Source organism: Podarcis muralis, chromosome 13 (assembly GCF_964188315.1).
Source record: "Podarcis muralis chromosome 13, rPodMur119.hap1.1, whole genome shotgun sequence".
Classification (NCBI taxonomy): Eukaryota; Metazoa; Chordata; class Lepidosauria; order Squamata; family Lacertidae; genus Podarcis; species Podarcis muralis.
In genome coordinates, this window is record NC_135667.1 from 48,323,640 (window position 1) to 48,445,535 (window position 121,896).

At 46.0% G+C, this 121,896-nt stretch overlaps 3 protein-coding genes across 7 annotated transcripts; 1 reads left to right on the plus strand and 2 right to left on the minus strand.

The window, feature by feature from the left end:
• Positions 1–21,417: 21,417 nt before the first annotated feature.
• Positions 21,418–42,300, minus strand: THNSL2 (threonine synthase like 2). 4 transcript variants are annotated; one of them, XM_077917564.1, is made up of 9 exons: positions 42,152–42,300; positions 36,810–37,049; positions 32,582–32,776; positions 31,076–31,228; positions 28,446–28,676; positions 27,092–27,240; positions 24,929–25,054; positions 23,458–23,609; positions 21,418–21,749 (listed from the first exon to the last, which is right to left on the minus strand). In XM_077917564.1, exons 2-9 carry the CDS (start codon positions 37,030–37,032, stop codon positions 21,539–21,541), a joined length of 1,440 nt encoding a protein of 479 aa, XP_077773690.1. In that variant the 5' UTR covers positions 37,033–37,049; positions 42,152–42,300; the 3' UTR covers positions 21,418–21,538. The 4 variants fall into 4 exon arrangements, with proteins under 4 accessions (XP_077773690.1, XP_077773692.1, XP_077773689.1 ...); XM_077917566.1 differs by having other exon boundaries at positions 42,123–42,258; XM_077917563.1 differs by having other exon boundaries at positions 42,030–42,255.
• A 19,251-nt stretch (positions 42,301–61,551) lies between these two features.
• On the plus strand, positions 61,552–69,027 carry FABP1 (fatty acid binding protein 1). Its single transcript, XM_028703992.2, has 4 exons — positions 61,552–61,710; positions 62,927–63,099; positions 65,821–65,913; positions 68,912–69,027. The coding sequence occupies exons 1-4, from the start codon at positions 61,644–61,646 to the stop codon at positions 68,960–68,962; spliced, it is 384 nt and encodes a 127-aa protein (XP_028559825.1). The 5' UTR covers positions 61,552–61,643; the 3' UTR covers positions 68,963–69,027.
• A 1,548-nt stretch (positions 69,028–70,575) lies between these two features.
• Positions 70,576–119,106, minus strand: SMYD1 (SET and MYND domain containing 1). Of its 2 annotated transcripts, XM_028703142.2 has the most exons (10): positions 118,918–119,105; positions 96,416–96,592; positions 89,565–89,778; positions 86,605–86,735; positions 83,726–83,764; positions 79,750–79,942; positions 77,910–78,002; positions 76,294–76,457; positions 72,851–73,019; positions 70,576–70,996 (listed from the first exon to the last, which is right to left on the minus strand). In XM_028703142.2, exons 1-10 carry the CDS (start codon positions 119,037–119,039, stop codon positions 70,838–70,840), a joined length of 1,461 nt encoding a protein of 486 aa, XP_028558975.2. In that variant the 5' UTR covers positions 119,040–119,105; the 3' UTR covers positions 70,576–70,837. The 2 variants fall into 2 exon arrangements, with proteins under 2 accessions (XP_028558975.2, XP_028558976.2); XM_028703143.2 differs by lacking the exon at positions 83,726–83,764 and having other exon boundaries at positions 118,918–119,106.
• Between the last annotated feature and the right edge of the window lie 2,790 nt (positions 119,107–121,896).

Here is a 121,896-nt window from a genome sequence, read left to right on the forward strand (position 1 = left end):
ATAATTATTTCACTATTAATATACTTCTTCTTAATTGTATTTCATTATTAATATACTTCTTAATTGTATTTCATTTTTAATATACTTCTTAATTGTATTTGAGTTCAGAAATTACTTTGATAAAATACATATTTTGTTACGTGCAAATGGCTTTAGATACCTATTAGGTCCATAAATTACCATATATAGCATATAAAGGTAAAGGTAAAGGGACCCCTGACCATTAGGTCCAGTCGTGACTGACTCAGGGGTTGTGGCGCTCATCTCGCTTTACTGGCCGAGGGTGCCGGCGTACAGCTTCCAGGTCGTGTGGCCAGCATGACTAAGCTGCTTCTGGCGAACCAGAGCAGCACACGGAAACGCCGTTTACCTTCCCACCAGAGCGGTACCTATTTATCTACTTGCACTTTGATGTGCTTTCGAACTGCTAGGTTGGCAGGAGCAGGGACCGAGCAAGCATATATTCAACAACAAAAAACAGCTACAATTTGTTGTTGACAAAGGACAGCTGGACATATAAAGGGCCCCATTGCCTTCAGGAGCTTAGGGCCTCAACAAACCCAAATCCGGCCCTGCATGTCATGTAGTTGCAGTTTTACAGGAATGACTGGAAAACTTCATTATTAAGAGGGAAGGACGATGATTACTGTATTTAATGAGAGTTCTAAGCAGTTTAGGGTTCCCAAGCTAAGGAAATCAGTCCTGAGTGCTCCCTGGAAGGACAGATCCTGAAGCTGAGGCTCCAAGACTATGGCCACCTCATGAGAAGAGAAGACTCCCTGGGAAAGACTCTGATGCTGGGAAAGATGGAGGGCACAAGGAGAAGGGGATGACAGAGGATGAGATGGTTGGACAGTGTTCTCGAAGCTACCAGCATGAGTTTGACCAAACTGCGGGAGGCAGTGGAAGACAGGAGTGCTCTGGTCCAGGGGGTCACGAAGAGTCGGACACGACTAAACGACGCTGCCAGTGGACCAGAGCTATTAAAGAGGGATTTTATTTTATCCCAGGAAAAAGGGACTGATCCTATCCACATTTCTGTTTGCCCATGTTGTCTTTTGTTCGTCCCGTGATTCCTGAGCATGGGTCTGAGAGGTTTTCCTTTTGCCCTTCCGCTTTCCCCAGGAAAACCCACTGCTTACCACTGAATATGAACAAACGTGAGGCTTCAGGAAACACGTTTGACGTTTGCTCTCATTCAACGGGTTTTCCCAGGGAAAGTGGTGGTGGGGAAACAAAAATAGGAAAAAAAGAAAAACCTGTGTATAGAAATCAGAAGTGTGGATGAGGGCAAAGTCAGATTTCCATTGTTTAGATTTGTCCCCACAAAATTGCATCCTGGGGAGACTCAAAAGCAAAAATTTGGATCTGGATAAGTGAATTGCCAGAGGGACATGGGTGGCACTGTCGGTTAAACCACAGAGCCTAGGACTTGCCGATCAGAAGGTCGGTGGTTTGAATCCCCGCGGCGGGGTGAGCTCCCGTTGCTCGGTCCCTGCTCCTGCCCACCTAGCAGTTCGAAAGCACGTCAAAGTGCAAGTAGATAAATAGGTACCGCTCCGGCGGGAAGGTAAACGGCGTTTCCGTGCACTGCTCTGGTTTGCCAGAAGCGTCTTAGTCATGCTGGCCACATGACCCGGAAGCTGTACGCCAGCTCCCTCAGCCAGTAAAGCGAGATGAGCGCCGCAACCCCAGAGTCGGCCACGACTGGACCTTATGGTCAGGGGTCCCTTTACCTTCACCTTAAGTGAATTGCCAGAAATCAGTGTTCAGGGACAACAGGACTCACACAGCATGGAACATTCCTTGTTCGCAAGTAGATTTTCCGAAGCCAAAAGCAATGTACCGTACTTATCCCATCTTTCTAGAAACAAATTTAAGGCAGCTTGCATAAATTAAGAACAGGGGAATAATTGTAAATCCAGCAAGAATAAATAGAACACCATAACTAATAGCTTAAAACTATTGAAAAGACCTGCGTAAGAACCGAAAAGATCATTCCCAATCTGATGTGCCCACAGCTGTTGCCGCCCTGCCCCGCCCTGTTTTTTCAAAAGTGCTAATTAGCCAGCTGCAAGTCAATTACTTGCTCAGTTATTAGCAGGTATCTCGTTTCTAAAACCACCAAGGAATATTGCAGCTGGATTATGCAACAGCCTCTGTTTTGGGGAATCTGCAGCCATCGGGTACACAGCTTACAATAGCATGCAGTTCCCCCCCCCCCCCCCGGGCCGGCCCACTCATGAGGTAAGGTGACGTGACCACTTCAGGTGGCAGGATCCACACGGGCAGCAGATCTGACCTCCAAGGAATGCATCATCTCCATTGCCAGCGCCGCGGTAACCGTGACAACTGCGGCAAACTCCTTGGGGGCCAGATCTGCCATCTTCTTGGCAGTCGCCACCACCTCTGAGTCTACAGTCCTCGCTGCGGGATCACATTCACCCGGTGCTATACCAGCTGCACTGGCTCCTAGTGGAGTACAGGATCAGGTTTAAGGTGCTGGTTTTAACCTTCGAAGCCCTATACAGCCTAGGACCTTCGTACCTACGGGGCCACCTCTTCTGGTATGTCCCACAAAGGAACTTACGATCTTCAAACAAAAACATCTTGGAGGTCCCAGGCCACAGAGAGGTTAGGCTGGCCTCAACCAGAGCCAGTGCTTTTTCAGCTGTGGCTCCGATATGGTGGAACGCTCTGTCACAAGAGACTAGGGCCCTGCGGGACTTGACATCTTTCTGCAGGGCCTGCAAGACAGAGCTGTTCCACCAGGCCTTTGGCCAAGGCACAGCCTGACCCCCTCCTTTGGCAATCCTCACAGAACTCTAGCCCAATGGTTGCAATCAATTTAATTTGAATTAATTTTATACTGAAATGATTTTAGAATGTTGTATTATTTTATTGTTGTTAGCCGCCCTGAGCCCGGCTTCGGCTGGGGAGGGCGGGATATAAATAAATTTTTATTATTATTATTATTATTATTATTATTATTATTATTATTACAGTGGCCTCTCAGTGAATAGGAAGCACTGCTGAGCTCCTCCCACCAGTGGTGTAGCATGGATTGCCAGTGCCCAGGGCAAGTCACAAAAGAGTGGTGGCATCACCGTTGAGAAGAGGGCTAGCACACCACTGTGGGTCCACCTCCTAGATGCCTGCTCTCCCGGGAGGTGCTGGACGTGGACTCCAACTGCCCAACTGGAGCCCCTCCAGAGGGCAGCCCCTCACCCTGCACCTGCCAGTTTCGCCGCACCTTTGGGACCACTGTGGCCCAGTGGTGTAGCGTGGGTTGCGCTCTTAATAAATCTGCACCTGAGGTAACCCCCCACCCCCGTGGCACCCGTAAACCACTTCATCCTGCGTCTAGGGAAGAAATGGCAGGGGTTGCCCTCTGGGTGTCTCCTGGGCTCTGCGCCCACCTGACTTGCTTCAGAGTGCCCACCCCCACCCCGTGACAACTGATCCCCCCTTCACATGTTGGGTAAGGTTGATTTGATACTCCCCACCTTCTTCCCAACGTAGGTCTTCGCTCACCCCTTTTTCCTTGGGAGATGCCATTTTGTGATTTGCCTCAGGTGCCAAAATGTCTTGGGCCACCCCGATAAGGCGTCATCCTCTCTTTCACATCTTGTGAATTAGATGAATGTTATACGTGCAGGATAAGGGACACGGGTGGCGCTGTGGGTTAAACCACAGAGCCTAGGACTTGCCGATCAGAAGGTCGGCAGTTCGAATCCCCACGACGGGGTGAGCTCCCGTTGCTGGGTCCCTGCTCCTGCCAACCTAGCAGTTCAAAAGCACGTCAAAGTGCAAGTAGATAAATAGGTACCACTCCGGCGGGAAGGTAAACGGCGTTTCCATGTGCTGCTCTGGTTCGCCAGAAGCAGCTTCGTCATGCTGGCCATATGACCCGGAAGCTGTATGCTGGCTCCCTCGGCCAATAAAGCGAGATGAGCACCGCAACCCCAGAGTCGGTCACGACTGGACCTAATGGTCAGGGGTCCCTTTACCTTTACCTTTAGGGAGTAAAAGAGAGCCGTAAGAAGGGTCCCAGCAGATTATCTAGTCCAGGAACTGAAGGCCTGTGCCACCCCCTGCCAGATGTTGAGGGACTACAACTCCCATCAGCCCCAGCAAGGATAGCCAATGGCTAAGGATAATGGGAGATGTAGTTACCAGCACCGAGGAGATCAGAGGTTCCCTATTTCTGTTGTTCCATGAAGTGGAAATTAGAAGTATCAGTGAAAATAACATTTCACTTTATTTATCTATTCCAGGCATGGGCAAACTGGGCCCTCCAGATGTTTTGGAACTACAGTTCCCATCATCCCTGACCACTGGTCCTGTTAGCTAGGGATGATGGGAGTTGTAGTCGCAAAAACAGCTGGAGGGCCGAGTTTGCCTATGCCTGATCTATTCTGTTCTCTATAAACCACTCAAAGATTATTGTTGTTAAGCAGTATATAAATCTAAATAAAAATATGTATGCATTTATTAAACGACACATAATATTTCATTTTAGAAATATTATTTCTAAATCTCAAAGAAGTGCAGTCTACCAAAAAAACAAACAAACCAATATCAAAACAAAAATACAACCTAAAACTAAGGGGGGGGGGAATAAAACAAAAGAAATAAAACCATTGAAAATACTTGTGTAATATATGTCTGGGGGGACAATTTAACTTCCTTTTCAGTTGAGTTAGTAATGAGCTATCAACATTATATCAAGATGCTGCACACCGGTGTTTCTAACTTATTGATTCCAGTCTTTCCCAAACTTGGGTCTCAAACTGTTGTTGGACTACAACTCCCATCATCCCTAGCTAGCAGGACCAGTGGTCAGGGATGATGGGAACTGTAGTCCAAAAACAGCTGGAGACCCAAGTTAGGGAAACACTGTTTTAAACTTTTAAATGTGAATTTCATGTTTATATTTGCTAATTTTTGCTCTTGCTTTAACCAATACGTGGAGAGCCTTTCAACTGAGAAACGGCCTTGGGAACTGATATATAATGTAAATTCTGAAACTCCATTTATTATTGTAAGTCAAAACTGAAGATTGGTTTTAAAGAAACGTATGTGGCCCATTGATTTATTGATGTTATTATTTCTCGCCATAATGATGTTTCGTAACCCAGACGCCTTCATTATTCCTTTCGGACCGTCAAAGGCTTTTTTAAACATAAATCTTAACACCTGCGTATTATCTCTACATTAGGTATTTTTGGGAGAGGGGCCTCACTTGGGTGTTAGTAAGAGTATATATATAGCATCCAATGTCTTCAAAGAGTTCTGGGAACAATTAATTAAGAGCTGGCAATTAAAGGGCATTAAAATGTGCCCTTACAAGCATGGGAACGCAAGGATTCATTTGAAGTTTTACAAGATGTACCCGGGCAGGGATATGTCTTTATCTAGTATGAAATCTGTTTTTCCCCCTTTCACATCTTTTAGAAGTGGTTACCTGCTACCTGGTCAGCACCAATCCTGCTGCCTTCCTGACATGTATTCGGATGCTGTGTGTCCAGAGCACAGGAAATAAAGTTGGAAGCTCACAGCCAGGAGCAGAGGCGAAAGCTGAAGGTTTAATGAAGCTGGGCTGGTGTGTCTGGGGCAGCTCAGCCAAGCAGCAAATGCAAACACATTATCACCTGGAAACTTGCTCCAATTTCACACCAATTAACTAGGAATGAGAGGGGAGGGTCACCCCTGCTGCCCACTGTGGAGTGGCCCAATAGTGTAGGAATGACTCACGGACAGATCTCCTCCTAAGACTGACAGGTGACTTTTGGATAGGTCGCAAGAGAGGTTGTTGTTACAGTGGTACCTCAGGTTAAGTACTTAATTCGTTCCGGAGGTCCGTTCTTAGCCTGAAACTGTTCTTAACCTGAAGCACCACTTTAGCTAATGGGGCCTGCCGCTGCTGCCGCGCCACCGGAGCCCGATTTCTGTTCTCATCCTGAAGCGAAGTTCTTCACTTGAACCACTATTTCTGGGTTAGCGGAGTCTGTAACCTGAAGCGTATGTAACCTGAAGCGTATGTAACCTGAGGTACCACTGGTACTTTGCTTAAGCAACCGAGCGTAAGTACCTGAAGCCAGTGTTGGATCCACATTTTGGGGGGCCCTGAAGCTTGAACTGTTACATACCCTCCAACATTTCTCTGACAAAATTAGGGAAATAAGGGAAATAATGTCCTATTCCATAATAATAATATTATTATTATTTATACACCACCCTAGCCACTCTGGAGAACTTCCAACATACAGTCGTACCTTGGGCACCCGAGCGGCTAGCTACAGCACTGCTTGGTGATGGTTGTTTTGCAGTGTATGAAATGTTGCATGAATTTTGTTCGTTTTGTTTGCGTGTACCTCCCATCTATATTAGGGACGCGGGTGGCGCTGTGGGTTAAACCACAGAGCCTAGGACTTGCCGATCAGAAGGTTGGCGGTTTGAATCCCCGGGACGGGGTGAGCTCCCGTTGCTCGGTCCCTGCTCCTGCCAACCTAGCAGTTCAAAAGCACATCAAAGTGCAAGTAGATAAATAGGTACCACTCCGGCGGGAAGGTAAACGGCGTTTCCGGGCGCTGCTCTGGTTCGCCAGAAGCGGCTTAGTCCTGCTGGCCACATGACCCGGAAGCTGTACGCCGGCTCCCTTGGCCAATAAAGCGAGATGAGCTCTGCAACCCCAGAGTCGGTCACGACTGGACCTAACGGTCAGGGGTCCCTTTACCTTTACATTTACCCATCTATATTCCAAGGTGGCATAAATGGGCCCCTCCCCTCTCTAACAACAACCCTTTGAGATAGGTTAGGCCGAGAGGCAGGGACAGAGTGCACATATCTGATGCAGTCACAGATGAGGTGATCGATCTGGCGAGCAGTGGAGTGAGCAATCTGTTTCCTGACCCTTTCGTGGATCAGGAAAAGCACAAATGCACAGCTGCCATTATCAAAACGCAGCAGGGCAGGGGCTTGTTTTGGGGGGCCGTGCAAAAATGCTTGTGGGCGTTGGATATGTCCTGCACCTGCAGATTAGCCTCCCCTGCATTAGAAGAATTATTATTACAGTGGTACCTCGCAAGACGAATGCCTCGCAAGACGGAAAACTCGCAAGACGAAAGGGTTTTTTGTTTTTTGAGCTGCTTCGCAAGACGATTTTCCTTATGGGCTTGCTTCGCAAGACGGAAACGTCTTGCAAGTTTGTTTCCTTTTTCTTAACACCGTTAATACAGTTGCGACTTGACTTCGAGGAGCAACTCATAGCACGCGGTGTGGTAGCCTTTTTTGAGGTTTTTGAAGACTTTGGTGATTTTTGAAGCTTTTCCAAAACTTTTCCAACACCGTGCATCGCAAGACGAAAAAAATCGCAAGACGACAAAACTTGTGGAACGAATTAATTTCGTCTTGCGAGGCACCACTGTATTATTTTCAAAAATTTTATTGATTTTCAACATTTATCTCCAAAAATAACATAACAAAACACACAACATAGAAAAACATACAACACTACAACAAACTAGATACACACAAAAAAGATTATCTCTTCAAATACCCAACTCTCATCACACTGATAACTGACTTCCCTGAGTCCCCTCTAACTGAATTTCATTATGTCACCTATATAACAGTTCTCCAAATTCATATTTCTAAAAATATTAACTCCTTTCATTTACTAACCTCTGCATTAGAAGAATTATTGTGTCAGTTGCAGATTAAGGCACTCCTGTGTTTGTTTTATTATTTCAGAATCCCAAGAGATAGGTGGAAGGGAAAAGTTAGCTGCTTTAGCTGAAATATATACCATAGCTTATGTAAGAGCTGTTGGCCAGAAGATCTGTCTGATAAGCAGTCTAAGGCTGCAAGTCTAAGGCCATTTACCTGGGAGTAAGCCTCATGGAGGGACGCGGGTGGCGCTGTGGGTAAAAGCCTCAGCGCCTAGGGCTTGCCGATCGAAAGGTCGGCGGTTCGAATCCCCGTGGCGGGGTGCGCTCCCGTTGCTCGGTCCCAGCGCCTGGCAACCTAGCAGTTCGAAAGCACCCCCGGGTGCAAGTAGATAAATAGGGACCGCTTACTGGTGGGAAGGTAAACGGCGTTCCGTGTGCTGCGCTGGCTCGCCAGATGCAGCTTTGTCACGCTGGCCACGTGACCCGGAAGTGTCTCCGGACAGCGCTGGCCCCTGGCCTCTTAAGTGAGATGGGCGCACAACCCCAGAGTCTGGCAAGACTGGCCCGTACGGGCAGGGGTACCTTTACCTTAAGCCTCATGGAACCCGAAGGGCCTTACCTCTGAGTAGGGATGAACCCCCCCCCCCAATTCAGTTTCTCATTTCCCCTCCCCCAGTCTTAAATTCACATTGCATACACATTTTTGCAAGCAGTCCCCTCCCATGCAATGCATTTTTATATGTTACCTTCGCTTATGTGTGCTTCTTTTTCCTTTTTGCACGCTTTCCCCAAATGTCAACATTTTGTTTTCTATTTTTTGGGATGCATCCTTTGGCTTGAGAACTGCATCCCCAAACCCAGGGATGTGTTTATTCCGAACAATGGCTGCGTTTCTGTTTGCAAATTTTGTGGGAAATGGGTAGACTCTCATTACAATCTGAGCCAAATTCCTCCTCCGTCCCTGCTCCTGAGTAGGCCTGTTGAGAAGTGCGCTGCGAGTGTCTGTGTGGCACAGTTTATCACCGAAATATTGGGAAATTTTGGAACAAGAGGGAGATAAATTGAAATTGCAGAGTTTTGAAAAACTAAAAAACAAAGTGCGAGATTGGCTTCATTATTATCAAATAATGGAGGCATACAATTTGGACAAGAAAATTGGATTCCAGGTGGAAAAATCAAAATTGGAAACAGAACTGTTAGATCCCAAAACTAAGATTTTGTCAGGGATGTATAACTTGCTGTTGAAATGGAATACTCAGGATGAAACGGTGAAATCTGCTATGATTAAATGGGCACAAGATGTTGGACATAACATTATGATGGCTGACTGGGAACAGTTATGGACCACAGGTATGAAGTTTACGGCATGTAATGCCTTAAGAGAGAATATTATGAAAATGATATACAGGTGGTACATGACACCAGTCAAGCTTGCAAAAATCTATCATTTGCCCGATAATAAATGTTGGAAATGTAAAGAAACTGAAGGTACATTCTTTCACCTTTGGTGGACGTGCCCAAGGATTAAGGCTTTCTGGGAGATGATATATAATGACATGAAAAAGGTATTTAAATATACCTTCCTGAAGAAACCAGAGGCCTTTCTCCTGGGCATTGTCGGCCAATTGGTGTTAAAGAAGGATAGAACTTTCTTTATGTATGCTACAACAGCAGCAAGAATACTTATTGCAAAGTATTGGAAGACACAAGATTTACCCACACTGGAAGAATGGCAGATGAAAGTGATGGACTATATGGAACTGGCGGAAATGACCGGCAGAATCCGAGACCAGGGAGAAGAGTCGGTGGAAGAAGATTGGAAGAAATTTAAAGACTATTTACAGAAATACTGCAAAATTAACGAATGTTAGAATGATGTTGGATTGAAGTTAAGTGGTTTTCAGCAGTAATGTTACAAAGATGTGCAAAAATGGATTGTTAACAGGTGATAATCTAAAGTTATAATATATTAAGATTAAAGAAAGGATTTGCTGAACCAACTAATTGAACTGGATACAAAAAAGGGAGGTGTGAGGAGGTCTGGGGAACAAGCAAATGAAATATAGGATACGGAAAGATTGAATTGTTTTTAACTGTTTTTACTTTGTATTTTTTCTTTTTCTTTTTGTAACTTCTTGAAAACCTTAATAAAAAATCTTTTTTTAAAAAAAGTTTATCACCCAGCATTTATAGCCTTACCTGGCCACTTCTTGCATAGGAGGGGATTAAAGGTGAAAGGCCAGCTTGGGGGGGGGGGCAGAATAAAAAGGAAGGACTGGATTATTCTAGTCTAGTGAATCGAATTAAAGCGGGACTTCCACAAAGTGTTCAGCGCTGGGAGCGAAGGAGGCCATAATTAAAGCCACTGGCCCTCGGAGTAGCCAGAGAAGCTATGTGGAAGGAAATTGTACCATGACCTTGCCGAAATAATGACCAAAAGAACTCAAGCACAGCTGACAGCGGCAGGAACCTTCTGACCAAGGGAAGATTGTCACAGAGGGACATGTCACCTCAGCTAACACAATGCCTTTCAGAGGGTCAAAGAAACCGCTTGGGATTTGCTGATGCGGGCCAAGGACTTGAGACAAAAGCTACTGCTTACTTCTGTGGAAGATGGTTCCACACTAAAACATTATCCTCTCCCCACTCCCCCGGTCTCCAGGACAGAGGATTTTTCTTCATTCAGTTTCCAGGGGGCCCCAGAGTAGTGGGACCCACATTTTGAAGTTGCCTTCCTTGCAAGATCACACACGGCTCACAAAACGGGCAGGAGAGAGAGCCTTGTCATCTTAGCAGTGGCGTAGCGTGGGTTGTCAGCACCCGGGGCAAGGCAAGTAATTTGCGCCCCCTAACCCGTGGATTTGCGCCCCCTAACCTGTGGATTTGCGCCCCCTAGCCCATGGATTTGCCCTAACCCCAGGTGTTGCGCCTGGTGCGGCCGGCCCACCCTGCACCCCCCACGCTACGCCACTGGATCTTAGAGAACTTACTGAATACGTTGACACTGAGCGCACATTGATTTAGCATAGGGCGCATCGTCTGATGGTGTTTCAGTGGCAGCAGGGCAGCTTAAAGGTCCGAGGGTTGCAGGAAAACAAAACGGTTTGCATTCGGGAAAACTGCTGCTGGACTTGTTGTTTAGTCGTTTAGTCGTGTCCGACTCTTCGTGACTCCCTGGACCAGAGCACGCCAGGCACTCCTGTCTTCCACTGCCTCCCGCAGTTTGGTCAAACTCATGTTTGTAGCTTCGAGAACACTGTCCAACCATCTCGTCCTCTGTCCTCCCCTTCTCCTTGTGCCCTCCATCTTTGCCAACATCAGGGTCTTTTCCAGGGAGTCTTCTCTTCTCATGAGGTGGCCAAAGTCTTGGAGCCTCAGCTTCAGGATGTGTCCTTCCAGTGAGCACTCAGGGCTGATTTCCTTCAGAATGGATAGGTTTGATCCCTGCTGCTCCCAACCTAGCAGTTCGAAAGCACATCAAAGTGCAAGTAGTTAAATAAGTACCACTCCGGCGGGAAGGTAAATGGCGTTTCCGTGCACTGCTCTGGTTCGCCAGAAGTGGCTTAGTCACGCTGGCCACATGACCTGGAAGCTGTACGCCGGCTCCCTCGGCCAATAAAGCGAGATGAGCACTGCAACCCCAGAGTCGTTCACGACTGGACCTAACGGTCAGGGGTCCCTTTACCTTTATTCCCCTCCTAGAGCGGTTTAACAATCAATCTGTCTTCAAAGGGAACTGAGCATTCATCCTCCGAAGGGATAAGAAACCCACAAGATAGTCTGACTGCATCCTCGTTCTTTACATTGGTTTCCTGGAAGTTCTTTTGCAACTAGCCAGACAAAACACTACCGAGGTGTTGCTGTAATCTAAACCACTGAACCTCTTGGGCTTGCAGATCGGAAGGTCAGTGGTTCGAATCCCCATGATGGGGTGAGCTCCCGTTGCTCCGTCCCAGCTCCTGTCCACCTAGCAGTTTGAAAGCATGTCAAAGTGCAAGTAGATAAATAGGTACCACTCCGGCGGGAAGGTAAATAGCGTTTCTGTGCGCTGCTCTGGTTTGCCAGAAGTGGCTTAGTCATGACCCGGAAGCTGTACCTCGGCTCCCTCGGCCAATAAAGCGAGATGAGCGCCGCAACCCCAGAGTCGGCCACGTCTGGACCTAATGGTCAGGGGTCCCTTTACCTTTTACCTACCACTTTGCTACTGGACCCAATGGTCAAGAAGACAGTTTCTGCATATGCAGTAGAGGGAAATGAGAGGCAGACGGGACTCAGCCACCTGGGAAGGTAGCCCCTCTAGGAGAAGCATAGGCAAATTCGGCCCTCCAAATGTTTTGGGACTACAACTCCCATCATCCCTGACCATGGGTCCTGTTAGCCAGGGGTGATGGGAATTGTAGTCCCAAAACATCTGGAGGGCCGAGATCTGTCGCTGTGGGCAGGCCTGAACCCCTGGTAAGCAACCAAAACGAGAGCTTTGGATCGAATCCTGCATTAGTCCCTTGGGAGGGAAACTCCCAGTGAAAGAATGGGAATTTTCCCCGCCTAAGGACAACACTTTCAGCTTTTAGTAATCCTTGCCTGTATCCCACTGTATATTAAGACAAATTGCCAATATGCCTGCTGCCTCTGCGAGTTATAGATCTGTAGAAAAAGCATGCTTTATGCAGACACGCACGCTTAGGCAGAAATGTAAGAAATATAGATACAGATCTGTAATCCCCTTTCACATCAAAAGCATTCTGTAATCAGAGGATGAATTGCAGGCTCTAGCAGCATTCGGCAGGTTAGAAGCCAGTGCCATGAAGTGAATAACTTGGGATTTTATAGGATAGAGAAGAATAAAGGGGTTCGCTTGGGCTGAAGTCCCCTTTTGTATGTGCTCTGTGGCCTTTTTTCACAGTTCCTCTGGTAGGTGGGGCAGAGGACAGGAATTCCCCTCTCCCTCCCTTTTTTGGAAGGCCCTGATCCCGCGGAATGTGGGAAGGCACCTCTCTTGAAACAGATCCAAACGCTTCAACTGTTTGGTCGCCACCATCTGCTTCTTTTGTGCTACTTAATCCTCGCTGTGTTTCCTGGGCTTTTCCTCAAAGGAACAACAAACAATTCTCTCCCCCCCCCCCCAAAAAAAAAAATGAAGTAAAGTAACCAGTTGCTTATTACGATTTTCCATGCTTCGTATGAAGGGCAGCTGACATGGTGCCCTCCAGCTGTGTTGGACTACAACTCCCATCATCACTCCCAGCCAGCATGACTAATGGTCAGGGATTATGAGAGTTGTTCCATAATAGGGGTATACCCAGGGGTTCGCCAGGTTGGCCCCTGTCAATGGCACGGTCAAGGGGAGGGGAACACAAAAATTGTGCCACTCCTGGCACCTCGGCGAAGGAATTATATAGAGCCCCCTCCTCAGTTGGCCGGCAGCCCTGGCAGTTATTTTTGCAGTGGGGTTCAGCCCCTGCTTGGCCTTCCATCTGTTCGATTCAGGTATAGGGACGCGGGTGGCGCTGTGGGTTAAACCACAGAGCCTAGGACTTGCCGATCAGAAGGTCGGCGGTTCGAATCCCCGCAACAGGGTGAGCTCCCGTTGCTCAGTCCCTGCTCCTGCCAACCTAGCAGTTCGAAAGCACGCCAAGTGCAAGTAGATAAACAGGTACCGCTCCAGCGGGAAGGTAAACGGCGTTTCCGTGCGCTGCTCTGGTTCGCCAGAAGCGGCTTAGTCATGCTGGCCACATGACCCGGAAGCTGTACGCCGGCTCCCTCGGCCAGTAAAGCGAGATGAGCCCCGCAACCCCAGAGTCGGCCATGAATGGACCTAATGGTCAGGGGTCCCTTTACCTTTACCTTTAAGCAATAAAACTCTACAACAGGCAGCCCGAAACCCGGCCCTCCAGATGTTTTGGGACTACAGTTCCCATTATCCCTGACCTCTGGTCCTGTTAGCTAGGGATGATGGGAGTTGTAGTCCCAAAACATCTGGAGAGCCGAATTTGGGGATGACTGCTCTACACCACCCGAGACCAGTGTAGGAAACCAGTGTAGGAAACAAAGGCCAGCTCTGGCCTGGTGGTCTCAGCAAGTCTTTTGAGGAGGTCTTGCGCCCATGAAGCAGTTGTGAGGACTGGTGGTCCCCACATTCCCTCCTCTCATCCTCACTGATGGGGTCCAGAGGAAAGAAGAGCAAGACGTTTGGCACTAGCTTGACTGCAGGAGTTGCTGGAAGGAGGCTGGAAGAAGGTGCCATCCAGCCATCTTAAGGATTTGTGTAGAGTTTCCTCCTTAGCCTTTTCTTCTCCCAAAGGTGTCCTGCAAGGCAAAGGGTCTGGATTGTTCCTCTTCTCTTTATGTACACGAGCCCTTTGTGGGGTGGGGTGTCCCCCCAACACTTTGTCAAATCCCTCCCAAGCCTGCCTGCTACTGCCTTCCTCAGACAGGTAGGGCCGGGTGTCTGTACTTAATTACAGCCTGAAAGAGCTCCATTTAAAAGACAACAGCAGGGTGCTTCATTATCATTAACACATTTAGGAATGCCTTGCAGCAAATTGCAAGAACAAAGCCTGGCCATTTGATTTATTCTCTCTTCACCCCCCACTCCCAATTTGGGATGAATAATTTTTTTTTTTTAAAAGTCAACTAAGTAATCTTTTGTACTTGATTTAGCAAAGTGTATTCTAACTGTACTGGATCACTCCACCGTTGACTCACTGTAACATCTTCCCCATGTAAACCACTAACTAAGAATTTCTCAGAACTTATTTCCTTTCACTTAGTACCCACTTGTCTCAGTACTTTTACCTTGAACTGCCTACCCTGTGGGCTCCATATATGCGAGCTCTTTGTTCTGTTGGCTTAGAAGCACAAATTTAAATAGCTGGCTTATTAAATGTAACAAGATGGCCTCCATCTCTTTGCCCGAAAAGAGCACCGTACTCTACAAAATGCATTTTGTTGTTGTTGTTGTTGTTTAGTCGTTCAGTTGTGTCCGACTCTTGGTGACCCCATGGACCAGAGCATGCCAGGCACTTCTGTCTTCCACTGCCTCCCGCAGTTTGGTCAAACTCATGCTGCTAGCTTCGAGAACACTGTCCAACCATCGCGTCCTCTGTCGTCCCCTTCTTGTGCCCTCCATCTTTCCCAGCATCAGGGTCTTTTCCAGGGAGTCTTCTCTTCTCATGAGGTGGCCAAAGTCTTGGAGCCTCAGCTTCAGGAGCTGTCCTTCTCGTGAGCACTCAGGGCTGATTTCCTCCAGAATGGAGAGGTTTGATCTTCTTGCAGTCCATGGGACTCTCAAGAGTCTCCTCCAGCACCATAATTCAAAAGCATCAATTCTTCGGCAATCAGCCTTCTTTATGGTCCAGCTCTCACTGTGTACAGTTACATTCTGGTAAAAGAATTCAGTGGGGTTTACAGCCTTCCCTCCCCCCCCCCAAAGGTACCTAGAATTGGGATGCCAAACACAAGCAGTATTTGTCATTCATCCTGGGCCATAGATTTAAAGCATATGTCATTCCCCAAAGAATCCTAGAAACTGTAGTTCACCCCTCACAGAGCTGCAATTCCTACTACAACCCTTAACAAAGTACAGTTCCCAGTAACGCTATGTGCTTTAAATATATACTGCATCTGCAGCCATTGTCAGCTGGGTTTACAGATACCATCACCACAACATCACATTTGTTAAGAAATGCTTTCAGATATTTATTTCATTTATTGATTAAAATAATTGACATTCAAAGAACGCTACGCTGGTTTGCAGCCACCCAGAGCACAAATAAAACCATACGCTGAAAGGGTAAAATAAATAAATGATACAGAAGTAAATAAGACATGATAGCTGAGTTGGGGGAGTAAAAGGTAAAGGGACCCCTGACCGTTAGGTCCAGTCGCGGACGACTCTGGAGTTGCGGCGCTTATTTCACTTTATTGGCCAAGGGAGCCGGCATACAGCTTCCGGGTCATGTGGCCAGCATGACTAAGCCACTTCTGGTGAACCAGAGCAGCACACGGAAACGCCGTTTACCTTCCCACCGGAGTGGTACCTATTTATCTACTTGCACTTTGACGTGCTTTCGAACTGCTAGGTTGGCAGGAGCAGGGACCGAGCAATGGGAGCTCACCCCGTCACGGGGATTCGAACCGCCGAACTTCTGATCGGCAAGTCCTAGGCCCCAGGTGGTAGGACTCAGGCTCATTACCTCGAAAGAGAAGCTCAAGAGTTCTGGGTTTTCCACTTCAGAGGGGGAAATGTGACAAAGCAGGTATGATTAGAATATGTACAATCATGCCTGATGAAGAGAATGTGGATTCAGAGAAGTTTTCATAATATTCTCTTCATAATGCTAGTACAGTGGTACCTCGGGTTAAGAACTTAATTCGTTCCAGAGGTCCGTTCTTAACCTGAAGCACCACTTTAGCTAATGGGGCCTCACGCTGCCTCCATTCGATTTATGTTCTCATCCTGAAGCAAAGTTCTTAATCCGAGGTACTATTTCTGGGTTAGCAGAGTCTGTAACCTGAAGTGTATGTAACTTGAGGTACCACTGTACTCTGGCTATAGATTTTTGGACAGCCTTGCAGGGGAGAGAGAGGGAGAGAGGGGGAGAGAGAGAGAGAGAGAGAATACTTCCTCATTGACAATCCCTTCATCCAGTAAACAAATAAAGAATACAAGAAATAAACATTGGCTTGCGAATAATTGGAAAGGTGACAAAGTTTCCCCTGCCAAGTTTCTCTGCACCTCTTTCAAAAGTTCGGTCTTTGTCCTTTGTGACAATTCACACTTCCTCTTTTCTTTTCTTTTTTCTCCCCAAATAAGAGTCAAAGAAGGAAAGATAAACATTACACAACCAAAATTCAAAAGCAAAGCCAACTCCAATTCAACTATTGAGTCATTGCCTTGGACAAAATCAGATGAAAGGCCATGAATGGGACTCATCGCACTTATAGAACCTTAGGGACAGCTGTCATCGAAAAACACAAATGTAATAGCTCAGTTCAAACACACTGGCCGATCAGTTGGTGAATGTATCAGGAAGTGTCAGCCTGAATGTTGAAGGAGCCATCATTGATCAATCACTACAGGACTTTTCTATCATCTCAAGCTATAAGGGAGCGAGATGGATGGGCCTGCGAGGTCTCTGCTCTGCTGAAAGACCAGCAACATTCTGGCTTCTCCTCTCCTTGAAATCTTCCCACCAGGCCATTAGAAGAATTCCATAACTAAGAAATAGTGTCCAATTTTGCATTTTTTTCCCTTCCTCTCTCCCAATCCCTCTTCCCTTCGTGTCGGGTCTTTGAGATGGTAAACTGGAGGACAGGAACTTGACTTCTTATCAACACCTGCAAGCTGCTCTGGGAGCTTTCGTTTAAGGCATTTATATATTTATTTATTTATTTATTCATTTAAATTGTTAAATAAATTATTCACATTTCTAAGTAGTGTGCCTAAAAACAATCCAGCTGTTGGCTGAAGAGCATTAAAAAAAGAAAGCTTTATGTAATTACATAATAGGGAACTATCAGGTGGCACTGTGGGTTAAACCACAGAGCCTAGGGCTTGCTGATCAGAAGGTCGGCGGTTCGAATCCCAGCAACGGGGAGAGCTCCCGTTGCTCGGTCCCAGTTCCTGCCAACCTAGCAGTTCGAAAGCACGTCAACGTGCAAGTAGATAAATAGGTACCGCTCCGGCAGAAAGGTAAACGGCGTTTCCGTGCGCTGCTCTGGTTCGCCAGAAGTGGCTTAGTCATGCTGGCCCCATGACCCGGAAGCTGTACGCCGGCTCCCTCGGCCAATAAAGCGTGATGAGCGCCACAACCCCAGAGTCGGCCACGACTGGACCTAATGATCAGGGGTCCCTTTACCTTTAAAGAATTAATGCTAAATGCAATACTTTCTTAGTGGAACCAATTTGCACATACTATGCAGTGTCTGATATGTGCCATTCTCCTTAAACAAAGAGACCCTTCATATTTCAAAAGGGATGGCAATAATCTATGGGGCGTTCATAAACCCGCAAGACTGCAACAGTCTTGGCGGGCACCTCTCATGCTGTGCAATTTGGCCGGCCACTGAGGGTGACCCAAGTTCCATTTATTGTTGCTGCGTAAAGCTTTCCTACAGCCACAACTCCTTTGCCGTTGGTGTTCTGACACCAGTAGAGGCCTGAATGGGGCATGCTGGGAGTGGACCAGAGGAGATCTGGGATCTGCAGGATTCCTCCAGTACACACCCAAACTATGCCTGCTCTGGAGCACCCATATTTAATCTCCACCACAATCACATTGGCAGGGTCAATGGGAGGAAGATGGGAAACACTCATCCAATATGGCGGGGTGGAAGAACAAGATGCCTCACCACTCCATCTCTGCCAGGCAATGTCCCCAACCTCTATAGCAGGGATGATCGATCGCGATCTACTGGCAGATCCCTGGGAGGTTTGGGTAGATCACGGTTGATCTGCTGGGTCCCTTTCCTTAGCGTTGGTAAAATAGAATCCGGCCCTGCCCTGTTGCTCTGATCTGCATTGTTGCAGAATCTGCAGAATGGAAGATGGGAGTGAGGCTGTTCCCCCAGCGATCTATCCGTTGGTGAGCAGCTGCTCCCCTTTCTCCCATGATGTTAGGCTTGAATCCTCAGAAATCAGGGCTTTCCTCCTCCCTAAAAAAAGCTCAAAAACTTTAACCTGAACCCCCCAAAAGGGAGTAGAACACTGCCAGTTTTTAATTCTTTGAGTAGATCGCAGTCTCTAAGGAGTTGGCCACCCCTGCTCTATATTTCCCCTCCCCAATTTTTTTTATTGATTTTCAACATTTATCACAAAAATGACACAACAGAACACACAACAAAGAAAAACACATTACACTACAATATACTAAACACACACACACACACACACACACACACACAATTGTTTCTTCAAATACCTAGTTCTCATCACATTGATAACTAACTTCCTCGAATCCCCTCTAACTGAATTTCATTATGTCACCTGTATAACAGTTCTCCAAATTCATATTTCTAATAATATTAACTCCTTTCGTTTGCTAACCTCCACCCCTGCTCTATAGCATTGCTCTCCTCTGCCCAAAGCTCACCCCCTCCACAAGGAAAGCATATTTATTCTTTTTGCGTTATTTTATCTTTCTGCAGGAGCACAAGCACACACTTGTCTGTTTCACTTGATGTGGCTGGCAGACTGGTGACTAGGAGTGCCCGCCAGGACCATATAACACCAGTCCTAAAGGATCTGCACTGGCTCCCAGTATGTTTCTGAGCACAATTCAAAGTGTTGGTGTTGATCTTTAAAGCCCTAAATGGCCTCTGCCATGTAGACCTGAAGGAGCGTCTCCAACCCCATCGTCCAGCTCAGACACTGAGGTCCAGCTCCGAGGGCCTTCTGGCAGTTTCCTCACTGCGAGAAGTGAGGTTCCAGGGAACCAGGCAGAGGGCCTTCTCAGTAGTGGCACCCACCCTATGGAATGCCCTCCCATCAGATGCCAAGGAAATAAAACAGCTATCTGACTTTTAGAAGACATTGTTGGAAGCCACCCAGAGTGGCTGGGGTAACCCAGTCAGATGGGTGGCTAATAATAATAATAATAATAATAATAATAATAATAATAATGTCAGTTCACCATATTTCAGCATCCATTTGTGATTGCTGTATTATATTTTTATGTCCTTGTGAAAATTGCCAGCATCCAATGTGCCTTTCTCCTGAAGACACATTTTTGTATGCAATTTTGCTAATATACATATTTCGCAAACAATTTTCACCAACCCAATGCATTACAGTGGTACCTCGGGATGCAAACGGGATCCGTTCCGGAGCCCCGTTCGCATCCTGAACAGAACGTAAGACGCAACAACGTGTCTGCGCGTCTGTGCAGGTCGCGTTTCACGGCTTCCGCACATGCCTGTGACATCATTTTGACCGCCTGCGCGTGCGCGAGTGGCAAAACCCAGAAGTAACGCGCTCCGTTACCTCTGGGTTGCCGCGGAGCGCAACCCGAAAATACTTATCCTGAAGCATATTTATCCCAAGGTATGACTGTATTTTGGTACGTTGCTTTCTCTAATATGTGTATTTTCATGCACCCTTCCAGCCAATACATTCATTTTTGTGTTTTATTTTACTGCAACAGTGCCACAAAATCTAAATAAGTGCAAACATCAAAGGAGAGCAGCATTTTAGTCCATATATCGTTTTGTGAACTGTGTATTAGGTTGGCTAGTATTAAAATGTGAACGGAACCAAATTCCTTGCCAACCACGCAAGAAGGAGAAGGTATTGCAGAGACATGACTCCGTGTTTTTACTTATAATTCAGACCCAAGGAAGTGAGTGTTCTTGAATCATTTCAGTTAGGAGCAAAAGAGCCTTTAAACAAATCAAAGCTTAGGTGGCTCTGCCCCCTTGTGGCAGCATGCCACCCTTACATTTATGCTTTGTTGTTGTTAGTCGTTTAGTCATGTCCAACTCTTCGTGACCCCCTGGACCAGAGCACGCCAGGCACTCCTGTCTTCCACTGCCTCCCGCAGTTTGGTCAGACTCATGTTTGTAGCTTCGAGAACACTGTCCAACCATCTCGTCCTCTGCCGTCCCCTTCTCCTTGTGCCCTCCATCTTTCCCAACATCAGGGTCTTTTCCAGGGAGTCTTCTTTTCTCATGAGGTGGCCAAAGTATTGGAGCCTCAGCTTCAGGATCTGTCCTTCCAGGGAGCACTCAGGGCTGATTTCCTTAAGAATGGATAGGTTTGATCTTCTTGCAGTCCATGGGACTCTCAAGAGTCTCCTCCACCATAATTCAAAAGCATCAATTCTTCGGCAATCAGCCTTCTTTATGGTCCAGCTCTCACTTCCATAGCAGAAACAATAGTTACAAGCTACTGGTCTCCGCAACCACAGCAGGCACTGTGATTCCCCAGCAATTTGATTTCACCCCCAGAAGTGCACTCCATTGTATCTTGAGGCAGACAAATGCCAACAACAATTGCTCATCACTTTTAGCAGGTAATAGGCCCAGTATACCGAAAGAAGCGTCTTCACCCCCATTGTTCAGCCTGGACACTGAGGTCTAGCACCAAGGGCCTTCTGGCGGAACCCTCACTACAAGAAGTGAAGCTACAGGGAACCAGGCAGAGGGCCTTCTCGGTGGTGGCGCCCACCCTGTGGAACTCCCTCCCGTCAGATGTCAAGGAAATAAACAACTATTTGACTTTTAGAAGACATCTGAAGGCAGCCCTGTTTAGGGAAGTTTTTAATGTTTGGTGTTTTTAATATTCTGTTCAGAGCCACCCAGAGTGACTGAGGAAACCCAGCCAGATGGGTGGGTTATAAATAATGAATTATTATGATGATGAATTGAAATGGAAACTGGAAATGCTATGAAATGTAGAATGTTTTGGTGTTTTTAATATTCTCTTGGGAGCTGCCCAGAGTGGCTGGGGAAACCCAGCCAGATGGGTGGAGTATAAATTTATTATTACAGTGGTACCTTTGGTTGCAAAGAGCTCTGTTCGCAACCTGAGCAGAACGCAACCTGAGTCTGCGCGTGTTGCGAATCGCCGGTTCTGCGCATGACGTCATTCTGAGTGTCTGCGCATGCGGCGAAACCCAGAAGTAACCCTTTCCGGTTCTTCCGGGTCGCCGCGGGACACAACCTGAAAACACTCAACCTGAAGCAAACACAACACGAGGTATGACTGTACTATTGTTGTTGTTGATGATGATGATGATTCTGCAAGAACTGTGACACAACTATCCTTTATTCATTAGCAAAAGCAGCACCAGCTTTCTTATCATGTGCCTTGCACAGAAGTAGGAGGCTTCGATGGAGCCATCAACTAGGGGACTCGTTGCAAATGTTCAGCTCGGCGTAGGATTTCTCTGTTTCGCAACTGCTTCTATTTGCTGCCGCAGTAGCTTTGCCCAGTCATCGCCTCTCTTCAGGACGCAAGATCTGGTCTCCATGTCTTTCAGCTTCCTTATCTCAGACGAGATGTCGAGGGTGAGATCGGCTTTAAGAACGGCATTTTCAAACTTCACAGGGGAGGCAGGAGCCAAGCAACACCTGGAACTGGAGCGGAGGAAAAGAGGAAATGAGCACATCTCAAACCTCTAAACGTCTCTGAAATCTGAACAGGACTGAATGGGCTCCGTCTCAAAGAATGCTCTTGCCACAGTAAATTTGTTGATCTTCAAATCCTTGTGGGTCCCTTCACATATTGTGCCCTAAACAGCTTTGGCCCTGTATACCTGAAGGAGCGTCTCCACCACCACTGTTCAGCCCAGACACTGAGGTTCAGCTCCGAGGGATGGGAAACTACAGGGAACCAGGCAGAAGGCCTTCTCGGTAGTGGCGCCCACCCTGTGGAACGCCCTCCCATCAGATGTCAAGGAGATAAATAACTACAAGCTAAATTTATAGTATTATCTCCCATGCTGCAGGTGGGGGAGTGGATGATAATAATAATAATAATAATAATAATAATAATAATAATAATAATAATAATAATAATAATATTATTTATACCCCACCCATCTGGCTGGGTTTCCCCAGCCACTCTGGGCGGCTTCCAACCGAATATTAAAAACAATACAGCATCAGACATAAAAAACTTCCCTAAACAGGGCCGCCTTCTGTTGTCTTTTAAAAGTAAAATAGTTGTTTGTTGCCTTGACATCTGCTGGGAGGGCGTTCCACAGGGCAGGCGCCACTACCGAAAAGGCCCTCTGCCTGGTTCCCTGTAACTTGGCTTCTCGCAGTGAGGGAACCGCCAGAAGGCCCTCGGAGCTGGACCTCAGTGTCCGGGCTGAATGATGGGGGTGGAGACGCTCCTCCAGGTATACAGGACTGAGGCTGTTTAGGGCTTTAAAGGTCAGCACCAACACTTTGGCTCAGAGAGAGTAGGTTGCCTGAGTTTGCAGCAAAGGCAAGATCTGAACCAGGAGCTTCCCAGTTCACAGCTCAGTTTCTTAGCGACTATGCTACCCCAGCTCATAATGTGCGTGAGGGAGCGTGTACAGCCTTTGCGAACAATTTTGTCCCCACTTGTTCACATTTTGCATTCTTCAGGTGAACTTCAAGATGGTGCTGTGCTTGGTGCCTTGTCCCAGACAGCATGTAGGATGAACATGATTTTTATCAACATCATTTTATGTTCCAAGGATGGCTATTATACTGGTAGGAAACAAAAAGCACAGGTTGTTGTTGTCATTAACACTATGATTTTATTAATCTTATTATAGCTGCAATATAATTTATTTATGCAATTAATAAATAAGAAATATTTCTTTAAAATTGTCATATTCATTTGCATGCTTTAGTATATTATAATAGTACTAACAATATAATATATATAATACTATAATAAGAAAGGGACGCAGGTGGCGCTGTGGGTAAAAGCCTCAGCGCCTAGGGCTTGCCGATCGAAAGGTCGGCGGTTCGAATCCCCGCGGCGGGGTGCGCTCCCGTTGTTCGGTCCCAGCGCCTGCCAACCTAGCAGTTCAAAAGCACTCCCGGGTGCAAGTAGATAAATAGGGACCGCTTACTAGCGGGAAGGTAAACGGCATTTCCGTGTGCTGCGCTGGCTCGCCAGATGCAGCTTTGTCGCGCTGGCCACGTGACCCGGAAGTGTCTCTGGACAGCGCTGGCCCCCGGCCTCTTGAGTGAGATGGGCGCACAACCACAGAGTCTGTCAAGACTGGCCCGTACGGGCAGGAGTACCTTTACCTTTACCTATAATAAGAAAGCTACGAAAGCGTGCACACAAATTCAGGCTTACGTGTTTGGATGGCAACTGGAATGCTTATAATGGTAGCAAACAGCAGTGGCGGAATGGGGACACAGGAGATAGCGGTTGTCCTCCCAGCAGCGTCTCATGGCTTGGACAATTTCTTCATCAGAGACTGAGCAAGACTTCAGACCTTCAGAAAGCTGCAACGAGACAGAGGACATAGAAAGCTGCAAGCTGACTTAGAGGGTACAGCTGCAAATACAGTGGTACCTCGAGTTACATACGCTTAAGGTTACATACGCTTCAAGTTACAGACTCCGCTAACCCAGAAATAGTACCTCAGGTTAAGAACTTTGCTCCAGGATGAGAACAGAAATCGCGCAGCGGCAGCAGGAGGCCCCATTAGCTAAAGTGGTGCCTCAGGTTAAGAGCAGTTTCGGGTTAAGAACGGACCTCCAGAACGAATTAAGTTTTTAACCCGAGGTACCACTGTATAACGCTTTAAGTACGTTTTTTCCACAGTGTTTTTTAATATATGTGTAGTTCCACCAGAGGGATGCGGGTGGCGCTGTGGGTTAAACCACAGAGCCTAGGACTTGCCGATCAGAAGGTCGGCGGTTCGAATCCCCATGACGGGGTGAGCTCCCGTTGCTCGGTCCCTGCTCCTGCCAACCTAGCAGTTTGAAAGCACATCAAAGTGCAAGGAGCTAAATAGGTACCACTCCGGCGGAAAGGTAAACGGCGTTTCCGTGCGCTGCTCTGGTTCGCCAGAAGCGGCTTAGTCATGCTGGCCACATGACCCGGAAGCTGTACGCCGGCTCCCTCGGCCAATAAAGCAAGATGAGCGCCGCAACCCCAGAGTCGGCCACGACTGGACCTAATGGTCAGGGGTCCCTTTACCTTTACCTAGATTCCACCAGAGAAACTGTAGACATCACCTGCCCAGTGAACATCGCAACTGGTTGATCGGCACATTTGCATACTGCCATCCCTAAGTACCAGGAGACGCGGGTGGCGCTGTGGGTAAAACCTCAGTGCCTAGGATTTGCTGATCGTATGGTTGACGGTTTGAATCCCCGCGGTGGGGTGAGCTCCTGTCGTTCGGTCCCAGCTCCTGCCCACCTAGCAGTTCGAAAGCACTCTTAAGTGCAAGTAGATAAATAGGTACCGCTTTATAGCGGGAAGGTAAACGGCGTTTCCGTGTGCTGTGCTGGTGCTGGCTCGCCAGCTGCAGCTTCGTCACACTGGCCACGTGACCCAGAAGTGTCTTTGGACGGCACCGGCTCACGGCCTCTAGAGCGAGATGAGCACGCAACCCTAGAGTCGGACATGACTGGCCCGTACGGGCAGGGGTACCTTTACCTTTACCTATCCCTAAGTACCGCAATGATCTCTCCACCAATACCTCTCCTCTCCCAGGAAGCGATGCTTCTGACGTGAGGTCCGTTGCACAGCAGCTGCTCCTGAAAGAGAGCCTTCAAACTAAAAGCTGAAGAATCATAGGCAAATCACAGCTAACCTTCTTTTGCAACTGGGATGGGAGCTGGACTTTTTTAGCGGAGTAAAATTCTTCCATCACACTTCGGACCAAGTTGCTGTCTGAGCCGGAGAACAGCCAAAAGACCCTTTCCATGTTGTAAGGTTCCTAGCAAAGGAAAAGATAGCACAAGCCGTTTTCTAGAAGGAGGTTTATGGTCAGAAACAAGCAAGTATTTAGATATGGGGAAAGATCTGTAGGAGCCGAAGGAAATGGATTACAGGAAAAAGGCACCCATCAACAAATCTCATTACAGTAGTACCTCAGGTTACAGACGCTTCAGGTTACAGACTCTGCTAACCCAGAAATAGTACCTCGGGTTAAGAACTTTGCTTCAGGATGAGAACAGATATCATGTGGCGGCAGCGTGAGGCCCCATTAGCTAACGTGGTACCTCAGCTTAAGAACAGTTTCAGGTTAAGAACGGACCTCCAGAATGAATTAAGTACTTAACCCGAGGTACCACTGTACACAGTCACATTCCAGAAAGCCCATAGGGCTATGGTGTTGCTCTAAATCGGGGAGAGAGATCAGATTTTTCAGGACTACAGCTCCCATAATCCCTGACCTCTGGATATGGCTGATGGGAGTTGGAGTCCAACAGCACCCGGAGAGCAACGGTTTCTCCATCCCTTCTCTATATAGTTCAAGGGAATGGTCTTAGGATCTCGAGGCAGCTGAGTCACTCTGCAAGGAGTTCCTTCACCAACCAGGGCTTCATCCAGGAAGAACATCCCAACAGACTTCCCCAAACTGACTCTCTGTGGTTCCCTCTCTACCTTTTCCCTTGAGAAAGGGAGGAAATTGGCTGTCAAACTGGCAGGCAAACACAGGCACCAGTTCTTGCCCAGAAGTTCCTGCAAAAAGCCAGCTGGAATGGAAACCATATGTAGCTGGTTCCTAAGCAGAGCCATAGCCCATTCCTCCCTCTGCGTCAGCCTGATAGCTGATGATGATTGACAACTGGGGGAGAGAGGAGGCTGATGGGAGCCGATGTCCCAGCAAGGCTGGTGGAATGGTCCATCAATGGAGTGAGCATGTCTGGGGGATGCTCAGGGAGCTATGATGATGATGATGATGATAATAATATATTATATTATATTATATTATATTATATTATATTATATTATATTATATTATATTATATTATATTATATTATATTATATTATATTATATTATTATATTATATTATATTATATTATATTATATTATAATATTAATAACTCTGGGCGGCTTCCAACAAAATATTAAAATACAGTAATGCATAAAACATTAAAAGCTTCCCTAAACAGGGCTGCCTTCAGGTGTCTTCTAAAAGTCTTGGTAGTTGTTGTTCTCTTTGACATCTGGTGGGAGGGCATTCCACAGGGCGGGTGCCACTACCGAGAAGGCCCTCTGCCTGGTTCCCTGTAACTTGCCTTCTTGCAGTGAGGGAAACGCCAGAAGGCCTTCGGCGCTGGACCTCAGTGTCCAGGTAGGACAATGGGGGTGGAGACGCTGCTTCTGGTATAGTGTGCCGAGGCCGTTTAGGGCTTTAACAGTCAGCACCAACACTTTGAATTGTGCTCGGAAACGTACTGGGAGCCAATTGTAGGTCTTTCAAGACCGGTGTTATGTGGTCTCGGCAGCCGCTCCCAGTCACCAGTCTAGCTGCCGCATTCTGGATTAGTTGTAGTTTCTGGGTCACCTTCAAAGGTAGCCCCACGTAGAGCGCATTGCAGTAGTCCAAGCGGGAGATAACTAGAGTGTGCACCACTCTGGCGAGACAGTCCATGGGCAGATAGGGTCTCAGCCTGCGTACCAGGTGGAGCTGGTAGACAGCTGCCCTGGACACAGAATTGACCTGCACCTCCACGGACAGCTGTGAGTCCAAAATGACTCCCAGGCTGCGCACCTGGTCCTTCAGGGGCACAGATACCCCATTCAGGACCAGGGAGTCCTCCACACCTGCCTGCCTCCTGTCCCCGCAAAACAGTACTTCTGTCTTGTCAGGATTCAACCTCAATCTGTTAGCCACCATCCATCCTCCAACCACCTCCAGACACTCACACAGGACCATCACTGGTTTTGATTTGAAAGAGAGGTAGAGCTGGTCCTCACATTTCTACCATACTAAACAGCACGTTCCTCTCCAGGTAAATTACCTGAATATCCATTGCTGAAGCCAGTGTTGACTTCACAGACCTGGACAGTGAGAAATCACCCTGTTGGATAGCTCTGTGTACCACATCATTGTCATTTACCACGGCCACAAGATCAATGGGGAGCCCCATCTTCTGTGCAAGACACCCAGCTGGACCAAAGAAAGAAACCATCAGTAATTTGTACCACAGATCTCCTTACATAAAGCAGCTGCACAATATGGTACCGAAATCATTTCAACTATTCTATTTGATCTGATTGTCAATACTGGACTGAATACAGCTGTGATTGGTGATATTGGAAGTTGGTGGCATTTTACTGTTAATTTAATTGCTATGTTTTATGGTTATATGTTTTGCATGGTTCCTTGTCTGTCCCCCATGAGTGATGAAAGCAGGCCAAATTATGCAAAACAGCAAAATATGTAGAAATATGTAAAGCCTGCACTCCACTCTGCTTATGTAATTTATGCAGGTTGCAGAATTTCTACCATACTAAACAGCACGTTCCTCTCCTCTGGTTACATAAACTGGCTGTATTCCAGGTGCCCAATCCCAGGGTCTATTATTATTATTATTATTATTATTATTATTATTATTATTAATAATACCCTGCCCTCCCCAGCCAAGGCCAGGCTCAGAGCGGCTAACAAGCAATAATAAAAACAAGTTGAATGAATACAACTTAAAAACAAGATTAAAATACAACATTAAAATATTGAAACATTAAAATATTAAAATGCAGCCTCATCACAGGAGGAGAAAGGAAAAAGAAAAAAGAAAGAGGGGGAGGGAATCAAATTGGCTCTAAGCTAAAGGCCAGGCAGAACAGCTCTGTCTTACAGGCCCTGCGGAAAGAAATCAGATCCTGCAGGGCCCTGGTCTCATGAGGCAGAGCATTCCACCAGACCGGAGCCAGAGTTGAAAAGGCCCTGGCTCTGGTTGAGGCTAATCTAACTTCCTTAGGGCCCGGGACCACTAGGGTGTTGCTATTTATGGACCTTAAGGTCCTCCGTGGGGCATAAGGTACTCCGTGGGGCATACCAGGAGAGGCGGTCCCATAGGTACGAGGGTCCTAGGCCGTGAAGGGCAATGGCAATTAAACATAGGAGCTCAGTCAATGCCTGCAGCTCAGCGAGCCACGATGAACTAGGAGAAATATTCAGCAAACCTCAGAAATATAGCCAGATTGTTTAGGAGTACTAGGTTTGCACTGAAGCAGCAAAATAAAAAGTTGTCTTTGACGTGCTGCTCGTTTTACAGCTCCTCCCATCTCCAGCGATGAAACTTTCAGACAGGTCCAGCACAATTCATTACGACTCAAGGAAGCATGTTGGTGTTGTTGGATTTTGCTAACCTGTGAGATTTCCTCCTCCCCCAGTTGGAACAACCACCTCCACAACTGGCAGCGGAGCAGCATCCATAGATGGAGCACACCGGAAGTAGGCGTAGAAAAAATGAGCAATCTGCACCAGAATTCTGGACCAGTTGATCGAATTCAGACTCATCAGGTTGTGTCTTCTTGAAAAATCCTCATCCGCAAACAGTTCTTTGATGGGCTCATCAATTTCATCACTGTTGCCTTCAGCTGGAGGGAGAAGCAGAGATGGAAGAGGCAAGCATGAAAAGTGCTACATCAGTTGTGTCGCAGAAGTGTGCCTCGCTCCACTGCGCCATTGCCAGCCCAGAGGAGAAGGGGATTGTGAAGGAAGCAGGGCACCAAAGATTGTAAAAGGACCTGCTAGCTGATGGGGAGGGGTAGAGGATGAAATCTGTAAACTAAAATTTAAACCTCCCGTCCCATGTGCGTATGTGAGAGAAATACAGCCATACTTCATGATACGTCCGCTTCATGTTACATTCTTTCAGGTTACGTCCCGCGGCGACCCGGAAGTACCGGAAAGGGTTACTTCTAGGTTTCGATGCTCGCGCATGCGCAGAAATGCAAAATGACGTCACGCGCATGCGCAGAAGCGGCAAATCGCAACCCGCGCATGCGCAGACACAGCGCTGCAGGTTGCGCTCTTTTCATGTTGCGAATGGGCCTGCAGAACAGATCCCATTCACAAGCAGAGGTACCATCGTACGAGAGTAATCAAGCTATGAAGCACTTTTAGCAGAGTAAAAACACTTTGTCCTTTTTACTGGGCTCTGAGCAGAGGCCAGGCATGTATGTCTGCTCACATTGCTGGCTTGAAAAGAAGAAACAGATAGAGGCTAGGAGGAAGGAGAAAAGATTAAGATCCTTTGCCCTATTTCCCAGCACAGGGTGTAGGGAATACAATCGTACCTTGGTTGTCAAATGCCCTGGAACTCAGATGTTTTGGCTCCCAAACGATGCAAACCTGAAAGTGAGTGTTCCGGTTTGCAAACATTCTTTTGGAACCCGAATGTCCAATGGGGCTCCCAAGGCTTCTGATTGGCTGCAGGAGCTTCCTGCAGCCAATCAGAAGCCATGATTTGGTTTTGGAAGTCGAACGGACTTCTGGAATGGATTCTGTTCAATTTCCATCATCTGTATAACATCACACAGATCTGTCTTCTCTAGGAATACAAGAACACTGTGAGTCTTAACCCCTTCATATACTTATTTAGCAAACATACGGTAATTGTGATTTTGACTGCAGATTTCCCAACACTGGCAGTGGTCCATTGAGTTCAGTACTGTCTACACCGAGAGCAGCCAACATGGTGCCATCCAGATGCTGCAGGCTTTGTTGAATGGCTTTAGATGACTAGGAGAGGATATTTTACTTGTTAATTATCCTTCCTCTTTCCACTTGTGTGAGAATGCAAATACCTATTTCAGCAGAGAGAGAAATCACTATCCTTGTGCAGTTTATCTCCAGAAGCTATTTGGTACAAGGTTGCATAACCAGTGATATTTTTTAGGGAAAGAGGTGCCGGAACTCACTACGAACACCTCCCTTGTTCTCTTAGAATGGCAATGGCGCCTACCTGAGAGGTGCTGGAACTGAGTTCTGGTGTTTTCCGGCTGAAAAGAAAACTCTGTGCATAGCCTTCTAGAATAATTATGATATCCAAGGATGCTTAGGCAGACTGGGATTTTGTCTCCCTTTTTACGTTTCCCTCTTAACAATGATATCACCCTCAGACTGTTTAAGTAAACAAGAAAAATACAAAGTCTTGCCAGGATTCAACAAATACAGTGATTTAAAATCAGGCAGGTAATAATTCTTAAAAGTTACAAAAGTCCATAGTCCAAAATGGAGTGAGCTCCCTGTTGGAGAACTCACAGACATCCTACCCCATTGCAGGTAAAGAGAAGAGTGTGCAGTGACTGAAAGTAGAAAACATTAAGTTTCGGTTGTTCACCTTCCGACCACACAAGTTTAGAGGATGTGATAGTTTGGGATTATCTAGCAATCGTGCATTTGTAACTTGGCTGCATATCCTCATACAGACTTTAATACTTATCACCAGTGCTTTTTTTCTATAAAAAAAAAGTTTAGGGGTACTCTCATTTTCCTACTCATATTGAAACAGGTAAAGGGAAAGGTACCCCTGACCGTTAGGTCCAGTCGCGGACGACTCTGGTTTTGCGCGCTCATCTTGCGCTATAGGCGGAGGGAGCCGGCGTTTGTCCGCAGACAGTTTTTCCGGGTCATGTGGCCAGCTTTCCCGCCGGAGTGGTACCTATTTATCTACTTGCACTTTGAGGTGCTTTTGAACTGCTAGGTTGGCAGGAGCAGGGACCAAGCAACGGGAGCTCACCCCGTCACGGGGGTTCAAACCACCGACCTTCTGATCGGCAAGCCCTAAGCTCCGTGGTTTAGACCACAGCGCCACCCACGCCCCCCATATTGAAATACTGCCCCTCAATGAGGCCAAACTTAGATTCACAAAATGTTTAGAGGCATGCGTACCCCCAGAAAAAAGCACTGCACACCACTACTGCCCACTAGGCAACAAATCCACAATGACTGAAACCAGAAGCATTCTCAAGTTAAAAATGAAGTCGCTCACTGATAAACACGTGGACGTTGTCTTCAATCACTGTTGTCATCTGCCGCTCTTGCACCTGACTGCAGAGGCCGCGTGGCAGCAGAACAAATATGTCCACATTCTTTTCACCCCGGACACTTTCGATGGCTGAACTCCCAGTATCCCCTGAAGTCCCTGTTTAAAGAAATAACCAAGACTGTTAAAGACTTGCTGGGATTCTGCAAGGTCAGAGGGAAAGAAGGCGCACTCCAGGCCTTGACTCCCAGGAAACCCCATCAATAACACTGGATCCACCTTTAGGTACCCACTCCCATGGTATGACAATTTCCCACCTACCCATTTCGACTCTCTGGCACCCTATCTGCATAACCTAGCAATTCTAAAATATAGATGCGCTTTTACTCTCGCAAGATTGAATGTATTGCCCTCGGCTGTACTTGAGGGACGATTCCAACAGATTCCGCACGAAAAACGCTTATGTCCCTTTGGATATGGCAGTACTGAATTGAAGGCTTGCACTCTTTATAAAGAGTTGAGGAATGAGATTATCACCCCTCTTTTATTGTCCATTCTGCGTCGCCCAGCCACAGTGTCCTTCCTCTTGGCAGATCAAGATGAGCAGGTGACAGCAAAGGCTGCAAGGTTTTTAGCTGGGGCAATCAGAATAAGATCCACTATTTGACTATTGATTTAAAACCCTAAAATGTATTTTCTATAATTGACTTTTTTATTTCTATTCTTTGCATATTGTATTGTTGTTTTATTACTATGGTCGACGCCTGACGCAAATAAAAATTTATTCATTCATTCATTCCCACTGTCCTGAGCATAAGAAGATTCCATCCAGTCCGGCGTCCTGTTCTCACAATGGCTTATGGAAAGGCTGCCAGCAGGACCTTAGAGCAACAGCAATCTCTCCACTATTGATTCCAACCAACTGGGATCCAAAATACAGATTGCTTCTGACAGTGGAGCTTTGTGGTGAGTAGCCAAGGTCTGCCTTATCGGGTGGCGATATTTCTATTTTACTTAATATATGTGGAGTTTTGTGTCAGCGTTGCTTGTGCAGGTTCTCTGCTTGTGTTCCTTTGGTGGTGAGAGAGGTTGGGGTTGGCCTAGGGTGTGGCTGTTCATTTGTGGTTGGCTGTGGTGGTCTTTGTTTTCATGTGTGAGTGGGGTGGGTGGGTGTTTTGGATCAGGTTAGCCATATTGATTTGTATGCTGTTGGTGGGTTTTTGTCATTGTCTTGTTGGGCTGTGTATGTGATAAAGGGGGCCTTGGTGAAGATTTGACGTTTTCCCCGCCCCCAAAAAACAGTTTTTGATCTGGGCTTCCACTGAAATGAGGCTGCGTTTTAAGTTGTATTTTAATCCTGTTTTTAAGTTGTATTTTAATCTATTGTTTTTATACCTGATTTTAGCCTCCCTGAGTCCGGTCTTGGCCGGGGAGGGCGGGGTATTAATAAAATAAATAAATAAAATTATTAAAAACGAACAGAAATCCATTAGTCCTAGCTGCAAAACATACCCACTAGAATTGTGACATGCTTCTTCTTCTTCTTCAGGAAATATTGTAGGAACTGCCCCGCGCAGGACAACGATAAGTCCTTGAAAGCGTACGTTACGCCGTGCCACAACTCGAGAACGTTCAAGCCCTTCTCCAGTCTCGTCAGGTGAACAATATCTCTGTGCCTGAACCTGCTGAATGCTCTGTCAATCAGGTCTAGCGGAAGACGACAAGTCAAAAGACATCGTTAGCTTGGAACCGTGAAAGAAAATATGGCGAAACGATACCAACGATAACTGAATGTCAGACACTCGTGATAGAATATTTCCAACTAGCAAAATTGACGGGAAAATTCAGAGGAGAAAATGGAAAATATTTAAGGAATATATAAGATTACATTGTACAAATAATACCATCTTAGCAGAACTGGAATGATGATAACTGTAAACAAAAATGAATGAAACGAATACTTTAGTGAAATACATGAAAAAGGATATAATGTAAAGCTGTGTGATAAAATTATGATTATATAAACAGTATAATGAGAACGATTGGAAGTTTTATGCATAATTTGATGGTTATGATTCGGTATAAATTTTTGGTTCTTTTTCTTTTCTTTTTTATCTTTTTATCTTCTTTTTTCTTGTTCTTATGTCTTGATGTGTGGGGGGGGGGTTTGTATTCTATTCTTTTATACTTACCTTCGTTGTAAATGATCATTTGAGTCTGTATTTTAAACCAATAAAGATTTACCATGGGGGGGGGGTTTAAAAATGGCACGGCAATATATTGGCCCTTCAGACATATTAACATGACGGTCAAGTCAAGTTTTACCTCAGTAATGCTGCACTCCAGAATAAGGGCAACAATATTTAATTAGGGGAAATGCAAGGCCAGGAGTCCACAAATTTGGGCTAATCTTTGTGGTCAGACAAAAGAGGTGTGGCGAGGAGAACTCTGGTTCATCCCCTCTAGAGGAGCTGGGGGCACTGTCATACTGTGGTTCTGCTCCTTCCTCCTGGGCCGTGTCCAGAAAGTGGTGTTGGAGGATGAGTGTTCAGACCCCTAGGCTCTCACTTGTGGGGTGCCTCAGGGTTCCGTCCTCTCCCCCATGCTTTTTAATATCTATATGAAGCCGCTGGGAGAGATCATCAGGGGGTTTGGGCTGGGTGTTCATCAGTATGCAGATGACACCCAGCTCTACCTCTAAATCAGAACCAGTGAAGGCAGGGAAGGTCCTGTGTGAGTGTCTGGAGGCGGTTGGAGGACGGATGGCGGCTAATGGATTGAGGTTGAACCCTGACAAGACAGAAGTACTGTTTTGGGGGGACAGGAGGCAGGCGGGTGTGGGGGACTCCCTGGTCCTGAATGAGGTAACTGTGCCCCTGAAGGACCAGGTGCGCAGCCTGGGAGTCATTTTGGACTCACAGCTGTCCATGGAGGCGCAGGTCAATTCTGTGTCCAGGGCAACTGTCTACCAGCTCCACCTGCTCACAGGCTGAGACACTACCTGCCCACGGACTGTCTCACCAGAGTGGTGCATGCTCTAGTTATCTCCCGCTTGGACTACTGCAATGCGTTCTACGTGGGGCTACCTTTGAAGGTCACCCGGTAACTGCAATTAATCCAGAATGCGGCAGCTAGACTGGTGACCGGGAGTGGCCGCCGGGACCACATAACACCGGTCCTGAGAGATCTGCATTGGCTCCCAGTATGTTTCCGAGCACAATTCCAAGTGTTGGTGCTGACCTTTAAAGCCCTAAACGGCCTCGGTTCTGTATACCTGAAGGAGCGTCTCCACCCCCATCGTTCAGCCCGGACACTGAGGTCCGGCGCCGAGGGCCTTCTGGTGGTTCCCTCATTGCGAGAAGTGAGGTTACAAGGAACCAGGCAGAGGGCCTTCTTGGTGGTGGCACCCGCCCTGTGGAACACCCTCCCTTCAGATGTGAAGGAAATAAGCAGCTATCTTAACTTTAAAATACAGATGGGTAGCCGTGTTGGTCTGCCATAGTCAAAACAAAAAAAATTCCTTCCAGTAGCACCTTAAAGACCAACTAAGTTAGTTCTTGGTATGAGCTTTCGTGTGCATGCACACTTCTTCAGATACACTGAAACAGAAGTTGCCAGATCCTTCTATATAGTGAGAAGGTGGGGAGGGGTATTACTCAGAGGAGGGTGGGGATGGGTGATTGGCAGATAGCTGTGATGAGCCTGTTGACGACTCTTAACGACTGCAGTAGGTCTTACAGGAAAAAGCAAGGGGTGAGAAGGTGAAAAATGGCTTTGTCATGTATAGTGAGATAAGAATCCAATGTCTTTATTCAGGCCAGGTGTCTCCATGGTTTTAAGTTTGGTAATGATTTGCAATTCAGCAGCTTCTCTTTCCAGTCTATTTCTGAAATTCCTTTGTAGTAAAACAGCTACTTTGAGATCTTGTATAGAATGTCCATTCTATATGGACATTCTATACAAGATCTCAAAGTAGCTGTTTTACTACAAAGGAATTTCAGAAATAGACTGGAAAGAGAAGCTGCTGAATTGCAAATCATTACCAAACTTAAAACCATGGAGACACCTGGCCTGAATAAAGACATTGGATTCTTATCTCACTATACATGACAAAGCCATTTTTCACCTTCTCACCCCTTGCTTTTTCCTGTAAGACCTACTGCAGTCGTTAAGAGTCGTCAACAGGCTCATCACAGCTATCTGCCAATCACCCATCCCCACCCTCCTCTGAGTAATACCCCTCCCCACCTTCTCACTATATAGAAGGATCTGGCAACTTCTGTTTCAGTGTATCTGAAGAAGTGTGCATGCACACGAAAGCTCATACCAAGAACTAACTTAGTTGGTCTTTAAGGTGCTACTGGAAGGAATTTTTTTTGTTTTAACTTTAAAAGACACCTGAAGGCAACCCCGTTTAGGGAAGCTTTTAATATTTAATGCTGTATTGTTTCTAACACTTGATTGGGAGCCGCCCAATATGGTCTGAAGCTCAACCGGGGTCTTGCATCCTAATCCCCAATACTATTTGGCTGGTCAGAGATATTCTTTCCTGCTGGTGCCAATAGAACAGGCCTAGGCAAACTTGGCCTTCCAGATGTTTTGGGACTACAACTCCCATCATCCCTAGCTAACAGGACCAGTGGTCAGGGATGATGGGAGTTGTAGTCCCAAAACATCTGGAGGGCCGAGTTTGCCTAGGCCTGCTTTTGTTGGGAACGCAGCACAGAAGGAAAGGGTTAACCCCACCCCCTGGCTGCTGCTTCTTGCAGTTTTGATCTTGATCCCCAACCATTACTGCTACAGTCAAACCTCGGTTGTCGAACTTAATCCATTCCGGAAGCCCGTCCGGCTTCTGAAATGTTCAACAACCGAGGCGTGGCTTCCAATTGGCTGCAGGAGCTTCCTGCACTCAAACGGAAGCCGCATCGGATGTTCGGCTTCCGAAAAACGTTCGAAAACTGGAACCCTTACTTCCGGGTTTTTGTCGTTCGGGAGCCAGAACGTACGGTAACGGAGGCATTGGGGAGTCAAGGTTTGACTGTATTTCCAGTTTAAACGAACTTTAGCACCCTCTCGCTGAAATTTCAAACTGCCCTGAAGACAGGGACCCAGGATTTTGTTGCACAATGCACACTGATAAAGTTGAATAAAACACGAGTATATGGAACTTGCTGAACTGATCGGGAGAGAAGAGACAGTGGAAGAAGACTGGAAGAAGTTTAAGGAATATTTGAAAAAATAGGTTAATATTTAAATCTTAGAATAGCTTTGGAAGTGGATATAGGCTGTAGGGTTAGAAGCTAGGGTATTTTAAAATAGTATTATTTGTAAGTGATAAAATGTGAAGTTATTTTAAGTGTGATGGTTAGAAATTATGATATATGTAAACATCTAAAGATGAAGTAAAATGAAAATCAGATAGGTGGGACTTGGGGAAGCCCACTTAACAATGTTTAGAAAAATAAGGATATGACAAGAATTTGTTTGTATTGTTTTTCTTTTCTGTTTGTGTTTTTTTATTTGTGTTATAAAATGAATAAAAAATTTTGGGGGGAAAAAGATAAAGTTGAATAAAACACAATAAGAATAATCAATACTACCAGCACATCTACCGCTACTGTCGAGTCACCCGAAATCAATTACATTATATGAAAGGGAGCAAATAACATTATCCCATGAAATAAACCTAACACAGTTTTTAAGGCTGCCAAATTTTGATAGGTGATCTGGATTCATTTACCATTCAGTTCCGCTTCCGGAATAAGCTCAGGTGAAATGAAGAGAGAGCACAATTGCTTCACCAGTTCTGGGTAAGAGAAGCTGCTCCATTTTCGAAGTGTGGCAGAGTCTAAAGCCGGGATTTTTTGAGGCATGAAAAGGCCACCATCGCTTGCATAGCCCGATAAAAGAGCACCTTCAAAATCGACACTCCCGGCTCCTCCTCGGGTGCTGACATACCTCATGTTTCCGTTCTTGGTCCCTGCGACACACAAAGCAATTACAGCAAATTATCTTCAGACCTGAGGATCTTCAGGCTATTGAGACATCTCATAACTTTTGCCTTCCTGTGACCAGTATCTCTAGCAACCAGAAAGAAACCAGATTTGGCAATCTTGAATCAAAAGTAAATCAATCAATCAATCAATCAAAAACCTTTATTGGCATCACAGTATAAAACATTTCAATTAACTGGAATAATGAAAAAGACAAGGGTGAAGCTATCAAGGGTTAGAAGGTCACACTATGGTTGTGTGCATTTGGATATCCAGGCATAGGCAAACTCGGCCCTCCAGATGTTTTGGGACTACAACTCCCATCATCCCTAGCTAACAGGACCAGGGTCAGGGATGATGGGAATTGTAGTCCCAAAACATCTGGAGGGCTGAGTTTGCCTGTGCCTGTGCTACACCCTGTCTATTTCCTGAAAGGATAGTTTGTTGGGAACCCTATCGGGTAAGATTGTGGCTAAAAAGGAAGCTACTAAAGCAGTAATATCTTTGTCCCAATCGGCCAGGAGAAACCTTCTTTGGCTTCTTCTCGGAGTTGTGGGCCAGAGGTCCAACATTTTGCTCAGCATCAGTTAGCGAGGTCTGCTGTGTAAAGGGCAATCTAAGATAGTGTGGTCCATTGAATAAGGTACTTCTCGACTGCAGGCACAGAAACGGGCTTGAATGGAACACTCAGGATGAAACGGTGAAATCTGCTATGATTAAGTGGGCACAAGACGTTGGACATAATATTATGTTTGCTGACTGGGAACAGTTATGGACCACAGGTATGAAGTTTACGGCATGTAATGCCTTAAGAGAGAATATTATGAAAATGATATACAGGTGGTACATGACTCCAGTCAAGCTTGCAAAAATCTATCATTTGCCCGATAATAAATGTTGGAAATGTAAGGAAACTGAAGGTACATTCTTTCACCTTTGGTGGACGTGCCCAAGGATTAAGACTTTCTCGGAGATGATATATAACAAAATGGAAAAGGTATTTAAATATACTTTCCTGAAAAAACCAGAGGCCTTTCTCCTGGGCATTCTCGGCCAATTGGTGCCAAAGAAGGATAGAACTTTTTTTATGTATGCTACGACAGCAGCAAGAATACTTATTGCAAAGTATTGGAAGACACAAGATCTACCCACTCTGGAAGAATGGCAGATGAAGGTGATGAACTACATGGAACTGGCAGAAATGACCGGCAGAATCCGAGACCAGGGAGAAAAGATTACTTACAGAAATATTGTAAAATTAATGAATGTTAAAATGATGTTGGATGAAACTTATGTGGTTTTTAGCTATAACGCTATAAGGAGTATGAAGGGGAAAAAACGGGGTATTAACAGTCAAAAGTTAATGTTGCACATTATTCAAGATTAAAGATTAGGATAAACAAAGAGGGGAAGGATTTGCTGAACTAACAAATTGAACTGGAATACAAAAAGGGAGGTGTGAGGAGGTCCGGGAAATAAGCAAATGAAAGAAAGTGATGGAAAGATGGAATTGTTTTTTATCTATTTTTATTTTGTATTTTTCTTTTTTCTTTTCTCATTTTGTAAAACTCTAATAAATATCTGTTAAAAAAAAGAAAGAAAGAAAGAAAGAAAGAAACGGGCTTGAAATGGAATGTGTGAGAATCTGCCAGGGCCGGATTTAGGTTTGTTGAGGCCCTAAGCTCCTGAAGGTAATGGGGCCCTTACATGTCCAGCTGTCCTTTGTCAACAACAAATGGTCGCTGCTTTTTGTGTTGAACACCGTATTTTTTGCTCCATAAGATGCAACCGACCATAAGACGCACCTAGATTTTAGAGGAGGAAAACAAGAAAAAAAAATTCTGAACGAAACAGTGGATGTTTCGTTGGTTCATGCTGTGGCCACAGACATGATATGTGATTTGACGGTGAGTTTGGGGTAGCCCAATGCAAAAATCCTGAGGATCCATGTGGATCCGTGCTTTGTAACCATGTTTTTTGCGCCATTGCAGCCCCACGAAACAGTGGATGCGTGATTTTTTTGGTGCAGGCTGTAGCCATGGACATGCTATGTGATCTGATGGAGAATTTGGGGTGACCCAATGCAAAAATCCTGCGGATCCATGGGCTTTTACCTCGCCCCTACCAGGCAGCCTCCTTTATCGCTAGCGTCCCTTATCTCCCCCCTGATCGCGTGCCAATCAGCTGCTCAGCGGCTTTGTTTCAACACCCCCTTCCCTCTTTCTAAAAAAAAAAAGCACGATCTGCTTTTTGCCCCTGGGCAATTCTGCTCCAGGTACCACGCTTTCGCTCCATAAGATGCACAGACATTTCCCCTTACTTTTTAGAAGGAAAAAAGTGTGTCTTATGGAGCGAAAAATACGCTATATGCTATTTGCTCATTTATGGACCTAATAGGTATCTAAAGCCATTTGGACAGAACACAATATCTATTTTATTAAAGCAATTGTTGAACAGAAATACAATTAAGAAGTGGAAATGAGCAAACCAGTGATATTTTAGGGAGCAGGCTAGCAGAAGGAGCCTACACAACACAAAACACTGTTGCTGCATGTAGGTTTTATTTTATTTGTTTTTTATCTTATATTTTGGAAATGTACATCCAGTGTTTTATTTTCCTTTAATTTTTTTTGGGGGGGGGGCTCCCAAGAGAGTGGGGCCCTAAGCTATAGCTTGTTTAGCTTATACAGTGGTACCTTGGGTTACATACGCTTCAGGTTACATACACTTCAGGTTACAGAATCTGCTAACCCATAAATAGTGCTTCAGGTTAAGAACTTTGCTTCGGGATATGAACAGAAATCGTGCTCTGGCGGCGCGGCGGCAGCAGGAGGCCCCATTAGCTAAAGTGGTGCTTCAGGTTAAGAACAGTTTCAGGTTAAGTACAGACCTCCGGAACGAATTAAGTACTTAACCCGAGGTACCACTGTACATAAATCTGGCACTGGAACCTGCCTTTGGTCACTGCGGAGGGCAAAGCATTTAATCTCGCAAGCATAAACGTTCTTCGATGGGAAGGAAGTAGGAGATCCTTTAGATATTTGGCACAGGCTGAACCAAAATTATTCATGGGGTGCCTCAGCAAAAGTCTCCATTTATAGCAAACTGGAGGTGGTGGAAGGAAATGTTTCAAATTTGAAGAAAGAGGGTCCACAGCATTTACTGAAAATTGCCAGCTACAGTAATCCAACACTCATGCCTTGCATTTTGTTGGCTCACTTCTTTTGCCTGTAATGTTTTGCCAGAACCTTGATTTTTGCTGGTTTCCAGCAAAGCGCCAACAGCGTCCAATTAGCCCAGCTTGAGTTGCAGACTGCAGCTGATCTCAAGAATGAGGTTCAAAGTTCAGCAGCACTGAACAACCGGCCTCATCGGTCCGGCATGATGAGTTACCGGATAAAAGAATGCACTTTGGCCTTGCCTGAAATCAGTGTTGTTGTTTTTCGGGGCTGCATGTCGTTCTTTGCAGAAACTGGCAGAAAATGTACAACTGCCAACGAAGCAGAAGACATTTGCCAAGAGTCTTAGGGGATGGACATGGTTAAAGAGATATCTGTGCTGCATTGGCTACATTTATGTGCTGTCTTTTTGCCAACCCTGGTCTCTCGGCTCCTAGTCCAGCTCTCCAGCCACTACACCACACTGGTTGTGTGTGTGTTTATAAATGGATTACAGGCAGGACACAACTGGGAAATGAGCATCCTCGGGTACCAGACCTTTTGTACTGCTGCATTATGGGTAGGAGGGAGAGTCACTGCAAAGACACAGGCCTGGGAAGGGAGAAGCCAAAGGGCTTCAGCCGAGTCCATGGAGTGGAGTGGGATTCACTTGTGTCAATTCTCCCTCAGATGTTACCTATTGTGGTTCGTTTTGAGCAGGGGTAGGCAAACTAAGGTCCGGGGGCCAGATCCAGCCCAATTGCCTTCTAAATCCAGCCTGCAGACAGTCCGGGAATGAGTGTGTTTTTACATTAGGAGAATGTGTCCTTTTATTTAAAATGCCATTTCTGGGTTATTTGTGGGGCATAGGAATTCATTCATATATTTTTTTCCAAAATATAGTCCGGCCCCCCACAAGGTCTGAGGGACAGTGGACCGGCCCCCTGCTGAAAAAGTTTGCTGACCCCTGGTTTTGAGGCTCCAATCAAAGGCTTTGCAATTGGAAAAAGGGGGGGGGGAGTCAAATATCAACTTTATTTTCCATCTTACTGCAGGTTTCATTTCATTTCCCAAAATAAAATTTCATTTTACAGTTTATTATTGTTTATATTCTGAATTGTATCTACAGCATATGACGCATGGGTGTTGCCAGGATTTTTGATAGGGGAGCGCAGGCCTTTTGTTGGGGGAGAACAGAATCTCAGTAATAATAATAATAATAATAATAATAATAATAATAATAATAATAATAATAATTTATACCCCGCCCATCTGGCTGGGTCTCCCCAGCCACTCTGGGCGGCTTCCAACAAAACACTAAAATACAATGGCTATGTACAGTGATACCTCGGGTTAAGTACTTAATTCGTTCTGGAGGTCCGTTCTGAACCTGAAACTGTTCTTAACCTGAAGCACCACTTTAGCTAATGGGGCCTCCCGCTGCTGCTGCTGCCGCACCGCCGGAGCACGATTTCTGTTCTCATCCTGAAGCAAAGTTCTTAACCCGAAGTACTATTTCTGGGTTAGCGGAGTCTGTAACCTGAAGCGTCTGTAACCCGAGGTACCACTGTATTTGTATTGATTCCCCCCCCCCTTCTCCCACCATTGGCTACACCCGATATGGGCGCACCCAAATCTCTTAAGGCCTCCAAAGGTCTCAGTCCGGCCCTGAACGCTCTGCACCTGCTCAGGAGCACTCTCGCCCTGTGATCATAACGGGATGGAGAACAGGATGCCAGAGCCGAGTCCCCACGGGGAGCCACAAGTTGAATTCCCAAGACACGCGTGTTGCGCTGCTACAAAACCCACCCGGTTCCCGAGGCGGGCGCGCAACGGGACACTCGGCACCAAGCGCGCAAAAGCGCGCAGAACTTTGAGACTCCCTCTCGCGTGGGAACGCACCTTGGGGTCAAGGCAACTCCGTTTCCTACCGGCTCCACGGAGCCCTCGCTGGCGCAGATCCTTCCCCTTCCTCCGGGGAGGCGAGGCTCTTTGCAGAAGCAACCGACGGGCCGGAGATCCGGAGATCTGCTGGGCAGATCACAAAAACCCCTAGAGGTAAAGGAGCGCAGACACTTTCCCACGCACGGACACTTCCGGTTCTCGATTAAAATCCTCCCTACGATGAAGCTCATCTGGATCATAGCTGTCAAGCTACAGATTTGAAAATAAGGGACCAGCAGCCTCGAAAATAAGGGACCAGCAGCCAAAATAAGGGGTTTTGGCTTAGCTTATACAGAAATCCGGCACTGATGGAGCCATGCTGCTTTGGCTGCGACTGACTGTGTTTTGCAGGGGATTGGACTAGATGATCCTAAGGGTCTACAACTCCCACCAAAGAAGAATGGCAGACAAAACTAAGGAACGACGTCGAGATGGCAAAGCTTACAGGCAGAATTAGAAACCAGGAAGAGGACCTCTTTAATAAAGAATGGGGAAAGTTTATCATTTATATGAAAAGCTACTATAAAGAGTTACATACATTGGTAGGATTGACAGAAAACTTGGAGTAAAAAATTTGAACTATGGATGGACAGATGATTTATAAAAATAGAGTTATGAAAGGGATGCAGAGGGGGAAATCATTGCATTAAGATGCTGCACTGGTTGGAGGGGATGCTAAGCGGCACGTCGGGGCTGCCGTGGTCCTGGTGCAAGGAGTTCCATCGGCCCTTCCCCGCCCGAGAGAGAGGGAGGGAAGAAGGGAGACTCTCACCCACGCCACCCACAAGCCCGGCATGAGGCGGTTGCGGTGCCGCCGCAGCCGCTGAAGCACTGCCCTTCTGCATCCCTCCCCATCCCCTCCTCTTCCTCCCTCAGGCCACCTCCTCAGCCGCCGCTGCCGCCTCCGGCTTCCCGTGGCAGTGCAGCAGACGTCTCGCGAGAGAGGCACTGCCTGCCCGCCCACTGCCACCCTCACGACGCCCCCTGAGGGGGGAAAGGGAGAGACGGAGACGCAGCAGCTCATGCACGCTCTCTCGCGCGCGGCGGAGGACCCTGAGCCGCTGCTTCCCTCCTGAGCCGGGCGAGCATGAAACCTGGGAAATTTAAGGGGCATCATCAATAAGGGACAGCAGCGGGAAACGGCACTGGGATAAGGGACTGTCCCGCCAAATAAGGGACGCTTGACAGCTATGATCTGGATAGAAGGAACAAAATTTTAAAAATTCCTTCCAGTAGCACCTTTATTGTTGTTTAGTCGTGTCCGACTTTCAATCTATATCTTATCCGATTTAACTTCCCTCCACCCCTCTTCTGACTTCTCTACATTGCTCTTACTTAAGTGTGACTACTTTATATACATTCTATAAATGTCTATAATTCTTTAATAAATTGTTGTATTATACTTTAGACATTTGTTGTTGTTTAGTCGTTTAGTCATGTCCGACTCTTCGTGACCCCATGGACCAGAGCACGCCAGGCACTCCTGTCTTCCACTGCCTCCCGTAGTTTGGTCAAACTCATGTTTGTAGCTTCAAGAACACTGTCCAACCATCTCGTCCTCTGTCGTCCCCTTCTCCTTGTGCCTTCCATCTTTCCCAACATCAGGGTCTTTTCCAGGGAGTCTGGCCAAAGTATTGGAGCCTCAGCTTCACGATCTGTCCTTCCAGTGAGCACTCAGGGCTGATTTCCTTAAGAATGGAGAGGTTTGATCTTCTTGCAGTCCATGGGACTCTCAAGAGTCTCCTCCAGCACCATAATTCAAAAGCATCTATTCTTCGGCGATCAGCCTTCTTTCTGGTCCAGCTCTCACTTCCATACATCACTACTGGGAAAACCATAGCTTTAACTATACGGGCCTTTGTTGGAAAGGTGATGTCTCTGCTTTTTAAGATGCTGTCGAGGTTTGTCATTGTTTTTCTCCCAAGAAGCAGGCGTCTTTTAATTTCGTGGCTGCTGTCACCATCTGCAGTGATCATGGAGCCCAAGAAAGTAAAATCTTTCACTTCCTCCATTTCTTCCTCTTCTATTTGCCAGGAGGTGATGGGACCAGTGGCCATGATCTTCATTTTTTTTATATGTTGAGCTTCAGACCATATTTTGCGCTCTCCTCTTTCACCCTCAAGGTTGTGTCATCTGCATATCTGAGGTTGTTGATATTTCTTCCAGCAATCTTAATTCTGGCTTGGGATTCATCCAGCCCAGCCTTTCACACCTTAGAGTAGCACCTTAGAGACCAGCTAAGTTTGTTATTGGCATGAGCTTTCGTGTGCATGCACACTTCTTCAGATACAGATTCTTCAGGATAGAAGGAGAGGGTCTTAACATTAAGCATTCCAAATGAAAATAAAAGCGTGAAGATACAGTGGTACCTCGCAAGACGAATGCCTCGCAAGACAAAAAACTCGCTAGACGAAAGGGTTTTTTGTTTTTTGAGCTGCTTCGCAAGACGATTTTCCCTATGGGCTTGCTTCGCAAGACGGAAACGTCTTGCAAGTTTGTTTCCTTTTTCTTAACACCGTTAATACAGTTGCGACTTGACTTCGAGGAGCAACTCATAGGACGCGGTGTGGTAGCCTTTTTTGAGGTTTTTAAAGACTTTGGTGATTTTTGAAGCTTTTCCAAAACTTTCCCGACACCGTGCTTCGCAAGACGAAAAAGATCGCAAGACGACAAAACTCGCGGAACGAATTAATTTCGTCTTGCGAGGCACCACTGTACACAGAATGAAAGGGTTTAAGGTCAGTGAGAAAGAGGAGGATTGGTTTGAGAAGATATTGAATTATTTGGGTAGGATTGAACAATTTGGGGCAATTAAAATGTTAAAAGTTAAATAAACCTAGTGGATGGAGGAGTGTTAACGTATATAAAATTGTACATATGGTTGATTTGAATATGTTACTATTGATTATGTATAACCAATGTATCAGCCGCCGGGGGGGGGGGTTTCACTGTTTGTGTTTTGGTTGTTGGTAAAATATATAAAAAAAATAAAAGCGTTACAGTGGTACCTCGGGATGCAAATGGGATCTGTTTCGGAGCCCCATTCGCATCCTGAACACAACGTAAGATGTGACGGCGCATCTGCGCATGCGCGGTCGCGTTTTGCCGCTTCCGCGCATGCGCATGATGTCATTTTGAGCATCTGCGCATGCGCGAGCTGCAAAACCCGGAAGTAATGGAGCACGTTGCGGACCGCAACTCGAACGAGCTCAACCCAAAGCATATTCAACCCGAGGTATGACTGTATAAGCCGCCTTGAGTAAGGTTTTAACTATGGGAAGGTGGTCTACAATCAAAATGATGTATGTATGTATATTTTTATTGTTGATTTGCCACCTCCAAATTTCATATCCCTCTGAATGAAAACCAGATCTCTACCAATTCCTGCAAAAAAGAGGCCTGCAGGCAGGTAGAGTGGGTAGACTTAAGATTTGCCAGATCTACTTTGTTTCTTAATTAGAACTCCAATCACATCTACCTCCTTTGTAATGTTTCATCTTGAAATCTTTAAGGTAATGTTTTCGTTTCTTGTAAATTACGTATGTTGATTCAGATGTACACTTCATATCTGACCCTCTTTAGTCATGTTTGATTCGGAATTGTTTCATTTGAGCATGAGACCCTAAATCTCAGAGTGGTGAGTTCGAGACGCACCTTAGGTAAAAAGTTTCCCGCATTGCAGGGGGTTGGACTAGATCACCTTTGTGGTCCCTTCCAACTCTACAAATCTAACATTCTATGATTTGATGTGTTGTAAACTGCTTTTGAGATTTATTTTTTTAAAAAAAATATTCGGTTTTTCAGATTAAAATTTTACAGTCCTATATCAAACATAGATAAAACAAGATTCCAAGGAATCTCCTGGATTTCCATCCTCCCCTTTCTGGGTCCTATTATTAATCATTTCCTGAATCTTTTATGAAGATCCAAATCTTTTACATCTCCCTTATACCCAAAATTCACCATTAAATTACAGGTGATATTCCAATCCTACTAACAATTTTAATTGTTTACAATGGTCTTTAAGATAAGTTATGAATTTTCCCCATTCTTTATTAAAACTTTGGTCTTCCTGATTTCTGACTCTTCCAGTCATTTTAGCCATTTTGGAATAGTCCATCAACTTCATTTGCCATTCTTCTCTGGTAGGGACTTTATCTTCTTTCCATTTCTGGACCAATAACATCCATACAGCTGTGGTCGCATACATAAAAAGTCTTTTCTGCTCCCTTGGGATTTTGGCACCTAGAATTCCTAAAAGGAAGGCTTCAGGGGTTTTTTACCAAAGGTTATTTTAAATATTTTTCTTTTCATTCTTATTCTTCTTCTTCTTCTTATTATTATTATTATTATTATTATTATTTGATTTTACATTGCTACAATCAAAGTTGCCCCATTCTTTGACATTTTAACATTATTATCTGTATACATATATCCCAATATCATTCTTCATTTTTACCCCCTTAATCCCCTTTTTTTCAACTCACTATATATCATTTCCCAAACTCCTTTTATTACCTTACATTCCCACCACATATGATAAAAGGTGCCTTCTTTTTCCTTACATTCCCAGCATACATTTGAGCCTGTTTTGTACATTTTTTGCTGATTTGCTAGGAGTTAAATACCATCAACACATCATTCTCATATAATTTTCTTTCAGCGTATAACATGCCGTGAACTGCTTTTGAGATTATTTTTTTCTTTAAAATATAAAACGATATAGAAAGTGTTAAGTTGTGGGTGAACATATCAGACGACACAGCAATTCTTCAGCTCTTGTTTATTCACAGAACAGAACAGAACAGAACTGAAGGGTTCAGCCAGCCTGCTTATATAGAGCTCCGCTACAACGCAACAGTAACCACTTTCTGTAACTATCCAATCACTGAACGTCACTTGCAATCCCTTATTTGCATATGTGGACCTGAGAGAAAACTATCTACAGTATCCCCCTGCTGGCCCAGGGTAAGAACTTCAGTAGATAACAGAAAGGAAGTGAATAAGAAGAAGAATCTGTTCAGGAGAAAGGGTGTGGCTCAGCGACAGAGCACATAAAGGTAAAGGGACCCCTGACCATTAGGTCCAGTCGTGACTGACTCTGGGGTTGCGGTGCTCATCTCGCTTTATTGGCCGAGGGAGCCGGCGTACAGCTTCTGGGTCATGTGGCCAGCATGACTAAGCCGCTTCTGGCGAACCAGAGCAGCACACAGAAACGCCGTTTAGCTTCCCACCGGAGCAGTACCTATTTATCTACTTGCACTTTGACGTGCTTTTGAACTGCTAGGTTGGCAGGAGCAGGGACCGAGCAACGGGAGCTCACCCCGTCACGGGGATTCGAACCGCCGACCTTCTGATCGGCAAGTCCTAGGCTCTGTGGTTTAACCCACAGCACCACCTGCGTCCCGACTGACAGAGCACATACTTTGAAGAATAATCCAGGTTCAATCGCCTTCATTTCCAGGGAGAGCTCAGAGAGATTGTCTGCCTCCCTTCTTAGCTCTCTGCTGCCCATCAATAGAGGCAATGCAGAGCTAAATAAACTCATAACCTGACTTGGTATAAGGCAGATTTCTGTGTTCCTGCATGAGGTTCCTTAACATAAGGTAATGCTTGAATGTTGTTAACGGAGAAATCCGAGGGCTCTCTTGGAGAAAAACCAAGACACCAACCAGGATAACTTGGAGCAAAACAGCAGCCTGTAGGCTTGGCCTTTATTGAATACTGTCGCGACAGGACTCCCACCCGCAACAAGATGAAGCAAAATGGAAGCCGAGGACAAAAGAAGACCCCAACTTTTATTAGTTACTAATCCCCCAACCTACACCCCTGAGACTACATCACAACTACATCACAAAAAGGAGGGGTTGAGGGAGGAGTTGTGGTGGTAATCTGAGTGTCCTGTCACCTGGCTGGTTCCCCCTTTCCCCCTCCCCATAAGTACTTTCCAGGTGACAGAGGGGAGTATGCAGTTTCCTGCCCCCAGAGGGAAGATCTGATCATTGTCCTTTGTTCCACTCCGTGCTGAGTCCACTCCCATATGCAAGTTCTTTGTGATCTTGATGGTCTTCTGTCTGGGATCATCAGGGTTGGCATAGCAACTGGGCAGGGCCTCCTGTGGATGTGCTGGTATGGTCAAGGGATTATGGCTGCCCTGTATCAAACCTTCCCCATTTTGTAGTCCTTCCTTCATGGAGTAAAATAAAAGTGGAACTGTGCAGATCTGATGTATGGTTGATTTTCTATGAATTTATAACAGAAGCGTAGCATATGTAGTGTGAGTGAGTGAGTGAGTGAGTGAGTGAGTGTGTTTGTGAAGTTTGTACAAACTGAATGATTGGAGGGGGGGGGGTGTTTCCTGCGACAATGTGAATAAAGACTTCTAGGCACCTCCCGGTGTCATCATAATCCATTTTGCGAGCTAATAAAGTTAAGGTGCCCTGTAGGACGGAAGCCGTTGGACAAGTTGAGAAAGGATACAGCCGAGACCTTTGTACCGCTGCCTTAACTGGCAGCTTTTCACAAGAGGCTGTAAACCGAGACACCTCAGCAGCACTGTTTGTTCTGAGACCAAAGGACAAGAGCCAAGACGAGGCCAATTTGCAGAGCCAAAGGTCAGTCCCGAAATGGCTCCGCAGCGCTGCTCGTTCAAGTCGGTTTGGGGGCCCAGGAAGTTGCAGGGACAACTGTACTGGGTGCCAGGGGGTGCAGGTTGGTGGCCATTGGCTGGAGAGAGCCATGGGGAGCCGTGGGATTTTCCCAGCACATGCTTCATTGACAAATATACAAGTACAGAGTAAAGTCATTATTGACATTTGCTAAGGATTGGAAATTTGTTGTGGGCTTTTTGCGTGAAAATGATCTTGTAATACAGTGGTACCTCGGGTTAAGAACTTAATTCGTTCTGGAAGTCCATTCTTAACCTGAAACTGTTCTTTTTTTTTTTTAAATATTTTATTAAATTTTCTTTCAAACAGTCAGAAATATACAGAATGAAGAAAAAAGAAAAGAACAAAGAGAAAAAGAAATATATAAAAAACAAACTTTCCAAAATATTTTTACCATTCCAACTGGACTTCCCCACATCTTCCGAACCCTGCGTTCTTTGCAATAAAAACATCAGCAATTTGTTACCTTGTTTCATATCTTACTGTATCTTTCAAATATTATGTTTCTAAGTTCGAAATACTGTATCTCAGTTGTTTGTACCTTAAAATAAACATAATATAGTTATTTCATGTTTCCACCTCGTCTTTCTTATAACTTAATTTTCAATTCACCAAATCGAGTTGCTGAAGCTAAAGTTTCCAAATCATGCACGTTCTTAACATTCATACAACTTATAGTGTTTTTGCAAATAGTCCTTAAATTTTTTCCAGTCCTCTTCCATTGTTTCCTCTCCCAAATCTCGGATTCTGCCAGTCATTTCAGCCAGTTCCATGTAGTCCATCAATTGCGTCTGCCACTCCTCCAGTGTGGGTAAATCTTGTGTCTTCCAATACTTTGCGATAAGAATTCTTGCTGCTGTAGTAGCATGCATAAACAAAGTTCTATCCTTCTTTAACACTTTCTGGTCTACGATGCCCAGAAGGAAGGCCTCTGGTTTCTTGGGAAAGGTATACCTAAATACCTTTTTTAACTCATTGTAAATCACTTCCCAGAAGGCCTTCACTTTTGGGCAAGTCCACCAGAGGTGAAAGAATGTCCCTTCAGCCTCCTTACATTTCCAACATTTATTGTCAGACAGGTGATATATCTTAGCAAACTTGACTGGGGTCATGTACCACCGGTATATCATTTTCATAATGTTTTCCTTCAAGGCATTACATGCCGTGAATTTCATTCCGGTGTTCCATAACCTTTCCCAGTCCTCAAACATAATGTTATGCCCAATGTCCTGTGCCCATTTTATCATGGCAGATTTAACTGTCTCATCCTGTGTGTTCCATTTAAGCAGCAAGTTATACATTCTCGAAAGTGTCTTAGTTTTTGGTTCTAACAATTCCGTCTCTAGCTTCGATTTTTCCACCTGGAACCCAACTTTTTTATCCATTTTGAAAACCTCTTGAATTTGAGCATAATGTAGCCAGTCTCGCACCTTATTCTTTAATTTCTCCAAGCTCTGCAACCTCCAATTATCTCCAATTTTTTCAATTATTTCCCAATATTTCGGCCAATAGGCCTCCATGTTGGGTCTTTTTCGAGCCTTGGCCTCCACCGGTGATAACCACCTCGGGGTCTTACCCTCTAACAAGTCTTTGTATTTTGTCCAGACCATAAATATTGCTCTTCTGACAATATGGTTTTTAAACAGTTTATGAATTTTGACCTTGTCGTACCACAAATATGCATGCCAACCAAAAGCATTGTCGAACCCTTCCAGATCTAGGACATCAGTGTTCTCCAGCAGAAACCAATCCTTCAACCAGCAGAAAGCTGCAGATTCATAATACAACCTCAAGTCCGGCAGGGCAAACCCCCCTCTTTCTTTCGAATCAGTTAGTATTTTAAATTTTATTCGGGGCTTTTTGCCCTGCCAAACAAACTTAGAGATATCCTTCTGCCACTTTCCAAAACATTCCACTCTGTCCACAATCTGTAGGGTTTGAAACAGAAATAACATTTTCGGCAGTACATTTTTATAGCTGCAATTCGACCCAACAAGGAAAGTTTCAATCTTGACCAAATTTCCAAATCTTTTTTGATTTCCGACCAACATTTTTCATAATTGTCTTTAAATAAGTTCAAATTTTTAGCAGACAAATAAACCCCCAGGTATTTCACTTTTTTGACCACACTTAATTCTGTCTCTTTCTGAAACACATCTGTTTCTGATGATGTCAGATTTTTTGCCAGAACCTTGGTTTTTTGCTTGTTCAGCTTAAATCCCGCCACCCGAACCTGAAACTGTTCTTAACCCGAGGTACCACTTTAGCTAATGGGGCCTCCTGCCGCCACCACACAATTTCTGTTCTTATCCTGAAGCAAAGTTCTTAACCCGAAGTAATAGTTCTGGGTTAGCGGAGTCTGTAACCTGAAGCATATGTAACCTGAAAAGTATGTAACCCGAGGTACCACTGTATCTGGATTTGAAGACTGAAAAGATAGAATGGTTCTATCTTAAGGAATGAATATCATATGTAGCTGCATGACAGAGAACCAAAAGACCTTTTATTTTTTTTCTTCCCTTCCTTCCTTCCTTCCTTCTTTTCCTTTTTTCTTGTGTTCTCCTTCTTTAGGTTTCTCCTTTCCTTGTATTTTCTTCCTTCTGACTTTTTTCTCTTATAGACTAAGTAGCTGTTTCATCTAAGTATATTATAAAAAGATAATTTGTAATGGGTATGTATTTTTGTACACAGTGGTACCTCGGGTTACAGACGCTTCAGGTTACAGACTTCAGGTTCTGGCTTCTGGGATTCAGAATCCCCCCCCCTTGTTTTCCTTCTCCAAAAACTAGGTTCGTCTTATGGTCTGGTGCGTCTTATAGAGCGAAAAATACGGTACTTTATTAATGCAGCGGTACATATACAGTCTGCAGTCACACAGGGACTGTCTGTGATCAGTTGCAAGACCTATCATAAACTGCCATTGACTGCAGTAATCTAATCTAATCTGCACAACCTGGCGCCGCCGAATTTCTTTATAGTTATTACTACATGGTTTAGCAGTCCATTGATTAAAGAAAACCATTATCCTGAATTATCATCATAACTTCGTAACATTGTAGCTGCAATGAAAATGATGGCCAAGTTACAACTCTGCACACTGGTCAAGGGCAGAAAATGACACCTGGAGGAGTTTTGCAGGCGCCATCCTTTACAACCAGTCTCGTCCACAGAGCAGCATGAGAGAGCTGAATCAACAGAGAGAGGAGAAGGCAGCAGGGCCCACACTCCTGGTTCACATCAGGCTTGTTCACACGTTATACTGAACACAGGTGCAAACTGCCTCTGCACATGTAGAAGGGTTTGTGTGGAAGGCTGCACATCTGCGGTTTTGTGAAGCTCAATCATTTGTGCACACAATAGGGACACAGATCATAATGGAACGTGTGAACACACACACACATACACACACACAAACAAACACACATACACTGTGGAACGTCAGCTTTTTTCCAGGCCACTGTGGTTAAGACAGTTATTTAGCCCACTCACAGGACTGAAATAAAACTCATAATGTTTATTGTAAACATTTGGTTAGACCACAAGATGTAATGCTGTAATAACAAAGGTCCGTTAAAGTTAAAGCTATGGTTTTCCCAGTAGTGATGTATGGAAGTGAGAGCTGGACCATAAAGAAGGCCAATCGCCGAAGAATGGATGCTTTTGAATTCTGGTGCTGGAGGAGACTCTTGAGAGTCCCATGGACTGCAAGAAGATCAAACCGATCCATTCTGAAGGAAATCAGCCCTGAGTGCTCACTGGAAGGACAGATCCTGAAGCTGAGGCTCCAATACTTTGGCCACCTCATGAGAAGCAAAGACTCCCTGGAAAAGACCCTGATGCTGGGAAAGATGGAGGGCATAAGGAGAAGTGGAGGATGAGATGGTTGGACAGTGTTTTCGAAGCTACCAGCATGAGTTTGACAAAACTGTGGGAGGCAGTGGAAGACAGGAGTGCCTGGTGTGCTCTGGTCCATGGGGTCATGAAGAGTCGGACACGACTAAACGACTAAACAACAAATGTCTAAAGTATAATACAAAAATTTATTAAGGAATTATAGACATTTATAGAATGTATATATAGTAATCACGCTTAAGTAAGAGCAATGTAGAGAAGCCAGAAGAGGGGTGAAGTTAATTCGGATAAGATATAGATAGAAAGGAGAATAACATTGTTAAGCTGCATTGTGTTTAAGACATTTGGGGGGAAAATAATAAAAATTATTGAAAGAAAAAAAAGACAGTTATTTAGCCCAGCTCCAAGAACCGAGGAGAAAGCAAACATCTACTTTGCTTCTAAGCCTTATTGGGGAGAGGGCATTTGCTTGCTTATGTCAGGACACATAACTACATATTGCACTCTGAAGATGTGGACCGCAATGATCCTGAAATGCTGAGACCAGGCTCCCAATCCCTGCCATTAGAAGGTGCCCCAGGGGGATTTTGGTTGAGTCAACCATCTCCTTGGTCCTACCAGCCTGGACTGCAGCGCAACAATGGAAACCGTAGAAGTGAGTCAGCAAAAAGACAGAGCAGGAATAACGTACCAAACTGGTTTTGCGGTGGTTTTCCTTTACTTCAAGCAACCCATCAGGAACAGCTTGGGGAAATAGGGCAGACCTTTTGATCTCCAACACTCACTACAATGATTTATTTAAGAAAATGGTGAGTCTAAGTAATAATAAAATTTAAGGTCTTATACGGATAATAAATGTTCATAAATGTACCAACCAAGCACGTACATAGATCAGCACAGGAAGACCAATTATTTAAGAAAATGGTGAGTCTAAGTAATAATAAAATTTAAGGTCTTATACGGATAATAAATGTTCATAAATGTACCAACCAAGCACGTACATAGATCAGCACAGGAAGACCAACCTGAAACCATTTTGACTCCCAAACTGACCAAATGTTTTCTCTGCAAGGGGGGTCAGGGAACCTTCCCATTGCCTCAGGAATTGGGAAATCACCATCTCAAAGGGTGACAGATTACCAGAAAAGGCAATCAGATAAGGCATTGTCAGATAACCTGTGAAATATACTCGGAGTCGAGAGTGGATTTCATGCTCTTTATTCAGCTTATAGTGGTGAGGAGGAATGGAAGTTCCTCCAGAATGTGGCAGACGAAGGTGATCGAGTATATGGAATTGGCAGAAATGACTGGCAGAATCCGAGACCAGGGAGAAGAGTTGGTGGAAGAGGACTGGAATAAATTTAAAGACTATTTGCAGAAATACTGTAAAATTAATGAATGCTAAAATGATGTTGGATTGAAAATAAGTGGTAATGGCATTAAGATTAACAAGAATATGCAAATATGGGTTGATAATGAATGAAAATATATAGTTATAATAGGTTAAGATATAGAGTAAAGATGGTTGAAAGAGGGTAAGGATTTGCTGAAATGTCTTTGTGAATGGGAATACAAAAAGGGGAGGTGAGAGGAGGTCAAGGAAACAAGTAAATGAGTCCAAAGATATTGAAAAATGGATTTTCTCTCTCTCTCTCTCTCTCTCTCTCTCTCTCTCTCTCTCTCTCACATGACCCGGAAGCTGTACGCCGGCTCCCTCAGACAATAAAGCGAGATGAGCGCCGCAACCTCAGAGTCAGTCACGACTGGACCTAATGGTCAGGGGTCCCTTTACCTTTACCTTTACCTTGGTTTAAGAACAGCTTAGTTTATGAACAACTTGGATTAAGAACTCTGCAAACCCAGAAGTAGGTGTTTTGGTTTGTGAACTTTGCCTTGGAAGCAGAACGTGTGGTCCATTTGTAAATTGAGTCCCCCGCTGCTATGGGAAAGCACGCCTTGGTTTAAGAACGGCTTTGGTTTAAGAACAGACTTCTGGAAAGGGATTAAGTTCATAAACCAAGGCACCACTGTAATGCAGAGTTGGGCCTGGTGTCTGAAACCAGCTCCCCGTAGAGCGCGTCCTTGGGGATCCTGCCATCTTCTGTTCTGTGGACATGACCACATTCTGTGGACGTCTACAGTGTAGACATCGCTGAGACAGGACTGCGAAGTTGCTGAGAATGTGGACTTGGAAGAGCAGCGAGTCCTGTTAGTGCAACGGGACTTTCCTCTTCTCCTCCCCCTGTGTGCCCTCTTGTGCCCTCCCCAAATTTGCTCCAAAGGGTCATGAGAATCTCTGGAAGAGCATGGAGTGGAGGGACTGGTGATATTGTTCCACTTGGCAAGCAGAAATCTTTGGGTTGATGGACCGCTTACCTTTGCATGGCATTGAATTCCACCCATGTATTTATGTCAAATCATTCATATCCTGTTCCTCCTCTCTAAAAAGATCAGAATGGCATGCAATAAAAGGAGCAAACAGCAGTTAAATGAAACAGACTACCTATATATACACAGTATATTTACATATATGGCTGCTGGCAGAAGGGCTCAGCAACTTGATTAAAAGGGAAGGAAAAAAACTAACTGCCTTCCTCGATATGAACAAAGGAGATCCATAAAAATCATGGGGCAGGTGTCCCTGCAGCAGTGTAAAGGTAAAGGGACCCCTGACCATTAGGTCCAGTCGAGAACAACTCTGGGGTTGCGGCGCTCATCTCGCTTTATTGGCCGAGAGAGCTGGCGTACAGCTTCCAGGTCATGTGGCCAGCATGACTAAGTCGCTTCTGCTGAACCAGAGCAGCGCACAGAAACGCCGTTTGCCTTCCTGCCGGAGCGGTACCTATTTATCTACTTGCACTGGCATGCTTTCGAACTGCTAGGTTGGCAGGAGCAGGGACCGAGCAACAGGAGCTCACCCCGTCGTGGGGATTCGAACCACCAACCTTCTGATCGGCATGTCCTAGGTTCTGTGGTTTAGACCACAGCGCCACCCGCATCTCTCTGCAGCAATGTACATTGCATCAATTGCATGAGTGCCATTAACATGTTCAGTTATAAACAGCAGCCACAGGGCCCCATCCAGGACGGTCCTGATCCCCCGGTGACTCACCTCCCTGTCTCGCCCAAAGGTGAGCACTCCTCCTGCAAGTACTCAGGTCTCTCATTTTCTCAGACGTTAGTCTCTGCAGATCAGGAGATGTTGGTGGGTTACTAGACCCAGCGGCTGCCTCAGCCTCTCCTGACCCAACTGGTAGTGGAGCAGCTGTAAATGATGGCCCAGCTGAAGGCAACGAGGTAATTCCCGCATCTGGAGCCAGGGCAGGCTCAGGCCCCTGATTCGGCTCAGCTGGTGCTTGTTGCAGACTGGGGCTCTTCAGAATCAGGCCCCAGACTAGGTTCAGATGCCACCTGAGGCAAAGGATCTGGTGCGGACTGAGACTCCTCTGGTTCCGAGTCCGAGCCTGAGTCCCAGGCCATCACATTGGGGCAGGGCCTTCAGCCCTGGCCCCGCCTGGGCACACGGACATGACCACTCTTCCCAAATCCCTTTAAATGGGATACCCCAGCGTTTGGAGGGGAGGGGCAGGCGGAAACTACTACCTCCCCTCCGTCCAAGACAAAGGATTGCCCCAATGCCCAACCCAATGCCTCAATGCCCAACCCAATGCCCCAGTGCCCTACCCAATGCCCCAATGCCCAACCCAATGCCCCAGTGCCCAACCCAATGCCCAACCCAATGCCCCAATGCCCAACCCAATGCCCCAGTGCCCAACCCAATGTCCCAATGCCCAACCCAATGCCCCAGTGCCCAACCCAATGTCCCAATGCCCAACCCAATGCCCAACCCAATGCCCCAATGCCCAGCCCAGTTGCAGCAATTGCTACGAGGTAGGCAAAACCAGCGGGTTGGAGCGAATTTGCCCGGTGGACAAATTCCTACCTGGCCCCATAAAACGGCGACCACTGTGGCCACAGCAAAGTCCTTGACTATCACCTTGAACCAAGGTTGGGTGGGTGGGTGGAAAAGCAGGTAGGGCCGCAGGCGAGGGATGTTTAAATGGCCAGGGAGTGGACCCAAGAGAAGCCTTCCCTGCTCCGTCAGCTCCACTCCCTGGCACAGCCCGCGTCCAAGCTTGCATCCCCATTTGCCAACCCAGGATGCAGGCCAGGATCTGGCTCCTGATAGGCGGCGGGGGCTTAGACCCCTGCCACCTATCAAGAAGGGGCACTTAGGCTGCGATTACCTGGCCGGGGCCCCAGCGGAGTCTCTGCTGTCCTGCAATGCCACCACACCGAAAGGGTGAGCGGGCTTGCTCCCTGGCTAACTCCCAGGAAGAGGTAGAGCTTTGTATCTTCCATGCACAGGACTTTTCCATGAAGTTTGTCCCCAAGTTTATTTCACCTTCTCTTTGCTGAGAAGCCACCTTGGAGCATTAGGAATTACCGTATTTTTCGCTCTATAAGACGCTCTATAAGACGCACCAGACCACAAGTTTTTGGAGGAGGAAAACAAGAAAAGAAAAATTCTGAATCCCAGAAGCCAGAACAGCAAGAGGGATCGCTGCGCAGCGAAAGCAGCAATCCCTCTTGCTGTTCTGGCTTCTGGGATAGCTGCGCAGCCTGCATTCGCTCCATAAGACGCACACACATTTCCCCTTACTTTTTAGGAGGGGAAAAGTGAGTCTTATAGAGCAAAAAATACGGTAGTTACTTTATCCCATGCAGCACTGGTGAGTTTCCAGAAACAGGTCTTCAAGGTTTTGAGTGGCAGCTGGAATAACTTCTCATCAGATTTAAAACAAAAACAACAAACCCCCCAACCCCAACCCCCGAAGGTGTGATTTAAAAGTTTGAACATTTAGCCAATGCAAATAGATTGAGAGGGGATGAACTGTATATTCAGCCAGTGATTCCATCTATTAAGAAGCTTTATACTGTTGGATTTGTGGAATAGAACAATGAGGGTTATTTGTAAAGCCTCCAGGGGGATCACGTTAGAGTGACATTTGCAGTAAATGACAAGAGGCAAATAGCTTCTTTGATGCCTGGGGAAATTACCAGTTTCTGGCTGGAATTCCCCCCCAAGCCTAAACTAGTCTCCAAATGGATTCAGCTAAGTCTTCTTAAATGCCTAAGAAGTTTAGTAATGCTTCCACTTATTTAAGCTTTTGTAAGATGCAAAATAAAAATTTTAAAAACAGGCCTATGGGGGGAAACCAGAGGGTAGATTTGGCAGGAGACAATTGAGTGAGTGGGCGTGTGGGAAAATCCCCGCATTTCCTAATGGTATAACAGGTCTATTCTCTTTCTCTCTGCCTTTAATTTTCAGTGCTGGGAGGGTGGACTATTTATTATATGTCTCCAGGCAAAACTCTGAAGGCACAAAGTACTTTCTGTCTACTTCAGGCTGTTTACATTTAGATGGGAAATAGATGGTCCACCAAATGACAGGGCTCATGGGTCACAGAGCAACAGGAGCTCACTCCGTTGTGGGGATTCGAACCGCCAACCTTCTGATTGGCAAGCCCAAGAGGCTCAGTGGTTCAGATCACAGCGCCACCCACGTCCCTTGACAAATCCCCACGATGTGGTGAGCTTTCATTGCTCTGTCCCAGCTCCTGCCAACCTAGCAGTTTGAAAGCACCTCAAAGTGCAAGTAGATAAATAGATACCACTCTGGCGGGAAAGTAAACGGCATTTCTGTGCGCTGCTCTGGTTCGCCAGAAGTGGCTTTGTCATGCTGGCCACATGACCTGGAAGCTGTATGCCAGCTCCCTCGGCCAATAAAGCGAGATGAGCACCGCAACCCCAGAGTCACCCACGACTGGACCTAATGGTCAGGGGTCCCTTTACCTTTACAGCAGGAAGGTAAATGGCATTTCCGTGCGCTCTGGTTTCCGTCACGGTGTTCCGTTGCGCCAGAAGCGGTTTAATCATGCCAGCCACTTGACCCAGAAAGCTGTCTGTGGACAAATGCCGGCTCCCTCGGCCTGAAAGCGAGATGAGCGCCGCAACCCCATAATCGCCTTTGACTGGACTTAACTGTCCAGGGGTTCTTTCCCTTTACTGTACAGTAAGGAAGTGGCTTAAGATGAAATATGGCTGGAAGGGACGGAACTCAATTGCATTGTATCAGAGGTGATCTGGCCATTCCTGCACTGCTTTTCTGAAAAACGCCTCACCTCTTCTTCCCCATACATAACCTGTTCTACTTGTCTATCTTTACCTTTTAATGAGTTGCAGCAAGCAGAGCTTCAGGGAATATTAAGAAGGAGAAAGAGGAAATGGTTCTAGGAGGGTAGAAACTAGAAGCCGGGTTTCCTTAGGCCCGTGGCAGTGACTAGAGAAAATTATTTTTAAAGTATGTGACTGTTTGTTCTGGTGATACACGTTGCTCTGTTGCAACCACATTGTGCAACAGATTGAAGAAGACGGACAATTTTGCTTCTTTGCCTCAGAGGATTCTTAGAGCAGATGTACACCACATACGTCCAGTGATTTGACGATTATTTATTCTCAACAAATCTAGGAATTTGCAATTCTGTAAGTGGGGAGCGGGGCTTATGGACCTGCAACAGATAATTCCTAGCACCCCTACCAAATCACAAATTCCAGGATTCCAAGAGTATGAAATGCAATGAAACAAATAGTATTAAATAAAATGAAAGCCATGCAGCAAAACTACTATAAAAATGGCAGACATACTCACAGCAGGGCAAATGATTGTTTGACTTTACCTTCATACCAATATAGCTCAGTTTAAGGCAACAGACCAATTAAAAGTCTGCTCTAGAGAAAAATTCCAACATCAGTGTTAATACTGATGAATTAATTCGAAATTTATTGTGTATTATGTGTTTTCATTTTGCATTTTCATGTTGCGAACCATCCTGTGTTGGATGAAGGGCAATATATAATAATAATAATAATAGTAGTAGTAGTAATGACCCAGTGGAAAAACACTATGGGTATGTGGTGGATATGTAGGAAAATACAGGTATTCTGGGAGAGTATCCATGCAGAACTGCAAAAAATGTTAAAGATCTCTTTCAATAAAAAACCAGAGGCCTACCTCCTGGGAATAACAGATTTGGATATTCCACAAAAGAGGAAGGGTATCTTTTTATATGCAACGGTGGCAGCAAGAGTTTTGATCGCAGCAAAATGGAAGAGTAATGAAATCCCCTCTATACAGGATTGGATCCTAAAGCTGACAGAATATGTCGAATTAGATGGTTTATCAGAAAAAATAAAGAATAAATCAAAACAGGAATTTGTTTCAAAATGGGAGATTTTCAAAGAATATCTGAGAAATAAATATAGTAGTTAAATTCTGTTGCAGCATTCGAGGAACTTCAGTAATAGTTGCAAGGTAGATATAAGAAATTAGATTTATTAAGAATAAGTTTAATTATGATAAAAGTGCGCATTGGCAATAAGTAATATGAATTTTAAATATGGAATAGACGGGAGGTTAGGTCTTTAGTGTTAAGAGCAATAGATGTTTTATTATTTGCTAAGAAAATTATGTGTCTATGGTTATAGTGGTGCCTCGCAAGATGAAATTAATTCGTTTCGCGAGTTTTTTCGTCTAGCGAATTTTTCGTCTTGCGAAGCACAGTTTCCCATAGGAATGCATTGAAAATCAATTAATGCGTTCCTATGGTCAAAAAAAGTCCAAACAAAGCCAAATTTGGTACAACATGAGTTTATTAAGTGCTCTTTAAAGTCACACATACTGTAAAGAGCATTTCAAAATTCAAACCCAGATTTTCTTAAAAAAAACAGCAGAGTGGCCCAATGGTCACAGAAAATCAGAAAAATGCAGGAAAAAAACCACACAAGCTTCCAGATTCTTGCAAACCTCTCCCCAACTGTTCCCCCAGTCACCCAGCACACAGAAATTCAAATCCAGATTTTTTTTAAAAAAAACAGCAGAGTGGCCCAATGGTCACAGAAAATCATAAAAATGCAGGAAAAAAACACACAAGCTTCCAGATTCTTGCAAACCCCTCCCCAACACCAAGTCCTTGAATTCCAAACACCCCAACCCAAAATCCAAAAACTCCCAAAAAAGTTTTAAAAGTTTAACTTACCAAATGGCTGCAAAAGAAGTTTTGGAAAAGCTTCAAAAATCACCAAAGTCTTCAAAAACCTCAAAAAAGGCTACCACACCGCTTGCTATGAGTTGCTCCTCGAAGTCAAGTCGCAACTGTACAGTATTAACGGTTTTAAGAAAAAGGAAACAAACTTGCAAGACGTTTTCGTCTTGCGAAGCAAGCCCATAGGGAAATTCGTCTTGCGAAGCAGCTCGAAAAACGGAAAACCCTTTCGTCTAGCGAGTTTTTCGTCTTGCGAGGCATTCGTCTTGCGGGGCACCACTGTATTCTTGTGTGTAATTTGGTATTTGTGTTTTTTTTCTTTTTTCTTGTATCAATAAAAAACTTTATTAAAAAGAAAAAAGGGGGGAAAGGAAAAACACTACAGGTGATAGCCAATTAAGCTGTACTCAGGGTGGACCCACAGCAATCAATGGAAAGTTCATTGACCAGTGAGTTTGAGTTTACTCGTAATGCTTATTGCAGCAATTCCTTAAACTTTCGCAAGCATTTCCAACATTTGTAGTCCTACTACAGAATGCAGATTGATTGATCTTCAGCGTCACTTGCATATTTTTGCCCTAACTTTTTACAGATGTTTCTTATTATATGTATTCCACCTGCAGAAAACAAGAGGCTTTCTGACGCGGCAAGTGCGACTTCTCAATTACACTTAGCTCAGGTGATTTAGTGATATTGCCTATCACTTTGGTACAAAGTTGATGCTTCAGCAAAAGGGGGAAGGAGTGAAATCACTTAACCTCTGACCAAGTTTCAAGGCAAGGGAGGGTTATAAAAGGAAGAGCCGGCCTCCGAAGGAGCTGCCTTCTCTTCTCTCCAAAGAACGCATCGCCATTATGAGCTTCAACGGGAAGTTTGAACTCCAAACCCATGAGAATTTTGAGCCCTTCATGAAAGCCATTGGTAAGCTGGTCAAATGAGGTGGTTAACTTGTTTGTGCTCCATGCCTCGCCCTTGTCTTCGTTTTTGTCTTTTAAAAAGGGATTTGAAATCCAACAGTAAGCAGTAAAGAATGAAAAAAAATAATAATTTATGGTGCTTTTGTTTCAAATGTAATTGGATTTTTATGATCACATGTTGCCCTTTTTATATTCCTTACTTTCCTGCTGGTATTAAAATGAACACATATGTCTTTCAGTCGCATACAGAGCATAGTGACAATAACCTGCCTTAAAATTTGTGGCAATCTTCATGCCACAAAAGCAGAATTAACCTGACGTACTATCCAATTCTAAGCCGTGAAGAGGTTGTGTCTGATAGTGTGTAGTAGCTAAGCGTATTTTCAAAAAGGAGGGTTGTAGCAGGTCTCACCTCAGTCAGATTTCTAATGTGAATATAAAATCTACATTCTCCCAGAGTGCTCACTTGCATTACAAAAATGTATCTCCATAGCTTTTTCTTTCATTTGAACAACCACCTGAAAGACTCACAAACAATGTAATCCTATCTGTGTGACTTAGAAGTGAGTGGTATTGTGATTCAAAGTACCTAAGTGGGCATAGGATTGCAACCTTCATGTGGAAATGTTCTGAGAGTTTGAGAGCTGTGAAGTCCCCACCCCCATTTCTATTATTATTATTATTATTATTATTTATTAATTTATATACTGTCCTTTATCAAAAGATCTCAGGGCCATAGGGTTATTTAATGATCTACAGTGGTACCTCGGGTTAAGTACTTAATTCGTTCCGGAGGTCCGTTCTTAACCTGAAACTGTTCTTAACCTGAAGCACTGTGTGTGTGTGTGTGTGTGTGTGTGTGTGTGTGTGTGTGTTTTGATGCATCCACACTCTCCACCCCACCCATAAACTTTCTGTGTTTCACACAACACAGAAAATCAAAGTGTAGCCCTTTTTGCAGTACAGTGGTTCCTCGGGTTAAGAACTTAATTCATTCTGGTGGTCTGTTCTTAACCTGAACCTGTTCTTAACCTGAAGCACCACTTTAGCTAATGGGGCCTCCCACTGCCGCTGCACAATTTCTGTTCTCATCCTGAAGCAAAGTTCTTAACCTGAAGCACTATTTCCGGGTTAGCGGAGTCTGTAACCTGAAGCGTCTGTAACCTGAGGTACCACTGTATTACGTCATTTGATATGACTGTTGATTTCCTTCTGCCCAGGCCTTTCCGATGAGCTGATTGAAAAGGGTAAGGACATCAAGAGCATCTCTGACATTGTTCAGAATGGCAAGAAGTTCAAGGTCACCGTGACAACCGGAAGCAAGGTGTTGACTAACGAGTTTACAATCGGAGAGGAGGCTGAGCTGCAGACGCCAACAGGAGAGAGGGTCAAGGTAGAGTCTTTTCCATTTATATATGGCAGGGAACCTATGGCCCTCCAGATCTTGCTGAATGATAGGTCCCATTGGCCAGGCTTGCAGTGGCTGATGGGAGTTGTAGTTCATCAGTGTCTGGGCGATCAAAGGTCCCCCACACCTGATACAGGGCTTCCTTCTTTGAACAGGAAGCTAGTTTCTCATGAGAACAATCAAATCCCACCTACAAATGTACGCAAACTCTATCTCCCCCATATACTATGGCTACCAGATTTTTTCAGTGAATCTGGGGACCCTTTTTTTTTTTTTTAAGCTGAGGAGCAACAGGGAGTCAGTACAGTGGTACCTCGGGTTAAGTACTTAATTCGTTCCGGAGGTCCGTTCTTAACCTGAAACTGTTCTTAACCTGAAGCACCACTTTAGCTAATGGGGCCTCCTGCTGTTGCCGCACCGCCGGAGCACGATTTCTGTTCTCATCCTGAAGCAAAGTTCTTAACCCGAGGTACTATTTCTGGGTTAGCAGAGTCTGTAACCTGAAGCGTCTGTAACCTGAAGCGTATGTAACCCGAGGTACCACTGTAGTGGTGATAGTGATGCAAAAGACCCTGGGCCCAAGCACACATGCATATTGTATAAAGGTGCAAAGCCCTTCTTTCGCACCCTGTGAAACATAAATGCGCAGAGTTTTTAAAAAACTGGGCAATGGCTGGTCGGCCACCACTCCTGAGCCTCCCCCAATCAGTCAAAACAAAGGGGGAAGGGGGCAGGAAATCGCACAAGACACATAATATACACAAGACACATCATATGGGGACTTCCGGTGAGGAAAAATGGTGGGCCCCAGGGCAGCGAGCATCTCCTGAAACCAGCCATAGCCAACTGCGCTACCAGGCTGGCTCTGGGCTGCTGAGGCTGCCACTGCCATGTTTCCCAGGGACAGATTTGCAAATCTGGGGACATTCCAGGGATGGAATTTGTCCGGGGACAGATTTGCAAATCCGGGGACTGTCCCCAGGAACTGGGGATGTCTGGTAACCATATCATATACAGCAGCCTCAAAAGAAATATTATGAAGCAGGCAAAAGCATTTTTTTTCCAGGGAATGTATGTGGGAAGCCCACATTCTTTGATCACGTACATGCATATTTCTCACTTAATGAAAACAGAGAGGTGTAACATATTTCACAGAGCCATACTGACACATTGCCATAGATCAGTATTTCCCAGACTTGGGTCTCCAGCTGTTTCCCCCCCCCCCCAAAAAAAAAATTTTTTTATTAAATTTTTCACAATTATAACAAATACAACATAACAAAAAAGAAAAACAGAAACAGAAAAACATATCAAAGAGAAAACAATACAATACTAAAAAAAACAACCACAACAATAAAAAAGTAATCTTAATCCCATATCCCTTGAAAACCCAATTTTGTTTACATTGTTAATTGACTTCCTCAAATCCTCCCTTCTGAATTTCCTTGTATCTGCATGTAGCAGCTTTTCAATATCATTCTTAAACAAAAATATTTCCAACTATTATCTATCTTATTCACTTTTCTTACTGTTCTAGATCCCATTTATTTAATTAAATCCAAATTTCATCCTAGGCCTATTTGGTACTTTCAAGTGACTTCTAATTACAGTGGTGCCCCGCAAGACGAACGCCTCGCAAGACGGAAAACCCGCTAGACAAAAGGGTTTTCCGTTTTGGAGGTGCTTCGCAAAACGAATTTCCCTATGGGCTTGCTTCGCAAGACGACAGCCCATAGGGAAATCTCCGGGACAGCGGGGAAGAGTCCTGGACCTCTTCTGAAGGTGGGCGGGGGGCAAAAGTCTTTGCTCCCCCCTGCCTGCCTGTCCCGGAGGGCTTTTGAAGGCAGGCGGAGGGGGAGCAAAGACTTTCGCCCCCCGCCCGCCTTCAGAAGAGGTCCAGGACCTCTTCTGAAGGCGGGCGGGGGGGCGAAAGTCTTTGCTCCCCCCTGCCTGCCTGTCCCGGAGGGCTTTTGAAGGCAGGCGGAGGGGGAGCAAAGACTTTCGCCCCCCGCCCGCCTTCAGAAGAGGTCCAGGACCTCTTCTGAAGGCTGGCGGGGGGCAAAAGTCTTTGTCCCCCCTGCCTGCCTTCCCAGGGGCTTTTAAATCGCCCCGGACAGTGGAGAAGTCCTCCGCTGTCCCGGGGCGATCTTAAAATGCCGCCCGCCAGCATTTTAAGATCGCCCCGGACAGCAGAGAATCCCTCCGCTGTCCCGAGGTTTTTTAAAATGCTGGGGGTGGGAAGAAAAGCCGTTGCCCCCCCCCCCCCAGCCTTCAGAAGAGGTCGGGGGACAGACTGTCCCTGGACCTGGTCTGAAGGCGGTTTCCATAGGAACGCATTGATTGATTTTCAATGCATTCCTATGGGAAACCGTGCTTCGCAAGACGAAAAACTCGCAAGAAGAAAAAACTTGCGGAACAAATTAATTTCGTCTTGCGAGGCACCACTGTATTTATATTTCCAGCTGTTTTTGGACTGCAACTCCCATCATCCCTGGCTGGTCAGGGATAATGGGAATCGTAATCCAAAAACAGCTGGAGACCCAAGTTTGGGGAAAACTGCCATAGATCGTAATAAAAAGGCAATCTCACTGGGCACCTCTTAAATGTGTGGAGGAAAACTTGGGCTGATGAACATGTTGACAAGGTACATGAAAATGTCAGTGCTTGAACTGGAACCCAATCGCGCCTGCTTTTCTTCTCCCACAGGCCGTTGTTGAAATGGAAGGAGACAACAAGATGGTTGTGAACCTGAAGGGCATCAAGTCTGTCACTGAAATAAACGGGGACACCATCACTAATGTAAGTCCACCTAGAATGGGGATGTCAAACTTGAGGCCTCCATTGCAGCCTGGACCACCACCACAATATTTTACCCTAACTGCCTCATTTTCAGAGGGCCTTGGAAATTAAGGCCTCTAGAACAGGAGGAGACAATTTAGGGTCCTCCAAATGTTGTTGTTGAACAACTCCCATCAGTCCCAACTGTCATGGACTGGGAGAGGAACCAGCTGGAGAAACCACCAAGAGAAGGAGACTCAGAGCCCAGGGAGTGGTGATGGGACAATGATGAGTAGTCGGAGGGAGAAGACTGGAAGAGGAGGTGGCAGAAGCTGAAAAGGTTACAGGGCTTAAAGAGGTGGGAGAGTCAGTGGCTGTGCTGGGCCCAGGGGTTAACCCAAGCAATGCGGTCCAGGTCCGATCCCGAATCCCAGGATTCTGCGAGGAGTCAGTCCAACAGGGCCAAGGCAGGAAACCAGGCTAGGTTGGGCACAGTGTCTCAGGCAGGTTCTAGCAAACAGCAAAGTTGCTCCCGCAACCTGGGGCAGGGTCTGACAGCCTTTACTCTTTGTCGGGGTAACGGCCGGTCCTGATCCCCCGGTGACTCACCTCCCTGTCTCACCTGAAGGCGAGCACTCCTCCTGCGAGTACTCAGGTCTCTCCTTCTCTCGGACCTTAGTCTCTGTACCTCGGGAGATGTTGGTGGGTTACTAGACCCAGAGGCCACCTCAGCCTCCCCTGACCCAACTGGTAGTGGAGAGGCTGTAAGTGCTGGCCCAGCAGAAGGCAATGAGGTAATCCTCACATCTGGAGCCAGGGCAGGCTCAGGCCCCGGACTCGGCCCAGCTGGAGAACCTGTGCAGACTGGGGCTCTTCAGAATCAGGCCCCAGACTAGGTTCAGATGCTGCCTGAGGCAAAGGATCCGGTGCGGACTGAGACTTCTCTGGTTCCGAGTCCGAGTCCCAGGCCATCACAGTGGCACAGATAAGTCCAGAACCAGAGGCAGAAACCAAAGAAGGCAAGGAGAGAGGAAGGAGGCCAAGATTCAGAGATAAGTCAGGCGAGTGAAGAGTCCCGGGTGTCTCTCCCTCCTGCTGTGACAAGCTCCCCTCCCTCTTCTCTCCCAGAACCAGAAGAGGCATGAAAAGGGCGGAGAAGTGGTTGGCTGAACGCAGATGCAGTCTCTGATAGCTTGGGGAAAACCCTGGAAAGGAGGGGACTTAAGACGGCTGTGGGGAAATGGGGACTTTCAGTCTCAACAACTGCTTCATGGGGGCAAGACCTGCCAGAGAAGATTTACTGTGCTCTTTGGGCCTGACCCTCAGCTAAGTTTGCAGTGCAGAAATTGTGTTTTTGCTAATAACTCCAACTCTGAATGTTGTGATTACTGAAGGCTCACTCTTTGACGCCAGCCAACATAGCTAATGGTCAAGGCTAGTGGGAGTTGTAGTTCCACAATATCTGGGGTCCACCACATAGGCTACCCTGCACCACAGTATCAAAGGATTTAGCATGTTCCTCATATCCATACTTTTTCAGTTTCAATGCATTGGGTGGTTTGGTTTCAAATTCAGGTAGAATGTAAATATTTTAATGTATGGCAGGGGGCCACAGCCTTTGGGTCATCTGCTAAGTGGAGAATTATAATAATTTATTATTTATACCCCGCCCATCTGGCTGGGTTTCCCTAGCCACTCTGGGCAGCTTCCAAAAGAATATTAAAATACAATAGTCTATTAAACATTAAAAGCTTCCCTAAACAGGGCTGCCTTCAGATGTCTTCTAAAAGTCTGGTAGTTGTTTTTCTCTTTGACATCTAGTGGGAGGGCATTCCACAGGGCGGGTGCCACTACCAAGAAGGCCCTCTGCCTGGTTCCCTGTAACTTGGCTTCTTGCAGTGAGGGAACTGCCAGAAGGCCCTCAGCGCTGGACCTCAGTGTCTGGGCAGAACAATGGGGGTGGAGACGCTCCTTCAGGTAGACTGGACCAAGATCATTTAGGGCTTTAAAGGTCATTCTGTTTCAAGTTTTACACTCCTGGTGCAGATGTTTAAGAGAACATGAACAAATCAAGTATTAGTCATTCTTGGGAAGGCTAACTTGAAGTTTGAGGTCATCCTGAAAAAGATTTCTCATGGTATTAATGTATATACTTTGAGTAGGAGGCAAAATCCCCTTATTGGTTTTTTATGCCTATATTGATTACATTTTTATTTATTAGGGGATTTTTAAAAAAGGCACTGTCAATGATTCTAGAGTGGTTTACAAAATTTGGGTCAGATAACAGGGTGTCAGGCATTGGTTGCAGACAATATATCAGTGATTGTTACCTTATTATAATTATTGGTGATACCGAATAGAAATGGGAGTAATATTTTGGGGGACCCATATATACCAAATGTGCAGTAGGCTCAAGACTCTGGGTTCAAGGTTTGCTTGCATCATGTATGCTGGGCACAGGATCAGTAGCTAGCTATTGGGGAACCAGGGTGCAAGGAAATTCAATTCAGTTTGCATGTCTAGGCAAAACGACCTACCGTATTTTTTGCTCAATAAGACGCAACAGACCACAAGACGTGCCTAGTTTTTGGAGGAGGAAGCAAGAAAAAAAAATCTGAATCTCAGAAGCCAGAACAGCAAGAGGGATCGCTGTGCAGTGAAAGCAGCGATCCCTTTTGCTGTTCTGGCTTCTGGGATAGCTGTGCAGCCTGCATTCGCTCCATAAGACGCACACACATTTCCCCTTACTTTTTAGGAGGGGAAAAGTGAGTCTTATAGAGCAAAAAATACGGTAATTCAAGCCTTCCATAAACAATCCATGTACAGACATTCTTTGAAATTCACGCTCCTCTGAATTTAGCAATGCAGATTTGCTGCCAGGTAATAACTGCAAACATGGATATGCTGCCCTGATCTCTTTTGGGAGAAAGTATCAACGAAAAAAATTATTTTTTTAAAAAAGAAATTAAATATAAAGTGTGGATGATTAAAACTCTTGGTTTTTCCCTTTCCTTTCTAGACACTGAGCATGGGTGACATTCAATACAAGAGGATCAGCAAAAGAATCTAGATAACTCAGGCATTTCTGTACTTTTACTGTGTAAAAGTAGTACAATAAAGTGAAATGTATGCAAATGCCTCTTCGTTGCCGTCATTATTGGTCTACGGAAGACAGCTATCAAAGACCCAGAGCAGGTTGGGTCTCTCTCCCAACTTAACAGGATTTATTATAGGGTTGCCATACGTCTGGAATTTTCTGGACGTATAGGAATACTGCAGCCGCAAGCAGTGTCCGCTCGGAAATCGGCTAATGTCCGGAAAACTCCAGGCATATGGCAGCCCATGGCAGCAGTGTCGTTTTTGCCGATTTCCCTCAGAAGTAGCTCAAAAACGCCCAATTTTCTTGGCCAAACCTTTTTTTAGAAAAAGCTCAGCAACCTTTCTGTCTGGATTTTTCACATTTTGAAATATGGCAACCCTAATCTCCTAATATTTTACATAGCTGTCAACTTTTCCCTTTTCTTGCGAGGACTCCTATTCGGAATAAGGGAAATTTCCCTTTAAAAAAGGGAAACGTTGACAGCTATGATATTTTATGATTCATGCTTGATGGCTTGTGAGTGGAAGGAATCAGTAGAGGCCTTTGGGTTTCACCCATAAGGCCTTTGAACACCCATAAGGCCATCGGAAAAGCTGGATAGCTTTGCTAGGACAGACATTCAGCCAGAAAAAGGAAGGCACTAAGTGGAAATAAATGATGCTTTAACTAAGAATCCCCAGATTTGTTATCTTCCGAAAACCTAACCCAGGGGTCGGCGACATGCGGCCCATGGGCCAGAAGCAGCCCGCAGAGGCCGTTTAACCGGCCTACGAGCCGCCCCAGAACCGAGCTGCCCGTTTGGCGAGTCCCGGCGTGCTGCGTTAAACCTGCATTAAACTGTGGGGGGAGCCACTCTCTTCTGTGGCTCAGGAAATCGCTTCTGCGCATGCACAGATGCTGAAAATCACTTCTGTGCTGGCGCAATTTTCGGCGTCTGGGCATGTGCAGAAGCGATTTCCGGCGCCCACAGAGGATCTCCACCCGAGTGAACGGGCCAAGCCAAGGTAAACCTTGTCAACCCCTGACCTAAGCTAAACTGGTAGGCCTGGTGCAAATGAAGGGTGGTACTTGGGACACAATGGGATGCGGGTGGTGCTGTGGGTTAAACCACAGAGCCTAGGACTTTGCCGATCAGAAGGTTGGCGGTTCGAATCCCCGCGACGGGGTGAGCTCTCATTGCTCAGTCCCTGCTCCTGCCAACCTAGCAGTTCAAAAGCACCTCAAAGTGCAAGTAGATAAATAGATACCGCTCTGGCGGGAAGGTAAATGCGTTTCCGTGCGCTGCTCCAGTTCGCCAGAAGCGGCTTGGTCATGCTGGCCACATGACCCAGAAGCTGTACGCCGGCTCCTTCGGCCAATAAAGCGAGATGAGCACCACAACCCCAGAGTCGGCCACGACTGGACCTAATGGTCAGAGGTCCCTTTACCTTTACTTGGGACACACTTAAGGCAACATCTTAACACTCAAATGCTTTTTAAGGAATAAGAGTATAAATGTAACCTCCGTCTGAGATGGATGTACAAACTGTGGCAAAGTGATGTTCTTTCGTAAGTAAACCAAACACAAGTGACTGAAACAAGTGTTGAAGTATCATAATAACTTTATTGATCATTGAAATGAGTGAATGTAGGCTTTGACTCCTCCTGTGAAATGTTTCTAACTCAACATGCTGGGCATGTAGAAAAGGCATGTCTCTCTGGCGCTGTCCTCAGGAGAGCCGGACATTCAGAACCAAACCCCCACTTTCCTTGGCACTTCCTTCCTGTTCAGAACCAAAATGGCTGATTTTGCACCAGCTGTCGGGATTCAACGAGACACCTCCAGGCCAGCCAACAATCCCATTCTTATTTCTTCTGGAAGATGCCAGGTGAAATCTCGTTGGCGGCGGGCTCAGGCATGACCTGGATTGTTTGGTTCTGAAGCGCTGCCTCTCGCATCTTGTAGTACATAAACTCATTCTCTTGGAACATGCGCAGCTCCATCTCTGACTGAACGCGCATGGCCTGAAAGGAGGGAGACAATGAGACACAAAGCTAATTTCTTGAGAGTCAGGGTCCTGCTCCGCTTGCGATGCGTGAGGGAGCCCTCAACCCTGAAACCCAGTTTCCATCGCAAACTGCTAACATTTGGCCTTGTCATACTACATGCTGTGCATCCTCTGCACAAAAACAAGTTTTTAAAAAATCAAGTCAGCATTTCATTATGATAATCTTCCATAATTTACATTGCTTCTGGTAGTCATACAGCAAGCGGTTGCTCTTAGGGGTTATGCAAACTAATAAAGGCCAATGTAACTCTCATTTACATTGTGGCTTCTGATGTTCCATAAAGTCCACACATTTTAAAGTGTCATTGTCATGACAGCTAGAAACATGCTCTTCTATTCAAGTTGAGATCCCACTGGTCAGGCTACAAACACAGCGCTTAGTGGGCAGTGCTAGAAACTCAGATATATCAATGGGATTGGCAGAAATGACTGGCAGAATCCGTGACCAGGAAGAAGAGTCGGCGGAAGAAGATTGGAAGAAATTTAAGGACTATTTACAGAAATACTGTAAAATTAATGAACATTAGAATGATGTGGGATAGAAATTAAGTGGTTTCCAGCTGTAATGTTTTGAGTGATATGGAAAAAAAGGTGCAGAAATAGGCTAAAAAATATTGATAAGGATTTGCTGAACTAACAATCTGAACTGGAATACAAAAAAGGGAGGTATGAGGAGGTCGGGGAAATATGTTAATGAAAAATAAGTATTGTGAACTTTATGTGTTTTTAAACTTTTTGGGTATCTTTTTATTTTTTGTCATTTTTTTTCTTTTTTCTTTTTTGCTTTTTGACTTTTTTGTTTACTGTATTAACTTTTAAAACTATAATAAATATATATATTTTTTTAAAAATAGAAACTCAGATATACAAGCTAGCTGCCAAATGGCTGCTTAAATCAGGGTTACAGTTGCCGAAACAGAATGCCTAGTTGCCATTTTGGGGAGCCAGACGACTCAAAAGTTGTATTTTTCAATATGAGTTTTTTGGTTCCTGCAATTCATTCTGTGCAGATAAAATATAGAGGATATAATTCTACAGGAGGTGTTGCCAGTGTGTTAAAACAGTCAAGACCTGTTAGGTTTCCAAGGGGGCAAATACCTCCCTGCTCGGCTGTGAAGCCTTGCTTTTGCTGCAAAATAAACTTTATCTGTCCGGAGCACCACTCTCGCGTGGCTGACTCATTCACTGGCAGAATCCGTGAGTGGGCGGGGCTTAAACTTTCCCCAGCAAACCTGGTTGGAGCCCAGTGGCGTAGCATGGGGGTGCAGGGGGGGCTGGCCGCACTGGGCGCAACATCTGGGGGGGCGCGCTCGCCGCCTCCGGAGTCGCCGAAGAGCCTCGGGCGCAGGCTGTAGCAGAGCCCCATGTCTCGCGGAAACGACGATCTGGCAGCGGCTCTCAGCGCTCACCGCGGTCCCCGCGCGTCAGGGCCGCGGAGGGTGCGCCAGGCAGCCCCTCCTCACAGCCCCGCCGCCGCTGCTGCTGCTGCAGCTGCTGGGCCATGTTGCATTTTCCTCGCCTCTCTGCCCTCCTCCTCCTCCGGGCAAGCGGCATCGTTTGGGCGGCAGCGCCAGCGGCAACTCGCCTCAGATCACCTGACACGGACCCGCCGCCGTGGCTACCTTACCGTAAATACCCCAGCCCAGGCAGCAGCAAGAAGAAGCTGGCAGCGGCGGCAGGTTAGGGGTTAGGGGGTGCAAATTACTTGCCTTGCCCCGGGTTAGGGGGCGCAAATTACTTGCCTTGCCCCGGGTGCTGACAACCCATGCTACGCCGCTGCTGGAGCCTCACAATACCACGAGTCACTTACCTCCAAATCTTTGGTAATTGGATGGGTGGAGCCATGGGTCACCAGAAGAATAGCGTAGGCTTTGCAAATCATCCCATGGCCTGCTTCAATGAGGCCAGCATGCCACTGCGTCACTCCAGCTCTCATGAGCGCCATCCCTAGCTGTGCGTTGTTTGGGTGGTAGAGTTTCCTAGGGGAAATACACAAGGAAGCCACTTGACATTTGCAAATCAGTGTTGGGGCATAGATGTTGCTTGGGTTTCCAGCTTGTTGGAGATGTGGCGATTTGCTTAGTAGAGGGCTCAGTCCGAAGAAGGAGGTTTGACTCCATTCCTTCTTCCACCAATGACTACAGCCTCCATAATGAATGGAAAGTTATTCTGGGTCTCTGGGACTACACAACCATTGCTGCTGTGCCTTTGGACCATGTCTTGGAAGAAGTGATGTTGAATGGTTGGAGGCGCAAGCTGAACGGACGGATAGGTTTCAAAAAGTGAACATACAAACTTAAGGTGGGGTAAACGGTTATGGGAGGGTGAAAGCCTGGCGCCCCTTGAGATCCTGTCAATGTAATTTCACGGACCTTTGGGATGCATAATAATAATAATAATAATAATAATAATAATAATAATAATAATAAAAAATTATTATTTATACCCCACCCATCTGGCTGGGTTTCCCCAGCCACTCTGGGCGGCTTCCAACAAAACACTAAAATACAATAACCTATTAAACAAAAGCTTCCCTAAACAGGGCTGCGTTCAGATGTCTTCTAAAAGTCTGGTAGTTATTTGTCTCTTTGACATCTGGTGGGAAGGGCGTTCCACAGGGCGGGTGCCACCACCGAGAAGGCCCTCTGCCTGGTTCCCTGTAACTTGGCTTCTCACAGCGAGGGAACCACCAGAAGGCCTTTGGCACTGGACCTCCGTGTCCAGGCTGAACGATGGAGGTGGAGACGCTCCTTCAGGTATACTGGACCGAGGCTGTTTAGGGCTTTAAAGGTCAGCACCAACACTTTGAATTGTGCTTGGAAACGTACAGGACAAGACAAGCAGCTAGTTGCCAGGGATTTCGCACATGACCACATAAAGGTTGGATTGGATGGTGATCATCAATGATTGGATGATGCCGACAGCAATAGACTTTATTCTCTATGGCTCCCAGTAAGTGCTAAGGGACTAGTAAACAGTTACAATCTAGGATGCCGTAGGAGGGGGGTGGGAGCCTGCCTATTGCCCCAGACTCTGAAATCACCAGGGGCATTGGGGAGATTTAGCCCCCATCAGGGGCAGAGGAAGAGGGGGGCGGTCCGCCCCAGCTGTCACCACTGAGGGGGGTGACAAAATGCCAGGCAGCACTCACTGCGGGGCCTGTAGCGCGCCTGAGCCACATGTCTCTCCTGAGAGTGATGCGGTGGCTTCATCTGCCCACAGGCTCCCCCTCAGCTGTAGGGCGGCTGAGTGGGAGGAGGCAGGCAGACTCCTCAGAGGCCCCACGGAACGTCCTGCCCCGGCTGGCCCCACCCCTGGGGACAGGGCACATGCCCCAGGTGCCCAATCCAGTGGCGTAGCATGGGGGGTGCAGGGGGGGCCGGCCGCACCGGGCGCAACATCTGGGGTTAGGGCAAATCCACAGGTTAGGGGGCGCAAATCCACGGGTTAGGGGGCGCAAATCCACGGGTTAGGGGGCGCAAATCCACGGGTTAGGGGGCGCAAATTACTTGCCTTGCCCCGGGTGCTGACAACCCATGCTACGCCACTGGCCCAATCAACTTGCTCCGTCGCTGGCCCCCATAGCACTGGTGCCTCCCCTGTCCCTTCCACTGAACTGACTCCATTTCTTCACTTGCGGACAGCTTTGCTGCCAGCCCTCGGTCCAAACTGCACCAACAGGGGACCCCGGGTAAAACAGGAATAGATTGCTATGAATTGTGCACCTACTCAGTTCATGCCCAAAAGAGAGACTTTTGACAAAAACACACATACTTGACCTGGTGATGGACATTTTGGTAGCATCATAAAAACAAGCATTACTGTACAGTCATATTTCGGGTTACAGACGCTTCAATTTGTGCTGAAACCCGGAAGTACAGGAATGGGTTACTTCTGGGTTTTGGCAGTTGCGCATGCACAGAAGCGCTAAATCGTGCTTTGCGCATACACAGAAGCGCCGAATTGCAACACATGCATGCACAGATGCGCCGCTGCAGGTTGCAAATGCTGCGGGTTGCGAACGTGCATCCCGCATGGATCACGTACACTGTACTGGCTACATGGAATATATTAACTGCATTGTTTATATATGCAAATAAGTTCCGGAAGAGCAGAGAAAGGATGGAACTGCCTGGTGAACCTAAGCAGGTTATGACATTGTACAGCTTTCACTGGATGCTTTAAAGCTCTCCTATTGTTACAGACTATTAGGACACGGGTGGCGCTGTGGGTAAAAGCCTCAGCGCCTAGGGCTTGCCGATCGAAAGGTCGGTGGTTCGAATCCCTGCGGCGGGGTGCGCTCCCGTTGTTCGGTCCCAGCGCCTGCCAACCTAGCAGTTCGAAAGCACTCCCGGGTGCAAGTAGATAAATAGGGACCGCTTACTAGCGGGAAGGTAAATGGCGTTCCGTGTGCGGCTCTGGCTAGCCAGAGCAGCGATGTCACGCTGGCCACGTGACCCGGAAGTGTCTCCGGACAGCGCTGGCCCCCAGCCTCTTGAGTGAGATGGACGCACAACCCTAGAGTCTGTCAAGACTGGCCCGTACGAGCAGGGGTACCTTTTACCTTTATTGTTACAGACTAGACAGCATCTTAAAAAGCAGAGACATCACCTTGCCAACAAAGGTCCGTATAGTAAAAGCTATGGTTTTCCCAGTAGTGATGTATGGAAGTGAGAGCTGGACCATAAAGAAGGCTGATCGCCAAAGAATTGATGCTTTTGAATTGTGGTGCTGGAGGAGACTCTTGAGAGTCCCATGGACTGCAAGAAGATCAAACCTATCCATTCTGGGGGAAATCAGCCCTGAGTGCTCACTGGAAGGACAGATCCTGAAGCGGAGGCTCCAATACTTTGGCCACCTCATGAGAAGAGAAGACTCCCTGGAAAAGACCCTGATGCTGGGAAAGATGGAGGGCACAAGGAGAAGGGGACGACAGAGGACGAGATGGTTGGACAGCGTTCTCAAAGCTAGTAACATGAGTCTGACCAAACTGTAGGAGGCAGTGGAAGACAGGAGTGCCTGACGTGCTCTGGTCCAGGGGGTCACAAAGAGTCGGACACGACTAAATGACTAAACGACTAAACTACAAGAACAACATTGTTACAGAAAGGTGAGTTGGCTTGCAGCCAGCATCATGTTTCATTTTGGAAAACTGTTTCAAAATCATTTTTATCTGTTGCATTTTTATTGCTGCTGGTAGCTTTTAGCAGCCTAGAGATATTCCAAATAAATGAATAAAATGGCTATACATACATGTAACCATCCACCATTCGTTTTGAATAACCAGCTGCCTCGTCGAAGAGCTGGAGGTAAGAGAGAACTTCCGACATGATACTGAGGATTCTGAGTAGGTAAAGGTTTGTGTCTCCCAGCACTGGGTCCTGTTTGTCCAGACACTCTCGACACAGCTTTACAACCTAGGACAAACCACACACAGAAAGGAGCATCATAGAAAGAGGTTCACTTGTGGCAGAACAAATCTGCCTCTGCAGTGCATAGGGAGTTGAGACATATACGACCGGTTTCGGTAACCGCTTAACACACATATCCAAAATGGTATTTTGTTTCCCAAGAGGATAGCTATTCCTTTCCTGTACAGTTGTCATTGTCAGCTAGCACACTATCATGTTTGGGGAATGGGGTGTTTGGTGTGTTAGGGGTAGGGTAGTGCCGCTGGTGGGGGACACACTGTGCTCCTTCTGGGGTAATTTGGTCCCCCATCCTGCTCTCAACCCTCACACTAAAAGTCCCAGGTACTCATTAAACAAATTCCTGGAGTATGTGGTACCCACAAGAGGACACCACTTAACCACCTGAGTTGGATGATAATCATCATCATCATCATCATCATCATCATCATCATCAAGACCAGGCTCAGGGTGGCTAACATCAGGTATAAAAACCATGGATTAAAATACGACTTAAAAACAGGATTAAAATACAACTTAAAATGCAGCCTCCTTTCAGTGGAAGCCCAGCTCAAAAACTGTTTGGGGGGAGAAATCGTCAAATCTCCATCAAGGCCAACTATCCAGACTGGTCCTACGTGGGCCAGAAAAAAGCCAGGGAAGTCCCCAAATAGAGGTTCCATCACAGAAGGTAAAGGAAAGGGGATCAGGCTGATTCGAAGCCAAAGGCCAGGCAGAACAACTCTTTCTTACAGGCCCTGCGGAAAGAAATCAGATCCCGCAGGGCCCTGGTCTCATGAGACAGAGCGCTCCACCAGGCCGGGGCCAAAGTTGAAAAGGCCCTGGCCCTGGATGAGGCTAATCTGACTTCCTTAGGGCCCGGGACCACTAGGGTGTTGCTATTTATGGACCTTAAGGTCCTCTGCGGGGCATACCGGGAGAGACGGTCCCATAAGTACGAGGGTCCTAGGGGGAGGCATCATAGAATCATAGAATCATAGAGTTGGAAGAGACCACAAGGGCCATCGAGTCCAACCCCCTGCCAAGCAGGAAACACCATCAGAGCACTCCTGACATATGGTTGTCAAGCCTCTGCTTAAAGACCTCCAAAGAAGGAGACTCCACCACACTCCTTGGCAGCAAATTCCACTGTCGAACAGCTCTGACTGTCAGGAAGTTCTTCCTAATGTTTAGGCTGTTTAGGGCTTTATACACAAATGGCAAAACCTTAAACTTTGCCTGGCAGCTAAATATTTCTGTTAAGTTAAGGGAAGGAACTATTTTCATGTATTCTATCATTGTTCTTCCCAATCACTCAGAGCCTTGTTTTGAGCAGGCAAATGGGGAACATGAAAATAATTTTCTCCCACCATGTCCCTAGCTATCAAATAATGTAGACGTGAGATGTAATTGTCTGGGTTTCCTCAACATAAGCAGAGGACCAACCCGTCTGCGACTCACTTGGTGGTATATCCCTTCAGTACGAGCCTCATCAATCTTTTCCAGGGTTTCCTTGGAGAACTGGATGACGTCCTTCACCACTTCCTTAGATGGCTGCAAGAGTCAAGGGGAAACGATTCGAATGTGCTTCTTTAGCACTTCCTGTCAGACTCTTCCAAAAGCGCCCAGCTGGCAACCCAATTATCCTTTCATTAGCAAAACTCCAGGATCAATTACATTCCTGATTATGTACACCAGCCAGAGCTCAGAAGCTCATTTTATAATAACATAATAATAATTTATTATTTATACCCCAGCCACTCTGGGCGGCTTCCAACAAAATATAAAAATACCGTAATAAATCGAACATTAAAAGCTTCCCTAAACAGGGCTGGCTTCAGATGTCTTCTAAAAGTCTGGTACAGTGGTGCCCCACAAGACGAATGCCTCGCAAGATGAAAAACCCGCTAGACGAAAGGGTTTTCCGTTTCTGAGTTGCTTCGCAAGACGATTTTCCCTATGGGCTTGCTTCGCAAGACGAAACGTCTTGCTAGTCTTGCGATTTTTTTCACGCTCCCCCCCCTTTTCTAAGCCGCTAATAGCCTTTTAGCAGCTAAGCCGCTAAGCCTTTAATAGCCACTAAGCCGCTAAACTGCTAATAGCGCTAATCCGCTTAGCCACTAATAGGGTTGCTTCGCAAGATGAAAAACCCGCTAGACGAAGAGAATCGCAGAACGGATTCTTTTCGTCTTGCGAGGCACCACTGTAGTTGTTGACATCTGAAGGGAGGGTGTTCCACAGGGCGGGTGCCACTACCGAGAAGGCCCTCTGCTTGGTTCCCTCTAGCCTCGCTTCTCGCAGTGAGGGAACCGCCAGAAGGCCCTCGGCGCTGGACCTCAGTGTCCGGGTAGAACGATGGGGGTGGAGACGCTCCTTCAGATATACTGGGCCGAGGCCGTTTAGGGCTTTAAAGGTCAGCACCAACACTTCGAATTGTGCTCAGAAACATACTGGGAGCCAATGTAGGTCTTTCAAGACCGGTGTTATTGAAGGACCACACATATCTGCTATTTGGGTCCCTGAAGCACAGATTCACACAAAGCGGCAAAATGTCCTTGCAGGTTATTAACAGGATTTTTATTTGAAGTGCATATGCAAAACAAAGGCACAGGCCGATCAGTACGCAACCTGTACACAGTAGTCAGGGTGCACCCCCTTTATATAGATTTGCAAAATAGAATACCACCTGATCTCTTGTAGGTCACCTGATTTCTTGTAAACCACCTGATTTCTGGGAAATCGAAACTTGTAATAAGGTCCTATATTACCATATAAGGTATTGGTCTTTTCTCCCTCCTTCCTGCAACCTCCCTCATCCTGGTGTGACAATAAATCCTTGTTCTTTATCTCTATCTGCCCAGGCTAGACATTCCAAGGAGGGGCCCATTTGCAATGTAACATTTAAGCATGTCCTTCAATAATAGAACAATTATAATGTAATATGCTCCTTCATTGTGTGGTCTTGGCAGCCGCTCCCAGTCACCAGTCTGGCTGCCGTGTTCTGGACTAGTTGTAGTTTCCGGGTCACCTTCAAAGGTAGCCCCACATAGAGCACATTGCAGTAGTCCAAGTACAGTGGTACCTCAGGTTAAGTACTTAATTTGTTCTTAACCTGAAGCACCACTTTAGCTAATGGGGCCTCCTGCTGCCGCCACACCACCGGAGCACAATTTCTGTTCTCATCCTGAAGCAAAGTTCTTAACTTGAAGCACTATTTCTGGGTTAGCGGAGTCTGTAACCTGAAGCGTCTGTAACCTTAGGTACCACTGTAGAAGGAACTAGTTCAAGTTCAGCCACATACCTTTTCATTCCCCTCTTTCACAGCCATCATCAGGTCGTCTTTGATTCCTTTTTGGCAATGCTCACAGGTACAGTCAAAATAATACTGCTTCTTCAGCTGCTGCTTTCTGTCTTCACTAACATTGAGGAAATCTACATAGGAAACAGTCAGCTCTTCCCCGACGGAGATCTTACCCAGAGCACGGAGCTCGATCCTGGTGTCAACAAGCAAAGAGACAGCGCCAGATAAACACCAGAGACTTGTCTGTATAGCTTTCCAGCAATAAAGCTATCAGGAGTGACCCACCACCACCCACAATGCCTAGGATGAAAGGATTATACTTCCCAAAGCTGTGCCTCCTTTCCACATAACCAAAACCCTGTACCAAGGTAACACAAATCCTGCATGAAGGAAAGCTGTATTTGGCTACTTGCATAAAAGGTAAAGGTACCCCTGACTGTTAGGTCCAGTCGCAAACGACTCTGGGGTTGCGCGCTCATCTCGCTTTACTGGCCGAGGGAGCTGGCGTACAGCTTCCGGGTCATGTGGCCAGCATGACTAAGCCGCTTCGGGTGAACCAGAGCAGCGCACGGAAACACCGTTTACCTTCCTGCTGGAGTGGTACCTATTTATCTACTTGCACTTTGACGTGCTTTCGAACTGCTAGGTTGGCAGGAGCTGGGACTGAGCAACGGGAGCTCACCCCGTCGCGGGGATTCGAACCGCCGACCTTCTGATCGGCAAGTCCTAGGCTCTGTGGTTTAACCCACAGCGCCACCCGCGTCATTTCAATAGGGCTGCTTAAATAGGCTTTGGGACTCCCCAGATTGCAGAATGGTATCAAATATTTTCAGCCGCATGTTCTTAGCATGTTGCATGTAAAGATCTTTCAGTTTCCCCCACCTTTCCCCTTAATTTCCAGAGGGGTAGCCGTGTTAGTCTGTTGCCGCAAATAAAGAGACTTTGGCAAGTTAAAGACTGACACATTTATTATGGCAATTTTTTTATTGTGGGACAGAGACCAAAAAGGTTTATGCCGTGGTAAAAGTGCTAGACTTTCAGGTACCACAAGAGTTGTTTAAATTTTTAAAAATCCATTTATTTTAGGCATATATAACCTGCTCAGGAAGGCCTGCACAAACTTCCCTGACCAGGTCCACAGCTGTTTAGTTTCAACAGTGCTACCCCATAACAGTTCATTAGGACCCTAGATTTGTCGGGGAGATGAAGAATACATATCTACGAGTGCTTGCTCATTTGCTGCAGGACCAGGGAACCTGTGGACTTCCAGATGTTGAATGCCAACTCCCATCAATCTTAGACAGCCTAGCTAATGGTCAAGGATGATGGCGTTCCCCAGCCCTGATTTGCAGGGACCAATAGCAGACATCTGCCACAGTGCACTCAAATTCAATCACATCTTTTCAATTGAAAGCACCACTCTCTTTTTAAAAAAGGATGTTCCTTTACATGCCACATTAACCATGTTCACAATTAGATACACACAGGTTTAAAAAGACAACAATGTGTTAGTTGTGGAGACTTAAGTTTCAAGCATGCAACATCTCCCAACAAAGGCCTTTTTTATTTTTACAATCAGCTATTCTATCTAGAGACATGCAAGCAACCGTTTCCCTTGTAAACCACTGGAGTTTTGACAGCCTACTTTGCACCCATGACCCAAGGTGAGCCAACCAACTCGGGCAGCTGTGGGGCACTGCTTGGAGGCATGACCTGCCACCTCCTTGGTGGCGCCCCCCGCGGGCAAATAAGAGGCACTGCTGGTCTCCTCCCATCCCTAGGCATAACTGAGAGCAGGATCCTCCCCACCGCCCACCACCAACAGCCTTGGATCCCCACTTCAACCATCTGGTAAGATTGATTTGATTCCCCTGCTTGTCCCCAATGCAGAACTTCACCCATCCCTTCTTCCCTGCAAGGGGGGTGGGGATGCCATTTTGTGGTTCCAAAATGTCTTGGACCGGCCCCAACCACCAGGAATGCTTGGAATAACCCTTACAGTTTTTGCAGCCCCCAAATCTCTCCCCTCATTGCAAAGGGAAGAGGTAACCAGTGGCAGGAGATTGACGTCCTTGCTTCCACACTCCAAAGCACATGGACAAGCCTGCCCAGAGGACCTCGCCCTTCTAAGCATGTATTTTTAAGGTGCTTGTAATTGATTGAGCACACCATTTCTTGCCAGTCATTCCCTCCCTCTTCACCAATGTAAAGGTAAAGGGACCCCTGACTGTTAAGTCCAGTCACAAATGACTCTGGGGTTGCGGCGCTCATCTCGCTTTATTGGCCGAGGGAGCCGGCGTTCAGCTTCCGGGTCATGTGGCCAGCATGACTAAGCCGCTTCTGGCAAACCAGAGCAGTGCATGGAAACGCCGTTTACCTTCCTGCCGGAGTGGTACCTATTTATCTACTTGCACTTTGACGTGCTTTCGAACTGCTAGGTTGGCAGGAGCTGGGACCGAGCAACGGGAGTTCACCCCGTCGTGGGGATTCGAACCGCCGACCTTCTGATTGGCAAGCCCTTCTTCACTGAGGTACTTAGGTTTATTAATTTTTGTTATCATTACAAAGGGAGCCAGCGGCAAGGGTGAGCACACCAGAAAATTGTAATATGAAATGAATGGCAAAGGATTAAAAGAAGAAGAAGAAGATCACACATTGATTTCAGTAGGGAGAGTTCACCAGGTGTCAAGGAAGGAGTCAGGGACAGGTCAGCCATAGCTCACAAGGTGTCAATGAAGTTAAATCTTTATTCAAAGAAACAAAACAGCTCAAGGCTCATGAGCACAGCCTGTAGTTTTTGCCCCCAGTGAAGAAGCTTCAAGGACTGAAGATCCTCTCCTTTCTACAGCTCCTCAAATCTCCTCCTTTCCCAAGCAGCCTGAGGTTCTTTTGCCTTCTCTCTCTTCACTCTGCCCTCTCCACCCCTCTCCATGTTCTGGGAGACAAGGTGGAGAGGAGCTGGACACTGTAGCAGGAGGAGACACCCTCACTTCTTCAGCACCCTGCCCTCTTCCTCCCCAGCCTCTGCTTCTGCCTCGGAGTCTGAACTGTGCTCTGCCACAGCCTCTTCCTGCTCACTAAGCCCTGTTGCCTCTTCATCTTCCGACACCTCCTCCTCCCAATCTGCTCCCTCTGATCATTCATCCCTGTCCCACCACCAATCCCCAGTCTCTGAGCTTTCTTCCCTTGGGGTTCCTTCCACCGCTCCTCTGCATCTAGCCAGTCCAAGACACCATGTGCTCAACTCTCTCCCATTGAAATGAATGAAATTTAGCATTTATTGTGTTATTAAGTTAATACGTAAAATTAGACATATTTTTTTTAAGTACTTAACTTTGGCTGGATTGTCCCCATAGGATCTACGTCTACTCATTCCCACATGAAGAAAGAGGATCCACCAAGAGGGCTGATCTTTGCTTGGAAGACCTTAGCAGAAACAGGTGTCGCCTTGCGGCCTAGAACTAGCTAAACTGATATTGTAAACACCTGCGGCTTTTGCCATTTTAATCGCTTTTAAGGTTTTGTAATTCTAAACAGGGGCCCGAAAGTGTTTGTCAATGCAGCCAAAATCAGAGTATCAGACAATGCCACGTTATTTGCTCTTGTAATAAAAGATCTACTGGATCTACTACGGTTACCATCGTTAGAAATTCTCATGCTATCATTGCCAATGAAAGAATTGGAGAGAGAAATAAATTGGAGCAGGCATTAAGAGGTATGGGGAAGTTTGTCAGAGGAGAGGGGGAATTATTGTCATAATGACTACTTTTTTAAAGAAAGACTCTACAAATGCAGGGATTACAAAATGAAGGGTTGGGTTTAGTGGGACTTTGCACAGAGGTGGTAGAAAGAGTAAAAAGAAAGTCATCTTTATAACTTGGTTATTACTGCCTGTGGGACTTTGGGGTAGGTACGGGGGGTGTTCGAGCGGGATAGCAGTGAAAGGGGGAATATTATGGTATCAAGGGCAACCCACCTCATCTGGGTGTGGAACATTGATCTTACAGCCTGATGACTGAAAGAAAGAAACAGACACCTGCAGTTTGACAGAGGTAAACACACTAAAAAAAGAAAGGAAGAAAAGCAAATGGAATCCATACATTTAGTACATCAAATCCCAGCGTACAGATTTCAAGGGCCAAGGTAGAGATCAGAGGCAGCAGTGAAGGTAGCATATCAAATTGCAAGTTGGAGTCCTAAACCACAACACTCTCCTCCATGACTTTACGAGGCTATCGGCTAGGCGACAGAATTGCCACCCCTTTCCTGCAGCCTTCAAATGGGCATAGCTGTCAGCTTACAGATTGGAAAATAAGGGACCAGCAGCCTCGAAAATAAGGGGCCAGCAGCCAAAATAAGGGATTTTAGTCAACCAGCTGAAATACGAAGTTAAAAGGGACCAGATAATTTGGGAGAGCAGCGCCGGTTTTTAGCCCTTCATTTCCAGTGGTTGCTGCTCAAGACACCAGCTGAGGAAACACTGCAATTAAATAACTACAAGCAGCAATGACCTTTCGCGCAAAACGAAGTCCAAGCTACGAAGATGCTGCTGCAGTTCTGTATCTTTTCTCTCATGCTCCATCTGCAGCTCTCAGTTCCATCAGTCAGGGCGGGAGGAAGAGGGGGGGAATAGTGCCTGAATTAAACCTGCAGATCAGACCATCTATGCTAGTCTACCACTACAAATCTATGGGAGAAGCGCTTGCGGCCCTTCCTCCGTTTCCCCCTCTGTGGTTAGCCCTTGGAACACCTGCCCGCACCTCTGCCTCTGCCTCCTCTCTCTGAACTGCTTTCTCTATGGTTGTACTCGCTCTCCTCTCAAGGCTCCTCAGCAATTCATAGGCTGCACCAGGCTGCCCATCTCATCCGGAGACCCCAGGCAGAGAAGCTCAGTCCGGCGGCCACAAGGAGGATGGCAGCGGAAGAGCCTGAGGCTCCCACCAGTCCCGGCGGGGAGGGGCTCCCGGGGGCCGGGGCTGGTGAGAGGAGGCCGGAGGGGGCGGGCCAAGCAGCCAAGCAACACAGTTGGAGCCTCCCTCCTCCCTGGCCGGCAGGGAGGGAGGGAGAGGAGCTGCTTCCTTTGAAACCTGGGAAATTTAAGGGACATCATCAATAAGGGACAGCAGCAGAACACAGCACTGGGATAAGGGGCTTTCCCGCCAAATAAGCGACGCTTGACAGCTATGCAAATGGGCTCTAAAGACTTTTCATTCCGTCAGGCTCTTAATGGATTTTATCAGTGGTCCTCCCTATATGTTTTGTTCAGGTGAATGTGCTTTTCATATTTGTGCGGTTAGGCTGCCTGGCTGAGAGCGCTGATCTCAAGACCCGTTTGGAAGCTTCCTTCCTCTCAATCGACAAAGAGCCATTTGAAATCTCATGGGGGAGCAACAGCGAGGGAGCCATTTGGACTGCAGAAACTACAGACAGAGGAACGGTTACACACTTCTTCACCCCAAATTGCCCCTTCTCAACACAGGGGGAATCTAGACACATATTTAAAACGTTGCTTTTTAAAATAACGTTTTGAAAAAAAGTATTGAATTTGTCAGAGCTCGCCATCGCCATCTAGTGTCACATTTGTATAATGCACTTTGCAACACGCTTTAAACATTTATTTGCAGCCAAGTCCACAGTTTCTCTCTCTCTTTAAAAACTGAACAGGCTGCTAATGGATTGTTTCATAACAACTACTTGAGTGTTTACTTAGGCCTTCGAAAGCTCAGCGTAGGATCTGTGCCTTGATGCTACTTGGTGGATGATCTCTCTAGCTTTCGGGGAAGATGTTTTTTTAAAAAATAAATTTGCTGTTTGGGAAGAACCAACAATATTGTGATGGCAAAGATGAGATGAATTCCCCAGCCCAGCAACTTCCCGTGCACTAGTTGGTACCAGATCTGTCCTGTGACTTACATTCTCCTGTTTCTGTTCTGTTCAAACTGTGATGTGCTTTTGTCGCAATATTTTAGTCTGACTGTTTTGAAACTTCTCTAATAGGATAAAATGTAAAAAGAAGAAGAAGTTGTAGATCAGACTGTTGGTATAAACCATCTCCTTCCTTACTGAGGATATTCTGATTATGGCACCACTTATCTGCCAGGCAGATAAATGCATAGTTTCTGTTACGAGCTTTTGGTTTTGGAGGAAAGACATTTCAGCTATGCCTTTAACTACAGCTGCAGATTCTTTAAAATCCAGGCTGGTGCCACCTGTCTGCTTTTATGGGGGGGTGAAGAGGGGCTTCCATCTTGCAAAGCTATGCAGTTTGCATGACAACAAGCCTGCAGAACCACAAATGCATGCACAAAGTTGCTTAATTGTGTTAGAAATGAACCGAAAAGGATTTGTGGGGAAATATGCCGATGTGTTGAAGACCAACATTTGGCAGCTTCATTCTGATGTTTGCTTAAACTTCCTGCGTTATCTATTTCCCCTAACTTATCTGTCCAGACCCAAGATTGTTCTGCAGGGTTGTCAAAATCACACATTCTGAGCACAACTCTTAGCAGTGTTCTCGGCGCAAACCCCACCAATATAGTAACGCTCACATACAGCTCCCAATCATTTTAGTGGGACTTGCAGAGGAGAACTTTCCAACGGGCTGTGGAAATTTGCCATTTTCCAATGCGTTTTCTCCCCACTGGCCCAAGAACTGATAGGATCTTTATCAGTGACTAGGTCCCAATGAAATGTTAGAAGCCAACAGAAACGCTCACAAGAATGTATTTTCATGCAGCTCCAAAACACAAATCAACAGAGCCAGGCAACCTCTCAGCTCAGAGTAGATTAATTTTCTGGAAATTCCCTGAGTTGAGCTTAGTTTCTCATATCGATGCACAGAAGGAGATGACTTACTTGCCATTGTTAAAGATGACCGTGCAGTTGGGCCAACAGTCATGGTTCACCAGGCAAAGGTTTGGGAAGATACCCACACCAACTGCCTGCAGCCCACGTTGATCACTCAGAGTGAAGCCATTGCAGTTTATCTGTTCCGCAAAACAGAAGAGCAAGACAGATTAGGGAAGCTGTGGATTTCCAGAACAGGAGCAGCCAAGTTCTGTATTCTCAGGACTATTTTTTGAGAGGTAAAGGTAAAGGAATCCCTGACCATTAGGTCCAGTCGTGGCCAACTCTGGGGTTGCGGCGCTCATCTCACTTTATTGGCCGAGGGAGCCGGCGTACAGCTTCCGGGTCATGTGGCCAGCAGGACTAAGCTGCTTCTGGTGAACCAGAGCAGCACACGGAAACGCTGTTTACCTTCCTGCTGGAGTGGTACCTATTTATCTACTTGCACTTTGACGTGCTTTTGAACTGCTAGGTTGGCAGGAGCAGGGACCGAGCAACGGGAGCTCACCCCATCGCGGGGATTCGAACCGCCAACCTTCTGATCGGCAAGTCCTAGGCTTTGTGGTTTAACCCACAGCGCCAGCCATGTCCCGTTTGAGAGGTAGGACAGAAGTATTTTGCCGTGCAACCCCAAAGCATAGCAAAGGACAAGGTCTGCAACAAAATCTCCAAGTAGCCAGTGCTATTCCTACTCAGAGGAGACCCACTGAAATGAATGGGCATGACTAACTTAGGTCTACTAAACTATGTTTGTGGAATGCTCAACTCAGGGAGGTTCATCTGGCACCTTCATTATATATTTTTAAATGCCAGGTGAAAGCGTTCCTCTTCAACCAGGCTGATTAAATGTGTTTAAATTATAAATGTGTCTGTGGGAAGGGAGGTAATTGTTTTGCTGTTTTGCTTTAATGATTTCCTTGTTTTTAGCCTGTATTTTATTCTGTGAACTGTCCAGAGATTGTATGATGAAGAACGGTAAAGGTAAAGGGACCCCTGACCATTAGGTCCAGTCGTGACCGACTCTGGGGTTGCGGTGCTCATCTCGCTTTATGGGCCGAGGGAACCGGCGTACAGCTTCCGGGTCATGTGGCCAGCGTGACTAAGCCACTTCTGGCGAACCAGAGCAGCGCACAGAAACGCCGTTTACCTTCCCACCAGAGCGGGAGTATCTACTTGTACTTTGACGTGCTTTCGAACTGCTAGGTTGGCAGGAGCTGGGACAGAGCAACAGGAGCTCACCCCGTTGCGGGGATTCGAACCGCTGACCTTCTGATCAGCAAGTCCTAGGCTCTGTGGTTTAACCCACAGCGCCACCCGTGAAGAACGGTATATAAATGTAAATGATGATGGTGATGGGTCTGCTATGAGTATGACTAGCATTAGAATCAGCCCTTTATATATAAAATCCAACAGTATGTTTAATATTGGAACCTCTCACATGTGTACAATCCTGGGAAATAATCCTTTCTTTCCTACAGGCGCACTCTTTCTCTACATCTTGAATAAAATTTGGTGGGCTTCTGTGGACCAGCTAATAGTGAATTGTGGTTAGGGTAGGGCTCTAAGGCTGCCCATTGGCCAAATCTGCTCTTTGACTATTAATTCATTCATTCATCCATTCATTGCCTTTGTTACTCAAAGTTCTCTCGTCACAACATTCAATAGGTAGGTTTAACAGTGTGTTACTGTTATTGTCCTTACAAGCTTTGAGCATGAGTTTTTTGTGGAAAGGTCACATACCAGTAAAGTGATGATGCCAGCACAGAATGATATAAACTAATGCAATGTAAAAAATACTACATCATACTTAAAGAATAACCAGAGCAAAAACAGCCTCATCATATGAAAAGGGCAAAGGTGAAGGACCCCTGACAGTTAAGTCCAGTCGCGAACGACTCTGGGGTTGTGGCACTCATCTCACTTTACAGGCCGAGGGAGCTGGTGTTTGTCCGCAGACAGTTTTTCCAGGTCATGTGGCCAGCATGACTAAGCTGCTTCTGGCGCAACGGAACACCAAAACCAGAGCAGTACATGGAAATGCTGTTTATCTTCCCACTGGAGCGGTACCTATTTATCTACTTGCACTTTTTTGGCGTGCTTTCGAACTGCTAGGTTGGCAGGAGCAGGGACCGAGCAATGGGAGCTCACCCCGTCGCAGGGATTCAAACCGCCGACCTTCTGACTGGCAAGCCCAAGAGGCTCAGTGGTTTAGAACAGAGGGCTAAAAAAAAACTGACCAGCTATAATTAAAAAGGAGACCAATAGGGTTAAATTCAGCTTTCACGATAAGTGGTTTTCAAAAAGTATAAGGTAAAGGTAAAGGTGCCCCTGCCCTGTACGGGCCAGTCGTGTCCGACTCTAGGGTCATCTCGCTCTAGAGGCCGTGAGCCGGCGCTGTCCGAAGACACCTCCGGGTCACGTGGCCAGCGTGACGAAGCTGCTCTGGCCAGCCAGCACCAGCGCAGCACACGGAAATGCCGTTTACCTTCCCGCTATAAAGCGGTACCTATAAAGCGGTACTTAAGAGTGCTTTCGAACTGCTAGGTGGGCAGGAGCTTGGACCGAACGGCGGGAGCTCACCCCGCCGCGGGGATTCGAACCGCCAACCATACGATCGGCAAGTCCTAGGCACTGAGGTTTTACCCACAGCGCCACCCGCGTCCCTCTTCAAAAAGTATAGAAGATGTTAAAATACCAGGGAAGACCTAAGAGGACAAGAAAGCCTGGTTTTCTTGCCTTACAAGTACTCCAAACTCTGAAGCAAGGTTAGTCAGCTGGGGTCTTGAGAACCACACGAAACCCACATTAGATCCCTTCTGTTGTATAACCTGAATCAGCACATGCAAAAGCTCCAGCAAAACCCCCTTATGCCTACATAAGGTGCCACTAAATGGTGGGATGAGCAGCACAATCTAACTACTGTAGCTTTTCCTTTATTCGTCCAGGCTTGGGTCACTAGGCAGACATACCACACCCAATATGTGAGAGATGTACGTCATGCCAAATTGCTTGTTGTCAGGTGGCCAGAACTCCAAGAAGCTCTCCAGGTCGATCCTCATCTCCTTCTTCTCTTCATCTCCAAAGTGATCCACGTGGTTCTGTAGGTTGTCAATGGAAACCAAGCATCCCTCTGTCAGGCCGCCTCCTTCTTTCTCTATTCTCCACAAGATTCGGGCAGCCAACCTAGTAGGCCAAAAATGTGCATTTAACCACTGGGCCTTAAGGAGTTACAGTAACTGCTCCCCACATTAAATGGGGGGCACCCTTTGCATGGTTTCATGCAGCCCCCGGGACCCTATGTGGCACCATTAGCACAGGCTTGGCTCCGCCTCCCCCCAGGTGGGATACCTAGAGGTCTCCGCCTACCTCAGCCAGTTGCCCAATCCCGCCTGGGGAGGCGTTGCCAAGGTGATCAGGCCAGGTAGGAGGAGGAACTACCTGCCCACACAATAGGGGGAGGACCTTACCTGGGAATCGTCAGTTGGCTCCAGAGCTTCTCCCACCCTACCCACCCTCAGTTAAGACTTCTTTTGCAGGTTAACCTTTTCTCCGCTGGTACGCGGGCGCTGCTACGTTAAGGTCGCTGTTGAAGGGCCAGAAAGGAATTCTCCTGCATTGGCAGGCTTGCCTTTCCCATAGCAAAACATCACAGCTTTGGCGGTATCAGGCCTTGGGTGGAACTCTTTAGTCTATCTTCCCTGAATGGGGGGGGCGTGCAGCGGTGACCCACTCCCCCCCTCCTCTTTGCGGCGGCAATACCAGGGTTCCCCGTTAAAGGGGTTGTTTGAGGGGAGGCTCTGGCCGTATGCCTAGAGGTTGTCATTGCTCTCCCCTGCGACGGTGGCGTAATGGGGGGGGGCTCTCTCTGCTTGAACATACAGTGAGGGAAATAAGAATTTGATCCCATGCTAAATTTGCCCATTTGCCCTCTGACGAAGAAATGACCAGTCCATAATTTTAATGGTAGGTTTATTGTAGCTGTGAGAGACAGAATCTCTGACTTTTGTCTTCTGGGTTTCTGGGGGTTTTCCTGTCATTCTTCTGTCTCTCACAGCTACAATCGCCTTCTCAATCCGGCCCTAGGACTGTCCAGGAATCAGCATGTTTTTACATGAGCAGAATGTGTCCTTCAATTTAAAATGTATCTCTGGGTTATTTGTGGGGCCTGCCTGGTGTTTTTACATGAGTAGAATGTGTGCTTTTATTTAAAATGCATCTCTGGGTTATTTGTGGGGCATAGGAATTCGTTCATATATTTTTTTCAAAATATAGTCCGGCCCTCCACATGGTCTGAGGGACAGTGGACCGGCCCCCTGCTGAAAAAGTTTGCTGACGCCTGGCTTTGGCCTATTGCTTTGTCATTACATGCCATTTGTTAATCCATATGTAGACCATACCCAATTGATAATCATTTGATAATATCTTGCCTGATTTTGTATTAATTGCTATATATATGCCATTTTCCATTTTCTGCATACAGTGGTACCTCGGGTTACAGACGCTTCAGGTTACAGACTCCGCTAACCCAGAAATAGTACCTCAGGTTAAGAACTTTGCTTCAGGATGAGAACAGAAATCGCGTGGCCCGGTGGCAGCAGGAGGCCCCATTAGCTAAAGTGGTGCTTCAGGTTAAGAACAGTTTCAGGTTAAGAATGAACCTCCAGAACGAATTAAGTTCTTAACCTGAGGAACCACTGTACATTCTACACTTCATAGCATTTCCATTTTCCATTTCAATTCAGCTCTGTATAGCAATAAACCCATCAGATGTCAAGGAGATAAAGAACAAAACATCTGAAGGCAGCCCTTATGTTTTTATATGTGTTGGAAGCCACCCAGAGTGGTTGGGGCAACCCAGCCAGATATCGCGGGGTATAAATAATTTAAATTATTTCAGTTATGTTCAGTAGCTTTTGGTTTGTCTTGGTATTTGTAAGCTTTTATTCGCTGTAGCTCTGGGGTTGCTACTGAACAAAACTGAACTTTGACTGGGATCTGGTGAGAGTTAGTGCATCGGCCAAGGTTTGGCATTGCGTTCACCAATGTTGACTGGATCATCAGATTAACAGCATAGAAATGCTTACTTTCTTGGGTTGCACTTGCTAACAAAGCAGATTTGCCCCCCGTGCATTTGAGAATGGAAAATTCATGCTGGTATTTCCCTTCTGCTACAAACACAGTCACAGCTGGCAACCTTCCAGAAGGACTAACTCCATAGCTTGAAGCATACTTTCCATTACAGCTCACAATACCTTCCCGTCTCCTGTTTCACAATGGAGTATTTTTAGCCACTTCTATAAATAGGACAAGTTGATAAAGGAACCCCACAGTGGCTGAACCTGATAGAGAACAAGTGCAAATTCCTGACGGTAGCTTAAGATATCTTCCTCTTAACTTCTTGAGATACAGTATCTTCTTGTTTCAGGATTTAACGTTAGCGGAGGTTTCCAAATTATTATTATTTAATTACACGAATTAAAAATAATAATAATTGGTGGACAGTGGAAAAATAAGACATTTTTCACCTTCTTTTTACTGATGTCATTTGCCTCCAGAAGGAAACACCGTATTTTTCGCTCTATAAGACGCACAAGACCACAAGACGCACCTAGTTTTTGGAGGAGGAAAACAAGAAAAAAAGTATTCTGAATCTCAGAAGCCAGAACAGCAAGAGGGATCGCTGCGCAATGAAAGCAGCGATCCCTCTTGCTGTTCTGGCTTCTGGGATAGCTGTGCAGCCTGCATTCGCTCCATAAGACGCACACAAATTTCCCCGTACTTTTTAGGAGGGAAAAAGAGTCTTATAGAGCAAAAAATACGGTATCTTGTTATGTGGCAAACATAATTTAAAATCATTGTGCCCACAATAGAAATCAGGGCAAACTGTCCTTGGTTAGCAATTGTTATTTTAGTCATTTATATGTTGTTGCTTTAGCCTAAAGAGCTCTCAGAGAGGCTTATAACTAAGTTATATAATATTTATAATATATAACATAATATATATATAATATAATAATATAATATATTCTATATCATAAAAAACATAATAGAGCAGCAGCCGTTAAGCAATATTTAAATATGAATAATGGCAATATTTAGAATAATTGGGCTAATTTTTAAAAGTCTTCAACCGGTGCCCTAAATACATCAGGCTTTGAACCAGGCAGGCTTGCCTTGAGAAGGTGTTCTAGAGTCAGTGCACCATGATCATGTTTTTGTGTACACTGCTTACTGTTTGTTTGTTTGTTTATTTATTAAATTTGTATACCGCCCTTCATCTGAAGATCACCAGCCAGTTCACAACATAAAAACACAAAATGGAAACACAAAATGCATAATAAAACAAAAGGAAAAGGAAAACAAACCAATAACTCCCCTCCTATAAGCGGTTTATAAGTTCTTCTAAATAAAGAAATAAAAATAAACAGCGTTGAGAAATATTTAAAAATTGCCGCATCACATGCAGAACACAGATCTCTGTTCATTCTCATCAGGTTGCGGGACTATACCAGATCTACCACTGGAAACATCTGGGTCCCCTGCAGATGTTTGAAAAGCTGTTTAACAAGTGATAGTTCTTAATACTGATCCTACTGTCCCCAATACTCATTGCATGTTGTGGAGAGACTACGTTCATGGGCTGGGTAAAAGTAAAGGTAAAGGGACCCCTGACCATTAGGTCCAGTCGTGACCGACTCTGGAGTTGCGACGCTCATCTCGCTTTATTGGCCGAGGGAGCCGGCGTTCAGCTTCCAGGTCATGTGGCCAGCATGACTAAGCCGCTTCTGGTGAACCAGAGCAGTGCATGGAAACGCCGTTTACCTTCCCGCCAGAGCGGTACCTATTCATCTACTTGCACTTTTGACGTGCTTTCGAACTGCTAGGTTGGTAGGAGCAGGGACCGAGCAACGGGTCGCGGGGATTCGAACTGCCGACCTTCTGATCGGCAAGTCCTAGGCTCTGTGGTTTAACCCACAGCGCCACCCGCATGAGTTGGGTAGGAAGAACAAAAATCCCAAGCAACCTAGAGCAGCCAGAGAGAGATTTTTCAGGACCCTGGACAGAGCACAAGGAGCAGAAGACTTGTTAAATGCTCCACTTCAGTCCTTGTGGCCCAGAGGGAGATCCTTCAAGAAGAAGCCTTGTGGTTAGAAGTCTAAGAACTGTTAGAACCCAATACTAAAAATTTGTCAAGAATGTACAACTTGCTGTTGAAATGGAATACCCAAGATGAAATGGTGAAATCTAGTATGATTAAATGGGCACAGGATATGGGGCATGACATTGAGCTTGCTGACTGGGAGCAGTTATGGACCACTGGTGTTAAATTCACGGCATGTAATGCCTTAAGAGAAAACATTATGAAAATGATCTACAGGTGGTACATGACTCCGGCTAAGTTAGCAAAGATATATCATTTGCCCAATAACAAGTGTTGGAAATGTAATGAAACGGAGGGAACCTTCTATCACCTTTGGTGGACCTGCCCGAAGATTAAGGCTTTCTGGGAAATGATCTATAATGAAATTAAAAAAGTTCTGAAGAGAACCTTTATTAAAAAACCAGAAGCCTTTCTCTTGGGCATGGTGGGCCAAATGGTGCCAAAGAAGGATAGGACATTTTTTATGTATGCCACAACAGCAGCAAGAATCCTTCTAGCAAAGTATTGGAAGACGCAAGATTTACCCACGTTGGAAGAATGGCAGACGAAGGTGATTGACTATATGGGACTGGCAGAGATGACTGGCAGAATTCGAGACCGGGGGAAAGAGGCGGTGGATGAAGATTGGAATAAATTCAAAGTTTATCTTAAAAACTGTTGTAATTTGGAAAATTAGGGGCTCAGGGCAATAAGAGATAAAGAACTACAGTTGTATTAATAACTTATGGAAGTTAAATCTATGAAATATAAACAAGTTTATTACGAAAGGGTTGCTGAAAAATCTTGAAACAAGAATGCAGAAAAGGGGTGGTACGGGGAAGTCGATTTTGTGTTTGTTTATGTTTTTGCTTTGTTTCTTTTTTACTTGTGAAAAACTAATAAAAATTTATTTCAAAAAAAAGAAGTCTAGTAGTATTTCCGGAAGGTTTTGAGTTCCGGGGAAAGAAGCAAGTAGATGCACCCAAAGGGGGATGTCTTCTCCAAATTGGAAATCCATGGGGTGGTTATAGGGACATAGGAAGTCATCTCATAATGAATCAGACTGTTGGTCCAGCTGGCCTAATGCTGTCTACAACAGGGGTCTGCAAGGTTTACCGGCCATGGGCTGGATCATTCCCACGGAGATCGTCCATGGGCTGGACTGGCGCAGTGCAATGCTAGAAATTGCATCTGCGCATGTCTGTGGCACCGGAAATCGCTTCTGCACATGCCCAGACGCTGAAAATCGCGCCTGCGCAGAAGCGATTTTTGTCATCTGGACATGTGCAGACGTGATTTCTGGTATCTGCACATGTGCAGACACCATTTCCAGCGCCACTTGATGAGTCTCCGGGCCATGCTGTGCTGGTCGCAGTGCACAGGGGACTCGCCGAGCGGGCAGCTTGGTTTGGGGGCGGCTCATGGGCCGGTAAAATGGTCTTCGTGGGCCGCATCCGGCCCATGGGCCTCAGGTTGCAGACTCCTGGTCTACAATGATTGGCAGCATTGTACAGGTAAGGTTTGGGCAAGATTGTGCCCCATTGTGTTTTTCCTCTGTTTGTCCATGGCTAAACCTGTGTGAGCACAAATCCATGGGTGAGGGTAATATTACTGGCCCCGGACACACTGACCAGATGCTTGGAAGCTGTGGCTGGATGGTTTCGTGGGAGCCAATTGAAACTAAATCCTTCGAAGACAGAGGTCCTATGGCTGGGGCAGGATGGCATGGGGATGAGGGACCAACTCCCTTCTCTTGTGGGGGCCCAATTAGTGCCATTGCCTTCCATTAACAGTTTGGTGTAATCCTTGACGCCTCCCTTTCCATGGAGGCACAGGTTACAGCAACAGCCAAGGTGACATTTTTCCACCTTCGCCGGATCAAGCAGTTGGTCCCTTACTTTCCCGCCCCGACTTGGCCACAGTGATCCATGCAACGGTCATCTCCAGGCTTGACTACTGTAATTCGCTCTACACGGGGCTGCCCTTGAAGCTGTCCCAGAAACTCCAGCGGGTGCAGGATGCAGCAGCGAGGCTCCTCACGGGGTCTCTGCCATGGGAGCATATTCACCCAGTGCTTTTCCAGCTGCACTGGCTCCCAGTGGAGTACAGGGTCAGATTTAAGGTGCTGGTTTTAACCTTTAAAGCCCTTCACAGCCTAGGACCCTCGTACCTACGGGACCGCCTCTCCTGGTATGCCCCATGGAGAGCCTCAAGGTCCATAAATAGCAACACCCTAGTGGTCCCGGGCCCTAAGGAAGTTAGATTGGCTTCAACCAGAGCCCAGGGCCTTTTCAACACTGGCTCTGGTCTGGTGGAATGCTCTGCCTCATGAGACCAGGGCCCTGCAGGATCTGATTTCTTTCCTCAGGGCCTGTAAGACAGAGTTGTTCCACCTGGCCTTTGGCTTGGAGCCAGTTTGATTCCCTCCCCCTCTTTCTTTTTCCTTTCTCCCCTGTGATGAGGTTGCATTTTAATGTTTCAATGTTTTAATGTTGCATTTTAATCTTGTTTTTAAGTTGTATTCATTCAACTTGTTTTTATTATTGCTAGTTAGCCGCCCTGAGCCCGGCCTTGGCTGGGGAGGGCGGGGTATAAATAAAAATTATTATTATTATTATTATTAATAGCCCTGGAGCAATTAATTACACACATTCGTTGCCAACCAGCCTATTCACGCACCTGATGTTTTCGTTGGGCGCTTTCCCATGCCGCTTGATGGCCGAGCACTCGTTCTTGTGGTTTGCCCAGGCGTCCTTCTGGCAGGTTCGGTCACAGTAATGGGCAAACTTGCACTGACCGCAGCGCTGGAGCTTCTCGTGGCGCTTAAAGCAGGTGTGGCAGACCAGGTGAGTGAGGCTGGAAGAGAGGTTCCTGGTAAGACCGCAGGGACATCTCTATGCCTGACAACAAACCCCAACTACTGGATTCTTTTGCCCCACTTTTTGGTGCCTGCCAAGGAGCCCTGCCATGATTATGATAGTATTTTATTCTCTTGTTAATTATGCTGTTTTGAATATGCATTTTATATTTGACTTTATTTAGCAGTGGTGTTTTTAAAAAACGTGTAAGTTGTTTTGTTTTGTTTTTGTTAACTTGGTTTGTGTTAAACATGTATTCTGTAGCTGACCTCCTTTGTAATGTTTCATTTTGAAATCTTTAAGATAACGTTTTAGTTTTCTGTTACCGTATTTTTCGCTCTATAAGACTCACTTTTTCCCTCCTAAAAAGTAAGGGGAAATGTGTGTGCATCTTATGGAGCGAGTGCAGGCTGTGCAGCTATCCCAGAAGCCAGAACAGCAAGAAGGATTGCTGCTTTCATTGCGCAGTGATCCCTCTTGCTGTTCTGGCTTCTGAGATTCAGAATATTTTTTTTCTTGTTTTCCTCCTCCAAAAACTAGGTGCGTCTTGTGGTCTGGTGCGTCTTATAGAGCGAAAAATACGGTAATTATGTTGCTTTGACTGTATATATTTGACTTTCTTCATATTGTTTGATTGATGTTTTAATATTCTGCAAACTGCTTTGTGATTTTTCTTAAAAATATAAAGCATATAGGAATGAGATGAAATAATGAAATGAAATGAACAAATAATAAAGGAAACAGACTCATTTGTAGCCATTGGGGGGGTGCACTTTGTCTCTTACTGGTAAAATACCACAATACCCTCCCAATCTTACCTTTTTAATTTTATAACAGGATATAAGCATAACATTATCTAAACAACAGGTTTCCCCCCTCTTAAACAGCAAATTTTGCCATATACTATATACAACAACATTCCCCATAAATCTATATACATAGTTGGTGGGCGCCAGCCATCAGGGTGCTCATTTGAATACTTTATAAAGGGATGCAGTGTTCTAGCAAAATCATTCATATCAGCTGCATCGTTCAGGGCATAAGCTAGTTTCTCAGATAAATCAATTGTCCATACTTCCTGTTGTTTGTTATAGTAGACAATCCAATCTTTTGCCATTTTTTGCTATGTGCTGGTACAAGAAGAAAAGCAGTAAGTTCCTTCTGCAATAATTTAAAATGAGTATCTTTAAAGATTGTTAATAAATGAAGGCATGGGTTGAATTGTACATTCTGCTTTGTAACAGTTTGACCAGCGATCCTTCTGAAACAGAACAGAAGAAACATTAGCCTTGGGCAGGCTTTGCCCAAGACATTTTAGTACAGTGGTACCTTGCCTTGGTTCTCAAACTTAATCCGTTCCAGAAGTCCATTCCAAAACCAAAGCGTTCCAAAATCAAGGCATGCTTTCCTATTGAAAGTAATGGAAAACGGATTAATCCGTTCCAGACTTTTAAAAACAACCCCTAAAACAGCAATTTTACATGCGTTGTACTATCTAATGAGACCATCGATCCATAAAATGAAAGCAATAATCAATGTACTGTACGATAAAATAAATAAGACAGCATTTATAGATGGTAAAAATTAAAATTATTATTTTTTCTTACCTCCACTAGGCTTTTATCCATTTCCACAGTCACACAATCAAATCAATCAATCAATCAATCAATCAATCAATCAATAACTGAACTGGGTTCCACAAAGTCATCAAAAACAAATAAACCAAAACAGCTACAAAAACGCAAAATAAATAGCAAAAACAAAAGCACCAAACTTAATCCATTCCGGAAGTCCATTTGACTTCCGAAATGTTTGAAAACCAAGGCGCAGCTTTTGATTGGTGCAGGTGCCCCGGGAACAATAGCCGACAGCCGCATCAGATGTTTGGCTTCTGAAAAATGTTCGCAAACCGGAACACCTACTTCTGGGATTTTGGCGTTTGGGAACCAAGGCATTTGAGAACCAAGGTACCTCTGTATGTTAATCCGCAACCATCCTCCACTCCTAAACACACCTCAACTTATATGGAACACAATATACCAGCCAACAGTGGCGGCAGCACATTATTCATGATCCACTCTCAGCACTCCATGGTTTATACTGTTTATGCAATACTAGGTATCTGTGCACCACTGCTCATAACATTGCACCACGCATTTATAAAGCGCAGTTTATAAAGTAGCAAAATATTCATGAAATATCACAAGCAGAAAGTGGAACTATTGGGAGAAGGGGCTCCCCATCCACACTCCCTCCTACCTCTACACACATATTCCGTACCGGTGAATCTGTGGACAATCATTTCATTGGCTATAGGATCACAAGGAGCCAAATGAAACTGTCTTGGGGGTTTGGCCCCTAGGCTGCCAAAGTTGTTTGCTTGGACTTCCCAAATGATCTCTGGGGCAGGCTAAGATGTAATGCATTTGTGATGTACTGCTATTCACACAGGCAGGCAGACTGACACTTTACGTTACAAAAATGAATAAATCATAAAACACAACAGGAATACATTGAATTGCAATTGGGTATAACAGAGACAATTCAGATATAGCAGCAGTTAAAAATATATATTAAATCTTGATCACTAAAATATAACCTAAAATTGTCATTTAAAACCTTAATCATTTTGGTAGTACAGCTTGTTCCCTAAGTTTTATGGCAGTCGCACAGAATTTGGCCACCCTTAGCGTGATCTCTAGATCCTTGTCCTCTACCAGGAGTTTTAGACATTGACATTCGGACCCATTTGGAGATTTTTGTATAACAGGAGTGATAAATACCGAGTGTATATCACCGTAGAAACAGCTGCGTAACAAGACATGAGAGACATTACGTTACAAATGTCTTGCTCAATTCTGTCATACTCCTAATGGGTGATAGAAGTGAATCAACTGGCAATTATACATACATACATAGAGTTGAGTATTACAGTAGTACCTCGGGTTACAAACACCTCGGGTTACAAACACTTCGGGTTACAGACTCCGCTAACCCGGAAGTAGTACCTCGGGTTAAGAACTTTACCTCAGGATGAGAACAGAAATCGCACGACGGCGGCGCGGTGGCATTGGGAGGCCCCACATTAGCTAAAGTGGCACCTCAGGTTAAGAATGGTTTCAGGTTAAGAACAGACCTCCAGAACAAATTAAGTTCGTAACCAGAGATACCACTGTATATGGAATAATGAGCTGCACTTCTGTCTCTGTAAACTTAGTGCTTGTTTAATGGTGTGTAGAACACCTTTGTCACCTCTCAGGCCGTGGCAAATGGTTTGGCTGCAGCTGCTCTTTGCACAAGAACCAGCTGTCTCAATAAATTCCATTTCAAATGTAGGGGACATTTAGTCAAAGGTGACACAACAGCTGCAAGCCAGCCTCTCTCTGCCTTTCACATTCCATTATAGATCACGGTTTGCACGAGGAAATGTGGGCATTTGAGTTTTAAAGCGTTAACTAGTAAACACTTTTTAAGAGATGCTGAAATGGGTTGAGAGAAATAGGGAACCTACCAGACAACATACAAGTTGGAACAGTGATAAAGCCTCTGAGGGCATTGCTGGTCTTCAGAAATACCACTCACTGTGCACATACTGGCTAGCTTAAACTGGCCCTGTGCCAAACATAATTTGGGCTTCAGACAAGAGAGCAATGTGGGTTTTAAAGATGCATGTTTTAATAGATCACAGGGCAGGGACTTGGAAGCTGAAATGGACAGAGCTTCTGGTGTCGGTTAATAACTGCTGTGGATGAGGAAAGAATTCAGGATGAGGCCCAGTGTCAAGAAGCAAGGCTTTTGCCCTACAGAACTTAATGGGAACATGAATGAATTTTATTATTACGGTCACAGACTCACTTACAATATCAGGAAAATCATAAAACACAACAGGAATACATTGAATTGCAATTGGGGGTAACAGAGACAATACAGATATAGCCGCAGGGCCAGACTCATTCAACGTATGGTTTATCCTCGAATCTGCCCTGCAATAAGGCAGATGGCAGCATGTTGAAACTAGCGAGGGTAAATGACCGTCTGTATTTGGGTACAGTGGTACCTCAGGTTACATACGCTTCAGGTTACAGACTCCGCTAACCCAGAAATAGTACCTCGGGTTAAGAACTTTGCTTCAGGATAAGAACAGAAATCGTGCTCCGGCGGCCCGGCGGCAGCAAGGAGGCCCCATTAGCTAAAGTGGTGCTTCAGGTTAAGAACAGTTTCAGGTTAAGAACGGACCTCCGGAATGAATTAAGTACTTAACCAGAGGTACCACTGTATTTGTAATTTTGACAAATAATTTGCTGGGGTAAATCGTCTCCCATTATCTTTTATTGCTGGGTGTTTATTCATCTCGCTCACGTGGCATTGCAGTTCCACATCCCAAATTCGTTGGCGAATTATTGCTCTAGCTTTCTCATAACCTACAGCTATAGTGTAGCTTTCCATTTGGATGGGAACATGAAAAAACCAAGGGGAATAAACTACAATAGACTCTTGTTACTGCCACACACTTCCCTGTGGTTACACTTTTTAAAGAACCAAACATCCTTCCAGTCACTACTGGCACTCTCTGATCTGTGTGTGTTTGCTTGGGCACTTCTGTTGTTTTCCTCCCAAATTACATTTTAACCTTGTCTTGTGGTGAGGTGTTTGGGATGCTTCCGTCAAGGGCTCCTTTCGTCAGGCCACATTCTGAGAGGCTCCATTCTTCAGTAGCAGTGTGTTCAAATTCTGTATCCAAGCCACAGCTTCACACATCTGCTTCATGTTGTAAAGGTAAAGGTAAAGGTACCCCTGCCCGTACGGGCCAGTCGTGTCCGACTCTAGGGTTGCGCACTCATCTCGTTCAAGAGGCCGGGAGCCGTCGCCGTCCAAAGACACTTCCGGGTCACGTGGCCAACGTGACGAAGCTGCAACTGGTGAGCCAGCACCAGTGCCACACACGGAAACGCCGTTTACCTTCCCGCTATAAAGCGGTACCTATTTATCTACTTGCACTTAAGGGTGCTTTCGAACTGCTAGGTGGGCAGGAACTGGGACCGAACGACGGGAGCTCACCCCGCCGCTGGGATTTGAACCGCCGACCTTACGATCAGCAAGTCCTAGGCACTGAGGTTTGACCCACAGCGCCACCCGCGTCCCTTACGCTTCATGTTGTATAAACAGGCAAAACTATCTTCATAATCAGACTTAACAGACAACTTTCTGGAGTTGCTCCAGCATGCTTAAAGAATTGGGGAAGGAGATATGTAGGTCAAAACAGGAAAGGACATGCAGTGAAACCTCGGGTTTTTGAGCATCTCAAAGGTTCTCTTGATGCCATTTTACCATTGTACTGTTGAGAGTGTATGAACTTAGGGTCTGTGTGTGTGGTTTGGGAGCTGCACAGTCAGGGAAAAAGCAATGCTGTCCAGGGTTGTAAAGACTGCAGAGGGAATAATTGGGTGCACTCTTCCCACTCTGGATCAAATCTATGCTTCCAGGTTTCACAAGAAAGCTGCAGAGATAGTGCAGGATAGTGCGCACCCCAGAAATGATCTCTTTCAGCTTCTGCCTTCTGGCAGAAGGTACAGGGTTGTAAACACTAGGACTAGCCGCCTGAGAAACAGTTTTTATCCAAATGCGATTTTGGTTTTAAACACAGTGTAAGGTAGTCTCTGTGGGAGTATATTGTATTTAATTATGGGGTGTCAGAGTTTTTAGGGGGCTAAACAGGCTGGGATAGCAGGCTTGTTGGTTTTTGAATGTCTGATGTAGATTTTTTTCAATTTCGTTGTTCTGTATGAGACAATGACAATAAAAATTATCGTAAATCTCAGAAGCCAAACGATTTGGAGCCCAAATGCCGAAAACCTGGAAATAATTGCTTCCGTTTTCGAACGTGCCTTGGAAGTCAAACACTTCCGCTGCATGTTTTTCCATTTTTCAATGGATTTTGCCAACGACCCATTGATCCTCGTTTTTCGAACATTTCAGAAGTAGAACGGTCTTCCAGAATGGATTACATTCAAAAACTGAAGTTCCAGTGTATTAGAAAGGGTAAATAAATAATAAGTTTATCTTGTTCTGTTCTGCCCCTAACCAGGTCCACCCCTCTCTTTTCCAGCACTTCTCCAAATGCTGTGATATAATTATCAAAAGGCATACTAAAGTAAAAAATAACATACAATGATGCATTGTGTTCTGGGAAATTGCTTGTAAGCATGTGTGTATTTAAGGGACGCGGGTGGCACTGTGGGTTAAACCACAGAGCCTAGGGCTTGCCGATCAGAAGGTTGGCGGTTCGAATCCCTGCGATGGGGTGAGCTCCCGTTGCTGGGTCCCAGCTCCTGCCAACCTAGCAGTTCGAAAGCACGTCAAAGTGCAAGTAGATAAATAGGTACCGCTCCGGCAGGAAGGTAAACAGCATTTCCGTGTGCTGCTCTGGTTCGCCAGAAGCGGCTTAGTCATGCTGGCCACATGACCCGGAAGCTGTATGCCGGCTCCCTTGGCCAATAAAGTGAGATGAGCGCCGCAACCCCAGAGTTGGTCACGACTGGACCGAATGGTCAGGGGTCCCTTTACCTTTACCTTTACCTTTACCTTTACCTTTACCTTTACAGGGTAAAAACTACCACTATCTGTTTGCGCATACAATATTTAGCAATGGCATGCTCACCACCTACTATCCAAGCAATGGTGATATGGAACAAGCTTAAGGGTAACATCAACAGTTCCTGCTCTGGTTCGCCAGAAGTGGCTTAGTCATGCTGGCCACATGACGCGGAAGCTGTACACTGGCTCCCTCGGCCAATAAAGTGAGATGAGTGCTGCAACCCCAGAGTCGGCCACAACTGGACCTAATGGTCAGGGGTCCCTTTACCTTTACCTCATGTGTGTATTTGGCAAAATTGCAAACGAAATGGGAACTAAAAATGCCAGTGAATTTTCAAGAGGACTCTCAAAAAAGTCAGACTGATGTGAAACGGTGAGAAAGTGAACTTTGGACTGGGAAAACAAGAAACTGAGATTCGGCCACTTCAAGAAGTTCTGGTTTCCATCAGCTGCCAAGTCAGTAGGGTGAAAAGGGGCAGCAGAGCTTGTCTCCATATACGGCAGCAAGGAGACAAAGGCTTGGGATAAAAACAACTGCAACTGCTGCCTGGAGAAATAAACCGTCTTAGAGGAGGCCATGATAAACACAAGTTGTAATGAGGAAGGGACACTTGCATCCCATTTTACTCCTTAGGACTTACCGTATTTTTCGCTCTATAGGGCGCACCTTTTCCCCTCCAAAAATGAAGGGGAAATGTGTGTGCGTCCTATGGAGCGAATGCAGGCTCCTTGGCTTCAGCGATATCAACGCGAAGCCTCCAAAGCGCAGAGGGAGCGCTCCCTCCGCGTTCTGGAGGCTACGCGTTGCTTTCGCTGAAGCCTGGAGAGCGAGAGGCATCGGTGCGCACCGACCCCTCTCGCTCTCCAGGCTTCAAGGATAGCCGCCTGAAGCCTTTGGAGTACAGCGGGAACTCGTGCTGCGCTCCAAAGGCTTCGCAACCAGCTGCTCCCGGACCTGTTCTGGGGGCTGGGGCCGGGGGAAGCTTGGGCTTCCCCCGCCCCAGCCCCGCGGCTAAAAACGAAGCCAAGAAAGAGAACGGGATCCATCCCACTCACTGTCTTGGCTTCTGCCAAAGCCGCGTGCAACCTCTCCAGCTTGGAGAGGTTGCGCGCAGCTAAAGAGGAAGTCAAGACAGCCAGCGATTCCCCCCCTCCCTAAAAACTAGGTGCGCCCTATGGTCCAGTGCGCCTTATGGTGCGAAAAAACAGTATTTCTGAGCAAACATACATAGGAATGAGCTGCATGACCACACTTCTGTTTCACATCTCCCTGAAAATAAGTCACACTTGACTTACTGCATTGTTGTAAGGATTAATGCAAGGAATTATTAGATCACTACTTCACTTGTCCAAGATACTATATATCACATTACCATGTTGATGCAAGTGCACTGCAGGCCATGTAAGTCAGCGCCCGACTGAGATACATAAGCACTTCCAGTCCAATCCAAATCTTTAATACGGTCGTAGACCAGCATAAGATAAAAGCACCTCCATACATAAATAAAACCTACTAGATAGGCAGCACTTCTGCATCGTTTCACCCAGTGGTTTTGAAACTTGTTAGTGCCTTCCTGTCTCAGTGAGGTAATGGGACCCCTGATCATTAGGTTCAGTCGTGGCCGACTCTGGGGTTGCGGCGCTCATCTCGCTTTATTGGCCGAGGGAGCCGGCGTACAGCTTCCGTGTCATGCGGCCAGCATGACTAAGCCGCTTCTGGCGAACCAGAGCAGCGCACGGAAACGCCGTTTACCTTCCCGCCGGAGCGGTACCTATTTATCTACTTGCACTTTGACGTGCTTTCGAACTGCTAGGTTGGCAGGAGCAGGGACCGAGCAACGGGAGCTCACCCCGTCGCAGGGATTCGAACTGCCAACCTTCTGATCGGCAAGTCCTAGGCTCTGTGGTTTAACCCACAGCGCCACCCGCATCCCTTTCCTGTCTCAGTACAGAACCTCAAAAATGTTTAATCACAAAATAGTTTACTTTTGGAGAAGAGTAATGGTGGGTGAGCTCCCCTAAGCTCACCTTAGGTTAAGTAGAAAATTACATGAGCTCTTAAATCTTTGAAGAACCTAGGTCATTTTTCTGAGCCCATCAGCTTGGACAAATGACACACGTTATCTCCTCTACCAACCCTCATTCCCAAAAGCAGTTCCCACCCCAAACTAAATTTCCGTGGGGATTTTTAAAAAGAGAATTTGTAGATTGCTGCAGGGACATGAAGAACTGTACGAGAAACCGAGAAAATCCAACCTATCCTTTCATCCCTGCTCAGAGATAATTAATTTGGCACTGAGCATACATTGCAAAATGACTTTGAGCGTAACCTCCCCACAGAACATTTATGTTATCTAAAGGTAAAGGTAAAGGGACCCCTGACCATTAGGTCCAGTCGTGACCAACTCTGGGGTTGCGGCGCTCATCTCGCTTTATTGGCCGAGGGAGCCCGAGTACAGCTTCTGGGTCATGTGGCCAGCATGACTAAGCTGCTTCTGGTGAACCAGAGCAGCTCATGGAAACGCCGTTTACCTTCCCACTGGAGTGGTACCTATTTATCTGCTTGCACTTTTGGGCGTGCTTTCAAACTACTAGATTGGCAGGAGCAGGGACTGAGCAACGGGAGCTCTCCCTGTCGCGGGGATTCGAACCGCCAACCTTCTGATCTGCAAGCCCTAGGCTCTGTGGTTTAACCCACAGCACCACCCACACCACCATAAGAGGGCTAGCCTTGATCAAGGGGGGGGGGTGCGCGCAATGTGGACTTTGTAAAGATACAGCTCATGAAAGCATTGACCACACAGGGTTCCTGACTGAGTGGAGAGCCCATTCATATGCAGCTGTTCGCAAATATGTTTCTTTCCCCCCTCAATATATTTTTATTATTTTCAGTAAACATACATTTATAGTTTATATGCACCACATAATTATCTTTAGCTCTGCCGAGCTTCGGACTTCCCTCCACCCCTTCGGTAAGTATCATATATTTTCTAACCTTACGTATTTTGTGTAATTAACTTATTTTTCCACCCATTGTAAAAGTTATTCCAACCCAGCCAGTGTCTTTAACGCTTTACAATTGTCTTTTATATACATCAGATATTTACTCCTGCACAAATATGTTTCAACATTGGCGCTCAATGTGCAGGCATTTTGGATGTGTGATGCTGCGGCAGGCCTGGTGGGCATGGACATGTTCTGCGCCTCCGTGTGTTGGATGGATGGATAGATGGATATATGGACAGATGGATGGAATGATGGATGGATGGGAAGCTGGGCCAGAGCTCTATCACATAAGGCAGGTATGCTGAAGATGACCATTCCTGCAAGTGTTTCGTCACTAGAGAAGAGGAATCTGCAGCTCTCCACATGCTGTTGAAGTCCATCACCCAGCCACCAAAGCCACAGACATAGAAGCTGAAGTCCTACAACCCTGGGAGGGCTACAGCTTCCATATGTCATCTGACTCAGAGGATGCAGAAGCTCCCCTCCTCAGAAAGTTCACTGGGCGTGAACTTCTCAAGTCCCTGAAACGAAACCCACGGCGACTGCACTTGCCCTTCTCCAAGTCTTGGCTGCGACAGCTTGCCAGGGAGAAAAAAATAGACCACATAAATCTGTCGACCTTGTCAGCACGCAAGGTAGTGGAGCCTGCCTAACAAACAAGGTTTCAGTGACTTCTGAGAGGAAAGGTGCGACATCTTCATTTCAAAGACCTGTATTAAAATATCATTAACTATCATCTCTCATCAGTTCTGTAGCGTATTTTCTGCTGGTTCCGTAGTCGAGCAAAAGGCTGCAACAGAACCTAAATCAGGGAAAGAAACCTGAGGTGAACCACAAAATGGTGCCCAACTCCCCACCAGGAAAGAACATCAAGAACACAGGGGGATAAAGATCTACACCAGGATCTGTTGCCCCGGTTGCTCCTGCCACCTGAAGAAGTCACCTCGTGTTGCCTCATGGGTGAGCCGGTCCTGGCAGGCTGCATGGAAGCCTATGGGCAAGCTGCTATTCACATGTAGGTTTTTTTGCTTTGCAGACAACTATGCTAAGGCATGAGGTCATGCTTCTCATCCCAGAGGTAATGGCGGCATACCCATCCTAGTAGTAGTAGTAGTAGTAGTAGTAGTAGTAGTAATAATAATTGTTATGTACTGAAGTTCTCACCCTGGGCCAGCAGGGGGATACTGTAGATAGTTATGCAAATAAGGGATCGAAAGTGACATTCAGTGATTGGATAGTTTTAGAAAATTGTTACAGTTACGTTGTACTGGAGCTCTATAAAAGCAGGCTGGCTGAACCCTTCAGTTCAGTTCTGTTCTGTTCTGTGAATAAACAAGAGCTGTTTGAAGAATCACTGTGTCGTCTGATATGTTCACAACAACAACAACAACAACAACAACAACAACAACAACAACAACAACAACAACAACAATTTATTTACACCCCACCCATCTGGCTGGGCTTCCCCAGCCACTCTGGGCGGCTTCCAACAAAATATTAAAATACAGTAATGCATCAAACATTAAAAGCTTCCCTAAGGAAGGCTGCCTTCAGATGTCTTCTAAAAGTCTGGTAGTTGTTCTCTTTGACATCTGGTTGGAGGGCGTTCCACAGGGCAGGTGCCACTACCAAGAAGGCCCTCTGCCTGGTTCCCTGTAACTTCGCTTCTCACGGTGAGGGAACCGCCAGAAGGCCCTCGGAGCTGGATCTCAGTGACTGGACTCGGAGGATGAACAATGTTCAGTGGCTGAACGATGGAAGTGGAGATGCTCCTTCAGATATACTGGACAGAGGCCATTTAGGGCTTTAAAGGTCAGCACCAACACTTTGAATTGTGCTCAGAAACGTACTGGGAGCCAGTGTAGGTCTTTCAAGACCAGTGTTATGTTAGTACTCGTGTGGTGCCCCCCCTTCTCTTAGGAGCAACACATGAAGCGGGTCAAAGATGGACAACTGCCTGGCATTCTGACAGCTTTGATAAGGCCATGTTCCAGTCACAGGGAACAGGGTGTGCTGGGCGCTCTGAGGGAAAATAAGAAAATTGGGAAGACAAAGGGGACGGGGAAAGGAGAGGATTTGAAAGAGGATTCCTCCTTCATCATAAATGCAGTACTAGTGTAGGGTGGGTGCTTTGCATTATTATTATTATTATCATTATCATTATCATTATCATTATCATTATCATTATCATTATCATTATCATTATCATTATCATTATTTATTTATACCCCGCCCATCTGGCCGAGCCTCCCCAGCCACTGTGGGCGGCTTCCAACAAAATATTAAAATATAGTAATGCATCAAACATTAAAAGGTTCCCTAAACTGGGATGCCTTCAGATGTATTCTAAAAGCTTACGCTGTGGCACAGTTTTAGACGCAACCATCACACGGATAGAGACATCACCTTACCAACAAAGGTCCATATAGTTAAAGCCATGGTTTTCCCAGTAGTGATGTATGGAAGTGAGAGCTGGACCATCAAGAAGGCTGATCGCCAAAGAATTGATGCTTTTGAATTCTGGTGCTGGAGGAGACTCTTGAGAGTCCCATGGACTGCAAGAAGATCAAACCTCTCCATTCTGAAGGAAATCGGCCCTGAGTGCTCACTGGAAGGACAGATCCTGAAGCTGAGGCTCCAATACTTTGGCCACCTCATGAGAAGAGAAGACTCCCTGGAAAAAACCCTGATGCTGGGAAAGATGGAGGGCACAAGGAGGAGGGGACGGCAGAGGATGAAATGGTTGGACAGTGTTCTTGAAGCTACCAGCATGAGTTTGACCAAACTGTGGGAGGCAGTGGAAGACAGGAGTGCCTGGCGTGCTCTGGTCCATGGGGTCACGAAGAGTCGGACACGACTAAATGACTAAACAACATCACACGGATACAGGGTTGCGTCCACAGAGCATCCTTTCCCTGACAAGGAGCTGTGGGTCAGTCACGTCTCACCCCTGCCCTACAATTTTATTAATAGCCCTCCTCTGCCCTTTGAGAAATGGCCCAGCGACCCATTGCATCCCTGTCGATGTGACTCTAGTCTTTCAGCACCTTTGGTAACGATGCATTTGTGGGTGGGAGCTACTTGTCACAGCAGAGTTTCCCAGATCACCCGAGGCCATGAGCAGGACATCCTGTCACCACCACACCAAAAGTAAACACAACATTAGCTACCCTGAGGTACGGGGTTTGCATCACTTCACCGTGGCCGAGTTTCTTGAGTTCTGTGGAAGGCAGTGTGTCTACTTAACGTATCTTAAGGGGGACTGTATTAATGGAACAGTCTGGTTCCCCCTCTAACACTTGCCTGGTTTAGTCCTACCGGGGGAAATGGAACATTGTGTTGGTTGCTCAGCTTATCTGCAAGAAATTTATGTCCGTGGTTTTTTTTAAAGAAGCTTTTTCTGAGTCTACCTGTCTCTGTGTGCTGGTCCTGGGGGGGTTACCATGCGGCGAGGTCTGTGTCCAGTCCGGGGTCAAGGGTGTGGTGTGTAGGCTGTCCGTCAAGGCAGAAGCGGGGTCCAAGGCAAAGAGTTGGGTGAGGTCAGGAGCTCCAGCAGGACAGGGTGCAGGCAGGAGCAGATTACCAACAATGTTGCTCCCACAACCTGGGGCTGGGGCTGGCCGGCTTTTATCTGCCCCGAGGCATAGGGCGGCCCCGGTTCACAGGTGACTCGCCTCTCCTGGCCTGGAGGCGAGCACTCCTACTGTGGGAACTTAGTTCCCTCTGCCCTGAGCCTCTGCAGCTCAAGAGAGGCTGGAGGGTTACCAGACCCAGAGGCAACCTCCTCCTCACCTGACAGGGCTGAGAGTGGAGCACCTGCAGGCAATGGGTCCTCCATCCCCTCAGGAGCCTGAGCAGACTCAGCTGGTGCCTGCACCTGAGGATCCAGCACAGGTGAGGACCCTTCAGGCTCAGGCCCCAGCCCCGGCTCAGCTGGTTCTGGAGGCGGGGACTCCTGTGTAGGCCGGGATTCCTCAGGTTCAACCTCTGAGTCCGAATCCCAGGCCATCACACTCTGCTTGAGTGCTGACTTGGCAGCAGAACCTGTCAGGGCTTGGAAACCTGAGGGAGCCTTGTACACCTCCTTCCAGCAACTCATGCAGCTAAGCTGGTGCCAAATGTTTTGCTCTGCTTTCATTTGGACCACATCAGCCCAGGCTTGTGCCACAGGGAAGTAAGTCTCTTTGGTTTGACTTCTCCCCTGGTGGCCCACTCCATTGTCTCTCAAGACAGATGGATGCCAGTAACAATAATTTGACTCCTGGGACCCACAGCCAGAGTATACCACAGTATACCTGAAGGAGCGTCTCCACCCCCATCGTTCTGCCCGGACTCTGAGGTCCAGCGCCAAGGGCCTTCTGGCAGTTCCCTCACTGCGAGAAGCAAAGCTACAGGGAACCAGGCAGAGGGCCTTCTCGGTAGTGGCACCCGCCCTGTGGAACGCCCTCCCACCAGATGTCAGGAGAACAACAACTACCAGACTTTTAGAAGACATCTGAAGACCGCCCTGTTTAGGGAAGTTTTTAATGTGTGACATTTTAATGTACTTTTAATCTTTGTTGGAAGCTGCCCAGAGTGGCTGGGGAAACCCAGCCAGATGGTTGGGGTACAAGTAATAAATTATTATTATTATTATTATTATTATTATTATTATTATTATTATCATCATCATCATCATCATCATCTAATTTTTCAGTCTTTATAGGTGCCAGACTGCAGACCCCACACAGGAAACTATCCCTCTGGGGTGCCACGTTGAAGCTAGGGAGACCTCCAGCGAGATGGTTGAACTTCCAGGTAGCCACCCAGGTGAGGAAAATGCCAAGCAGCCCTCACTCAGCTCCCCACCCCCAAGATCAGCTGGGGAGGCCTTACTTACACTTTCCCCCTCCTTTCCGCATCTATCCATGCCTCTTCAATCCCCTTTGACAAATAATTTCAGATCAACCAAATATAGAAAAAGGGTGTTACAGTGGTAAAGGTAAAGGGACCCCTGACCATTAGGTCCAGTCGTGACCGACTCTGGGGTTGCGGCGCTCATCTCGCTTTATTGGCCGAGGGAGCCGGCGTACAGCTTCCGGGTCATGTGGCCAGCATGACTAAGCCACTTCTGGCGAACCAGAGCAGCGCACGGAAACGCCATTTACCTTCCCGCCAGAGCGGTACCTATTTATCTACTTGCACTTTGGCGTGCTTTTGAACTGCTAGGTTGGCAGGAGAAGGGACCGAACAACGGGAGCTCACCCCGTCACAGGGATTCGAACCGCTGACCTTCTGATCGGCAAGTCCTAGGCTCTGTAGTTTAACCCACAGCGCCACCTGCGTCCCAGTGATACCTCAGGTTAAGAACTTAATTCGTTCTGGAGGTCCGTTCTTAAGCTGAAACTGTTCTTAACCTGAGGTACCACTTTAGCTAATGGGGTCTCTCGCTGCCGCCGCATGATTTCCGTTCTCATCCTGAAGCAAAGTTCTTAACCTGAGGTACTATTTCTGGGTTAGCGGAGTCTGTAACCTGAAGCGTCTGTAACCTGAAGTGTCTGTAAACTGTAAACTGTAACCTGAGGTATCCAGTTAAAGATATATATAATATTGAAATGACATCTCCTGGCAGGAGTGTTCATTTAGACTTTTACAGAACTGAGGGCAGGGGAGAGAACATCTGTCAAAACAGTAAAACCTTCCCTCTCACAGAGTAGTGCCTCACCATCTTGTGAACATTTATTTTTTAACATTTAACATTTAATTTTTGAAGCTTTAAAATGTTCATTTCCCAGATGTGCACCAGGACTTACTACCCAGTAGGGATGGTGGGGGAAGTCCATATGGTGAATGCGAACCCTACCCAATTTGTAATTTGAAAATCAATATGTAAACCGAAACACAGTGATCCTTTGAAATTCATGCTTCTCTGAATTTTGTGGCGCAGTGCTCCAACCAAATAAAGTGTCCAAAGGTTGGTCTGTTATTGGGAGGCATTTATTAGTGGGGAAAGTCAATAAAATGAATTATATTAAGGGAAATTGCTAGCAAAGAAAGGTGTGCATTAAGAGAAATTGCCACTAAAATACTCACAAATTTTCACAAGGACTCATTAAAAAGAACTGGCCAACTAATTCAGAAATGTGAAGAACTGGAAAACTGAGAAACTGATAGAAACCCAAAGCATAGCTGTCAACTTACAGATTTCAAAATAAGGGACGAGCAGCCTCGAAAATAAGGGCTCAGCAGCCAAAATAAGGGATTTTGCTATTGTAAAGAGTTACATACATTGGTAGGATTGACAGATGCTGTCAATCCGGCATGAGGCGGTTGCGGCGCCGCAGTGGCCACTGAAGCGCCGCCCTTCTGCGTCCCTCCCCATCCCCTCCTCTTCCTCCTCCCTCAGGCCGCCTCCTCAGCTGCCACCACCGCTGCCGCCTCCGGGCTCGCGGGCAAGAGTCTCTCTCCCTCCCCCCTCTCTTGGGCGAGGAAGGGCCGATGGAACTCCTCGCACCAGGACGACGGCGCCAGTGCGCTCTGTCTCGCGCGGCAGAGGATCCTGAGCTGGGCGAGCATGAAACCTGGGAAATTTAAGGGACATCATCAATAAGGGGCAGCAGCGGGACACGGCGCTGGCATAAGGGAGTTTCCCGCTACATAAGGGACGGTTGACAGCTATGACCCAAAGTGACCCATTCATCTGCCCCTATTACAGAGTAGATATGCAGATACGATTGCACCCTATGCCCCACTGCTAGGCTTTGCAGAAAGGCTTCCTCGTTCCAAAATTTGTGGTGCATTTCAGATGCATTCAAATTGGACAAAGACATAACACATTACTCTGGGGAGGTCAGACCACTCTAGCCCTCAAATGCCCCATTCTTCACACACACACAAAGCAAACAGGATAGCATTGTTAAGTGTGGAGCTATTCAATCTGCGAACTTAACCTTTGGCTATATCAGGGTTGACATTACACAAAATAGTTGCTCTTTGGGTAAAGGGTATGGTCATTGATATTCAGAGTTATATATGGTTTCTCATAACCTTCGCAGCCAAATATGACATCTACCTCCAATTACCATATTTTTTGCTCTATAAAACTCACTTTTTCCCTCCTAAAATGTAAGGGGAAATGTGTGTGCGTCTTATGGAGCGAATGCAGGCTGTACAGCTATCACAGAAGCCAGAACAGCAAGAGGGATTGCTGCTTTCACTGCACAGCAATCCCTCTTGCTGTTCTGGCTTCTGAGATTCAGAATATTTTTTTTCTTGTTTTCCTCCTCCAAAAACTAGGTGCGTCTTGTGGTCTGGTGCATCTTATAGAGCGAAAAATATGATATATTTTACCAAACAATATCTCATCCATTAAAAACTGCTTCATCATAATCCTCCAATGCAATGATGCAAGCTTTTAATTGGATACAGGACAGTAGCTCATTACATTATGTCAAGCTGCCATAGCTTCCCTCCCAACATGAATGCCATGAGTGTAACGTGAGATACTGGAATAAGCTGTCAACGCATTAGAGACACAGCCAAGCTCTAGAATGTGCTCCTTGATTTCCAGTACATTGCATTCTGGATACTACCAGCTACATTCAGTGGAGAGACTGAAGTCCTGGGGCATGTGGACATATCACCAATAACTTTTAGATCCCTGTGATTAGAAAAGATTTGGGAATGCATGGCTGGCTATCCCTTGCAATCAACTCACATGCTGGACATTCTTGGGCTCTAGATTTTCTTTGCTGTTGTGCATCTGATCTGTTGCAAGCACCAAGGATTGGGCCCAGTGCAATGTATTTCTCTGTTCTCAGGAGCTACTGGAACTCACCGATTCAGTACAGAATTGAATATTCTTAAATCTGTGTTGGATTATTACCCAGAAACTCCAAAACAGCCTCTGCTTCTTTTTGGCACTTGCGAGCAATTCTGTTAAGGAATTTGTTCCTTAACAGAAAAGTTGTATGCACTTCACAATGAAGACCAGAATTCATCCCAGTGATGTGCCAGACAAATAAAATCGTCTCATGTGATTAAAACTAGCAGTCCATTCACCAAGACCACATGGTCAGATGCCCAGCCATGGTTGGTTTCTTCCACGCAGGGTGAATGAGCCAGATCATCAAAAGAAGACTCACACACAATTCTGGTTGTCCTGTGTTCTGGGAAAAGCCATGGAAAAAGCAGAAATGTATAGATGAGTCTTCAGTCAAGCAGCCACGCTTTCTAAGCTGTGCAACAGCACAGGGGGGAAACTACCACTATCTAATTGCGCATACAGTATTTAGCAATGGCAGGGGACCGGGTGGCACTGTGGGTTAAACCACAGAGCCTAGGACTTGCCAATCAGAAGGTCGCGGTTCGAATCCCCACAACAGGGTGAGCTCCTATTGCTCGGTCCCTGCTCCTGCCAACCTAGCAGTTCGAAAGCACGTCAAAGTGCAAGTAGATAAATAGGTACCGCTCTGGCGGGAAGGTAAACGGCATTTCCGTGCGCTGCTCTGGTTCACCAGAAGCGGCTCAGTCATGCTGGCCACATGACCCAGAAGCTGTACGCCAGCTCCATCGGACAATAAAGTGAGATGAGCGCCGCAACCCCAGATTCGGCCACGACTGGACCTAATGGTCAGGGATCCCTTTACCTTTACCTTTTTATTTAGCAATGGCATGTTCACCACCTACTATCCAAGCAATGGTGATATGGAACAAGCTTAAGGGTAACATCAACAGTTCCTGCTTCTACACATATAAACCCTTTTGTCAGAAGACAACTGTACATAATGATCAAGAATTCCACAATGAGACATTGTTGAATGGGCCTGCACATCTTTCATGCCTTGCCTATTTATGTGGAAAACCTCCAACAAAACTGTTAATTAAAAACAAACAAACCCAAGTGAGCTTGGAAGACATTGCACGTCTTAAAACTGTACCAACTTCAGTGTTTTAAAGTTTGTACACCAGATCCTTAAAAAGATAAAGATAAAGCGAAGCAATTTTTCCCCGTTTTTTAGTTTTGTTAAAAGTGCAAACTGGTTAAAGGCAGCACATACCGTATTTTTTGCTCTTTAAGACTCATTTTCCCCCTCCTATAAAGTAAGGGGAAATGTGTGTGTGCCTTATGGAGCGAATGCAGGCTGCGCAGCTATCACAGAAGCCAGAACAGCAAGAGGGATTGCTGCTTTCACTGAGCAGCGATCCCTCTTGCTGTTCTGGCTTCTGAGATTCAGAATAATTTTCCCCCTTGTTTTCCTCCTCCAAAAACTAGGTACGTCTTATGGTCTGGTGCGTCTTATAGAGCAAAAAATACGGTAGAATACGTTGCAGTTTTCGGTTTCTAGCAATCAACTTGTTTCAAATAGCAGTTTGAGAAATCATGACTCTCTTCTGGACCTCACAAGAAATATCTTACTCTCATTTACAACCAGCTTTACTCCATCCTCACCCAGCCTCGGCCACAACCTCCGATCCCAAGTTTGCACTCAATAGCCTGCATCATATGTTCCGCTTTCTCCTGTGTGAGCCAAAATGCAGGGAGGGTGCTTTTTAAGTCACACACCCACACACCCCACTGTGAACAACAACAGAGCCTCTGCCAAATTTTGTGACCTGGGTACTACAAGGGGCCCGGAATTCAGAAGATGAAGTGTGCAAAGAAAGAACTCTTACTGCTTTCCAAACAGGGATGAATTGGAAGGGAGAGTTAGAAGATCTTTTGCCTATTTCTTGAAGTAAGAATTTGAACTGCATACTAAAGGGGTCTGCATTGTCTGATGAACCTTGAAGATGGACTTCAGGAGGGCTTTTTTCAGCTGGAACTCACCAGAACTTGCCGTATTTTTTGCTCTATAACGCTCACTTTTTCCCTCCTAAAAAGTAAGGGGAAATGTGTGTGCATCTTATGGAGCGAATGCAGGCTGCGCAGCTATCCCAGAAGCCAGAATAGCAAGAGGGATAGCTGCGCAGTGATCCCTCTTGTTGTTCTGGCTTCTCAGATTCAGAATATTTTTTTTCTTGCTTTCCTCCTCCAAAAACTAGGTGCGTCTTATGGTCTGGTGCATCTTATAGAGCAAAAAATGCGGTAGTTCTGGCACCTCTCAAGTGGGCACCATTGCTATTTTAAGAGAATGAGGGAGACGTTCATTGTGAGTTCCAGCACCTTTTTCTAGAAAAATAGCACTGGACTTCAGGCTCCAAATATGGAAGAGTAATTTACTTGGTTGGTGGGACTGTGGGTTAAACCTAGGGATGAACAATTACAGTCACCACGCAAATGTGCTTAATTTGCATGTGGAACACATCTTTCATATATCATAATCTGGTTTAATGTAGTGCAGGGTTTTTTGAAGGTACGTATATCTTGCCTAGGGATGCGGGTGGCGCTGTGGTCTAAACCACTGAGCCTAGGACTTGCCGATCAGAAGGTCGGCGGTTCGAATCCCTGCAACGGGGTGAGCTCCTGTTCCTCGGTCCCTGCTCCTGCCAACCTAGCAGTTCGAAAGCACGTCAAAGTGCAAGTAGATACATAGGTACCACTCCGGCAGGAAGGTAAACAGAGTTTCCGTGCGCTGCTTTGGTTCCCCAGAAGCGGCTTAGTCATGCTGGCCACATGACCTGGAAGCTGTACGCCGGCTCCCTTGGCCAATAAAGCGAGATGCCACTGCAACCCCAGTTGGACACGACTGGACCTAACAGTCAGGGGTCCCTTTACCTTTAGCTTTACCTTTACCTTTACTAACTTACAGGCAGCGCCCTGGGAGGTTGTCAACACAGGCATGCAACAGGAGATCAATGTCTCAAGGAAGACACTTGAGGCTGGGTTTTACTTAAGGGGAGCATGCACTACAAATTCACCATTCCTGACTACAGTGCACAGAGGAGTTCTAGTGTTCACACAAGGGAGAAGGGAGTTAAAGAAACCTTTGCAAGTGCCTTGTTTCAAGGTGGAGTCAGTCAGTGGAGCCAGTTGGGACTTCACAACTGCTCGATTCAAAAAGCATTTCAGTTAATTGATAGTGCAACCATTTTGGAAAAGGGTATTTACGGAAACAAGCAAAATTGCGAATTAGGATGTACAATGCAACCCATGCTTGGGTTTACCAAGAATTTTTTAAGATACTCAACGTAAATTGTTGCACAAGGAACTTATCACTTTTCTTCTTGTAGCGGCACGATTGCTCATAGCGAAAGATTGGGAAAGACTTGGTTGTCTTCATATCACACCATGGAAACAGGAAATATCTGAGAAACTCACTAAGAGTTCACACCCTGAATGATGCAACTGATACGGATGATTTTGCTAGAACATGGCATCCCTTTATAAAGTATTCAAATGAGCGCCCTGATGACTGGTATCTGCCAACTACACATATAGGTTTATGTGCAAATTTGCTGCATTCGTCTTCTGTTGCAGAGGAAGGGTGGGAGAGGGGGGACCCATTGTTTTGACAATGTTATGCTTATATCCTTTCCCTTGGAAATTAATAAAAATTATTAATAATAACAATTGATTAATTCCCAGTAATTTGGGGGAATCCTTGATCACATAATATATTTATGTGAAAACAATCACACTAAGCATCCACTTAGTAGCAGAGAAGAAGGAATAAAAGAGAGAATAAGAGGGAAAGTAGGAACTCAACGAGGAAATATTCATTGGTATACTGCATCTTGGGGGTCTTTGGGCAAATGGTTAAAAAAGCCTATCCAGACATGCAGAAGTTACATGTGTTTTCTCATTTTTGTAGCTGCTGTTGATTTTGAATGATTTTAAGTTCCTGTTTTAGACTTTTTAATTTAGATTTTTAATGTTTTATATTTCTGTAAACAGCTTAGAGGTTTTCTTGTTATATAAATCTTGTTAAATAAAATAAAATAAAATAAAATGGTCAATTAATCCTACTCCCACCCCTTGAGAGACATATCTCTGTAAAATTCAGTACAGTAAACGTATTAATAAAAGAGAGACGGAAACATAACTGTTAACTTTTCCCTTTTCTTGCGAGGAATCCTATTCGGAATAAGGGAATTTCCCTTAAAAAAAGGGAAACGTTGACAGCTATGGGCGGAAATATCCCTGTAGCACACAATCTGGTTGCCTCAGAGTAATAGTACAAACAAGTCATTCATATGCTTGATACGGAGGACTTCTGGTGTCAGGTGACCATGGTGATAAATGTTTGCCACCCATGCCGTGCTTTGAATGCTAAAGCATCCTTCATATCTCAGTAATTCCTATAGCCATGTAAGGCAGATCAGTATTATTATCCCCATGGCACAGATGGGGGAGACTGAGGCTGAGAACAAGTGACCTATCTAAAGCCACCCAGTGAGATCACAGCAGAGGTGAGAATTTAACTGGGAACTTTCTGACACAGCTCAGTTTTTGAGCTGCCACTCTGGACCAGCTCTATCCTGGCTATAGCGTCATAGAATCATAGAATTGGAGAGCTGTAAGGTACCTCAAGAGTCATCAAGTCCAAACCCTTACGGGAATCCTGCCCACAGCTGTCCCTGTGCGGGCTCGAACCACCAACCTTCTAGTTAGCAGCCAAATCCATCTCTCTTCCTGAAATGCTTCTCATTAGTAAATTAGACAAGGAGTCACAGCAGTCCCCCTGCTAAGACTGTGATGAATTAAAGCCAGCTGTTTCCACATCAGCTCCCTCTTCCATTCACTGTCAGCAGCGAGGTCCAAATTTTCAGCAACACACTTCCCTTTCTTTTGGTTGTCCTTACCTGTCAAATACTACTGCAGCATAGGCTCGTTCTGCAAAAATGACATCTCCTGCCCAAAATTCCTTCACGGCCTTCAGCCCCCTGCCTTTGGCTTCGCAGGTGAACACGTCCACGTTCTCCATGCCCCCTTTTGTTGTATCAAGGCATCCAAGCTCGTAAGATGAAGGCTTCCAAGTGACTCAAATCTCTTATCACTCCTGCTCTTTAAAGGCTTCCCAGCTTCCAGATGACCAATCCTATAAATGGTCTGCCTTGGCACCTCCCAACTAACACCAAATTTCCATAGCAAAGGGGGAGGTGGACACAACAACAGCTTCAAAGTGTCCTTGGATGGGTGGGGAGAGTTTGGTCCTGTAGGATCGCAGTTTGTTTCATTAGCCCAACGAAATAGCACAATATTATTTTTCCCCCAAAATGAAAATTATTGTGCATGCGACAGCCACAACATTTACTTTACACTCTCCTACTGGAAAGATAATGTGTGTTCTTGTGTGTATTTTTAGAAACCACATGCTTCTGCCTGTCAGGAGCCAACAGCTGAGAAAGTGCTAAGTAGCATGCCTTGCGTGCAATGCCCAGTAACATTCGGCGCTGTTTGCGCTGTTTTAAAAAGAAATTAAACAATGCTGCATTTGTTTGACACACAGGCGGAGTTATGTGGGGCTGCATTTGGATACTGTGCATTGAAAACATGTCCCCCTAAGCACATAAGCTGCCCAGAGGGCACCAGCCATGCTACCTGCAGAAAAACTTGGAAGTCACTCAAAGGTCTTGCAGAAATCTGGCACCCTTTCCCCAAGCAGACATGACATCTTTGCTTGTCCCTTGGGTGAAGATGAGATTATACTCATGTAAACATGAACCTGCTTGGGAGTGTAGGCACGATGTAAAGGTAAAGGATCCCTGACAGTTAAGTCCAGTTGCGAACGACTCTGGGGTTGCGGCACTAATCTTGCTTTGCTGGCTGAAGGAGCCGACGTTTGTCTGCAGACAGTTTTTCCGGGTCATGTGGCCAGCATGACTAAGCCGCTTCTGGTGAAACCACAGCAGTGCACAGAAACGCCGTTTACCTTCCCGCCGGAGTGGTACCTATTTATCTACTTGCACTTTGACGCGCTTTCGAACTGCTAGGTTGGCAGGAGCTGGGACTGAGCAGCAGGAGCTCAACCCGTCGTGGGGATTCGAACTGCTGACCTTCCGATTGGCAAGTTCAGTGGTTTACACCACAGCGCCACCCACGTCCCTAGGCAAGATATACGTACCTTCAAAAAAGCCCACACTACATTAAACCAGATTATGATATATGAAAGATGTGTTCCCCATGCAAATTAAGCACATTTGCATGGTAACTGTAACTGTTCAGAACATAGATTGCAGCTTTTAATTCATTCTACTTCTGCTCAGTCACAGAGAAAGACAAATATCTTAAGCAGAATTCTGAAGATTAACCCCACCCCTGAATAGTAGAAGTCTTATTTCTGAAATTCCTGTCTCTGGAGATTTCATCAGGCATTGTCCACACACCTTTAAGCGCATGTGTGCAATTATAAGGCCGCTGCGCGATTTCTGTTCTCATCCTGAGGTACTACTTCCAGGTTAGCGGAGTCTGTAACCCAAAGTGTTTATAACCCGAGGTGTCTGTAACCCGAGGTACCACTGTACAACAAATACAAACGGCTTTTTGTATTTTTAAAAAGAGCAACTGGATAAAAGTTATAAAGACATACGATCAAAATCTAAATTGTACAAGAATGTGACTCACATCTGAGGCTAGAAAGCATCGAAGTTAAAAATAGCACTCGCTATGAACATGACTGACTCAACTAATCTACAGAGGTGGATTGATTAAGACGGAAGAGACTTAAGGTGTTTTCTTTTTATGACAGGAGAGATAAAAATATTGGCACGAGATAGGAAAGGGGGTGGTATCAATGTACCAGTCTGGTATGCAGGTCTGGTCTGTCTCTGGACGACAGCACAAAAATAGAAAGACCATTTTCTGTATCCAGATGTCAGCCGCTGTTGAGACCCCACACAGCCACTGGAGAACAACAACAACAACAACAACAACAACAATAATAATAATAATAATTTTATTATTTGTACCCCGCCCATCTGGCTGGGTTTCCCCAGCCACTCTGGGCGGCTTCCACAAAGACCAAAAATACACTAAGATGTATTTTACCATATATTTTACCATGGCCAAACAAGGCCAACTTTCTAGTGCATGCAATCAGCTGGCATCCCATTTGGCCTTGTTCAGCCATGGGGGCTGGTGGGATTGCCTGGCAAAACAGAGCCCCTTCCATTTCTCCTGCCGCTTCGCTGAAGGGGCGCAGAGCAGAGAGGGGGAGTTTTTTCTTCTTCTTGTTCTCCCCCTCTCAAACAAGGTGCGTTCAGTGCGTACAAGGTGCGTTCAGTCGCCTTCAGTGAAGGCAACCCGAAGCCTCAGGAGTCCGGTGGGAGTTCCCGCTGCGCTCCGGAGGCTTCGGGTTCCTTTCGACCTGCTCTTTGGGGCTGGCGGGGGGAAGCGCTGCTTTCCCCCACCGCTAGCCCCAAAGAGCAGGTCGGGGAGCAGCGGAAAGGCTTCTTCTCTTTTCCTTTTCCTTTCCTTGTTTCTTTTCTTCGTCTTCCCTTTTTTGATACGTTAAGAAAAAGATAAGGAGAGAAAAGTGTATTATGAAAACCTCAGTAAGTTAAAAATGATGTTGTATGATTTCTTTATTAGTCTTTATAAAATGTTAAAGGTAAAGCTGCACTGGCTCCCGGTGGAGTACAGGATCAGGTTTAAGGTGCTGGTTTTAACCTTTAAAGCCCTATACGGCCTAGGACCCACGTACCTACGGGACCGCCTCTCCTGGTATGCCCCACGGAGAAATTTACGGTCTGCAAATAAAAACATCCTAAAGATCCCAGGCCACAGAGAGGTTAGGCTGGCCTCAACCAGAGCAGGGCTTTTTCGGCCGTGGCTCCAATCTG

What these genes read in the sequence shown, in the direction of transcription:
- THNSL2 (XM_077917564.1), bottom strand. Translation starts at nt 37,032, where the DNA reads ATGAGGTATGTCAGCACCCGAGGAGGAGCCGGGAGTGTCGATTTTGAA. An exon ending in GCATGTCACAATTCTAGTGG is followed by an intron (nt 31,229 to 32,581) that starts GTATGTTTTGCA and finishes TTCTTTAAACAG; the next exon opens with GGACTTCAGGGGATACTGGG. An exon ending in TCCAGTTGCCATCCAAACAC is followed by an intron (nt 21,750 to 23,457) that starts GTAAGCCTGAAT and finishes CCTCCGCTCCAG; the next exon opens with TTCCAGGTGTTGCTTGGCTC.
- FABP1 (XM_028703992.2), top strand. Translation starts at nt 61,644, where the DNA reads ATGAGCTTCAACGGGAAGTTTGAACTCCAAACCCATGAGAATTTTGAG. An exon ending in GCCCTTCATGAAAGCCATTG is followed by an intron (nt 61,711 to 62,926) that starts GTAAGCTGGTCA and finishes CCTTCTGCCCAG; the next exon opens with GCCTTTCCGATGAGCTGATT. An exon ending in ACGGGGACACCATCACTAAT is followed by an intron (nt 65,914 to 68,911) that starts GTAAGTCCACCT and finishes TTTCCTTTCTAG; the next exon opens with ACACTGAGCATGGGTGACAT.
- SMYD1 (XM_028703142.2), bottom strand. Translation starts at nt 119,039, where the DNA reads ATGGAGAACGTGGACGTGTTCACCTGCGAAGCCAAAGGCAGGGGGCTG. An exon ending in GCTGCAGTAGTATTTGACAG is followed by an intron (nt 96,593 to 118,917) that starts GTAAGGACAACC and finishes CCTCTCTTCCAG; the next exon opens with CCTCACTCACCTGGTCTGCC. An exon ending in TCTCTCACATATTGGGTGTG is followed by an intron (nt 86,736 to 89,564) that starts GTATGTCTGCCT and finishes TTTGCGGAACAG; the next exon opens with ATAAACTGCAATGGCTTCAC.